This window comes from Dermochelys coriacea, chromosome 5, assembly GCF_009764565.3.
Source record: "Dermochelys coriacea isolate rDerCor1 chromosome 5, rDerCor1.pri.v4, whole genome shotgun sequence".
NCBI lineage: Eukaryota > Metazoa > Chordata > Testudines > Dermochelyidae > Dermochelys > Dermochelys coriacea.
In genome coordinates, this window is record NC_050072.1 from 85,905,049 (window position 1) to 86,049,227 (window position 144,179).

General features: G+C 41.7%; 4 long non-coding RNA genes across 6 annotated transcripts in view; all 4 read right to left on the bottom strand.

The window, feature by feature from the left end:
* The window catches only part of LOC122460255, an 11,982-nt gene extending 4,919 nt beyond the window's left edge, over positions 1–7,063 (bottom strand). The window contains exons 1-3 of one of the 2 annotated variants that reach the window (XR_006281452.1): positions 6,929–7,063; positions 5,398–5,479; positions 4,426–4,459 (exon numbers count right to left, since the gene is read on the bottom strand). This is a non-coding gene — a long non-coding RNA (uncharacterized LOC122460255). The remainder of the gene's footprint in view (positions 1–4,425; positions 4,460–5,397; positions 5,480–6,928) is intronic. The other variant, XR_006281453.1, reaches the window with a different exon arrangement.
* Positions 7,064–24,762: 17,699 nt separating this feature from the next.
* On the bottom strand, positions 24,763–73,626 carry LOC122460256. Of its 2 annotated transcripts, XR_006281454.1 has the most exons (4): positions 37,176–37,680; positions 35,963–36,028; positions 28,884–29,087; positions 24,763–26,963 (listed from the first exon to the last, which is right to left on the bottom strand). It is a non-coding gene; the product is annotated as an uncharacterized LOC122460256 (long non-coding RNA). The 2 variants fall into 2 exon arrangements; XR_006281455.1 differs by lacking the exons at positions 35,963–36,028; positions 37,176–37,680 and adding an exon at positions 73,373–73,626.
* On the bottom strand, positions 40,948–45,966 carry LOC122460257. The gene is made up of 2 exons (XR_006281456.1): positions 45,797–45,966; positions 40,948–41,790 (listed from the first exon to the last, which is right to left on the bottom strand). It is a non-coding gene; the product is annotated as an uncharacterized LOC122460257 (long non-coding RNA).
* Positions 73,627–98,258: 24,632 nt separating the features above from the next.
* LOC122460258 lies at positions 98,259–114,399 on the bottom strand. The gene is made up of 3 exons (XR_006281457.1): positions 114,347–114,399; positions 100,763–100,848; positions 98,259–98,283 (listed from the first exon to the last, which is right to left on the bottom strand). It is a non-coding gene; the product is annotated as an uncharacterized LOC122460258 (long non-coding RNA).
* Between the last annotated feature and the right edge of the window lie 29,780 nt (positions 114,400–144,179).

Here is a 144,179-nt window from a genome sequence, read left to right on the forward strand (position 1 = left end):
CCAGCAATGTGAGTACAATAGCGTGTTATATCCGTCCAAAGATCACCCAGCCTCCAACAGTCTGTCCTGATGTGCTGCCACATGTATGTGTCAGATTGTATTCAGGCAACTGTGGCTGCCTTAACCTCACTGCAAATTTGAAACTGGGTATTCTTCTGCTTCCAGCATTCAAAGCACTTCACTGTTACCTAGCACATCCTGAAACTGCAGTGATGATTATAGGAAACAGGAGTTACAGTTAGTGCTCACCCCCACTCAAACAGATTTCACGCCTGAGGCAACAGTCTCAATTCTTTGGCTCAGTGTCCTAATTTGCACAGAATACATAGGGTAGAGCTACTGGGGCAGCTATGGTGAGGATCACATTAAAAGCGATAAACAACAAGACTTTCTGCCTCGGTTCCAGTTAACAAGGAAACTAGGCTGAGCGCCACAAACAAGAATCATTAATAAAAATAACAGAAAGTCTCCAGGAAGCAATCGGCATACTCTGACTTAGTTGCTGGCTTACTTCTGAATCCAATGGAGAGATGACATACTTGGAAACTAAACCTGGGAGTTCAATACTGTAACCAGGTGTTCTACAGAGCCTATTTGTCGTGGTGGGGGTTGGGGAGGGAGTATGGTGGGAGATGCGCATACGGGTGAGTTAAAGAAATGATGTGTATGTTTAAGGACATGTGGCAAAAAGATGTGAATGCAAGGAAAGGGCAGGTTTACAAACAGGAATATCAAGGATTAATAGTGGGGAAATACTTCAAACAGTTTTCCACAAAATATTCATTCCATTTTTTAAGACTAATTTAAACTTCAGCTGAATTCACACTCTTACTGTGTTTGCTTTCCATGAGTATAGGAGAGTGATTTTTTCTGAGCATGAATACTTGAAAAGAGCAAAGTTCAAAGTGACCTGATGAGTGACTATGGCATGAATATTCACAGAAGCCAAGTTTTAGATTCATACCTATGAGGGCACAGGCTACGAGTGTTTGCAAGCTTGCCCAGTTTGAGTATAGAAACAATGCCATGACTTATCTGACCCTTCATAGATCAAGATTCAGATACTGAATATCTAGGGTGACCAGATGTCCTGATTTTCTAGGGACAGTCACGATATTTGGGGCTTTTTCTTACATCGGGTCCTATTACCCTCCGCCCCGTCCCGATTTTTTACACTTGCTATCTGGTCACCCTATGAATATCAAATATATCAAACTGTTTGCAGTCAATTAAGAAAAAACAGGTCAAATCAATCCTCTGAATCTTTGGGGATTCACTATATATCTCATCCCCTGGCCCCTGCCCAGACACACACAGGAGCTCCTAAAACTGCTCAGTAACTAGCAAAGAGCATATTTGAATAGGAACAAGTAACCCACCTTTTCTCTTCCCACACACATAGACCATCCCAAATTGGCATTATGCCAGGGTACACAAGGACAAAGTCTCAGCATTTCAAGAAGCCCCATTAACTGTCACGGTGACCATGTAAACTAAATTAAAGTAGGGTCTGTCTAGTTTTGGTTACTGAATTTTATTCCTGCATTTACCAAAGTCCTCAGGAACAGAGACATTTCTTTTTGTAATATTGCTACTCAGAATATTTATACTTCTTTTTCATTGTGAAAGGTGAACCCCATAGCTAGTCCAACACTAGCAACTATTTTTCGTGAGAAGTTTCTCATGAAAAATTTACATTGAAATTTTGAAGCTTCCAAATCATTTTGACCAGCCCAGCTGCATAATTTTCTAACATATTAGATGTCTCTCTCCCTCCTGTTTCTTTCTTTGCCCCCATGCAGTCGTACTAATGAAGCAGAGGACACAACGTCTAGAGATTTGCTCAGCAAAGCATCACATTCCAGACCAGTCACTGCCATACTCTGTATAATCATATATTTCAGGGGACATTTCAAGATTGGTAGTTCCAAGAGGCCTATCACCTTTTTTCTTATATGTTTGAAAAGTGCATGTATTTCCCTGTGGGGAAAGTCTGCCTTCTTCTGTCGAGGCACAATGTGCCCTAGACACAGCAGAAACAGTGAAGGTCTCCTCCATATGGGAGCAAGACTCTTGGATCTCATGAAGAGTACCCACATACTGTGTTCAAAGCTCTGAAGGGAGGATTAAATGAAAGAGCTGATGGATTCATGACCAGGCAATCTATCAGCCAAAACTTCTGTGCTAGGGGTAGCAGTGACAGAGTTACATTTCCTAATACCCCAAGCTCCCATGGAGAAAATCCCTTACCTGAGACTGTTCATGGGGCCTCAAATAAGCACGCAAAAGAAAACATGGCAGTACGTGAGAGAGGAAAAAAATGCACAAGTGAGTGAAAATTTTAGTAAGGAAACAGTTTACCGGATGTATTTATTTATAAAGCCTCTGGTGCTACAGAAATTATTTGAAAGGGGCTTTGAAAGCATCAGGGGCAGTTCTACCAATTTTGCCGCCCCAAGCAGTTGCCGCCGAATTGCCGCCGCCACAACAGCAGTGGAGCTGCTGCCAAAATGCCGCCCAAAAGCCACTGCGGTGGGAAAAGCAGTGGAGCTGCCACCGAATTGCCACCATGGGACAAGGACTGCCGCCCCATTCTGATTGCCGCCCCAAGCACCTGCTTGGAAAGCTGGTGCCTAAAGCCAACCCTTGGAAAGCACCCTTTTTGAGGCAAGAAAATTACTCCTTGTGTGTGTCACTGGAACAGAGTACATTAGACCTGTCTCTTCTCTTCTGGACCCTCAGACTGAGTCCAGCCAAAGTGGTATATGAAATAAAATAAGTTTAAAATCTCAGGTAATCACTCATGTTAGGATACCATACTAGCACTATAAAATCTGTCAAAGATTAGGCCAGTGTTTGAAAGAGACTTTGAGCTGAGCAACTGCAAAGCAGAGATACGGGTCCTTCTCCTGTAGGTTAAGGCTGAAGTCATTGCCAGGGCAATATGGAAAAAACATGAAGTGCAGCTGCTTCCACTCACTGCACCTGGCAACTAGATTAAGGGAAGAAAGAAAGGAAAAAAAAAAAAAGGACTTCGGTTTCCAGAGCTGCAGGCAAGGTCAGCCTTGACAATTTTTTTTAACCAGACCTGTAAAACATTTTTATACCAACTCCTCTCACCCACTCTGAAAAGAAAATGTATTAACTGATTCTTGCCCACTATTATCATACTCCACTCCGCATTACTATGAACAAGCAGCACAAGCCTCAATTTCTGTGAATAAATAGGGCAAACACACCCCTGAATGCTGAAAGTGTCCCTGTTTTCAGGGGTGTCCCTGTCACTTTTACAGAAAGTAAAAGGATTTTCTACCCCCCATCCCCAGTGAAACTCCAGCCAACTGAAGGAGCCTCTGGTCAGCTGACCAGGTGAAAATGACAGCAGGCCAAGTAAGTACTACATCATCTCAGGGACCAACCCTCTGTCTGTCAATAATGTTGCCATCCTACCTGACATGATACCTCTTAGGCCTTGCCAACAGTAGCAACAGCGTGCAGAGAATGTGTAGCTATACTCCACAGTGAAAGACAGGCTGCATAGCTACACTCAGCAGTGAAAGGCTCAGGCAGGGGGAGGGGGAAGCAGCGAAAGGCTCAAGCAGCTCTTACCCGCAGCAGGGAAAGACTCAGGCAGCAAGGAGGCACCGGGACACTGTGCTGATAAAAATAGCAGTGTAGTCAGGGGAGGCACTGTTTGCGCATGATGAGAGCAGTGTTAGGTACATACCATACGGATCTGGCATGTATTTACTCACCTCACCATCTACATTTCTATTTATATCCCGGCTAGGGGGCGTACAGCGTACGTACTCTGCACACTGTCGTTAAGTGTAGACATAGCCTTAGTGAGCATGCAACTCCATTCACTTCAGATGAGTCACTCTTGATTTGAAGTTAATGAAGTTACATTCCTCCAAAACTGGTATGAGAGAAATATCTGGCCTTGTGATTCAGGGCACAGATGTGAGTGGTGAGCCTAGGCAGAGCTTCGTTTAGACCACAAGATCATGTTTCTTTCATGTCTTCCAAGATCATGCGACTTCTATAAGGCTAGTGACTTAGTCCCACATGACATTTGAAAAACCCTACACAAAAATCAATGTAGCCCATGTTACATGGATTAAAACTGGTTATCTGATCGATCTTGACAAGAAATTGCAAATAGGAAAATATCATCCAATGGGGGTGTTTCTGTTCTTGGCCCAGTGCTATTCAATACCTTTATCAATTATCTGGAAGAAAACATAAAATCATTACTAGTGAAATTTGCAGAGGACACAAAAATTGGTGGAGTGATAAATGATCTGGACGGGTTTGTTATATAGACCAAACTGGATCACGTGGTAAGGTGGGTTCATTTAAACAGTGTGTGTTTAAATAGAGCCAAATGTAAGGTCATAATTTAAGAACAAAGAAAGTACTTACAAGACAGGGAACTGCATCCTGGAATGCAGTGACACTGAAAGAATTCAGGGATCAATATAAATAACCAAGTGAACAGAAGCTCTGAAGGCAATGCTGTAGGTAGGAGGACTAATGTGATCCTTGGACATGTAAACAAGGAAATATCAAGACGGATTAGGAAGGTGGCATTAATTCTGGACACAGCACTAGTGGGACCATTACTGGAATATTGTGTCCAGTTCTGGTATCCACATTTCGAAAAGATGTCGACAAACTGGAAAAGATTCAGAAACGAGCTACCAAAACAATATGAGGGCTGGAAAACATGCCTTTGAGCTTCTTTAGTCTCTCACTAAATCTATTTATATTATCTATGAGAAGGCCAAGAGGTGATTTGATCATGGTCTACAAGTACCTATATATGGAAGAGATGTCTTATAATAGAGGGCTCTTCCCTCTAGCAGAAAGAGAGTCATAAAGAGATCCAGTTAAGTAACAATTTATTAAATATTTTTAAGGTCTACATCAGTAAAATTCTTTCCAAGTTTAAAAGACTAAGGCTCCAATTGTGCAGGGGGCTTCACGTAGGAGGACCTATGCATGAAGTCAAGGTGACTATCTGCACAGAGTTCATTGCAAGAGTGGGGCCTAAAACACACCACTAGTATACAGACCATTGAAGATTTCCTGAAAAGCACATTCCCTAGTATGTTAGATCATACATTCATTTGCAAGAGTACAGACACCATCCTGAAACACTTTAAATAGAAAGCATTATTATTGGTTAAAGAGTAGTCATAAATAACATCTTTCTCCCAGGAAATCAAATGTGTTGCTTTGTCTAGCTGAAAAATTGTTTTGTCAGTGTGTGTCTTGCATCTCAGGTTAGGCCTGAGGACACTGTCAGAATTCTGACTTGCTATATGGCTTTCAGCAAATCACTTAAAATGTATGTATCTGTAAAATAGTTATAATATCAGTTAGCTATAGTACCTCATAGAGTTCTTGTGAGGCTCAGTTGAAGTTGGCAGAGTGGCACATCTGATATCCATAGCAGTCTTCCAAAACAACATATCTGCAAGTATAAATATGTACTCTATGATGATCAGTAGGGGTTTTTTTTGGCCCATTAGACTTAATAAAATAAATCATCACAGATAGAGGAGTTAGCCCAAGTTCTAGGAACATCTGTGTTATTCCCTGGAAATACCATATTCCAGAGACAATACAACTGAGAAAGAGGGGTAGGTGATAGCATGAGCAGCAGCCTGCTACTGTGATGATTCTCAGGCTTTCCAGGTCACCTTTGCACAGGATCATTTGAGGTTTCCTCAAACAAGTTTTAGTATAAAGTAGCCTTTAAAATATCCATTTGTTCAGCCTCATTTAACTCCTGAGCTCCATCTTATTTTAACTGCAGTTTACTCTTTATTATTTTCATCTCATGCTAATATATGATCTCATTCCTAAAATGCTCCTCCTTCCTCTTTGCAACCGAGTCAACTTGTGAAATATAAGGCACTAAAGAGCATCTCATTACAAGGGTGTATTTGTACTGAAATATATGTAACATGAGAAATGCAATTATATTTTCAACTGAAAATCTAGCACTACAGATGACATTTTAGTAAAAAAAATAAATAAATAAAAAAGATTTTTAGCTCACTGAGCCCCACAGAATTTCAAATTTAAGAAGTACAATTTTATGCTGCATTTCCTCTTGCTACGCACTGTACAAGCACAGACCCAAAAGTTACTCTGCCCCAAAGAGCATTTGATGATTAAAAGGATTTTTGTTTTTAAAAATAAATGCACAATTATAGTTTGTCTCATATAAAGGCTTCCAAAACTGTAGATAACATTTCCATGGGTGGGAGGGGATTTAACAAAAGAGCTAGAGGGGCAATCCTGTAACCCATACTCACAAGCAGAGTCTTGCTAACTTCAGGGCAACTGCTCCCATGTTTGGGCCCAATTCTCATCTCATTCACACTAGCATAAATCCACTGTCATCAACAGAGTTTCTCCCAATTCTAATCCCAGGTACAACAGAGTACTGAGGGCCTGATCCAAAGCCCATTGACACAAATAGGCTTTGGATTAGGGTCTTATCCACTCCATTTAGACACTGGGCCTGGTTGCTGTGTAGATGGGTAGGGTGGGGGAAAGAGTGTAAGGAGTCTATCATAAGGTGGTCCCTGCCCTGACGCAGCAGGCCATACTGTAACAGGTGCCCCCATCTCAGTTTCTCCAAGAACTCCATGCCAGGCTCTCTTGCCTCAATAATACCCCTTCTTAGGGGTTCATTACAAAAAATTTGTACAAAATAGCCCATAACAGAAGTTCCTGGACATAGTCCGTTTAACACCCCCTGTTTATGTAGTCCTCAAAATCACACATCCTCTTGTTCATGAACATACCACCCACTATGCTCCAGCATCTTCTACCACAACTGGGCTTTTCTACAGCCTATATCTGTCCTTTTACTAGGACACCACCCCATTCCTTCCAGCTAAAGTACAACCTTGCTCTTCCCAGCAACTTCCCAGCTTCTCTTCTGGGAGTTCATCTTTACCAGGGGAGCATACCTTACTCCCTCCCAAATCTTCTGTCCCAGGTAGCTCCCACCTGCACTTTTTCCTAACTAGCCTACTAGCTCTCACTCACCAGATCTCTCTTCCCTCCAGGGTCCAGGTGCCCTGCTTTAAGCACAATTAGGGTCAGATAATGACTCACAGCAATGGCCCTGCTCCCTCTTAATGGAATAATATCACCCTGCAACAGAATCCTCCCATCCCACCCCATTACACAGAAGTTGGGAAAGCAAGGAATTGCAGAAAGAGGACTTCGAAGTAAATATGAGTCTAGTTATATCCACCTAGGAAAAAATTCTCTACAGCTCCAATGAAAAAACACAAACGACCCATTCACTGCGTCCTGAGAGAGTAATTCAAAATGAAGGCCAACAAGCTGCCTAGGTACCTTCAAGCATAAAAATTTATTGGGATAAGAGTGTGATTATACCTACTTATCATGGGATTCTGCAAAAAAGGACATTGTGTCATAACAGTCTGCAGCATAAATGTTTAGCATGACCTGGTGTAGCCCTGTTCTTACACTTTTTAGTACTCCAGTGAGCCAAGATTTCCTATTCTGGCCAGGCATGGATTCTGTCATCACAAATAAATCTGCAATAGTTACAGGAAACAGTGTGTAAGAGAACCACTGAACCCACATGAGATTCTTGTTGACTAGGCTTGGGCAAATCTATTTGTATTAAACAGGAAAAATTACCTCTCATAAATGGAGTACTACTCAAATTGCACAACACAATGAGTAGCAGTAGTATAATGCATTGTAAGCTACAGTTTGCTCACCATGAGATTCAAAGGATCATACATAGCACTATCTGAATATCACACAACACAGCTCACAATGCTTTATTGGGATCACCAATTCAAAGACAAAAGGCCAGAGGAATAAAAAAATCTTCATGCTAAAATCCAACAAGCATCTTGAAACAAAGACAGTTAACACTGAAATAATTATACAAAAACACGTAACCAGAAACTAGAGCAGAAGAAATTCTGTGACATGAATGTCAAACAGTTGCTCCATTGGAAGTGAGAGAACACTAAATTTCAAACAGAAATTAGTGGCTAGCAAGGTAACAGCTAAATACCATCTGCATCAATGCTATCTATCTGTATCCTCTTTCTGGTGTGCAGCTTTAGACACAACTCCCACAGAGAGGAGGACAGAAACAGAAACTGGAACTGCAATTCAGACTGCCTGTCTCACCAATGATTGAGGCAGTCTGTGGGGACCGGACCAGCAACTTGATTGGTATGTCTGGGCAACCAACTGCAGGCCCCAGAAACCATGCACATGGCTACGCCATGTTAGCAGAGCCTGGAGGAGATCCTATGACCAAGAAGAGAGATAGCGGCAGGAAGTCAGATTGGAACTGAAAATAAGTAGCCTCAGAGTGATTTTGTGCAGTAGAAGGTAAGATAGCCATTTTGTCTCTCCCTGTCAGAAGGGCTGAGACTGACCCAGAGTCCCTAGCTCCAAAATGGAGAGAGACTGAGCTCTAAGATTCTGCTTCACCCATGAGAAATGAAAGGCACCTGAGCTTGGTACACCTCCTTTGCACTATAAGGCCAGGGCATGGTGAGGGTTCAAGGCCACTAAAGACTCTATCTAGCTGAAAGCCAGAGCTGTTGGCCTTCTAGCAAGGGATACCAGCATTTCACATCCAATTCCACACCCATCAACACTCAGATAAGGCCTCTGGTGAACTTTTGGGAGGGAGGGACTTTCTCATACTGTTGTTTTAGTTAGTGGGCATTTATCTGTTGTAGCATTAGTTGCAGCCTCATTTATTTAAAAAGCTTTGTTTCCCTTACCCATTCCCTTCCCCTTCTTTTAATTTGCCCCTGTCCTTTCTGGGAATAAAATGTTTACCTTAATGTTGGCCATTGACTGTGAATTGAAATATCCCATACGTCACAGGGTTTGTTACTGGTGTATGCACCTGGTCACTAGATACTGAGTGCTAAGAACCCATAGTCCACAGGTCCTAAGGCAGAGGAAAGGGGGGTCAGCAGGGATCAGATCCCAAAAGGCATTTAAGCATTCTGATATTGAGCATTGCCACATTTAACTTTTAGGCACCTAACCACACCCCTCAACAAACAAACACTGCAATTCACAAAACCTGAGTTAGGTACGTTGGCTCCTATCCAATGAATGGGGAGAAAGTGTGTGTGTGTAGTCCTTAGGATGTGATTTCCAAAGCCAGCACACTGGTATTAAGCTGCCTAAAGTAGCTGATGGGAAAAAGAAAAGGAGGACTTGTGGCACCTTAGAGACTAACAAATTTATTTGAGCATAAGCTTTTGTGAGCTACAGCTCACTTCATCGGATGCATTTGGTGGAAGTAGCTGATGGGAGAAGCTGATGACAGGAGCATGTACCCCTCTTTCAGAGTTTGGTGGCTAAGTCTGGGCTGCAGGAAAGCACCTATATTTACTTGCGATTCATGAACCACTGGAAGATAGGCATTCAGACACCTAAGTCATGTCTGGGAGTCCAATCTGGTTGGCGTGGCAGATCAGGCCCCTCACGTGAATTCACGCAAAACAGCCTGGGGGAGGGTGAGCTCCTTTATAATCTTTAGCCTAGTTGATAGGTACTCACTTAAGATATGGAAGACCTCAAGTTCAGGAGAAGGGATTTGAACAGGAATCTGCCATCTCTCAGGTGAGTGCCCTACCTACAAGGCTCTATACTGTTGTTCTAACTCTCACTGGCCCAACTAACTTTTAATTATTCTGTTAAAGTGGACCAACTTCAATAGGTGAGGCTGAGAGAGCCCCATATCAGCATATTCCATAGTCCCATAGTTAGGGCACTCACCTGAGAGGTAGCAGATGTCTGGACAAATCTCAAAGCAGGAGCTTTGTGGGTCACAGTGATGCCTAAAAACAGGATTTAGGCATTTAAGTATCTTCATGGATTGTACCCTGAAGAGGGGAGAATAAAGGGCTCCATGACTCTTGGGGGATTAGAGGTGCTCCAGCACTGGGGTTACATATCTTTACCATCCCTGAGGATTTGTCCTGAAGGCAGAATTAAACAAAACCAAGGAGGGCATTGACTTATTTTTATTGAGGCCATTAGATATGTTATTAGCCATATACTCATGCACTGACAGAAAAATACATGGTCACCCAGTCACTGGCTGTGAAATCACTAGGCTCCACCACCAGCTGAACAAACCACTGCAGAAAGAAATGTTTTAAGAAGTGATGAACATGTGATCCAAAAGCCATAGAGATTCATTGAGAGTAGTTACTGATAATCCTCTCATCTCTCCCAAGGTCAAGGTCATCTACCCTGACCTGTTTTTTAGATGTCTGTATTTGTATTTTTTACTAATTGGTTATATTACTTCTTAAACGTTATTTTTGGTTGATGTTTCATTTGTATTTGATTTTCAGGGGGAAAAGAATAATTTAATAGTAGCTTTTGTTTCAATCTGCCCACAGGTCTGACTCTCATCTGTGGTTAAGATATTGATCCCTGCCATGTGACAACCTTCTGTAACGTTTAATGCTAGTTGAGAATTTTTTGACAAAATATTTGTCAGAAAATGCTGGTTCCTTGAAACTGAAACTTTTCCTGGAAACATACTGGTTTTGTCTGAGCTTTCACCAGGAAGGTTTCTCAGGTCCAGGATGGAGTGTGCAGGGACACCCAGGTTCAAGTCTTTGCTGTGCCTGAATTGGAATCAAGTAACATTTACAGTAACAGCAACTGCTGTTTGAAAGAAGATTTTCCTGGTAAGAAGCCATTTAAAATGCCTTTACCCAGAAGGAAATAGGAATAAAGAAGAGGACTTAATTGTCATTTTCATTTGTTTTCTCTTGACTTACACAATATTGGTGTATAATTATCAGGTTGCCAATTTACAGACATTACCCATCTGGAGAAAGGACAGTTGTGGAATTGCTGTAGGACAGTGGCAGGATGATGTCAAAGTCTGTGCTTTTAAATGCATGAAAGTGCCTAGAATTACATTAAGAGCAAATGAAAAAAAATCTAAATATATGTGTGCTTACTAATTTGTGAGCCTTGTGCTCAGACACTCTGAGAAAATGTACAGGGGGAGCTGTAGGAAACAGATCAGCCTCTCAGCAGTGCATATACCAGAAGAAGATTTTTGGTCCTTTAGCCAGTTCACTACATAAAAAGGAAGGTCTAGAGCATGGAGCCATTCTTACATTGAATCAGACACCAAGAAGGTTGTGAAAATGAGGTAGGATCAAGAGAGGCTAAAATAGGGAAAGAACAAGTTAAAAATTACTTGGACAAATTAGATGTCTTCAAGTCACCAGGGCCTGATGAAATGCATCCTAGAATACTCAAGGAGCTAACTGAGGAGATATCTGAGCCATTAGCGATTATTTTTGAAAAGTCATGGAAGATAGGGGAGACTCCAGAAGACTGGAAATTGGCACTATATTTGCCCATCTATAAAAAGGGAGATAAGGACAACCCGGGGAATTACAGACCAGTCAGTTTAACTTCTGTACCCGAAAAGATAATGGAACAAATAAATAAGAAATCAATTTGCAAACATCTACAAGACAATAAGGTGATAAGTAACAGCATGGATTTGTCAAAAACAAATCATGTCCAACCAACCTGATAGCTTTCTTTGACAGAGTAACAAACCTTGTGGATGGGGGGCGGGGAGGGGAAGCAGTAGATGTGGTATATCTTGACTTTAGTAAAGCTTTTGATACTGTCTCGCATGACCTTCTCATAAACAAACTAGGGAAACACAACCTAGATGGAGCTACTATAAGGTGGGAGCAAAATTGGTTGGAAAACCATTCCCAGAGAGTAGTTATCAGTGGTTACAGTCATGCTGGAAGGGACCAGTTCTGTTCAATATCTTCATCAATGGTTTAGATAATGGCATACAGAGTACACTTATAAAGTCTGCGGACAATACCAAGCTAGGAAGGGTTGCTAGTGCTTTAGAGGATAGGATTCAAATTCAAAATGATCTGGACAAATTGGAGAAACAGTCTGAAGTAAATAGGATGAAATTCAATAAGGACAAATGCAAAGTACTCCACTTAGGAAGGAACAATCAGTTGCACACATACTAAACGGGAAATGACTGCCTAGGACGGAGTACTGCAGAAAGGGAACTGAGGGTCATAGAGGACCACAAGCTAAATATGAGTCAACAGTGTAATACTGTTGCAAAAATAGCAAACATTCTTCTGGGGTGTATTAGCAGGAGTGTTGTAAGCAAGACACAAGAAGTATTTCTTCTGCTCTACTCTGCGCTGATTAGGCCTCAACTGGAGTATTGTGTCCAGTTCTGGGCGCCGCATTTCAGGAAGGATGTGGACAAATTGGAGAGGGTCCAGAGAAGAGCAACTAAAATGATTAAAGAAAGGTCTAGAAAACATGACCTATGAGGGAAGATTGAAAAAATTGGGTTTGTTTAGTTTGGAAAAGAGAAGACTGAGCCCTGGTCTACACTACGGGTTAGGTTGAATTTAGCTGTGTTAGGTCTATTTTAAAATGAATGTGTCTACACAACCAACCCCGTTCCATTGACGTAAAGGGCTTTTAAAATCAACTTCTGTACTTCTCCCCGGCGAGGGGAGTAACGCTAAAATCGATCTTGCTGGGTCGAATTTGTGGTAGTGCGAACGCATTTTGACAGTATTGGCCTCTGGGAGCTATCCCAGAGTGCTCCAATGTGACCACTCTGGACAGTGCTTTCAACTCTGATGCACTAGCCAGGTACACAGGAAAAGCCCTGGGAAATTCTGAATTTCTGAGTTTCATTTCATTGCACATCCACCCAAAAACTACAGTCCCTCCTTTTAAATGTGAAACCCAGCTGGCATTGCTTGCTATGGGAAAGGATGGCACTGCAGTTTGAAACCACTCCCATATGTTATGAAGGCGTAAGAAGCCAATCCCACGTACCAAAAGACTTACCATGGCTGCCTGGAAACCGAATTCTGTTGCCCAGCCGTGTGTGATGTGTCACCATACTGGAAGGCGCTCGATATAAAAGGCAAAATGTGACCTTGTACTTAAAGCACATGTGCTGTCTGCTGTGAATTGCTTGATTCACTGTCAAAGAGTCTCCCTTTTGTTCTCATAAATGTATCATCTTAAATTTTACTCTCCCTTTTTATCTCCCCCCAGGTGCAAATGTTTCTATGTTCCCCGTATCTTCTCCATCCCTGAGGTTATCGCAAATTAGAAGGCGAAAAAAAACGCACTTGCAATGACATGTGTTCTGAGCTTATGCAGTCTTCCCGCACTGATAGGGCACAGCTTAATGCATGGAGGTATTCAGTGGCAGAGGCCTGAAAGCATTAAGTGAGCATGAAGAGCAGAGGCAGGAGGCGATGCTGAGGCTAATGAGGGAGCAAATAGATATGATGAAGCATCTGTTGGAACTGCAGGAAAGCCAACAAGAGCACAGACCCCTGCTGCATCCATTGTATAACTGCCTGCCCTCCTCCCCAAGTTCCATATCCTCCTCACCCAGAAGCCCAAGAACATGGGGGGAGGAGGGGAACGCTCCATGCACCCCGCCACTCCACTCCAGAGGATGGCCCAAGCAACAGAAGGCTGTCAAACAGTTTTGATTTGTAGTGTGGCTACAATAAGCAATGTGGCCTTGTCCTTCCCTCCTCCCCCACCCCACGCGGGCTACCTTGTCAGTTATTTCACTTTTTTTTTTAATTAAGAAAGAAAGAATGCATGGTTTCAAAACAATAGTTACTTTATTTCCTTTTCCAGCTGTGATCGAAGGCGGGAGCGTGGTTGGCTACAGGGAATTAAAATCAACAAAGGGGGCGGGTTTTCAGCAAGGAGAAACACACACAACTGTCACACCGTAGCCTGGCCAGTCATGAAACCGGTTTTCAAAGCCTCTCTGATGCACAGAAGCCTAGCTGTGCTCTTCTAATTGCCCTGTTGTCTGGCTGCTCAAAATTGTCTGCCACGTGATTTGCCTCAACCTTCCACGCTGCCATAAACATCTTCCCCTTACTCTCACAGATATTATGGAGCACACAGCAAGCAGCAATAACAATGGGAATGTGGGTTGCGCTGAAGTCTAACCTAGTCAGCATACAGCACCAGTGAGCTTTTAAACGCCCAAAGGCACATTCTACCACCATTCTGCAATTGTTAGGCCTATAGTTGAACTGCTGCTTACTACTGTCCAGGCTGCCTGTGTACGGCTTCATGAGCCATGAGAGCAAGGGTTAGGCTGGGTCCCCAAGGATAACTACTGGCATTTCAACATCCCCAACGGTAATTTTCTGGTGTGGGAATTAAGTCCCTTCTTGCAACTGCTCGAACAGCCCGGAGTTCCTAAAGATGCAAGTGTCATGCACCTTTCCCAGCCCACATTGATGTCGGTGAAACTTCCCTTGCGATCCACCAGTGCTTGCAGCACCATTGAGAAGTACTCCTTGCAGTTTATGTACTTGTTGGCAAGGTGGTCCGGTGCCAAGATAGGGATATGTATTCCGTCTATCGCCCCACCACAGTTAGGGAACCCCATTGCAGCAGAGCCATCCAGTATGACCTGCACATTTCCCAGAGTCACTATCTTTGATAGCAGAACATCAGTGATGACATTGGCTACTTGGATCACAGCAGTCCCCACAGTAGACTTGCCCACTCCAAATTGATTCCTGACTCACCGGTAGCAGTCAGGCGTTGCAAGCTTCCACAGGGCTATCACCACTCACTTCTCAACTGCCAAGGCAGCTCTCATCTTGGTATTCCTGCACTTCAGGGTGGGGGAAAGCCACTCAAAGTTCAAGGAAAGTGACCTTACGCATGCGAAAGTTTCACTGTGAATCATCCCATACCTGCAACACTATGCGGTCCCACCAGTCTGCATGTGTTTGCTGGGCCCAGAATCAGCATTCCACTGTATCAACCAGCTCCACTGCCGCCATAATGTCTCAACTGCCACAGCCCATGCTTTCAGGAATGTCTGTATCCATGTCCTCATCACAATCGTCCTTGTGCTGGCGTCTCTTAGCCCAGTTTGCACATACTCCAGGATAATGTGCAAGGTGTTTACAATGCTCACAACAGCAGCACCGAGCTGAGTGGGCTCCATGCTTGCCATGCTATGGTGTCTGCACAGGTAACCCAGGAAAAAAGATGCGAAACGATTGTCTGCCATTGCTTTCAGGGAGGGGCGACTGACAACATGTACCCAAACGACCCTCGACAATGTTTTTGCCCCATCAGGCATTGAGAGCTTAACCCAGAATTCCAATGGACAGGAGAGACTATGGGATAGCTACCCACAGTGCATCGCTCTGTAAGTCGATGCTAGCCATGGTATTGAGGACACACTCCACCGACTTAATGCACTTAGTGGGGACATACACAATCAACTGTATAAAATCAATTTCTAAAAATCGACTTCTATAAAATCGACCTAATTTCATAGTATAGACATACCCTGAGAGGGGACATGATAACAGTTTTCAAGTATGCAAAAGGTTGTTACAAGGAGGAGGAAGAAAAATTGTTTTTCTTAACCTCTGAAGATAGGACAAGAAGGAATGGGCTTAAATTGCAGCAAGGGAGGTTTAGGTTGGACATTAGGAAAAAATTTCTAACCGTCAGGGTGGTTAAGCACTGGAATAAATTGCCTAGGGAGGTTGTGGAATCTCCATCATTGGAGATTTTTAAGAGCAGATTAGACAAACACCTGTCAGGAATGGTCTAGATAATATTTAGTCCTGCCACAAGTGCAGGGGACTGGACTAGATGACCTCTTGAAGTCCCTTCCAGTTCTATGAGGGAATATGGAATCCATAGTTCTCTTGCAAATGATTCTAGGTACTGTAGTTCCCTAGTATGTTAGAGATCTACGAGAGGTATCAAGGCTGGCTAGACAGGAGGAGGGCCCTGGGGCCACGTATAATACAGGATTCCTTTCTGGCTCTTTGTCAGCTTGAAGGGGAGATTTTGGAGATCTAGTCTCCTAAGAGAAATTCATGCTGGATGAGAATATTTTAAACTGGGATCCCTAAATCCACTTTCTTCATAATTACATCTCCTTAGGTCTAATTCTTTGTTATTTTGTTTGTACATTGTTTGTTGTTCTTTTATTATATGTGTTGCCTCTTAGAACGAGATGGATGTTAGGTCTGTTTAGAATTCCTTCCACCTACAAAGGAAAGGAATTCCCAGACAACAAACAGACCCAGCAAGGGCTTGGTTGAAGTAAGGTGGCTATTTAAGTTGGGGCTACTCTAAGCTATTTATCTTGTTTTTGTCTAGATATGATCTGAAAGGTAACTTATCACATTGTTAAAGATGAATGACCACTTCAAGTGGAACTTCCACATGTCACTTGCATGCTGCCTTTTAGCTTAGCAATGACGACATTCCTTATGCCCTATATCCAATGTCTGGGTTATCCTGTTGCAAAGCATTCAGTGGAATAATAAACCTGTCATGTCACTATTAGCTTCGCTTTCCATTCATTATGTACTTACATTAAAATGTTAATATACAACTAGCAATAAATACAGTATATTTGAAAAAGACTGGACAGTAGTTGCATAGCCATTAGCCTCCAATCATTTCCCAGTCAGTAATAAAATGTTGCAGACCCAAAAGAGATTGTCTTTACTTCTCTCCTTTCAATTACACTCAGCCACCTCATTAACAGTTACAAAGTCAACATATTATAAACTAATACAACTTCCACTGCTCAGGAGGTCAAACACTGCTCCCTCCCAAGCGCACTTTCTGTCCATCTCCCCCACACACACACACACACTCCCCATGCACCGCGTGCACTATGAAAGGATAACTTATAGATTTATGTAATGGGGACAGAAAATGCTGAAGAGACCAGATGCACCTACAGTAATGTTTGAGCTTATCTGAATGAAGAAAGTCAACATATGTCATACTGAGTATTTTATTTCAAATTAATCTCAGCCACGCAGGTGCTGAGAGGGATCGCACAATGAGCCTGGTGAATTAAAGTAGCTTTTGAGCCAAACAGTCATTTCTGAATCAGCTGTCAAGGGTTATATTGACCTTGTTTGCCTCAACCTATTCTGAACAAGAGAAGCTGAAGGGACCTCTACAAGTGAAAATATGGACGGTGAAAGATGCACTCTGTTAAACACTTGGTCTCATCTCAGGATTTGTAGGCTTTAGCCTACATTATATAGTACCACATGCTTAGAGATTGAAAAGATACCTAAGCAATTAAAAAACTTTATCGTGCGATTAAAAAAATTAATCGTGATTAATCGCACTGTTAAACAATAATAGAATACCATTTATTTAAATATTTTTGGATGTTTTCTACATTTTCAAATATATTGATTACAACACAGAATACAAAGTGTACAGAGCTCACTTTATATTTATTTTTATTGCAAATACTTGCACTGTAAAAACTAAAAGAAATAGTAGTTTTCAATTCACCTAATACAAGTACTGTAGTGTAATCTCTTTACCAAGAAAGTTGAATTTACACATGTAGAATTATATACCAAAAAAACCTGCATTCAAAAATAAAATAATGTGAAACGTTAGAGCCTGTAAGTCCAATCAGTCCTACTTCTTGTTCAGCCAATCGCTAACACAAACAAGTTTGTTTACATTTGCAGGAGATAATGTTGCCCACTTCTAGTTTACAATGTCACCTGAAAGTGAGAACAGGCATTCGCATAGCACTGTTGTAGCCGGTGTTGCAAGATATTTAGGTGCCAGATGTGGTAAAAATTCATATGTCTCTTCATGCTTTGAGCACCATTCCAGAGGACATGCGTCCATGCTTATGGTGGGTTCTGCTCGATAATGATACAAAGCAGTGCAGACCGATGGATATTCATTTTCATCATCTGAGTCAGATGCCACCAGTAGATGGTTGATTCTCTTTTTTGGTGGTTTGAGTTCTGTAGTTTCCACATCAGAGTGTTGCTCTTTTAAGACTTCTGAAAGCATGCTCCACATCTTATCCCTCTCAAATTTGGAAGGCACTTCAGATTCTTAAACCCTGTGTCGAGTGATGTAGCTATCTTTTGAAATCTCACATTGGTACCTTCTTTGTGTTTTGTCAAATCTGCTGTGAAAGTGTTCTTAAAACGGACAACATCTGCTGGATCATCATCCGAGACTGCTGTAACATGAAATATATGGCAGAATGCGGGTAAAACAGAGCAGGAGACATACAATTCCCCCTCCCCCCACCCCGAGGAGTTCAGTCACAAATTTAATTAATGCATTATTTTTTAAACGAGCATCATCAGCATAGAAGCATGTCCTCTGGAATGGTGGCTGAAGCATAAAGGGGCATATGAATGTTTAGCATATCTGACATGCAAATACTTTGCAATGCTGGCTACAAAAGTGTCATGTGAACACCTGTTCTCACTGTCACGTGACATTGTAAATAAAAAATGGGCAGCATTATTTCCCATAAATGTAAACGAACTTGTTTGTCTTAGCAATTGGCTGAACAAGAAGTAGGACTGAGTGGACTTGTAGGCGCTCAAGTTTTACATTGTTTTGTTTTTGAGTGCAGTTATGCAGCAAAAAAATCTACATTTGTAAGTTGCATTTTCACAATAGAGATTGCACTACAGTACTTATATGAGCTGAACTGAAAAATACTATTTCCTTTATCATTTTTACAGTGCAAATATTTGTAATAAAAATGATAATATAAAATGAGCACTGTACACTTTGTATTCTGTGTTAGTATTTGAAATTAATATATTTGAAAATGTAGAAAAACATCCACAAATATTTAATACATTTTAATTGGCATTTTATTGTTTAACACTATGATTAAATCTGCGATTAAATTTTTTAATCACAATTAATTTTTTTAGTTAATCACATGAGTTAACTGTGATTAATCGACAGTCCTAAGACAAGAGAGTTGTTTGTGTAGGCCACATTTTGTGAATTTTTCAGCACTATAGGTGTATGCTGTCTCTGGAGGTAATGGGTATCGCACAAGTGACTACATGGTTATATTTACAGATTAATGGGTAGCCATTTGTCATCTTGAATGGTGTTACCAGTGTGTAGATCCTGGCATCACTGATGCACTTCTATGAATGACCTTACAGTATTTTTGAAATGAAGCTTTCAGACTTCCAAACAAAGTCATTAACCCCACTGAAGGAGGCAGAGTACTTCTTGCTATAATACCAACATAATGTAAATTTTGGCTGAAGAATGATAAAAAATAGCTCCTCAGAATTAGCCTCTCCTGCATGAGCTGAAAAACCTGGGGAAAAGCTGGGGAACCATTGAAAGACTTGCCAGAAACAGACAGGAGAGGCGGAGCTTTGTTGCTGCCCTAAACGCTAGAGGCATAATGGGAACATGATGATGATGCATGGGCAGAACAGACAGCACATGCAATCTTCATATCGGCACACACATTGCCCTTCATATAGTCCCTTGCCATTGCCAATTCACTGAAGTCTGCTTGGCAATGCGGCCGGATTAACCAAGTTTACACCTGATTTGCACTGTAGGAGTGACACAAAGCAGCCAAGCTTATTTGTGAATTTGATCTAAGGATTCAATTTTTAAAGGCAGACACTGGGCAAGGTCTCCCACATCTACCCCTGTTCTACAGGATGAGCTAAACTGTGGCTCAGGAGCCACATGCGGCTCTTCAGAAGTTAATATACGGCTCCTTGCATAGGCACCAACTCCAGGGCTGGAGCTATATGCACCAGCTTTCCAATGTGCCCAGGGGGTTGGAGGTGGGGAGGCAGAGGGGTGCTCACTGCTCAACTCCTGACTCTGCCACAGGCCCTGCCCCTACTTCACCCCTTTGTCCAAGGCCCCTCTCCTTCCTGACCCCTTCCCTGAGCCTGCCACACCCTTGCTCCTCCTCCTCCCACCAGAGCCTCCTGCATGCTGCACGAGGCATGGGGAAGGACGGGGAGGTGCTGATCAGCAGGGCTGCTGGCAGGAGACGGGGAGCTGATGAGGGGCTGCTGATGTATTACTGTGGCTCTTTGGCAATGTACATAGGTAAATTCTGGCTCCTTCTCAAGTGCAGGTTTGTCACCCCTGCTACAGAAGTTCCTTCCAGGTCTGGATTGATGAGCTTTGGCAAGGATGGGGGAAGTTTGTGTAGCCTCTACTGTACACGCTACATGGATAAATGATGGATTTCTGTCTCAATGACCATTTAAAATAGGCGTTTTCAATTCATTACAAAGTTTAAAAATAAAATAAGGGAGCAGCTATATGCAGCTGTCATTGATTTTCTGTTAATTGATATGTTCTTGTGTCAGTGTATACAAAAACTACTTTCCAAATATAGGCAACCACAACAAACAGTGAGGAATATACATGTGGAAATGCAGTTAGGGAATTTTAGCTTCTGTTCTTATAAGTTTCATTTAAATCTTGCAAAAAAGTATAAGCTAATCACAATGAGTTAGGGAGAACATTTTAGGCAAATTTACAAGATCTTGTCAAGTAGTGGATGATATAACTAGTGTTTTGATTACACTTCAGTTACATATAGATACCATTCACATTGCAACACACAATCACCCTCTGTGCAAACAGCTAAATAATATTACTTGACACTGGATGTCATATGAAACAGCAAGGCCTTTGGATAACATGAAATTAAAATTGTACCCTAGTCATATTTCCTTAAAACTTGAACTTCATTATCTTGCTTTTGCACATGTAACTAGATAAGCTGTTGAAGCAAGCACTAACACTTATACAATGGATTCATGAATAATTACTGAGACCAAGGCAAGGCTTGCATGCCATGATTATTGAATCAGAGCAGACATTAAAAAAAGGACTGCCCTATGTTTCCAGGAACCACTATTTACTCTCTACATAAAAATATCTATTTCTCTTAAACTACCTAGCAAGGCTCTGTAAATGTCAGGAGCTATTAAGGTTTCTAGAAATTTAAGGGAAAGCTTTCGATGAGTAAAAGGGGATAGTAAAAGCTGAACGCATTTCCTCTTATTTTACATGCTGGAAAAGAAACTACTTACAGCCATTTGTCACATCAAATTGACCATACAATATGATATGCTGCAGCAGAAACAAAAGGGTTAAGTGCAGATGGAATGAAAATGCTGTAACATTTGTACAGTACCTTTAATTTGAGGTTACTTCATAAAAATTAAGCCTCAGGCTTCTCCGTCAAAATACCGTAGAGGTAAGGATTATTATCCCCATTTTAGAGAGGGACAAAGTGGGACACAGAAGTTAAGTGACATTGTCTGACATGGGCATGCAATGAGTCAGTGATAGAGTTGAGAAAAGAACCCAGTCCCAATGATGCTCTAACCACTAAGCCACAGCACCTTTTAGTTTAACGATTCTACTGAGGAATGTGAACTGTCTATCTTCAGCTTAGGAAATAAACTATTATTACTAGGGAATCGTATTGCCTCATCATAATTTATTTTATTAGTAAACAAAGATCCAGAATGCAATAGGGACCAGTTTGGTAGTCATTGCACAATCTCCCAGTGTCTTCAATTGGAGATTTTCTTGTGGAAGGAACATTGGATTGGACTCATTGTAATGGCCTGATATGAGATACAAGATATCATATTTTCAGTGTCTGTCTCGCACAGTGCTTGAACCTAAAATTAGAGAAAATTCTCCATATTGCACATTTCTAGCACTGAAGGAAGGGAGATACAAGACAATAGAGGATGGGACATAATAGCGCTTTTTAAATACCTAAAGGGCCCAGTCCAACTCTTTTTAAAGTCAATGGAAAGCCTCCCAATGACCTTAGTGGAAGATGGAGCAGTCCCTAATGTCCCAGCTATCTAAGAACCGGCTCCAAAGCCCACAGAAGTCAGTGGGAATCTTCCATTTATTTTATTAGGCTTTGGATGAGGCTTTTAAGAGCACAAGTGAAAAATGTGGCCGGAGTATGACAGGGTACATAATGCTCACATCTAACCAAATACAGTGTTGCCGACTTTCACAATTTTATTGCTAGTCTAATCATTTTTTAACCTGTATCATGAAAACACAATGAGAGGCTGCCCACTCAAGAATTTTCTCATATTAAAAATGGTCACAATGTTCCATTACTGTCAATGGAGCTGAAGACAGCAAGATGGCCACCATTTGCCCACAGTCTAGCTGCATATGGAAGTGCAGCTATTCTTAATGAAGATGTTTGCCACCTCCCACTGTTTTCAGTTAGACTGAAGCCAGACTCAATGGGCAAAATGGCTACCACTATGGCTTGGGGGGCAGACAGGATACTATTAAGACACAAGGACTGTGAGAAGGAGTGTAGATACTGTAAAAGAGGATAGTGATGGGGGTGGGAGATGGAAAGGATAGAATGGTGGCTCTCCCACACTGGGGTTAAGAGAGAGTAAGGGGACGCCCCCTCCAAGCTACCAGAGAGGAGGACATATATTTGCATGTGTATTAAAGGCTGGAGTTTGACCCTAAGAAGCTCATATACACATTGGGGGCAAGTGGCTTCCTCCTAAAGCTTCAAAAATCAGAAGACAAATAGAAAACACACATATTTTAGAAAATCTCATGATTTTTAAGCCAATCTTATGATATTTGAGACTCTGACTCATCATTTTTGAATGTGTGCCATTGGCAATACTGCAAAGAGACCACATTTTGGCTTTTTGTAGGCCTCAGAGAGAATAAAATGGAACTCAAAGAACAGAATTCTGATCAGGGAAACTAAAAATCATTATGGGCAATTCGGTTCTTTGATTTCATTCGTTGGTCTTGATTCTCCTCTCACTTGCAGTGGTTTTACTCTAATATAACTTAATTGACTTAACTAGGGTCATTCCAGATCTATATTAATGGAACTGACTGCAGAATTTTGGCCTAAAATAACCATTTTCCAACTTTTTTTTAATTCCAAAATATTAACTAACAAAAACATTGTTAAAATCAGGCAAGTTTTGAAAATGTTACATAATCACCTGGGGTCAGAAAAAAATCAATACTGAAATAATGTATCAGAATGACCTCCCAGAGCAAGGACCCCAGACTCTTTCCATCACCATGCTTAAGAAGGCAAACACCAAAATATGAAATCAACTGTGTTAATTAGATTATCTTGGAACAGTCAGACAACAAACTAACAGCTACTCAAATCCTTGCATGTTCGTTTTTCAGCCATATATATCTGTTTTGTGACCCACAATAATTTAATTTATTAAAACAGATGTGTGTGTTTGTAATCCCCTCTGTCCATCCAGTCAACATATTCCATCAGCATGACACTGTTTCAGAATCACCTGCTGCCAGATAAAAATAAAAAACAAACACACACAAAGACTCAAGTGTATCTTTCTTATGCATAATTTAGATCATAATCTTGAGACTTTTTGACATAGCAGGTCACTTAAATATTTCATTTTAGGATTTTCTAAACATTTTCAAAGCTTAAAATAACACCAAACTCTCAGATTTTTTAGTCTCCAACAGACTCCAGTGAGAGACTGCTTAATTGGAATTAATTTGCAAACTGGATACAATTAATTTAGGCTTGAATAGAGACTGGGAATAGATGGGTCATTACACAAGTAAAACTATTTCCCCATGTTATTTCTCCTCCCCACCCCACCCTCCACTGTTCCTCAGATGTTCTTGTTAACTGCTGGAAATAGCTCACCTTGATTATCACCACAAAAGGTTTTCCTCCTTTCCCCCCCTGCTGCTGGTGATGGCTTATCTTAAGTGATCACTCTCCTTACAGTGTGTATGATAAACCCATTGTTTCATGTTCTCTGTGTGTGTATATATAAATCTCCCCTCTGTTTTTTCCACCAAATGCATCCGATGAAGTGAGCTGTAGCTCACGAAAGCTTATGCTCTAATAAATTTGTTAGTCTCTAAGGTGCCACAAGTCCTCCTTTTCTTTTCACTCTCCTTACAGTGTGTATGATAAAACCCATTGTTTCATGTTCTCTGTGTGTGTATATAAATCTCCTCACTGTATTTTCTATTGAATGCATCCAATGAAGTGAGCTGTAGCTCACGAAAGCTTATGCTCAAATAAATTTGTTAGTCTCTAAGGTGCCATAAGTACTCCTTTTCTTTTTGCGAACATTTTCAAATGATACTTCTGGTTCGTTGCTGGATTTTGAAACAGAGCAATGATCCATTGGCTACTGGTTTCTATGGGCACTATTCCTCCAGTAGAAACTTGTGGAGACTAAAGAAGTCTACTGAAATTTACACTAGTAAAAAGTAAAGTAATTGTTGTTACACCAAGGATTAATTTGGCTCTGACTCATACACAGCACCACTTTCATGGCTCTCATTTGGCAGGATTTGGAATAAGCTTCCAGACTAATTTGTTGTATTAAGTGCAGTAGACCAAGCTAATTCCTGGTTTTTACCATTTAGGTTTAGGCTGGAGTATTAGCTGCTACTATATACCAATTCCCATGTATAACTTTGCTGGTCATGGGTTATAGTTTTTACTCTCCATTAATAGCTACTAGACCTGATCTTCCACTGATTTGCACCTTGTGCTGTCATTTACCTGTGCAAAATTAGTACAACTTGAGTGTAAGATGGGTTAGCACTTTACATCTACATTGCATACATTTTGCACACATGTAAATAGGTACAGAAGATACAAAACAGTAGATAATAAGGTCTGACATCCATTAGAATACTTTTATTATCTGTCTAGTGTTTTTATCTACAAACAGATACACAATAGTATTTAAAATATCTTTAACACACACATTCTTCAACTATGAACCTGTTCCGAGAAAGTCAGTTTATACCAGCTGAGGAGAAGTAGTTTCTCATTTGCATTACAAATGGTGAGTATGCCAGATGATATGTGCATATGGATGAAACTGAAAACAAAATACAGGCAGATCTTCCTCTTGTGAATTTTCCATGGATGCCAGAACACAGGGAATTTTTGCTTATAGTCTTCCTCATATCCCTTCTTAATGCATGACCTAGTCATTGAGTCACTTGCTCTGTACTCATATTCTCAAAAGATATTTGCTAATTTTCCAGCACATTTCCAAGTTGGTAACTCTATCCAATATCCATATGCCAAGCACCAGTCTGCAGCAGCTGGTTGAAGAACAGTTTAATCTCTTTCAGGCAGCTTAAAATCCATGGCTTATAACTATATAAAGGTACAGACAGGCAAGATGTCATGAAAACGTTAACTTCAAGGCAAATGGGATGTCAGATGCCACCAAGGACTCCTCAAGTTTCCAGGACACACTCCAAGGAAATCCCTTGTTTGTTTGATGTCATTCCATGCACAGAGCATATTGGCACCAGTGTACTGTATGTGAAATATGAACCATTTCCAAGGTTTCTCCTTGAAATAGTACTTCTCCTCGGATTGATGTTAATGTACTGTATTATATGTGATGATTTCCAAGTTAATCATGAAAAATGTACATAGTCAGGCAGCAAACCACCAAAGACCACACAAGGACTCAAGAGAGTCAACGTTCATGTGGGAGGCCAAGGCTGAATGGTTAAGTTATCCCAATACTCCACTTGATTCCGTGCTTCTTGTAATTATTACATTTGAGGTGTGTGTAGAGGGTGGATTTTGCTCTATACATCTCCTCTCTTGATCTCATATGTGGCTTTTCACTGAGCACTGGGAACATAAAAATTGCCCTACCCCAGACCATAGCAGCTGTCAATCTGCTCCAGTGTCCTGTGTCTGTTGGTGGCCCTATACAGTTGCTTCAGAAGAAGGTGCAAGAATTCCCATAACTGACACATCTGGAACACGCTACCCTTAGGGATACTTTTCCCCAGTCAACTATCGATTGGTTTATTCCCTGAAGTATTAGGATTGTTACCAGACTTTTTGCCTACATTTCTCATAGATTTTGTGCATAGTTTACCATAGCTAAAAGTTAGCTCCTTATTTTTCCATTTGTGGCCTCTCCTCTTCCTTTCTCTAGTCACATAGGTAAAGTCACCAACTTCCCTGGCTTTCAGGCTCATACTACAGGAGTCATTTTTGATGCACATCATTTTCCTCAGATACCCAAACTATACACAAATCTTGCTGCTTCCTGCTCTATGACATTTTGACAATTTGAGTCTTTATCTTTCCAAAAACCTCATCCCTGAATGCCCTGGTTATGGCCCAGCTTGATTACTGCAAATCCCCTAGCTTTGGCCTCCTGCCACCTAATTTGTCTCCCAAAATGCATCTGCTGAATTACGCTTTCTTCTTGTTAAATTAAATGTGTGACTCTCCACTTTGAACCTCTCCACTGGCTCCCTCATTCATTGCATTAAATTTAAATTCTAGCACTTACTTTTAAGGCTCTGCATAACATCAGCCTTATCAAACCTTGTCTCTTATCCATCAGTGACACCAATCTTGAAGTCCCCTTTATCTATTTCTTTCATAAACATCACCATGCCCATTTTTCAGGACACCCTATTCTGGTCTGGCAAGCTATGACCCTCTCCTCGTTTAAATCCCTCTTGAAAAATTACGGCTACATCTTTGAAATCCAGAAGAAGAATGAGCCGCCAGTACGTATACATGCCTAAACTAAGTAACTGTCTGAGCATTTTGCTATAACTATCAGCTTTCCTCCCTTCTCAATTATTTGCCACCTCCACTTGGTAAACTGCAGCTAAAAACTTCAGATTTTAAGCTCTTTGGGGTGAAGTTCATGTCTGTGTCATCTGTACAGTGCTGAGCACTACAAAGTAGTACATTTAATAATGAATTAATAACAAATTAGAAATAGATTTCTCGATTATTCTTTTAAACTGGATGTTTCCCTAAGTTATTATAGAATTATGATTTCCATTTCAACTTATTTCCCTTTTTAAACTCTCTCTCAGGCACAGGTTCACTATTGCTCCCTTCGGTTTGCAGTCAGTCTATTCCTTCTGCAGTTTCATTCTAATTCACATTTCTTTCTGATGACTACATCTTAAATCTTGCCGAGAATATGGAAGACAACCTAAGAATGAAAAAGAACAAAATGTCTCAGGGAGTCTCAAGTTTGTTTCCATCACATCCATCCCTTTTAACAAGCCCGCAGTCCTCAGTTAGTCTGCATGAACTTTGGTGTAGATTTATCTCTGGTGGTGGAGTGAAATGAAGTGTGTACACACACCCACACACATTTCTAGCCCAGACCCACTGGATTCTGGGAAGAGTTGGGTGCAGGCAGTGAGACGGAAGCTGTAGAGGTGACTAGCATCCTAACTGCACAAGTTTGGGGCGACTAAATTGGAGATTAACTTTTATATGTGGACTCTGAAGTGGTGATTCCTCCCCACTCTCATATGGATGCCCCAAATATTGAATAGAATGACTGAGCAGAAATTCTATGACTTTTAAGCTGGTATGGTTACAACGGCAAACATTTGTTAAGAGTCAGATGCTGAACCAGATGATTCTGATGCAATCAGCCTTACATCATATATTATATCACGGTGATATCTTGCAACATCTGACACCCAGGTGAAGTAACAGAGAAAAACAACACACAGATCCAAGGCAGAGCAGCAGTTTTTCAGCTCACCATCTATGCATTTCTGGGGGCAACTATAATTTTAACTAGACAGTAATATTGTGCATGGTAGGCTATATGATTTCATAGATACTAAGGTTTGGTTTTAAGAAGAAGTTAAATGTTAATTTTTTTAACTTGTTGATGTAAAATGGGCTGCTATGTAATTGTTTAATGTTACTGTGTGCTATTTTTTACATAGCACATTCTGTACTAGTTGTTTGCACAATAATGAATTGTAGTGGAATGGATAGTGACTATCCCTTTAGGATCTTCCCAAAAATCAATAGAACAGAGCAAACACTGCAAAAGAATTTCTACTCATATTTGCTCCAGTTAAAAATGCATTCCCTTCACTAGTGATCAAACCCCTTGTCCTTGCTTTCTATGGATCTGATCCAAAGCCCACTGACATAAATAGGAGTCCAAGTATATACATGGGGAACAAACATTTGAAATGAGCTCTTCAATTTAGCAGACAGAAAGCTGAAACTAGACAAATTTATACTGGAAATAAGGCATAATGTTTTAACAGTGAGGGTAATTAACTGTTGGAACAAATTTACAAAGGATTGTGTTGGATTATCCATCATTGGCAATTTTTAAGATCAAGATTGGACATTTTTTTTCTAAAATATATGCTGTGGTTCAAGCAGAAATTAATTTGGGGAAATCCTATGGCCTGTGTTATGCAGAGGGTAAGAACTGATGATCACAGTGTGTCCCCTTACAGCTTTATAATCTAGACATGTGATTAGGTCCATTGAAATCAATGGGATTACCCAGGAACAAAATAAGGAGGGTTTGTCCAATGGGGCAATCCAGTAAGTAACACTTGAATTAGGATTAAATTCTACCCTAAATTATATTTGTGCCTCAGGGTAAAAGTTGGCTCTAACTAAATATTACCTCACTTATATAATATCCTTATTTTGGAATTGTAACTCAGTTCAACTGTTGTTTAAATGGAATCATAGTAATGGCAATATTCCAAACTCTGTATCTATATTTTATGGCATGTGACAGTTTGTCAATGAACCTATAGTCAGTTCAAGAAGATTAAATGTTTCTGAGTCATCCTTTCTTGTGACTGGCTGACAGGTAATCTACCCTCAGCAAGATTTTCCTTGACAATAGTCTGTCTAGGGCTAATTAGCTGCACTTTGGTCTGGAAGTACTAATTCTCTTCCACACTGTCTAATTAAATCTGTAGCTGCTCATAACAGTATTATCACAGCAGAGATTTCCTCTAAGCAACCCCACTGGGACTTTGGCAGTGACCTTAGCCAAGTTGTCAGTTGAACTCAGGATGCATATGATGCAACTCAGGAGAAATCACATTCGTTGTTGCTTATGGAGACTTACTTGCCTAGGGTAAAAGTCAGGAGGAATGCATCTTCATGCAGTTACTTGACAATAAAGCCCTGGCTACCTCTTAAGAAGAAAGAGAAAAGCAGCAAATACAGCCATCATAGGACAGGCAGGAACTTGTTAGTAGGTCTTTGCATGTGGAAGCAAGTGAGTGTTTAAAGCCAATATAAATAGCTGTCCCAGGTCCAGTAGATACATCTGAGAATACAAGAGCCAAAGAGAAAAAAAGAAGGCATTGGAGGTGCAGTATCTCTTGGCACAGTGACTGAATTCAGTCTCAGCATTTTGTCCTGTTACAAATCAAAATAAATTTAACCAGCTGCCTCCTCTATAGCAAGTCTTCAACAGTATTGCAGCCAAAAGCTATACAAATTAAATAAGTTAAGCAACCTGACTAGTTCCAGAAGCAGTGTTCTCCAACCTGTGAAAGAGAAATGGTCATTTCATCCTAGGATTTCCAACCATCATGGTTTCAACCATGCATTTTTCAGATGCTGAATTTGGTGGCACTGATGGCTGAAGACATGAGAATCATGTTTTTTTAATTGTTTTAAAAAATAAATTTTAGAAAGTCAATGGGCCAACTTCTGCTATCTTTTATACCTGCACGACTCACTGTCACTTATGACTTTTGCTCAGACTTCAACCTGTTTCTATTTAACTTCTTATTTTCATAAAGCTTATAAAACAAAGTGTTGTGAAATCTCTAGGTTCTTTTTATACATCAGATTACAAATTGTATGAGACAGTTTACAGCTCACACAATGGCAATACCAAACAATACACTCAAAACCAATTACCTACTTACCTAGGAAGCACCAGACATTGTAGTATCTAATCCCTTTCTGCTCATCTCCATTATTGCTATCATGAGTTCCAGGGGAGGATACTCTAAATCTACCTGTGGGTTCTCAAGCAAAGGGATGACAAGATTGACGGGCACCAATTCTTGCCCCTGCCTGGCCCCCAACATTACTCAAGCAGTGAATAGGGACTATGAAAGATCTGCAATAAGTTGAGGGAGAATTCCCCCAATGTAGGAACAGGAAAGGAACTTTGTATGTGGGCCTACATCGCCCACTTTGCAGATCCCAGGGTAGGGGACAAACTGAGTGAAGGCTCAGTTTACAATGAGTAGGGATTCTGACAGGCTTTGGGCTGTGGATTAGCTCACAAGCAGCCGAGGTAAGGAAGCTGCGAATTACAGCAACAACCCAGCTACTCTAATTTATTCTTGTGGCCACATCAGCCCCCAGGCTAGCTACCCCAGAATCCAGGCCGTGGAAAGGTTTTAAACAACCTTTCTTCTTCAGTCCCCAAGATGGCATCTTCCATGCTGAATTTCCTGTGAGGTTTAGGACAGAATCTGTCCTGAGGAGTGGGACAAACTAGCACCTAAAAGCACCGCTCATCCTTCACCGTATTCCTTTTTATTTTAATTATGTAACATGCAGGATCAGAACCTAAGCAGTGAACAAATACAAAATAGCAGTTCATGGCATGCTGCAAATGGCTTTAGATTGTACTTTGTTTTAAACTGTCAGTTTTTATGCTGTTTTAGTTCATACCAAGTGATTTGTTTTAAAAAAAAAGAAAAAGAGAGAGAGAGAGATTTCTCGAGCCCCTGCCACCCCGCACAAGGCTGGGGCTGGAGTCGCTGCTTTCCCGAGCCCTGCCTGCCCCCACATGAGCCCTGCATCCCCCCCGCACAGGGCTGGCATTACTGCTCCTCCATTCTCCCCCCCCCCACCCGCACATTCCTCCACACCCCACTTTTTTTTGGCAAAAGTGGGCATTTGCAACTGGCAAGAGCAAACCGGATAAATGCCCAATTTTGCCACAAAAGTCGGAACAACTGGGACAGGGCTTAAAGAAGAGACTGTCCCAGCCAAAACAGGACATATGGTCACCCTAGAAAAAGCACAATGAATGTGGGCCAAATTTGGCCCACAATCTTTTTTTCCAGCCATTATCATCTGTCAATTCCAGTGACCAAAGTTTACTGTTTTACACCAATATTGGGGTTAATGTCTTTACACTGGTGTAAATCAAATCAAAATGGGAATAATGCCAGCAACAATGGACCAGTATGGGTGGAACGGTCATAAGGAAAGCAGAATTTGGCACATCATATATGATTAGAAGCTTCAGATATATGAACTTGCAGTACTTAAAGGTCATTTTTCTACATAACTGTGGGACAGGCTGGTACACTGAAGTGTAAAATTCAAGGTAATCAGCAGTATTAAAACCTATGTATCTGCTGTAACTGTGAGCCTGTGTACTTGTCTTTCCTTTTCTTCTGATGTGGTTAAGAGCTTTAAAGTTGTGCCTTGTGACTAACTAGATCTTTAAAGCATTACTCAATTGGAAACAGGCCTGGCATTGCAAAGTGAGTTTTCATTTGCAAATCTCAGTCCAATTGAAGAGGATTATGCTTTCTTGGGATAAACAGACATCAAACAGAGTTTAGGAACAGCCTTAGTGCCCTTCTGAAAAAAAGCAAATTGAGAGCTCTTACCTCCCAGCAAACCGTAAAATAAAAGCTGTGGCAACAGAAATTGCAAATTACAAATGCTGTGGTAAGACTTCAAGGGAAACTATTCACGATTAGGCATTTTTCTTAGGTTTAAAAGGTGGTCATTTTTTGGCCAATGATGAGAAAACATTGAATTACTCCAGTTTTTTGGAGGGAGGGTGGAAATGGGGAAAGAAGGAGAAGTCATGTTAAAAAAAAACCTGATTGATAATTGATCTAGATGATAAATTTTAGGACATGTGCAGGCCAGTTATAATAAAAATGTTAATGTGGATCTCCCAGAGAAAATCAATTTCCAACAACAGGTGAAACTTGTCATATTTAGTTCAGATTCCAACTAAAGTGAATTTATTTATTTAGCCACCTTACTTCAAATATATATGGACATTTGTTTATGTAATGAGTGACTCTTGCACTTCTAATTGAATTTTGTGAGACTGAGGATACTACTTTTATGAAATCATATTTTAGCCTTAATAGTCATTCTGATGCATTAATATTTTCATTCTGTTTCAGATTAATTGTAAACAGAACAGTTACTAAATTCCAAATACTTAAATAAATAAGGGCACTTTGGCTTGCAGCAATTCCACCTGGAACTATTATTTTACAAGTTAAGCAGAGTAGAGATCGATTATTCAGGTGAGAGAGATTCAAGTTCTGCAAAATGTGAGGTTGATTCAGTAAGGGACACTTTTCTACATTGGTACTGAACTAATGGCTCAGCAGAGTCTTTAGGGAGCACTACCTTTGAGATGAGATGCATGGTCATTAAAGGTCCCATATTAGCTGTTGTCCCTCTAAAATGAGTCTAACAGTCTTACTCCAGTTAGGTGCCCAGGTTGCAGAAACTTCCACCGCACATGGCATCATTTAGCACCCTTTGTAGCTCCATCACCAGAGAGAAGGGTTAGATGGGCACATCTTCTTGTAATTCAGATCTGGGATGCACTGTGTACCTGGGATACATTGCCCATACTGTACCTGGGGCATTCTGTGGGTTTGTCTACACACCAAAAGCTGGGTATGGGCTAGCCTACATGAGCTAGCTTCAATCCAGCTAGTGTGCGTAACAATCATAGTTAAGACAATGCCACATGGGCTTCAGCACAGGCTAGTGAGCCAAGCCCATACCCAGGGTCTGTGTTGGGCTGTACTATCTGTACTGAAGACTGTGCTACACTTCTTTACTACTACTATTACTATTACCCATTTCAACTGGATAGGCTAGCTCATGCACAGTGTCACACTGTCTGGAGTGGCTCACCTCCAAGCGTGCCAACTTCAGGGCAGACTGTCAAAAGCAGGGCAGACACCCCAAACTGGTGGCATGTTCTATAATTAGATTTCACCAACCCAGCATCAAATGTGAACTCCTAGATCACTGTAACAGTGTTACCATGGACTCACAGACTGGAGTGCCCAAGGGGACTGTCTATCTTGCCACGTGCCGCAAGCTGGACTTAGTGATAAGTGGTCACTTACACACACACACACAAAATCACAAAATATTCAGGTTGATTCCAATCCCAGAGACCAGTCACTTACCCCAGATCAATTTGTACCTTAGATCTCACACCACAGACAACACCTGAAGACAATCCTGTAATAAAACTAACTAAACTGAAGGCTTATTAACTAGGAAAAAGATCTAAGTTATTTACAGGTTAAAACAAGCATGTATCTATGATGAATTTCAATCTGTGATTTAAAAAGTGAGATGTAATCTGTCAACACTGAATGGCTTTTTAGAGCTAATCCCAGGTTGACCTTCAGGAATCTTTGCTTTTTTATGTTTCTTAGCTCCAGCCTTTTGAGAGAGTCTAAACAGCAAAGAGATGAAAAATCTTCATGTCAGCTATTTTTATTTCCCTCTTCTAACATCCAAACTGATGGGACAAGGCCTTCTGAATGTAATTCTCCATAGGGGATGGGGCAATGAAAGCTTTTGTCCTAGGATGGCCCACTTAATTTTTGATAGTCCTCCTGGATGGGCAGTGGAGGGGGGGAGGGAAGCCACTCTTCCTGTCTGAGTTCACAAGTTCAGAGCAAGCATTTTTACAGTTATAAAACAAACATTTTACCTTATAGGATGGAATACAGACATTACAAGTGAGTAATGCATGCAGCAACTTACAAGCATTTCATAGAGTCTAAATACCAAATACATTCTTGTAAGACTACCACCTATTTTGAACAAAACTAGCATATAGGCGAGCTGGTTTGGTTTCCAGCTAGAAGTCTGTCAGTTCTTAGTTACCCCTACAGCCTTGACAAGAGCTGGCACTTGATTACCAGCATCACACACAGCTTTTGCTGTATAGACATGCTCTGTCTGAGGTCACACTGCCCATGCAGGACCTGTTCTGCAGGTAAATCAGAAAGTGTCTTTCTTCAGTGCTACTATCTGGTGTCCTTCAGGAGCATGAGACATTAAAAACAATTAATGACTAAAAACTTTATAAAAAGATTCCAGAGCTGTGTTTGTTTTACCTCTTTTACTATCATAAGATTGCTAACTCCAGTGCCCTGCCAAATTCCAGTTTGAACAACAAAAGATGCCTACCTGGTATTCTTCCTTCAGATTCAACTGGATGCAGTCAATATCTTCACTTCTGGCTCAAGGCCTAGATCCCGCAAAAAGATCTGCTCATGGAGATGCCTAGATTTTCATGAAGTCCTTATGAGGTCAATGGGACTTCACACAGATGCAAGGATGTATAAGGGCAGATCTTTTTGCAGGACTGGAGTGTTCGATTGTTGTGTAATATAGTTGTGCACTACTTAATTTAATAACTGCCATCTTCTAGCTTCAGAAGTGGTTACATTTAATTGTTAGGTCAATTGATCCCTATGTAATGAGTCTGAACTTTATGCTGAAGTCAATGGGACTAGCACCCAGATTTTCTCCCGCAACTCTATTGCATGGACATAAAATGTGTGTACAAGTTTACAGGTGTAAACTGTACCCAAAATAAGAGGCTGCCTTTACGAATATTTGGCCATTTAAGCAGAAAAATTACCGTGGTTATGAGCGTGTCACTGCAGTTTCATAGATGTTCAAATCAGAATTTAATCTGAGTTTGTTTTTACTTTTTTAAAATTTGTGCGTGTGAATTGGATGCTCATGAAAGCCAGCACCAAACCAGGTACAGAAGGTGCTGTATGAGCTAGCCTGCAAGATCTGCCAGTGCACATGCCTCAATCCTGACTTTCAACATTCTACAGTTATCCCATTCTTGGGCTTCTCCTATACAGAGATTGCCCATCAAGACAGCATGTGCAAAAATATGTACCAGGGACAAATGTCAATTAAATACTAAAAAAAGTTTAGGAGTTTTGGTACTAAACTAAACATTCAAATAAAACAGATATTTGGCTGCAGCTACATCTGTTTATCAGACGCAGAGCCTCCTGATCAAAAAAGTAGTAAATATGAAATTTGCTCAGTAGCCTATCTTAATAAATATCTGGCTGATGTCTTATGATCCAGCTTTTCGATCCATGCAGACACTATACTTGTTTTTTTCTGTGCTTCAGTTATATGCTTGCCTGACATTATGTTTGATGCATAAGATTAAAGGAAGACAGGTATATCAAAGTCTCTAGATGTTGCTAAAAGGTGTTTGCACATCAACTGCCCCATGGCAAAGAGGGAAAGCCACCATTACAAAAAACAGTAAGATACTATTCAATCAGGCCCCAGTCCAGCAAAATAATTAAGCATGTGCTTAACTTTAAACCTTTGAATTTTTCTTTTTTAAATGAAACCTAAATCTTTTTGTTCTACACATGTATTTCATTTTAATAAATCCATTCAGAGTCCTATACATATATTTAAATGCCAGTATTATCAAGACCCACCAAGGTTTTCAAAGAATGGCTGAAACTTGAAAAGAAAAGAAAAGAAAAGAAAAGAAAAGAAAAGAAAAAAGTGCTCTCATTTTGATTGATGCTGAGTGCCTGCAGTTCTTACTGAATTCAGTTAATAGAAGCCATTCAGTGGCAAAAAGTATTCAGGACGGAATGTTTTTGCCCATATTTAGCATGCACATTTGCCTGGGGATTTTATTGGGGGCAGGTGAGGAAGCTGTTTTCCTCTGAAATAGCCAATGGTGGCCACCAGGAGAGGCACAAAAACAGATATGGTGGACTAATTATCTCTTCCAACATGGAAAATCTTATCTTTCTATATAAAATTTATGGAGACCTACAGGGCTCAATATTCTCCCCATATTAATGCTGTTTTATACCGCTCTTCAGGCACAAAGCTCCCCTAAAGCAGCCTAACCATCCATGGAAGTTGTCCTCTGACAACACAGTGAAATGCTGGTTAACCAAATAAATGGCCGGGGGGGGGGGGGGGTTCACCAAATAAATGTTGAACCCAGAGTCAGAAAGGGAATTATAATAAACATTCATTAGAAAATAAAGTTTGTAGAGCATTTGTTTGAATAATCAGGATTTGAGACAAGGACATCTTGCAGTAAAGGCATTTGATTAGGACTTGGGAGCACTGGGTTTATTTCCTTACTCTGCCACAGTCTTTCCAGGTCATCTTTGGCAAGTTACTTAGTCACTCTGTGCCTACATTCCCCACCTGTAAAATAGGGATAACACCAGTTCTTTTGTTTGTCTCGTCTATTTAGATTGTAAACTGTCTTCCATGTATATTGATAGCATCTAGCACAATGAATCTCAAATGGGAGCCCTGCTTTAAATACATAAATGCTATTAATTATAGCTGGAGATGGCAACAGCACCTATAAGCAAGGATGCCTAGCACCTTCCATTATTGGACCCAATTTTCAGTTGATTATAACTTTGCCAAAAGTTAAGAGTCAACGATGAAGTTTTCTATGCCCAGTGTTTGTGAGTCTGAATGTTTCAATGAAAATGGTTCAGCCATTTCTAAAGTGACAAAATAAAACAAAACAGTTTTGTCCACGTTAAAAATGTTGTGCACCCATTTTGTTAAGTAGGTTGAAAATGGCAACATTTTCTGTGAAAACGTTTGGAAGAAATGAACATTTTCCCTTCCCCAGTGTTCCTAATTTAAGGAATTTTGTTTTTTCAATAAAAACTGAATTATTTTCATTTTCTGAAACCAACACTTGTTTGGTTGGGGGTTTCAGTTTTTCATTGAAAAAAACTGACCATTTTGACCCCAAAAAATGTCCATTAGAGGGGAAAAAGGCCAATTTTGGTTAGCATCAGTTTTGACTGAAAATGTTTGACCAGTTTTGATAAGAAGCTGTATAAGTGGCCCAAATGAAAGGTTGTAAAGGGCAACTTAAAATTCTCACATTTCCCAACTTTTGAGTGCTTGACTTTGTACCCCTAATTTTTTTTCTTACACATATAAATAAAAACCACTATAACTATAGAGTTTGTATATATACATGCATGCATGCACACACACTTCCCAATGCCACATCATTATGCATTCCTTATGAGACACGTTTTATAGAAAACAATTTTTGAAGTATTTAAGACAATTTATCAAGATATCAATTTGAACTGTTTTTCCTTATCCTGTAAAAGTAGGCCAACCTGTGCCCTGACCTAGAAAAAGGACTCAAAAAAAAGGAATAACTATGCCTGCTAGGACAGGCAATGTCCTGCTTCTGTCTTCTGCTCTGTCTACACAAAACTGTTCAGAAACCTTCAGTTGTTAAACTACATGGTGGTGTTTATTTACATTATCTTCCCACCACTTTTACTGACCCATATACCACAGAATTTACAATATCAGTTTCTTCTCTGCCAAGGAGAGGGAAGAGATCTGTCCACCCAGAGATCCTTCTTGGTTCTGGCTCCACTAGCACCCCCGACCCCTTTTCCCTCTAATGCCTTCTTCTGTGCCCTGTGTTAATGGGAAAATTAGCTATTTAGCTCTCCCCAGCCTAATTTGCTAATTAGGCACAATCATATCCATCCCAGGGCAATTAATTGATGTTTAAGTGATCAGAGTGCTGTCTCTGTTGTTGGTTCCCCCTTTGATCTCACACCGGTCCCTGTTTTTTATTAGTTGTCCCCTGAAATCGCTTGAGCCCCGGGTTCAATAGCTCATCCCCTTAGGCTGGGGGACCTTTAGCTGTGGCAGGCTTGCGCCCACCCACCCACCCCTGGAACTCAATAGGTGTTGGTTCCCAGCAATCTGTCATACCTGAACATAACCATTTTACATGATTGGGGCTTTCTATACCATGATGCTAACCACAGCTCTCAGGGGAAGACCGTACGTTTCTGGGTTTGCAACATAAGATTATACCGCATTGGAAAAGAAAGCAACGTGTCTGTTTTTGAGGCACATATTTAAAATGATGCTGTGGGTGTCCCTTGACTCCATTCTACCCTGCTTATTTACCAGCAAAGTAACAAAGAAGTCCAGAGGGACTCCAGATCTCAGAGTTTCTCTGATCATATCTTTGTCCACCTTCTTCCCAGAAACGGTTAATCTTTCATGGATTCATTTAAATGAGAAAATATTGCTGCAGCTCAGACTAGAAGTCCTTGCACTTCAAACCAAGCATCCAAATTCTTTGCAGAATGACGGAATACTAAATGGCTTAACTGTTCCTCAAGTGGGGGCCCCTCTCAAGAAAGAGATTCTGACAGCTGAAGGTTACACAGATGTCTAAATCACACACTGAAAGCACCTTGCTATTATAGATGTTTTGTACAGACCCATAGCTCTTGTTAAATGATTAAAAGGAATGAAGCACTTAATCATGTAGAAACCCTGACAGGAGTCTTAGCCTAGGACTAATATCCTGACTCAGCATTTTACAATAGGATGGATTTCTTTGGTTAATACATTTGGTGTGGGCAGGTAACTGGGGAGATTAGTAGCCTAGCAAGGACCCATGTACAGTGGCCAATGTCAGTAAATTAGTAGTAAAACGCAGATTATTATGCTTCTCTGCCATGAATTAAAGCCAAAAGATTTGCAGTGGCAAAGCAGACAAACAATCTGGTAACTAATTTCAGTTAATGCCTAAGGAATTATTTTGCTACTCTATTCAAAATTATTTTAAGTAGCTTCTTTTAGTTTAAGCTCCAAATAATTTGTAGCTATTTTTCATCACCACAGAGTAAATTGTAAATCTAGTTAAGACTATGATTTATTAACGCAAAGCATCAGCTTTAAAAAGAGCAATCATTTTCTACAATGCAGTCGAATTAGTCTCTTATACAAGCTTTCACAATACATTCTACAATTGGTTACAGTGTGTGTTTGCCAAATATACACCATAGTTGTAGCTTACAATGGTCAGGTAGCAGGTATGTTAGAGAGGGCTCTAGAGGGATGTAACAGTCCCATTACAGAGAGAATTATGAAGCACAGATTAACAATGTTCCAGGGTAGGATTTGATATTTTTAAAATACTATAGGAGGAGAGCTGTGTCCTGAGATAGAATTTGAAGAACCTAAACCAATTAGAGGCAGGGCAGCTAGTCCCGATGATGAAGGGCATATTCCCACTATGGAGAGATAGGTGCAGGGAGGATGCAGAAAGTAGTCTAGTATTCAAAGACCTGAGGAAGCAGAAGAGATAATAGGAAGAGATAAAGCCAGAGACGTAAAGCAAGAGGAAAGGCAATGTAAGATTTTAAAAAACAGGAGGCCAATTTGTATTCATGGAATGGAAAGATGAATAGATAGGCTCTGGTAATTTTAAAAAATGGAATGTAAATTTTTGTATATATTTAAAGATAAACATAAAAGATTAAAACCAGATATTTATAACATACTAATCATTACACCTGCATTATTAGAGCTAGAGCTGGGTAAATTATTTCCCACAAATATTATTTGAATAGTTACTTGATATATTTATGCCCCTTTGTGTTTGCTTTCTGCAAACATTCAAGGTAACAAATTTTGCTGCCATCAATTTTCAGGGAAAGAAAAAATTTCAAAGCTGCATGTGAGTATGCAAAGGCAACTCCACATGACTTATGAGGAGAGGCTGAGGGAACTGGGATTGTTTAGTCTGCAGAAGAGAAGAATGAGGGGGGATTTGATAGCTGCTTTCAACTTCCTGAAAGGGGGTTCCAAAGAGGATGGATCTAGACTGTTCTCAGTGGTACCAGAGGATAGAACAAGGAGTAATGGTCTCAAGTTGCAGTGGGGGAGGTTTAGGTTGGATACTAGGAAAAGCTTTTTCACTAGGAGGGTGGTGAAACACTGAAATGCGTTACCTAGGGAGGTGGTGGAACCTCCTTCCTTTGAGGTTTTTAAGGTCAGGCTTGACAAAGCCCTGGCTGGGATGATTTAGTTGGGGATTGGTCCTGCTTTGAGCAGGGGGTTGGACTAGATGACCTCCCGAGGTCCCTTCCAACCCTGATATTCTATGATTCTATTAACTGAATTTTAAGTTTGTACGTGTGAGCATACAGGCCAGAAACGCATGCAAACTACTGCAGTCAAGGGACAGAAATACCATGCGACTTCTCTGTCCTATCACAACTAAGGAAACATTTTTATCAATAGTTAGAATAAAAGATTAAATTCCGATATTCATGGTCAAGATATTTTTCAAGTAGAAAACAAAGATAAGTTAATCATATAATTTATTCATTACTAATTATTCACTAAGCTCTCATTAGATTTCCATAATATTCTAAGCTTCAGCAAGACAGATCTACTCCTCTTTGTGTCATTGTCCTATTGGCTTTATTGCAATAGTATGAGTAAAATGTTGCCAGGAGCAAGTCTTGTCTGTGTGAGGTAACATTTGCTGACTCATTACTTTTTCAACCAATAGGAATACAAAATGCAAGTTATCTGAAGAGGAAGACAAGGTAGTTGGGTAAATGAGAAGATGGTAAGTAGAAAGGAACTAAGGTGGCGGAGAAGTGATTTGTCTTTGATTTTACATTCCACTACCTAACAATGAGTTGTTCATAGGGCAGCAGCAGAGGGAGAAGAGAAGGAAGAGGAAGGAAAGATTAACTGAATAAGGAAAAGGAGAAGGGTATGTTGCAGTTCCACAAACCTTTTCATTTTTTACTGGCTCCAGCTAGTAATATATGTGCATCTATTGGACAAAATTTAATTGCTGGTCTAACTATTCAATTAATTTCACCACTGAGGAACTAGACTCAATACATTTCTGAAATTTGACGGAATGTGAATATCTATAGCAAGAGTCATAGATTCACTGATTTTAAAGGCAGAAGGGAAAACTATTATCTAGTTTGACCTCCTGTATCATACATGCCACAGAATTTCACCAATAGATTCCTGCAACAGAGGGAATTCTTCACTATTGCCTAAGGGAGCACTATCAAAGCCTAAGAACTTGTGGCTAAGCGAGAGCATCATGGTCTTTCAATTATGGACCCCCCTCTCCCAAAAAAGAATGTTTCATTAAACGTTGCTTAGAAACTCAAAATACTACCATTGCCTTTTGTAAAAAGTTGCTGAAAGATATCTGTGCAGCTTTAGCCTATCAGCAGTTGATATAAAGCTGACAGATTTAAAAATAAAGGCCACATTGCAAACACTTATACATGTGCTTCACTTTATTTTCACTTAGTAAATAAACACACGTTTGCAGAATCAGGGCCTTAAACCTTATAACCCCGTGGAGTAGGTAAATAGGCATTATTAAGCATTTATTAGTTATGGCATTAGCCAAAAAAGTATAAGGAGCCAAAGAAACAAACAGTATGTGTGGTTAGTTTTGAAAACAGCCCATGCGCAGTTAAAATGGGGCCACTGTTTTCGATAGCAGGTGTCACCAGTAGCTATGTTGTTTCTTTTTAGAGCAGACTTTTCTGCCTGGTGCATAGTCCAGTTAATGGTAACAACCTCAATCATGTCAGAATACCCTGTTTTGTTTGCGGGGATTTCTTGCACCTTCCTTAATGGCACACATTCTGAGATGGAATTCTTCAGCTTTGAGGTTCTCTTTGTGCTATTATCTCACCTCTTGCTCTGCTCAGATTTTTTTTCAGGGCCTCCATTGCTTTGAGTCAGAAATAAAGCCTGTTAATTTAAGTTTTCAAACAGCCTTTCATGTTGAGCTTTATGTGGCAGCTTTTGACCAGATGGGAAACTGAACTGGGGCTAAAAAGCCAGCTGTTGAGGCCTGTACCTGTGCATTCTACCGGTGTCAGGTTGCAGACTGTGTCAGTCACAGCTCTCCTTTGCTTTCTTCCTGCTGCCTCAAAAGGGAACAACTGATGTTCAACAAGCCACATCAAACATTGCAGGTGAGTTTCCCCAAGCCACTCACTTTGATAGCTTTCTCTTCTGACTTTGTTCCCTGGCTCTGTATCCCCTTGACTGTTCCTTTTATGTGTGTGCACACAAGCAATTTTGCTTTCTGCCTGATGACCCAGCTATTCCTGTTCTTGTGTAAGCATACAAGCCATGAAAAGGAAACAAAGGAAAAATAAAATATAAGATTTTACTTAACAAGTGAGTTTTTAAATGCTACAAAAATCACTGAAATCTACATGTTCAACTCTGTTCCCACTGAAATCAGTGAAAGCATTGTCAGGGGCTTCAATGAGAGCAGAACTGGGCCAGTTGCTACGATCAGGACCGGCTCTAGGCACCAGCAAAGCAAGCACATGCTTGGAGCGGCACAATTCCAGGGGCAGAATTCCGGCCATCCTTTTTTTTTTGGCTTGGGCAGTTGCGCTCTCGGAGCTTGGGACAGTAAAAAACCTAGAGCCAGCCCTGGCTACCATCTGCTGACACTTGCTTTTCCCCCTTAATGTCAAACAATACTAGAGAAAGGCGCTATGTATGCGCAGAATGGAGGAAGGTGCCAATCAACCTGGGTGGAAAGAACAATTTTAAAAGCATCTCTATGCACTTAATTCAGGTACTTTCCTGAAGCTGTACAAACACACAGCTCTGATCCTTTCCATTCTTACACAGAGAGCAAGCAAGCAATGCTGTGGAGCCCACATAGAAACAGCAATGGCAACATGCCCTAATGGACATTGTTTGTAGAAGCATTAGTGAATTGCTGATATCCATATGTGGTACCTTGAACAATGAGCTCCCAAAAGCCACCCCGGCTGCTTGTCATACCTCCTTCACTGAGGAAGCAACACTTATCAGTATGGCTTCATAAGAGAGGGAAAGGACAGTGAATCATATTCTGCACGTGAAACAAATAAATGGCAATTTCCAACCCTACTTCATATCTTGCAGGGGATCTCAGAACTAACACTAAAAAAAATTAATATTCATTCCAGTTCCAAAGTGGTATTTCACAACCCTGGCATACTTGCATTCCCAGATCATTTGAATAGTCAAGCTTGACTAGAAAAATAGGTTTTTTTTTAAAAAAAAGAGAATGTTAAAGAGAAAACTTACTAAGAGTAATTTTGGAATGATATATTTGAAAGTGAAAATTCACACTGCATAGATGAGCTCCAGTGTATAAGACATGTAGTTCTGTTTCTAATTCATGGTTGGAGGGCTTACATAAGTAATCAGCATGAATTTAAAATTCTGGGGAATGTATACTTGCCACAAACTATTCATATAGGGGAGCATTTTTTGAAAATTATTTCCAAATCGTTTTGAATAAACTCGAGAGTTTAGCAACCTACTCATGGTCAGAAAAGACAACACTCAACAAATTACTCATGACATAATTCCCTCAGCTCTTCCCCTGAGATTCAGAATCAGTTCCCCCCCCCCCCGCATTTCCTTCCACCCTGCTTATGGATGGAAGTCTTCATGGCTAGCTGAGGCACTGTGATAGCTCTCAAATGGGAAGATGAACTCAAACCCCATATGCATGTATATGCCCTGTATGTGCACCTTGGTTTCTCTTTCTGGACACCTCCTTACGTATGTGGAAATCTAATCCACAGTACACACTCATGTATAAACAAGGAGTCTTTTTTTCAGTGCAATATGGCACTTAATGCTATGTTGATGGTGACCCACACAGAAGGGCCACAAAACACTGTGGTCTTTCTGGCAGCTGGCTCCTTTGTGTAGTTTGCAGCTGGAAATTCCCTTGATGTGCTATGTCTCCTATCTGCCCACTGCATATATCCACCCAGCCCCTGTCACTTATGTGGCGCATGCTTTAAAAACAACCTAGACTGTTATATTTTCCATATCATCTTAACTGTTGTCTACATATGCATTTTAACTTGTCCAGGTTTTTAATAAGGTATTTCAAAACCATAGTATCTAAGCAATTTCCGTGAAAAGCAACCATGTATAGAACTGTCCTTCCAAGCCCTTCTATGTCACAAGACTGGTAGATTTGAGCAAAGCCTAAAAAGTAAGGGATAGTTAAAATCACTTAAAACAATGCTGGAATCTCAGAGTGATGGAAAAATTATTTAGAGCTGATCACATTATAAAACTTCAATTTTTCAACAAAAAGATGGATGATTTTTTTGCAAAGTTTTTTGGAAAATAATTGTATTTAACCAAAAAAGGGATACATTTGTGTGGAAAGATTTCTCTGTTTTCAACTAGCTCTAAGAACTTTTAAAAATAAAAAAAAGTCTTAAGTACCAGCTTCTCTCATGGTTGAGGCACTGCTCATAGATTCATAGATACTAAGGTCAGAAGGGACCATTCTGATCATCTAGTCCGACCTCCTGCACAGCGCAGGCCACAGAATCTCACCCACCCACTCCTATGAAAAACCTCACCCATGTCTGAGCTATTGAAGTCCTTAAATCATGGTTCAAAGACTTCAAGGAGCAGAGAAGCCTCCCTCAACTCAACCATGCCCCATGCTACAGAGGAAGGCGAAAAACCTCCAGGGCCTCTCCAATCTGCCCTGGAGGAAAATTCCTTCCCGACCACAAATATGGCAATCAGCTAAACCCTGAGCATATGGGCAAGATTCACCAGCCAGATACCCAGGAAAGAATTTTCTATAGTAACTCAGATCCCATCCATCTAATATCCCATCTCAGGGGATTTGGCCTATTTACCCTGAATATTTAAAGATCAATTACTTACCAAAATCCCATTATCCCATCATACCATCTCCTCCATAAACTTATCGAGTAGAATCTTAAAGCCAGATAGATCTTTTGCCCCCACTGCTTCCCTTGGAAGGCTATTCCAAAACTTCACTCCTCTGATGGTTAAAAACCTTCGTCTGATTTCAAGTCTAAACTTCCTGGTGGCCAGTTTATACCCATTTGTTCTTGTGTCCACATTGGTGCTGAGCTGAAATAATTCCTCTCCCTCTCCTGTATTTATCCCTCTGATATATTTATAGAGAGCAATCATATCTCCCCTCAACCTTCTTTTCGTTAGGCTAAACAAGCCAAGCTCCTTAAGTCTCCTTTCATAAGACAAGTTTTCCATTCCTCGGATCATCCTAGTAGCCCTTCTCTGTACCTGCTCCAGTTTGAATTCATCCTTTTTAAACATGGGAGACCAGAACTGCACACAGTATTCTAGGTGAGGTCTCACCAGTGCCTTGTATAACGGTACTAAAACCTCCTTATCCCTACTGGAAATGCCTCTCCTGATGCATCCCAAAACCGCATTAGCTTTTTTCACAGCCATATCACATTGGCAGCTCATAGTCATCCTATGATCAACCAATACTCCAAGGTCCTTCTCCTCTTCCGTTACTTCTAATTGATGCGTCCCCAACTTATAGCTAAAATTCTTGTTATTAATCCCTAAATGCATAACCTTACACTTCTCACTATTAAATTTCATCCTATTACTATTACTCCAGTTTACAAGGTAATCCAGGTAAAATCCCTGCTATTTTATGTTCAACGTTATATACTGTTTCCCCTCAGATGTTCAACCCAATATCTAATGGTTCTCCATTTTTGGATGGTGATGAACCTATTCTGAAATTCACCAATGAAAGAATCTGATTGTATTACTATGGTTGACCAGCCACAGCTTGGAATGATTGAAGTTAAATACATGAGGGTGTGGGGAAGTTGTCCACAAAAGAGTGGATATTGGAAGATAAGAGAACACTGTTACTAAGAAACTTTATAAACACAAAGATGACATTCTATTGTATTCGTTGTGACATTAATCCCACCACAACTCAGACTGGTGACAGCAACCTACTTGCCTCTAGGTGAGGCGAGATTAGACAGTCCCACTTTATACTTTAATCCAGGAGCAATTCTCTGTTTGTTTACCGCAAACATGGCCACACCCACACAGAGTCCATTCTCTCTTCAGTGTTGTAGAGTTTTCTACCTTTTCCCCCAAGTCTCATCATCATCATCATCATCTTCCCATTACGCCTCTGGTGTTTAGGGCAGCAATGAAACTCCTCCACTCCTGTCTGTTTCTGGCAAGTCTTTCAATGGTTCCCTCAGCTTCCACAGCTCTTCGCCATGTTGGTTTTGGGCAGCCTCTTTTTCTACTTACTTTCAGGTGTCCATCTTATTGCTATTCTGGTGATGGAGTCAGTTTCCATTCGAAGCACATGGCCAATTCATCTCCAGCGCCTCCTGGCAATGATGGTGCTCATAGCCTCTTGGCTGCACTGTGTCAATAGACCTTGTTTGAGATTGTTCTGGGCCAAAAAATATGGAGGATTTTTTCTAAGGCAGGTTGTATGAAATGAAGACAGTTTGGACATGTCATATTGGGCTTCTCTTTAATATAGATGCTTGGCATGTCATGCATCCCTTTAATTATCCCTGTAATGTCCACTCTGCATTTCGGTGTGGATATTTATTATATGGATTTGGGTATCTCCCAAAGGCCCCACTGGACTAATAACTATTCTTACAGATACATGTAAAATGGAGATAATGATGTTTTGAGATCTATAGATAAAAAGTGCTAGATAAGTGTGAGGTAGTACTAATACTACTACCTTAAGGAGCTCACAGTCATTGGGCAAGTGACAATCTGCCCTTTATGTCCAGGCAAAGGAGTAAGGTGTGTAAGATGCCCCCCTACTCCACTGAACAAGGCACAACCTGGGTGAGCAGCCATTACTCCCTCTTCTGGGCTGATGGATGGGGAAGGTGTTGATCTGCTCCTGGGGAAATAAACCTATGTGCAGCCCCTTTACTCAGGGAAGATTATATACAGTTACCATGTAGCCTTAAGTTAACCACTCCATTGTGGGTGGTGGCATTGTATCCATTTCCACACTCGTGTGGAAATCTGAAACTCTTTGCTGAGTAGCAATATCCTTTTGGAGACAGCTGGTGTCACTAACAAAAAAAAAAAAAGATTCAAAACCCATTTGAATGGAGGGAAAAAATGTTATTTGAATAAAAATCCTGGGGAGCAGCTCTATAGGCTTAACTATAGGTTTAGGCAACTATGAGGACCTGCAACAGCTGACAGAGCTGTCTCATCACAGCTAGACCACAAGTGCAGAGTAGAAAAGCAGGGAAGGAGTTGGCACTATTAGAGATATGACTACTCCTTAAAAGCAGTTCTTTTAATTTTCATAACACTTCTACAAAATTATTTTGGGGCCAGATATTTACCCTGAATTTCAGGAAAGTTGCTGAATTGCTGTGTACAGGTAAAATATGCTAGAAAATGTAAAATAAAGGTTAAAACCCATTTGGTTCACTATATTTAAAACTAATGAACTAGTCCTCAATACAGACAGCTTGTTAAAACAATGCTGTATATCTGAGCCATTCCCCCTTTTAACACTGTAAAATGTTCCACAACACAGTAGATCAGAACAAGATATACAGTTCAGGCAGCAGTGCTTTGTTTCGTTGGTTACATGCAATAATCTATTTACAAACCCAAACTCCCATGAAAGGCCATGCTTTGCTTGTAAAGTTCACATCAAGCCTGCACAGCAATCAACAATGAGGCTAATTTAAACACAGCAGTGGCTGAAATCACCCTCACTATGTGTGTTTCCCTCATATGGGATGGCACAGGTGCAGCAGTGCTCCTTGTAAATTTGAAGGCTGGAGACCAAGATCTCTGGAGCCTGTGAAAGCTAAGCCTCTTGATGCCTGCCAGTCTTCCCTAGTGAGAGCTTTGCAGCCAGGGTCACATGCTGGCCATGAGACAAGTAGCGAGATAAGCTACTGCTTCACATTCTGATGTCAGTTCTGACAGTGGCAGAGATAGGTGTTTTGTCTTTGTTGAGAGCTGGAGATCAGGAAGACAAAATGGTATGGGGGAGGGATTTAGGCTCACATCCTGAGATGCTGTAACACTAATTAATTATTCTACTAAAATGGTTCAGAGGATAGAAACTGACCGATATGGACATGTGCTCCCTCATCTGAATTTAGTGGATTTTAGTTCAGCTTTTTATCATCACAAAATAAAAGCAATGTACCAGTAGTAACTGTTGCTGTTACAGTGGGTACACTTTAAAAAAAAAATGCTCATATAAAAAAAAAGTGTCAGTCTGGAAAGTGACAAAGTAATAGAAGAATATTAGCTACTTCTCAATTATACATGCTGATGAATGTTAAGGTTGAAATATAAAACATGAGCATTTAGAAGAAGGTTACAAATCACCATGTAAGGGAAGGTAGACAAGAATTCAAGTATCACAGTACTCTAAACACACACCTATCACATTCTAATACCAACAATCTTAACTCCATCCGCAGTTCCTGCCCAGCCATCACCTAAAAACCAGAAGCCTTCTTATAACTCAAGTACATCTTATACATTTCAAATATGGACTGTGAACCCATTACGTTCCCCACACCATGTTCTAGTTCACCCAGCTATTATGGGCCAAAGCTACCAATGTTTTTCTTTTACCCCCTATACAGAACAAAGCTCTATTTTCCCCTGTTTTTAGCTTCCCACTATGGTCAAGAGACTATACACATCACATTTTCCATATATAGCCCAGAAACACTGTTACCTCATCCAGTATTCTGCTAAGAGGGGGAGGGAGGGTATCCCCGGCATCAAGCCTCACTTCAACTCCTGAAAATTCCATAATATCTTTCTATAAATTTAAAAACAAACTGACCAACATTCTTTAAACTTGGCAGAAAGATTTTCCTTTTGCATTCAGACTAAGCCTGTCAATTTTCAGACTAAACCAATATTCTTATCTGAAGTTAGAGAGAAACAGCATGAGCGCACGCAAACAGGGCTTATATTGGGGCTTGACTGTAGCGTTAGGCCCTAGTCCTGCAAACTCCTCTATGCTTAGCTTTACTCATGCAAGTACCCACTCTGAAATCAACAGGACTACTCACATGAGTATAGTTAAGCAGGTACATAAGTGTTTGTAGGATCAGGACTTTAATTATGATGGTGTGACTATAGCTCCATTGTAAACAATACCTGTTAAAGCACTGTTTATATATTCACCAATTACTTTTCCTAACAACTTAAAAATCACAAACACACACAGAGCCAGATTTTTGCCACTTTCAGTCACATTTGAATTCAGTGGCACTTCTTGCAGAGTAAGATCCTACTCAGGACAAGCAGGGGCTGGAAAAATAAAATCAAGTCCATAATTAGTTTAGGAAAACCAAAATACAGAACAAGTTATGAGTATTTTTAAATTAATTCAAAATATTTATAACTATGTATTGAATATTAAGCTTTCGTGAGCTACAGCTCACTTCATAAAGCGTATGCTCTAATAAATTTATTAGTCTCTAGGGTGCCACAAGTACTCCTTTTCTTTTTGCGAATACAGACTAACATGGCTGCTACTCTGAAACCTGGAATGTTATACAAAGTAATGGGACCAAGGCAGAGAGGGAGGGAAACTGACACAGGATACCTTCCACTTAGGACTACAGAACACAAGGTAAACTCTGACATGTCTGTCTCCATGGGCAGGATTAAAGGTAGAAATACATGTGACAAATCAGGCAGAAGTCCTGTGATAACTGGACTTGGGCTTTTGGGGGAGGAGGGAAATCATTCGGAAATACAAAGATTGCAGCAAGCACTTGATCCATTCTCAGTCACCTCACTGGCTTACTGTATAAGGGTTAGCCCTCCAAGTTATACAAAACATGAAACTCCCAGTAATGCAGCTGTGATCACAGAGAATTCCATTATTCATCTAGGAGCTCCGAGAAGGAATCAAAACAGCTCATTACATTGCTTTGAAAACTTTTGTTATTTTGAGACTCAGCCATGTTTTCTCATCAAAATTTCCACAAAAGGGCTACCGTCAGATCAGAAACAAAAATGGTTTTAATTACTTTTCAGCTGAAAGAAATTTTGTATTTTAAAATATGTCATGTATTTTACTGTAAAATGGTCCTATTTTTCACTCAGAAATGTTTGAAGAACAAACATGAAATGTCACAGATTCTTCATTAAATTGGGTTATTTTTGAAAGTAGGAAATTAATTGTAAAAAATAATTTGAGATGTGCTAACTTTTTTTAAAATTTTATTTTCTGCTCATGTCTAATCAGCTAAATACTTACTTGCATTATACCAGGTAACTAGAAATGCATTCATATTAGATCAGTGGAACCTGTTGATGGTGGATACCAAAGGAACTGCTACGTGTCTGGCTACATAACAGTGCAATTAACATAGCAGAAGTTGAAGAGCACCTGACACAGGTGGTATGGTTAACAAAGAATCATCAGTACAGGTGTCACTGTATTTTTCAGTGAAATATGAGATTTTTATTTTGAATTCAGCTAAGCACAAACTTCAGCCTCAGTTATGTCTATTAAAAAAACCTTTTAACATCATAAAAATGTAGGAAAGGGGTAATGAGGCCTTGGATCAGGCACTATGGTCTCAATTCACCGAAGTATTTAAACATGTGCTTAAGTCCATCCCTATTCAGCTCACCACTTAAGTACATGTTTAATTGAAAGCAACTCACCTTAAGCTTTTATCTAAAGTAAACACATGCTTATGTACTGGGCTAAATAGGGGTGGACTATTGAATCAGGGCCATGACACAGAATTCTGAAGTGCCTGGGGAAAGAATCCACCCCACAGGGCAAGGACAAAGGCTGTGAAGCACCGCATTCACTTCTGGGCACCACAAATCCTGAGATCTGTGCCTTTACCTCTACCTCTTCTAAATCTAAACTTGAGAGCTCACTGGTTTAAACAATTGGGTTGGAACACTAGGGAAGTTCCATAAGACTGGAAGAAAGCTAGTATTCTGCCAATGTTTAAAAAAGGGATGGGATGGGATGACCCAGGTAATTTATAGACCTGTCAGTCTGACATCCAGCCCAGCAGCTGATACATGACTTGATTAATAAAAAAAATAAGGGAGGGTTATATAATAAATGCCAATCAATATGGGTTTATGGAAAACAGATTGTCAGACTAACTGATGAGATTACAAATTTGGTTGATGAATGTAGTAGCACTGACATAAAATACTTTGTTTGATAAAGGTAATAATGACAGACAGACTTGGTACTGCATTAAAAATTAGAATACAAAATTAACCTGGCATACATTAAATGGATTAAAACTGGTTAATTGATGAGTCTCAAACTGTAAACGGGGAATCAAGTGGGGTCCTGCAGGGATTGTTCTTGGCCTTATACTTTTTAACAGTTATATCAATGAGCTGGGAAAAAACAAAATCACTGATAAAATGTGCAGACAACGCAAAAATTAAGGGAGTAGTAAATAATGAAGAGGATAGTTCACTGATACTGAGCTATCTGGATCACTTGGTAAACTGGGTGCAAGCAAACAAACATCCATTTTCATACAGCTAAATGTAAATCTATAACCTAGGAACAAAGAAAGTAGGCCACAATTATGTATAGGGGACTATCCGGGGAAGCAGTGACTCTGAAAAAGATTTGGGGGTCAGGGTGGATAATCAGCTGAACATGAATTTTAATATGATGCTATGGTCAAAGGGGCTAAAGCGATCTTTGGACCCATAAACTGGAGAATCTCAAGTGAAAATAGAGAGGTTATTTCACTTCTGTACTTGGCACTGGTGTGGCCAGTGCTGGAATACTGTGTCCACTTCTGGTGCCCACAATTCAACAAAGATGTTGATAAATTGTAGAGGGTTCAGAAAGGAGCCCTAAAAATGGTTAAAGGATTAGAAAACCGTCTTGTAGAGATAGGGTGACCAGACAGCAAGTGTGAAAAATCGGGACGGGGGTGGGGGATAATAGGAGCCTATATGAGAAAAAGCCCCAAATATCGGGACTGTACCTATAAAATTGGGACATTTGGTCACCCTATGTAGTGATAGACTTGAGTAGTTTAATCTATTTATTTTACAGATTAAGATGAACAGATAATAGTTTAATCTATTTATTTTACAGATTAAGATAAACAGAAGATTAAGGGGTGACTTGATTACAGTCTGTAAGTACCTACATGGGGAACAAAGTATTTAATAATGGGCTCTTCAGTCTAGTAGACAAGGGTATAACATGATTCAATGACTGCAAGTTGAAGATAGGAAAATTCAGACTGGAAAGAAGACATAAATTTAACAGTGAGGGTAATTAATTATTGGAACAATTTACCAAGGACTGTATTGGATTCACCATCGCTGACAGTTCTTAAAACCAAGATTGAATTTTTTTTCCTAAGAGATATGCTCCAGTTCAAAAGGACTTCTTTTGGGGAAGTTCTCTAGCCTTTGTAATACAAAACATCAGATTAGATTATCACAATGGTGTTTTAGAATCTATGACTGTACCTCCTCACTTCACACAGCTATCAAAAGGATATAATACTTACTTAACACCCAGGACATGAAACTTACTACTAATGCATGTTTGTAGAATACATTCAGATCCTTGGGAGAACAGTATTATTTAAGTGCAATGAATTTTCATTACTAAGGCACTATAATCCAGTACAATTATCAAAGATAAAGCACGTCTGACCTTTCTGATTTGTTACAGTGATGATAGGAAAGCACTGTTTGTATCCCTTTCTGAAAACAAATGTTCAATTATGAATACAGCTCTGCAGTTTTGGTTTATCCTTCTTTATAAGAAATTTACTTTTGGACCAAGTCAGTTCCAGTTTCCTAAAGGAAGTACAGAAAGAGTATACTGTCTACAGCACAGAATGATCATTATTTGCAATATTCTCTTAATCCTGTGCAGAAGTAAGTATCAACAAATTTATTTCTAGCCAAAGGAGAAGGGAAAAAAAATGTATTCTGGAAGCTGGACTCACTTTCATCTATTTTTGTTGTGTATCTGATATCAGGAACAAAGGAAATTGACAGCAACGTGTGTTCTAAAACAGTTGTGTATAACAGATTAAAGCAGTGTTTCCCAAACTTGTTCCGCCGCTTGTGCAGGGAAAGCCCCTGGCGGGCCGGGCCAGTTTGTTTACCTGCCGCATCCGCAGGTTCGGCCGATCACAGCTCCCACTGGCCGCAGTTCGCTGTGCCCGGAAATGGGGCCTGCGGGAAGCGGCAGTCAGTGCGTCCCTCAGCCCGCGCCACTTCCCGCAGGCCCCATTTCCGGGCACAGCATACCGAGGCCAGTGGGAGCTGCGATCCGCCAAATCTGCGGACGCGGCAGGTAAACAAACCGGCCAGGCCCAGCAGGGGCTTTCCCTGCACAAGCAGCGTCCCAAATTTGGGAAACACTGGATTAAAGGATTGATTGGAAAGAAAGTAAACTTTGTAGGAAACACATACACTAAACCCAAAGGGAGAAACAGGAGCTCTTTGGTTGGCATGTTAAATTGAGACCTTAATAATTCTACACAGGAGTGGGAGTTTTAGTTCTGTTGGGTGGGACATATTGCTGTACAGACAGCAACTTCCTGCCCACCAAAATTCCCATTTAGTCTCAGATGATTGTTATTCTTCATGTTCACTTCCCACTACACAAAATACCACCATTGCCTAGTGGTGCTGGCACACAACAACAATGCATTTCCATCTCAAAGATCAGTGGATTTCAATGGTGGGTGAATTGATGCCTTTATAATCCATCAATAAAGCATCTTGGGAAAGATGCAAGGTGACATATAAGTATCACATGTACGGACATTTGCAGTTTGCAAACTGCATCACCTACCCAGTGCATTATTATTCTGTGCCTTTGAGTCCTATAATTTTGCCACCTATATGTTACTGACCATTTAGGAATTAAGAGTTACGTTATGTGGTTACAAATTGGTAAAGCTTTCCTAAACAAAGTGGGGATAAATCTTATGCCCACTTCCCAGCCTGAGTGTCCAAATTGTGTACTGGGGAGTTCTATGGGGATCAAGGGAAAAACAAATCTTCCCGCATAGACTGAAGAGCAGCAGTGAGGTGCTCTGAACCACTTCAGCCACCTCAGGGCTGCCAAAGACTCCATGGCTGGACTTTCCCTTGTCAAGGTGAATACATGGATCCACCAGCCAATGTCAGCTTCTTTCTTCCCCAACCCTTTCCTACATGCTGGGACTGGAAGATAGTTCCTCACCAGCAGAGGTTGTAGACATCCTACAGGAGTACAGCCCAATGTCCTGCTGGAACCACTACCACCCTCAGCCCCTTCCAACCAGGACGCGCACAACAGTACTGCATTGGTTGCGCTATAGCTGGAGGGATGGTGAGGGAAGGAATAGCTGCTTATGCTGCAGGAGAAAGTTATCACTCACACATAAAATTATTGCACATATATGAAACACTCCAACTAATTCTTGACCATAAAATATCTGAGCAAAGTGATGACAGGATTCAAAATCCAGAAGAAATATATATTGCAAGGAAGAGGATGTTTCAGGAAGGTCACATTAATCCTTGGGAACCTGTATAGTGTCACCTTACATTTTGTCAAGTTTTTAAGAGTTGCAAAAAGAGTTGGTCATGCAGTACTGTGTTGTTGCATAAGAGAAAGTTACAGAAAAATCTTGCAGAGCAGGTTTGTCCCTATTCAGTTATTTCAATTTCAATGAAATCCATTCCTTTGATTTTTCCCCATTCACTTCCAGTACCTAGAATCCGTTGATAGTTGGGCAGCGTACCTTGCAGATTTCTAATTATAACCCATTTTCAGTCATTACTGTTTTGTCTGTACTCCTGGAGTTTCACAGAATTCTAAATATTCATTAACCATGGCAGAAGAGCCTGTTCCAATCACCCTCTACTGTCATTCTTTCTTAAATGACTTTGCGTGGGGCTTCGCAACATTTCCAGTCAAAGCAATTGGTCTGAACAAACAAAAGTAGTTCTTGTGTAATTATCTGTGGGGTGATTATGCTGGAGATGAACTGTAACAAATTTCATAATTTCTTCCTCATTGGTTTGATTTGAGTACGATGGGCCTGATTCTGCTTAGGTAAATCAGAATTAAATCCACTGAAGTCCATTCAATTAACCCAGTGTAAAATTGGCATGAAATAAGAAAGTGGCCTTCTTTCATTTGGCTGCTGAAACATTAATGGAAAGATTTCAGAGTCTGCTTATGTTTTGGAAAGCTACAGAAATGCGAGTCCAATACATGCAAATGTCAATTTCAGTTTAGAGCAGGGATGGGTCCAAATCAAATTCCCGAATCTGAAAACTCTCCACATAGGAGATGTTGAAAATTCAAAGCTGGATCCAAATGGCCTCTGTCTTTATCCTGAACTGAACGATCATTTCAGATCTGACCACCACAAAACTTGTGTGCTTGAAATCTAGATTTGAAGTTTGTGATTTGAACTCAGCCTGTTTAAGCAGAGGAAATTCAAGAAAGTGTTTTGTGTTTCAAATAAAAGCATTCCCCAGCTCCATATCTGTTTGGGATAGATTTTGTAATAACAAAAGCCAGAAGAAGGGTGAATTTATCAGCACTGCCTGTAAATTAAACACATGTAAAGGCATGTAAATTAAATACATAAATAAAAAGTTTTCTGGGTGAAAAAAGTGTTGCTTTTTCTACTGCTAAAGCAACAGTGTATAAGCTACATAATGCATTATTGCAGTGGGAGAGAAAACTGTCAGTGTCTCGTTTTTCAGGGTCACATTTTCTGCATTTGTGGTTAAGGTCAGCACACAACACAGGTAAGTGCATTCATTAGTACGTGCAAGTGTATGCTTTTACATACAATTTGTGTGTACCAAAAATCAGTCTGAATTTCAGACAGGCTCCATGTTTGACTTGCTTCTGCAGGGGCTCTAATTGCATGCATGCACACTGAATTATTCTGTAATTGCGTGTGCAAATCTGGGGCATTAGAAGCGAACAATTACATGCCAAAACAGTCATTATCCAAGTGCACAGGCAAATATGGTAACTGCATACATGTAATTAGAATCTAAGTTTCAGGACCACCTTAAGAAAAAGGTGTCTATGAGACAGCATCCATGCTCTGGGAAGAGGTAATAGGGTTCAGCAATTAACTTGGAGCTCCTGAAGAAGAGGCTGCTATCGTGTTGTGCAAATTACAGTACCATTTCTAGGGATATTTTAATGTATTTTTCCTCTTTAAATATCACATCTGCATTTTGGTTCTATTATTAATAATATCTTTCACATTTATGTAGCACGTTTCCTCCAGAAGAGTCTCAAAGCACTTTACAAACTGCAGTGAAGTGCAGCTATATCTGAGGTGGATTATAGCAGCTATTTAAAAGTATATAGCAACACAGCAGTTCAGCAAAGAAAGTGAACAACTTGCTTAAAGAATTGAAAAATATAGATAGAATGTAGTTACCCATATATGGAATTTGTCTCACTAATTCTTGTATAAAGTTCTATGGAACATTTTCTACTATAAGAGATCAACCACTATTGGCCTGACAAAGGTCCATTTTCACCACTCTGACAATATAAAGGAGCTCAGAGTGGGTGTAAACTGTAATGTAGGTTCCTTGGTACATGACAGAGCCTGGAAACTCCGAGACCTGATCTTGAGATAGTGCTCTGGGGCTCCCTGCTTCATGGTGAGGGACTCTCCTGACTCTGGGGGACTCCCAGGGCTGCCTTGAACAAATTCTGCTACCCCCACCAAACAAAAACCTTTCAGAACTTCATTTCGCCAGGATAGCTATACATTTCAAGTTTTCCTTCTGAATTAGAACAAACACTTTCAACATGCCTGAATTTCCCAGGGAACGGAAATTCTGAGTTTCAGCCAGCTCCAAAGCCAGGAGTTGTTGAGGTGGTTTCAGGTTTGATCCATTTTAATTTTCTTCAGATATTTGCAAAACATGATTGTTTACCAAAGGCCTCCCAGTCATCCCTGGCTTCTTAATGTAGGGGGTTTCTAATACCCTTATTCCTGTTGAGTAATACTTTACTCTATAGTAGTCCCATTGGTTTCAAAGACTGTTTAGATGACACGACTTACTAAGTAGAGTACTACCCAGGGTAAGGATGGCACAGTTGAGCCCCATGATTGTATAAGGCATTTGTGGGAATGATATAGGGCTAAATTATGGCTGGCTGTGATGAAGTAGGGGGTGAAAAACCTCAATCTCCTCCTGCCCCTTTCTTGTGTCCTATATAAAGGCTACCCAGAATTACAGCCCCAGCAAGCCGAGCTATGGCTCTGCTCCTCTCCATGCTAGCAAGAAGAGGGTGAGCGTGTGCGTGCATGTGTTATACTGCACCCCTTAAAGGGTAGTCTGAGGTTGTTTCCCTTCTCCCTAGACACTACAGGTACAACCAGATTGCTGTGGGAGGCATTGTGCTTCTCTGAGGCTCCCCCTGGCGTGGGGTGGCTCTGCAACATCCCTAACATAGTACTGTGGCTAAATGTCACAGTTTAGCCCATAAGTAGTAGTCCAGCAGGATGAGACATAGTAGAGCACACCATATAGTGTCAGAAAATTATTACACTGAACATAAGAAGGTGTTTCATATAGTCACAGCTAAGCAGTTTTTTGAAACTAATATTGTATATTTACTTGGCACCTTCTTGTCCAAATAGATAAGCACTTTAAAATATTTCATTATCATGATGCTCCTGTGAGGTATGTCAGTATTGTGTCTATTTTGTAAGTGGCCAAACCTGAGGTATTTAGAGGTAAAGTAACTTTCTCAGAGTTACACAGCCAATCGGTGTCATAAGCAGATATAAAATCTAAAAGTCTTGACTCCAAATCTACCCCCTACCCATCAGACAACATTGCCTTCCTTAACTTACAAGTATGACAATATGATTTTAATATAAAGTCCACAAGCTGGCTTACAGAATACATTTATCATGGCCAGTCATCTACCTGAAGCTACTGTGACTGAACTCTTGACCCAGAATTCACTTGTTCTTATTTCAGAGTAGCAGCCGTGTTAGTCTGTATTCGCAAAAAGAAAAGGAGTACTTGTGGCACCTTAGAGACTAACAAATTTATTAGAGCATAAGCTTTCGTGAGCTACAGCTCACTTGTTCTTATGTTAACACTTGGGATGGATTCTTCAGGGGCTGGTTCTTTCACTTATTTCAAGGTCCTATTCTGTACCTGAGAGAGGATCACTATAAAAGGCAAAATATTTGACTGACCCTATTCAAAAGGAGCGACCTCGAGGACGTCTCTTTATTGGAGATGATAGAGGATCAAGGCCCAGGTAGACAGCTGATGAAAGGGGAGAGACATGAGAAGTGGTGTCTAAAAATCCAGAAAATTATGGAGTGTATATGGATGAACCATTTCGGGTTAGTTTATTGCATACTAATAGATACTCCTGGGGCATCTAACTTTTGCAGAAGCATTTAGCATGCCTTTTTTTAAAAAAAAATTTAAAGTGTGGGGGGGGGGGAAGCAGGGAATTTAGATAATTTCAGAGTACAAAATATGTAAATGCATCAATTTATTTAAACAAAACATGAGTTAAGCTGAGGAAATCTTCTGGCGCTTGTCCTGTTTGCAATTTGTAAGTGATTGATCATAGTATACCATGTTGCAGTATGTCCGCACTTGTAACTGAAAATCAGAGGGAAGGATCTCACAAATCTGTCAAACTGTAATTCACACACACGTAATCTCCCCTCATCCCATCCTCCCCCCTTGTTTCACTGATTTTTTTCTTCTTCTCCAAATGGTTTAGTTTGGTATAGCAAATAGTTTTTATTTATGGAAGGACAACTTTTACAGTTGACTGCTTTGCTCCACTTTGTGGGGAAAGGGAGTCATTCTTTTGATGAGACAGAGCTTGATTCTTATTTACACTAGTGCCTCTTTATATCTATCTGGCTGTATAAAGGGGTCTTAAAGTGGATGCACATTAGGCCCTGAGAACCCCTACTGGAACTGGGGCTCTCCAGACTTCCAGGCTCCCTGCTCTGCAGCTGGGAGCCTAGTAGCTCCCAGGTCCCCAACTCCAAGACAGTCACCATGGCAGAGGTACCCCATAGCTGTGGACCCAAAAAGCCATGGGGTCCCCAATTGCCCACCAACTGACCTGTCGGAAAACCAGGCAGTTTTCTAACATAATCCTTCTTGTGAAACAGGGTTCCATCAGAACCTAACCTGTGTTTCCACAGAAGTTCTCCAAAACTGAAATGTGTCTGCAAAGTTTCCAGTTTCATGAATTTACATTTTTCAATAGAAAGAAAAAAATCACCATTTGGTTGGAAAAATCCTGACCAGCTCTAGTTTTAATTGTAAAATGGAATCATATTGCACTAGTGCATACTGTTGGGGAATGGGGGAAAGGAAGGAAGCAGACAGTTTGGGAAGGCTGATCAAAACAGATGTTTAAGATTTGGTACCTATTGCACAATATTTTGGAAGTTCAAATTACTACAAAAAGAGAATATAATCCAGGTCCCCAGCTCATCCTTCCAGCAGTCCCGGTTTCATGGAATTGCCTCTCTGTCACAATTAACCCTCTTGACAGGCACTTGCAGCTTTACCCTTGGCTGTGCATAATAAAATTCACAACAAAATAGATGAGCTACATTTTGGCCATTTTGCTAATTAGTTTAACAGACTGGAAAGACTTGCGATAAGCCTGTGCCATAAGATGACAGGATCACTCTGTCCAACACAGCTTAGCAGGATGCTAGACTCACAGTTATATAACACACTTCTCCTTGCTGCCACGTTTCCAGTGTAAGATATATATATGAAATGACTGCATATCTAAGCCCATCTTCATATCCACCATATCAAATTCCCAGCTCTGACATAAGACCCTGAATGCTGTAACAACTGTAGTTTCATGTAAATCTTATGTCAGTAATTTTCAAGTATATCTTTTTCATTTATTCTGAAGCGGTTAAACGTTACATCCGACACCCTGCTCTCCCTCTCCTGCTGTGAGATGTTCCAGAAATCCAATTTTAAACAACTAGTTCCTCATTACAAGCCTGGTGGAATGCTAGCTGAGAAAGTGCTGCTCTCTGATTGGGTCATTTGCATCTTTTGTAATAACTTATTAAAAATGTTTCATGAAGACAAATGAGACAGGAAACAAACATTACATGTGCAGAAGATGTATGGCATTATCACATTGAGTACTCGCTCCTTCTATGAGAGAAAAAAACTTCAAGGATCTCTGATACTGAATTCACTGGGCAAAAATCCACTGAGACTGGTACAGGTATATGTAAGTTATACTTCCCTGCCCTTATGAGGCCCCTGCTTACATGGGAGAAGTCACCCTGAGAAATGGCGGTCAGTTTTTCCATTTCCACCCTCTGTGGAGCTCCCTTGAGTGAGAATCTGCTATGAGGAGCTGAATGGTCATGCTTGGCTACCATGATCATGCCCACCCACTTTTGGGCCTGTACTGGTGCTATGGTACAAAAGGAGGTTGCAGCAACTTTTCACCACTGTAACCTCACCTACAGGTTACAAATTTCAACCTGTGAGGCCCTCTGCCAGTCCCAATATGTAACTTTGGGAAACCATTTTTAATAAAGAGACGTGACTATATCTAGATCCTCAGACATTCCTATCCACCTGCAAAAGATATAGCCTGCCAGGATAATAACCCTGAGGATTAATTTGCAGAACCTTCTGGAAAAGCAGAGCAAATGTCTTTGCAAGAGAAACAACAGCACAACACACATGGCTCAATCCAAAACTACCTTAAAATCACCAGTATGCAGAGAGCCAGCAAGAAGATGTGGGCTCCGAGATTCTTTAAAGAGCTGTTAAATCTTGCTTCATGTGCAGTAATGGCAGAAGCGATTATGTTATGGCAGGAGCATCTGGGGGTGTCAAACCAAATTACATTTAAAAGATCAAGAGTATGCAAAGGATGTACCTTCCCAAAATTAACATTCTTTTAACATGTACCAGCAGCATACTCACCTCCTTCACTCATGCTGATGCCACAAATGCAGTTTCTATGGTCATAATAGACTGGAGTCTATAAGGAAGGACCAGTAGTCTGGATTTCTGGATATAAATTACTAAATGCTAAACTCGTGTTTACAAAAAGCATTGCAGGGCATTCAAACAGCATCCACCCCAGCACTTGAAGTTCTTTTTTGCATAACATCTGACAAAGGAAAGGCACTTTTCCTGACTTTGTGTCTTTCAGATGGAACTTCCAATCACTTTGAAATTCATTTATTTTCTATCATTGGAAGTGAACAGATGTAATGATAGTCTGTTCTCTTCTTGGTACTCATAGGCGTCATGTAGGCAGCTCTTGTCCTCACTGAGGAGAGAGCAGTGCCTTAGAGATTGACTTGATCTAGACTTGAAAATGAACACAAGCTTTACCAAGGCATGCTGATCCAGTTTCCCAGTCTGGATGCTTGTTACTGAAATTCAACATTGTTGTTTGTGCCAAGTTCAGAACTGGACTTGGCTACGGGCCACATCCAGTGGCCCCCCATTCTGCTCTCAGTAATACCAGTGTAAATAAGAAGCAATTCCTCTGAAGTCAAAGCCCTGTATAACCAGTGTAAATGAGATCAAGACCACTTCTACTTTTTCCATGCACTACCTTGGCTTGTTATAGTATATCGTTTTGTGTACTCTACTGTACTACCATATTAAACCATAACACACCATGAGGATATAGGTTAGATAGAAACTCTACAGCTAGAACCTCTTTATTTGCACCGCCTTGTGCAAACCAAACGAGTCAAATTATGCAATATTTCTGATTAACAGAGGCTCAAGGAAGGGACACTGTACTGGGAATTTTTCATATTCATTTCATGGATTGCTTTAGAAATAGGCATTGCACAAACACTAAGGCCAAGATTTTCAAAACAGGCTACAAAAGTTAAGCACCTACATCAATATTTAGGTGCCTAAATAAAAGTAGCCAGTTTTTCAAAGGTGTTGAGCACACACAACTCCCAGTGATTAGTCCTCATAGCGTTACTTAGGCAACTCATCGCCCACTGAGAAAAAGACAGAGCTTAAGAGAGTGGGCAGAATCCTGAAGCTCCCTGTTTTGTTAGCAGAGAGTGAAGCTGAACTTTATTAAACTCTGTCCACTGCTTTGTCCATGTGGTTGAGTTGCTTCCAGCCTAACTCCCCACATTCCATTTTCCTAGTGACCCATCAACAACAGTCCCTCCAGAGAACACAGGCCCTCTGACTCTAGTTCCACTGATCATGAGACATCTTCCTTATTAAAAATAAATAACTGACACCCAGATCCCTGTCCCGGGGCGCACTCATCACCAGACTGGCGCCTTCTCCTGTTACTCTAGGGATTAGCTCAACACCAATACCCCCCCTAGTCCACAGTTTGCACACCATCACGGTCTTTGCTCCTGCCTATGGCTCCTCTCTCAGCTCCCAGAACTGCAGTGTCCTCTTCCCAGTTCAGCCCTCTGGCTAGGTTTTCATCTGTGTTTCCCCCTTCCGGGGGTAGGTAACTCTGTCCAACAGTCCAGCCACTTCCCCAGTGACAAGTGCAGGGAAGCCAGGCCCACCCACTACTCCAGGCCCCAATCCAGGGACCCTGTAAATACAGCCTCCTGCTGCTCCTCTGTAGCCTCAGTCAATGCTGCTCTATTTCCCTGGGCCACTTTCCCATGACTCCAGGAACTTCTTCACCCTTATCTAAGGCCTCAGCTGCTCAGTCTCAGGAGCCAGCCACTGCTCTGTCCAAGGTGCTTATAGTTCTCTCAGTCCTCCAGGGACACAGTCCTTACTCTCTGGGCTCCCAGCAGCAACTGACTCTGCTCTGTCCGGTCGGCTCTTTTTACATGGCCTGCTGGGTTCTGACTGGCTGTTCTTCACAGCCCCTCTCCTATTGATTGCTTCCCACACAGCCTCCCCAGGGCAATATTAACCCCTTCTCTGCCAATGTGGGACAGATGCCCCAGCACACTCCCATCCCATGTCCCTTTGAACAGATATTGCTAGCACATAGCAGAGTTGGAGACTTGTCTTTACCACATACTCAGCTGGTTACATAGTTTGGTCTCCTCAACCTGTGATCATAACAGGAGTGACCTCTCTCTGTCACAAATCTGAGTCTAGTAAACTCTCTCTCTCTCTCTCTCTCTCTCTGGAGTCCCCTCCCTCCCTGTGGATGGTTATATCTCCATTCTCCGATGACCTGTGTAGACTGAGTGTGTTGTATCTGCTGGCTCGTGTCTTCTGTTCCTGTGGATCACTTGTCTGTCTTTTCCACCTTATATGACCTGGGTGCCACCACATTCCTCATGACTCCTTTAGACCATTCCTTCTGAAATTTCTCTAAGTCTGGATCTTCAAAGGAGTACATGTCTCCATGGCCAGTAGGTCCTTGGCCGAACTGTCATATTCTAGTGCCTACATTCACTGGTTGTTGGCCATCTTGTCTCAGCAGTGTCTCCATCCCTCTGTCTGCAACAGATCTCCCCTCGTTCATAGCAGGGTTTTGGTCCTTCATTTCAGTGCCTGTACTGAGCTGTTTTGGCATCCCTGCGACAGGTTATATTCCTGTGTGCCAAAAATGCCAACAAGGGGTCTGAAACAGAAGAAATAACCTTGGTATAACAGTCTTAGCTGTTTTCACAGCTAGTTTCATTTTACCATTGCTGTGGGGTATGCTGGGGAGGTGGAGTGGTGGTCAAACTCTAATTTGCATGCAAATTCCTTGAATTTTTCCAAGGCAAATTGGGATCTGTTGTCAGAGAATCTGTTGTCAGGTGTCTGGAATGCCATATCTCACAAAGTAGGTCTATAATTTGCCAGTCACTAACTTGCTTCTTGTGTCAAGTAGGGCTGAGGACTTCAACCTCCCAAACAGATTTGAAGTAAGCAAGTATTACTTCATTGCCTTAAAGGTAAATAAGTCTGCTCATACCTTTTCCCATGGCCTAGAGGACAGCTCATGTGGTAACAGACTCTCTTTCTGCGGGAAATTATCATATGACTGTTGATGTCTCAACTTTCTATCAAGAAGCAGAGCTGAGTATTCATTCTCAGACATTCTCTGAGCATTCATTCCCAAGCCTAACTAAGACAGTTGTCAATGCCCCGGTATGAGGCATGTATTTTTTTTCCCTTATGTATTGTGGTGGGGATATCAGCCTTCTATCCCCAAACTATGATTCCATCCTGAATACTCACCTCAGTTTTAAATTGAAAATATGTTTCTGTCCAATCAGTTCTTGGCTTTTGTCTTCTGGCCACCCTGCTACTACTCCTGTCTTGACAGCCTGGAGTTGGATGCCCTTTTCCATAGCCTCTTGGATTTCTAGCAGCTTCACTGTTGAAACTTGGAGATGCTGCAACATGTTTCTGGATTCAGTGTCCTGATCCCTTTCTCCCAGCTTGCTGATTCTGGGTGTATATGCCTTTATCGGGGTATCAGCTAACACCAGTAATGGTCCTGAACAACATCTGATCTCTACCTGGTGGCACTGGGATGCATCAACATGCACTGTAATCTCTGGAGCACTACGCAGGGGCTTCACCATGATTGTCTTTAGGGGTTTGTGATCGGATTGTGCTATTACTGGCTGGCCCTAGCTGTACTGATGGAATCAATGCACTCCAAATACCACAGTCAGAGGCTCTTTTTCTATTTGGGCATGCCCCTGTTCTGTCTCTGACAGGGCTCTGCTGGCATAAGCGACAGGCTGCTCCTTCAAAAGAGCTGCACCCAATCCTTTCTCTGGTGTGTCAGTGGCTTTCCTGCTTGGTAATACTTCAGAATGGGGATATCCTTGTTTCAGCATGTCACATGCTTGCTGGGGGGACCTACCAAGTCCCATTCAGTGTCCTGCCTTGTGAATTGACATGTGGGTTCCACTACTGCAGGCAGGTGTGGACAGAAAATGTATTATTCCTATGAAGCGCTGTACCCCTTTCCCATCCACTGGAGCTGGCATGCATGACTGCCTTGACCTTGTTGGGAATCTGCTTTCAGTCCCTCTGCTGTGAGCAGATGTCCACTGTATGTCACCTCATGATGTTTGAAGCACATTTTTTCTGGGTTGAGTTTTATGTTCTTGCCCCGATACCACAGTAGAGAAGATTGTAGTGTTCTGTCATGGATTCATTCAGCTTCTGTATCATTGCTCCTTTCCCCTACAGTGAGGATGTCATCTGCAATTATTTTCAGTCCAGGCAGTCCTTTCAGCACTTGGGTGAGTCTTCTCTGAAATACCTGTGGTTCGGATTCTGGACTTATGCCCATAGGCACATGTAGCCATCTACAGTGATCAACTGGTGTTGCAAAGGTTGTCAGCATGCTAGCCTCTTTATCCTAGCTTATGCGCAATACCTGTTCTTCACATCACAGAAAGTAAGGATTTTGGTTTTCGAAAGTTCTGGCAAGAGGTCATGAATTGCGAGCTGTGGATAATGACATTTTTTCAATGTTCATTGCAATGGATTTGGGTCTATGCAGCTGCATAATATGTCTGATGGTGTCTATACCACCACTATACTGTTTACCAGGCTGTTCTGGACTCTATAGGTACTACAGTACCACTAAAAGAACAGAAGTACTTGTGGCACCTTAGAGACTAACAAATTTATTAGAGCATAAGCTTTCGTGAGCTACAGCTCACTTCATCGGACGCATAGAATGGAACATATAGCAAGATAGATAGATATATACATACAGATAAGTTGGAAGTTACCATACAAACTGTGAGAGGCTAATTAATTGAGATGAGCTATTATCAGCAGGAGAAAAAAAACTTTTGTAGTGATCATCAAGATGGCCCATTTAGACAGTTGACAAGAAGGTATGAGGATACTTAACTTAGAGAAATAGATTCAATATGTGTAATGACCCAGCCACTCCCAGTCTCTATTCAAACCCAAGTTAATGGTATCCAGTTTGCAAATTAATTCCAATTCAGCTGTCTCTCATTGGAATCTGTTTTTGAAGCTTTTCTGTTGCAAAATTGCCACCCTTAAATCTTTTACTGAGTGGCCACAGAGGTTGAAGTGTTCTCCGACTGGTTTTTGAATGTTGTAATTCTTGACATCTGATTTGTGTCCATTTATTCTTTTGCATAGAGACTGTCCAGTTTGGCCAAGGCACATGGCAGAGGGGCATTGCTGGCACATGATGGCATATATCACATTGGTAGATGTGCAGGTGAATGAGCCCCTGATGGCGTGGCTAAAGTGATTAGGTCCTATGATGGTGTCACTTGAATAAATATGTGGACAGAGTTGGCATAGGGCTTTGTTGCAAGGATAGGTTCCTGGGTTAGTGTTTTTGTTATGTGGTGTGTGGTTGCCGGTGAGTATTTGCTTCAGGTTGGGGGGCTTTGTGTAAGCGAGGACTGGTCTGTCTCTCAAGATCTGAGAGAGTGAGGGATCATTTTTCAGGATAGGTTGTAAATCTTTGATGATGCGCTGGAGAGGTTTTAGTTGGGGGCTGAAGGTGATGGCTAGTGGCGTTCTGTTGTTTTCTTTGTTGGGCCTGTCCTGTAGTATGTGACTTCTGGGTACTCTTCTGGCTCTGTCAGTACCACTGTTCTGCAGACTTGTGAGCTCCTTGTGTACTTGGTTACATAGTACCGCTGGAATTTTCCTTTGGGTAAGCACACAGGTTCCACTGTGGGGTCTACTTCCATTCACAGCTTTCCTTCAAAGCACCCACTGCCTTTGGGAAAACAAAATGCCAAAAAAGCCAAAAACCCCACATATTGCCATATGCTCTAAAAATCATCTCCATAGTCCGTGGGACTGCCTATTTTGTTTCCTGAGCTGCAGCTATAAACTGCTGATGCTGCACCCTGATCAGATCCATGGCTTGTATGGCTGTATTTCCAAGAAGGGGCTGTGGTGCTTCCCATCCACCACCACAAACATCAGTTTCTGTTAATTTTTCAGGTTAGTTACAGTGAGGTCACATTTTCCTACAGCTGCATTATGCTCTTACTGTACATGTTTAGATTGGGCCTGCTTATTGTAATGGGTGTATTTGAGTCCAATTCACCCTGAGAAATCAGATTGCAGGAGGCCCCACAATCCAGCTGAAATTGGACAGGCATTTCCATACTAACACTGTTGCATGCATGGAGATTGGTGTTGTCCCCTGTTGCTTTCCTGTCCTGACAGTCTGAAAGTAATAAGTTCAAGGAGAGAGTCATGGCTGTCTGATGTGCCCTCCCCCTTCTGTATAAGTCTAAGTTAATTTTTCTGGGGCTTTTCTCTGCTCTTGCACACACTGCTAAAATGCTTCCACTTGCCACACTCCTTGCAATGCTGTCCTAGTGTGGGGGCATTTCCCTATCACCCACTCATGCTGTCTGCCAAAATAAATACATCTCATTATGGATATTGAACCCTGGCCACCTGCTGTCCTTTGCCATTGTCTCACTCCATGTACTTCTGGGGACATTGTGTTGCGTAGAGCTTTCATCCTTTCTAAGCATCTGTCTAAGGTGAGATTGCATTCCTGAAGTAGCCACTCCGCAGATGAGGATTCCAAGTGCTGCAGACTGTCCTGTCCCAAATTAGTGAATCTGTCAAGTCCCCAAAATTGCATGTAGTAGCCAGTGTGCTTAAAACAGTACCATAGGGGTCTATCCCTTGCCCTCTGAATTAGTCTGTAGTAGCTAACCTGTGTCACTCCACTGCCCTTAGGCTTGGGGCAGCAGTGAGTTATGCAGTGGTGCCGATCTTTCTGCCTTGTTCTCCAATAAGGCAAAGTAACAGTTTTACTTTCCTGCTATTGCTGTCCTTCTGCATGGCCAGGTCTGAGTACAGCTCGAACTCCTCCTTCCACCAGGTCCATCGCTGGCCTATGTTTGTGTCTGCAAAATCCAGGGTTCTTGGGGACTCCACCTCCAGACCAAGTTCCATGGCTCATGGTACTAACTGCTGCGTTGCAGAAAACTCCCAGCTCAAATGCTCAAACGTTGCAGAAAATCCCAGCCACCATGTTTCATTTGCAGAGGGGAGCTGAATGCAGGTTAAGTTGAACAAGTGGTACCATGTGGCTGAGTTGCTTCCAGCCTAACTCCCCACTGTTCCTCCATGGACCCTGGGCCTTCTGTCTCCAGTTTCACTGATCATGATATATTCCCAATATCTCAAAAAGTAGACTGTTCTATTTCGAGGTCTAACTTGAGGTAGCCAAGTCTGAAAATGATCAGAAAGTAGGTTTGACACATTTGTCATCCAAGACCAAAGAAGGCGCATAGAGTGAACAGAAAGAAAAGGAATACTTGTGGCACCTTAGAGACTAACAAATTTATTTGAGCATAAACTTTCATGAGCTACAGCTCACTTCATCGGATGCATTCAGTGGGAAATACAGTGAGGAGATTTATACACACACACACAGAGAACACGCAGACAAGCTCTACGATATCACCGCATTTGCTCCAACCCTGAGACAGAGACAAACACCTACAAGATCTCTATCATGCACTCCTACAACCACAATACCCACCTGCTGAAGTGAAGAAACAGATTGACAGAGCCAGAAGATTACCAAGAAGTCACCTACTACAGGACAGGCCCAACAAAGAAAACAACAGAACGCCACTAGCCATCACCTTCAGCCCCCAACTAAAACCTCTCCAACGCATCATCAAGGATCTACAACCTATCCTGAAGGACGACCCATCACTCTCACAGATCTTGGGAGACAGGCCAGTCCTTGCTTACAGACAGCCCCCCAACCTGAAGCAAATACTCACCAGCAACCACACAACAGAACCACTAACCCAGGAACCTATCCTTGCAACAAAACCATTGCCAACTCTGTCCACATATTTATTCAGGGGACACCATCATAGGGCCTAATCACGTCAGCCACACTATCACACTAGAGGCTCATTCACCTGTGCATCTACCAATGTGATGTATGCCATCATGTGCCAGCAATGCCCCTCTGCCATTTACATTGGTCAAACTGCACAGTCTCTACGTAAAAGAATAAATGGACACAAATCAGACGTCATAAATTATAACATTCAAAAACCAGTGGGAGAACACTTCAATCTCTCCGGTCACTCGATTACAGACCTAAGAGTGGCTATCCTTCAACAAAAAAGCTTCAAAAACAGACTCCAACGAGAGACTGCTGAATTGGAATTAATTTGCAAACTGGATACAATTAACTTAGGCTTGAATAGAGACTGGGAGTGAATGGGTCATTACACAAAGTAAAACTATTTCCCCATGTTATTTCTCCCCCCCCACCCCCCACTGTTCCTCAGACATTCTTGTTAACTGCTGGAAATGGCCCACCTTGATCATCACCATAAAAGGTTTTCCTCCTTACCCCCTCCCCTTCCTGCTGGTAACAGCTCATCTTAAGTGATCCCTCTCCTTACAGTGTGTATGATAAAACCCATTATTTCATGTTCTCTGTGTGTGTATATAAATCTCCCCACTGTATTTCCCACCGAATGCATCCAATGAAGTGAGCTGTAGCTCGTGAAAGCTTATGCTCAAATAAATTTGTTAGTCTCTAAGGTGCCACAAGTACTCCTTTTCTTTTTGCGAATACAGACTAACACGGCTGCTACTCTGAAACCTGTCAGAGTGAACAGAGCCACAGTAAGGGTAAATTTTGCTTGCAAACATCTTTTTGTACCTGTTAAACTACAGTGAATTAAATGCAGACAAGACAAAACTAAGTACCCTGTCAACTCATTTTTTAGAATAATAAAATACATTGCATGGAATCGATTCCTTCACATTGTCCCCAATTAAGCAGTTGAGTTGTTTATCAGGGTTCCAGTTAAGTCTCTTCCCCCATTCCACCCCCATTCTCCATACCGTATTATTTGTGTGTGCTTGGATAGTTGCATGATTTGATATCTCAAACTATATTTGAAACCCCAGCTAAACTACACGGATAAGTCATAGTGAAAAAGTTGGATGTGAGGCAAATGATAATTAGGACACCAATTTCAAGTAATTTAGTGAAATTTCTTTTTTACAGATTAACCAGAGTCTACTATTCTTTATTTTTCTTGCTGTTTTCCCCCCTCTTTATTTGTGTGTCTTCTGCATCAGTATGTACAACAATATCTTCCAAACAATTCCTCTAATTATGTCACTGCTAAATCATTCTGCCTAGTGAATTCCTATTGAGACTGGTATTTAGGGAGTCACTGTAAAATTGTGCCTCAAGGTAATTTGACATTATTTTTCCAGACTGTTTACTAAATATTCATGGGGAGGTGGGAAGCAAGTGAATAGGAAGACTACCTCCCTATTAATTAACCTTCACAATGTTCCTTGTAAATTTTTAAATAGGTGGACTAAAATTAAGTGATTTGCAAAAGGTCATTGAGTAAGTCAGTAGTAAAGTGGGACTAGAACCCTGGGAACAGAAACCACAAACCTAGCTCTTAGTAGTTTATTTATTCTTAGTAGTAATAATAATTATTATTAATGTAATACCCAGAGACCCAATCCAGGATTGAGGCCCCACTGTGTTAGGCTCTGTATAAACCCTTAGCAAAAGACAGTCCCTGCCCCTAAAGAGTTTAAGTTTAGATAGGCAAGAGAGACCAGGGGTATGAGAAAGGAAGTATTATTCCCGTTTTGCAAATGAACTGAAGCACAGAGAAATTAAAGTAGAATTTTCAAAAATATTCAGCATTGGCCTAACTGTACTGCCTGTTGAAGTCAATGGTAAAATCCCCTCAGATTTTAATGAAAGAGTTAGACCAACGTGAGACTTTCTGAAAATCCTACACTCAGGGTAGGTCTACACTGCAATTAAACACCCATGGCTGGCCCACATCAGTTGACTTGGGCTCACAGGGCTCAGGCTGCAAAATTGCAGTGCAGACATTCAGGCTCAGGCTGGAACCTCAGCTTTAGGACCCCTCAAAGTGAGAGAGATCTAGGGCTCTCATGAGCCGCTGGTGTCTAATTGCAGCATAGACATACCTGAAGTGATTTTCCTGAAGTTTCACAGAGAGTCAGTAGCAGAACTAGGAACTAAACCTAGCTCTTCCGAGTCACAGTCCAGTTCTTTTCTTTAACCACTAGATCATGCTTCCAGTCCCCTGCTCTAATCACTAGACAATACTCCTTCCACTTTGCCTTTTCTTTTATCCATACCTCTATCTACATCTTTTTTAATTTAAAGTGTACTAGTTTCAGTCCTAAAAAGTAACACTTGGTGGAACACAAACTAAACTGCACTTCGCTATCTCAGTAAAACACAGTGTCCCAGCTACCCTAGTGACAGGAGTTTTGCAAAGCAAAAGGAAATTAGAGACTAGGAAGACAGTATCATTTCCAACAATATTAGAACACTTAAAGCTTCATTTCCACTCTCAGTAACTGCAGAGTTATTTGGGATCTTCAACATTTCCTGGAATTCTTGAAAGGGCTGTTTGCAAACAATTCTCTCTCTTGTTTTCATCTGAACACCAACCTTGTTTATTCAGCCAAGGTATTCTAGTTTTCATTTAAAACAAAAATTGTAAGAGCTATGAATGTATTCACAAAGCTAATGTTTCTGATGAAAATCTTCTTTGTAAGGGAACCATTTTTGTAGATCTTTTAAATGAAAGTAAAAACACACACACATTTGATGATAATGATCAATGGGTCCTTCTCTTGCATAAACATAAGAATTGCTGTAGGTCACTATGATGGAATGAACAGAAACTAGGTCATTAACATTTGTCCAGATTGATGCAAGATCAATATGCATTTTGTTTCTACAATAATCCACCCTTGACTCACAATGCTGGGGAAGCAATTGAACATATTAGCCATCAGTTCAGCTTTTCAGATCACTGTGTAAATAACACTGGGGTTTGGGAGAGATGGAAACCATTTACTGATACAAACAATTTTCTGTAGGAGGATTTATGGCTGCCATCCAGACCTTCATACCTTCTAATACTGACATCAAACAAGTGTTGACAGGTATTCAGATATAAGCAACCTCTTGTTTTCCGATAGATTTTATGACAATATTAATATTTGTGGCTCTGCAATGATATAGTTATTTCATTATATAATTTATTCCAAATGCACTTTAGTATAGCTCTAACTTTATAAATAACTATGGTATCACTGCCATTAATACCTGGTTGTGTATCATTTCATTATAACAGTGGCATAATGAATAGCAAACAGTGAAGTGCTATATTTTTTCATAAAGTTATATTTTGTCATAGTGGCATATTATCTTCTTTTGGTCCTTTCATGATTTGACATTTTCAGTGCCTACTGCCAGCGATTGTCAGCCTTTTCCACACCATGACTCCATGTTATACCAGAAGAGTTTTGGGAGGCCCCATCTGGAATTTTCAGAATCTGCTTGCATCTAGCCTTAAAGAGAAGGGAAGGGGGTTGTGACCCCCTGCAACTTGTCCCTGACTCCTATACTGAAAACCTACACATTAGTCATTCCACAGTCTCCTCACAGATTAATAAAACTGAAAATATGGAGTAATGAGCAAGGCATCAAAGTTCAGAATACTGTGAAGATCAGACGTATCACTGCAAAGCCCCAGCATTATTTCATGGTAATATTCTCATGAGGAGAAAGACTGGAATGACAAGAGAGACTAACAAAATTAATCTGACCTCTTGAGTAAAGTTTGTCAAAGGCACACAGTATACTCACTGAGGAGGAGTTGAGTTGCAGTCACTTCCTCCAGGTTTGAATTTGGGCCTTGGCTAGGTGCTGTCACTGGCATCTCTGCAGGATTTTTACCTTTACACACCTCTTTTTGGATAGCCACATCTCTATTTTCTCCTACTACCACCTTTTCAACACAAAAGTTACCCTTGCACACCCACAAAATAATCAAACCAATGTAAATTATATCACTCACACCTTCTCTGAATTTTGTCCAACAAAATTTGCAAACACTCATGTCTATAGTCCCTAGCTAACCTCTTTTCCGGATGGTCTCACCATCCACCTTGTGATTGATAGGCTTTATGTTTGTCTTTTTTCCCTCCTTTTGATGTTACAGTTCCTCTCCCCACTCAGTAAGGTTATGTGAAGCAATGACCAGCCAATCTGGTGAACTAATTTAAGATTCCTCCTCCTTTCCACATATGCAAGGTTCTGTAAGAGCAGCAGTGGCTCTGCACTTGTGCTAATGAAGTTGTAGGATAGGCATAAATGCTCCTTGGAGTCAAGGAGTCTATAGGCAACCACTGGGCCTCAGTACACTTCAAGCTATAACACAGCCAGATTGTGCCTTGTTACTCCTATTAGTGAGCAGTTAGTTTCATGCATCCCTATTCAGGAAAGCACTTAAACATGCCCTCAAGCATTTTTCTGAATAGTGATGCACCTAAACTGGCCTAAAAGCATTTTTCTGAATGAAGGCCTCATTGATTTCAGTGACTCTACTTACGTGAGTAACTACTCATCAGTTGAACTAAGGGGTTCCAATCTTTTTCCAATCAAAGTTTCATCTTTTTGTTTGCCTAGTTCTCCCTCCATCTATGTCCCAAATGATTGCTAAAAGCACTTCTCATATCTTTCAGTAGTGCTGAGCACCAACAATTCCTACTGTATCCTGTACCCAGGCGGCTGCTTACTGAGCACATGCTCATAGACGGGGTAGCTTTGCGGGCACCCTACCTGTGTTAGTTCCCTCTTAAGGGCTCCTTAAGCACACCATGGTTTTTCTTATGCTTAACAGCATATCCCCAGTGTCTGTCCGCCCCCGGGCTAGTTTAATAATAGATAAGATACAGATAGTCCTCAGAATCCTTAACAACAAAAGGTTCAAACAATCCTCACAGTCCACAAAATAAAGCCCATCACCATAAAACAGAAGTTCATACTTAGCCTTGGGTCTTCCAGATATAGAGCACTTCCTCTCTCCCAGTCTGCTCCATCTAAAGCCCCTTTATGGCCAGAACTATGGCCTTGACTGCCTTCTCCTTCAGGGCCTGCCCTGTTATGAAAGAAAAGACAGTTTTTATAAACCCTCTTTCAGAGCGCTCCTCCTGCTTGACTGGAAGAGAGGGGAGACCTGCCCCACTCTATACTCTAGGGCTTCTGATCCTGGGCCCTTAAAGGAACAGTGTCCTGGGGTTTTTCCCCATCCAACTCCTAATTGCCCAGGGCCACTTTCTGTCTTCTGCTACCAGGACATTTCCTGGGCCTTCGTTCAATCCAACTCCCTGAAATGGAGTCTTCTGGCCCCCTCTATTTTTAAAAAGCCACTATACCCCATTGCATGAATAATAGAAGCAACCGAACCTCAACACCTCTGAAAATCAGGCCACTTTTACTTTGATGTCTAAATATGGATTTAGGTGCTTCAGTGTAGGCATCCAAATTTGAAAATTTTGGCTCAAAAGCCTTAGAACACATACAAAGAAGCAAATTTGACAGGCACATCTATGCATCCTCCAAAGGAGAAGTTATATCATGCTGTGTCATTGTCCACAGCTAAAGGGCCTGGTCCTGCAGATCTACCCATGTCAGTGCTACCATTTACTCACATGAGTAAGGACTGACGGATCAAGCCCTATGACTCTTTGGACACACTGTATGGGACAGATTCACTCACATTCCATCCCCTTGCTCTGGTGGCACAAAGAAGACAGAATCCCTCCCCATCTCCCTTGCTGGGGATGGGAGAAAATCCCTGCAGGCATAGAGCTGGCTCCTATGCCACCCTCCTCACAGCCTGTGACACAGGGTATATATTAGGAACAGGGAGGAGGCATAGCCAGAGCATTCTGCTGTCAGATATCTTCCCATGGTGCACCTGGGGCACCATTGTCAGCTGCTGCATATTAGAGCAGACCGCTCTAATCTGCATACAGCCCACAGCTGACAGAGAATCAGGGATCAGTAACACACTCCTTGAAGTCCCTCCCCAGCCCACCTCCTTATCCTTTGCTGCACCAAGAAGGAACCCAGGATAACAGAGAACCCAGATCTATACATTTTAGCAGAAAATATATTCAAATACATATTTTTGCAATAGACAGTGGCTCTGTGGAAGAAAATATGCTAATTATTATAAATTTGCATGAGAGAGTTTTGGTCTAAGTCAACATCTGCTCTAACTTGCACACCACTTAAGTAAATGGAGCTGCATAGGTGTTATCAAGAGTAGAATGTGACCTGTTTTATAAACTACCATAAAAAAGAACAAAAGAAAGAGGTACAATTTATCTTCTGAAATGACTGAGTCAATAAGGTACAAAACAACATGAGTAAGGCTGGCAGAATCAGACCCCCAAAGTCTTTCACCCAAAGGTCTCCAAGTGTTCCCAATCAATTAATGATTTAAATCTCACAATTCTCCCCTGGACTAGATATAAATTATCTCCATTGATTTAAGTGTATCTACTGGAAGAGTAAGGTGTGACTTGTAAGTAAAGGTGGTTGAATCAGACCCTGTACAGAACTACAGTATATGATAGATAACATTACATTATGCTTTGCGCTCTCAAGAGTAGTTTGGTGAGTTAAGCACAGTCCTAATCTTAAAATGTCCTTCCTTTGAACATGTTGGGCAACACCATTCATTTTTACAAACACCTCATTTGAGTGGTTTAGTAATACAAGTCACCAAGAAGGAGTTTATTATGACTCTGCTTACTGTATACAGGTTGGGGAGGAAAATTCCTTTTTGCTGTTGATCTGCAAATACACAATTCCCCAAGGCAGCAGCGGTTAGACCAGACTTCCCTTCATTTTCCAGTGCAAAGCAATGTTTTTTTCTGTTGGCCAAACCATGTTTACTGATGTATAAAATCAAGAAGTCCCACCTCACTTGCCCCTGAACACAGAATCAAAGTCGCCAAGTCAAATTTCACGACCAGGGCTAGCTGCCAGCAAGCAGTGTGGAGCCACTAGCTTATGCAGCAAAAGGCTGGAACTGGACGGGTGCCAAAAATGTCCTTTATACAAATTAGCTGAAAAGCAAGTGCTACATCTCACTGACATTCTTCTAATAGTTCAAAAATATCCAGTGTTCATTTTCTCTTGCAGCTGCTTTCCTTTAGAGGCATCTATCATATTTGCCCTGCTGCTTACTGATCTGACCCAACTAAAAGCTGCTGCTGCTATCTATCTGCCATCTTTAAGCCTAATTCATTGTTCTGAAGCTCAATGTGAGTGTTTGAGTCCTTAACAGAATGGCACTATTCAGGTGAAGAAAAGCTACATCTTTCTCCAGTTTAAAACCCCTGTAAAACTATTCTAAAGAATGTGATTAAGTATAGAGCTCATGAAAAGAAAGGGATTAATAGCATTATTAGGAGCCAGACAGATTGCATGCAGATGATTCATGCAATAGTACTACTGAGCTTCATTCTACACCTGTAATAACTCGGGCTATTTCAGCTGTGGTTGCAGACTGTCTTTGCCACTCTAGATCCTGCGGCCTCTGAGTAACCAAAGCATGGGCTGCAGACTTCTACAATGAGGCTATGGCTGCCCTCATCGCGAATGTAAATGTTCAGTCTGGGAGACTGCAGAACCCAGCACGCCATGCTCCTCTGTTGGGAAGGTGCAATCTGACCATACTGTAGACTTGCTTAGCACCTTTTCACTAGGATCTCAATGCACTTTACGGACATTAATTAAAGACTAAACATGCACTATTAAGGTAGGAAGAGAGACTGAGAGCCTGATTTGCCAGTAAGTCAAAGCCCTTTTGTACTATTCTATAGGCATAAAGCGGCCCTGAATTTAGCTTAACTTGCTTCTGCAGGAGCCCCCTGCAAAGAGGAATCCTCCAGTAGTGTAGAGCTGTTGTTCTGGCTCCAATATTGTCCTTTCCTGAATGTGGCATGAGGCAGGAGACCTGAGAAAAGGGGGACAGCCAGGCTGTCCTTGTGCTCAGCTAATCCCCAGCTGCCATAACAGTCCACAGGGGCTATAGTCAGATGGCATAAATTAGTGCAGCTTTGAGGTTGCTCTAAATTGTTTCAGGCACAGAACTAGTGTCACGATAACCCTGTGATTAGAAAGGGACATATAGGTGGCTTCAAGCCATCTTCACTGTTCCCAGATTTGCACCAACTGCTCCTCAGCCAGAATGAAGAATTGGGGCCATAGAGTATAGGGATTAATCTTCTACCCCTTAAATGCACTATACTTCAAGTCAGGAAAAGGAAACTGGTCACTAACACTGTGGAAGTGATTCCCAAATATGCAGCAAGTTTAGCTTACTCTGACCTGAGAGGGGACATATTAGTAGATGTTTGAGAATTCTAGAAGGAGAAAATCTAAAATTGTCACTAATTTCAGGTTGAATGATTATTTTTGTGATAATTCACAATAGATATCCATTACTCACTATTCATTATCTTCCTGCTTAAAAAATGTCAGTCATTCCATCCAGGAGCAGAAACGTGTGTAACCAAACACCTAGCAGGAATACTCAAACACAACATTTCTCAAATAATCCACAGATTTACATGTGTTCATATAATTTACAAAGAAATAAAATGCTTGCAGAAATGATCACTAGTTTGTGAGTGATTTTGAAATGAAAAAAAAAAGAGCTAAATTTGCAAGGAATAATTCAGCCATCTCTAATCAACACACAGCAATGTTGCACAATAGTTTAAGAGGGGAAAATGTGGCCTGAATTCGATCAAAGTTTGAGCACCCTTGCTAATGCCTTTGCTTTGTAAATAATGCTGTGTACTAAAATGCACATCTCAGTATTAAAGAAACTGGAATAAATCTCTTAGGTGTACAAAAATGCAAATATATGTTAGTAGAAACTGCAAGCACAGTAAACAAATCAAGATGGCAACATAGCAATTTCTGTGGGGCTCTATGACATTTTGTATATTTGTTCCAGGTTTTCTTTCCAAGGTATTGCACACTCTGTTGCTTTTTGGAGGATAATTAGCCGACAAATCTGAGCATCTGCAGCTCATTTGACTCCTGAACCCATTCTGATTTCTTCAGCTTTTAACTTAAACCTCAGTTTAACTACATGACAAACCTTTCCACAACTAAATAGTTTGATTTTATTTATTTTTAAGGAAGCCGTGGGGAAAGTGAACATTATTTCCAACTGGTAGCACAGCATTTAAGAAAATCTGCCATGATAACACCTGAGTTAACTTCCTCTTGGCTTTGATGTTTTTTTATTTCTCAAACAAACAATCCTTCCTCTTAGTTGCAAGAAAACTAGTTAGAAAAGATTCCAGATTTCCTTTTATCGCAGACCAGAGAAATGAAGTTAAAAGCGAAGTGTTACATTTTTCTAACCTACCTCATGAAAAAGCCTCAAACTTAAAAGAAAAAACTTACAGAGGTGCTTAACCAAAACAGGCAGAATATCTATTGAATAACCACTAGAATAAATTCCCCTCTCATGTGGGGAGATTATTCAGAAGATTTGACAGCTCTGCAAAATAACCTTAGCAGAGTTTGAGGGCAGGAGGTTGCTGCATAAAAAAAAAAAAAAAAAAGAGATGAAGGTGACTCAGCTGGGAAGCAATAGTTTGCAGGGCCTTGTCAATTGGTAAAGTTCACTTAAGATCTGCATTTTTAACGAAGATTTCACTTTGCATTCAAAGTTTTTATAATGGAAACAATGCCACACTGTAGATTTGTATTTAGAGTCTGTTTTTCTGTATGAAAGAACTTTGAGAGTTTATATTAATTTCCAAAATTTCATAAAATGAAATAACTTTTTTCTTTTTTCAAAAATTTGAAATCGGGGTAGGTCAGTTCTCACACCACATTTGTTTGAAAAGCATTTATGTTTTGCAAATACCTGTGTATCACATGTGATCAGACTGCCTTTTACATCAGACACAGTACTCTCGGGACTACCCACTGCTATAGCACCACAGTATTAGATCCTTGGGGTCAAGATGGTCACAATGTTTCATAAGAGTTTTGTGAGAATCCTTCCATCAACTTCAGAGGGTTTTGAACAACGCCCTATATTAAGGCAGATAATTAAATATTTCCTAAGTACATGGGTCTAGCCCCTCTGGTGCTAGCAATGTTGGGAGCCCTTGTGTAGATGGGCTGCTAGTATTTTTGACATGATGTACAATAGATCTGCTGTGAGAAGGGACACTTGACACAGTTTTAAAAATACTGGTAGCCTGTCTACACAAGGGCTCCCAAGGTTGCTAACACCAGAGGAGATGAACCAGTGTCAGTAATATTCAGGTGTGTCTACACTGCACTAAAAGATGCATGGCAGCAAGTCTCAGAGCCTGGGTCAATTGACTCAGGCTCTCAGGGCTCAGGCTGCAGGGCTAAAAATAGCAGTATAGATGTTCAGGCTCAGGCTGGAGCCCAGGCTTTGAAACCTGGTGAGGAGAAAGGGTCTCAGAGCCCAAGCTCCACCCTGAGCCTGATCATCTACACTGTTATTTTTAGCCCTGCAGCATGAGGCCCAGGAGCCCCAATTAACCCAGGCTCTGAGACTCAGTGCAATGCATTTTTCTTTGCAATGTAAATGTGCTTTATAATCTACCCTAAGAGCCTGGTTCTTCTCTCACTTACACTAGTTCAATTCATGAATAATTCCTGTATATTTACCTCAGTATAAAAGTGGTGTAAGAGGAGAATCAGGCCCAAAGAATATGTCTACACTGCATCTGGAAGCAAGTTTCCCAGGCTGAGTCCACAGACTTGTGTTAGCGGGGCTCACGCTAGTGTAATAAAAATTGCTGCCTAGATGTTGCCTTGAGATTGAGACTCATACTGGAGCTCATGCTCTCCAACTTACCCACCTCCCAGGCTTGAGAGCATGAGCTCCAGTCCAAGCAGCAAGGGCTACACAGCTATTTTTAGCATGCTAGTGGGAGCCTTGGCTACATAAATCTGTCAATCCAGGCTGGGAGACTCACTTTCAGCAGCAGTGCAGATATATGCAAAGAGGGCAGTAAGAGCAAGGGGAATTAATACCTTTTTAAAATGAAGTAAAATCAAGGAAACAGAAAAAGAAAGTTATGAAAACCACAAGTTGTTTCACTCATAATTTGCTTCAGCAACGCTAAAACCAACACCGTCTACAGAAAACAAATCAGGAACTTTTTTTTTTGCATAATGCTAGTGAAAGGTCTGCCATGACTGGATAAATAATTCTGTCCCTGGTGGGTATAGCAAGAAGTGGGGGAAGATGGTGTTATCCATCCAGCTACAGTGCCTTATCATCTGCTGATGATTTGCAGACTAAATCTGGGACACAGATAGGAAGGAAATATAATGAAGCTGGCTTCTTTTAGCCTAAATCCTGCTGCAATGCTGAGAGCCAGGTTACAGTGGTGGAAAAGGGCAGCAGCTTTTCCTGCACTGGGGCATTGGGGCATGTTTCTGTGGTAAATTACCATTGTGGGGACTACAGTTGGTATGCATTGGCCCTAGGAGCTCTGGCTCTAGAAGAAAACATAAATCTATATAGGGTTCATAGCCACCAGCCCTGAATATGGGGTGCTATGGAGCTGCACCACCCAGGAATAGAGCTAGGGAGATTCTGCCTCAGGCAGGCACATTCTTTCCCAGCACAGATCCCTGCCACAAAGGAATTTGCACCAGCCATTAGCTCCCCATAATGGACCTGCTTTGTAGACAGGGAGCAAGGTCATGGCCACACCTCCTCCTCACCACCTAACTCCCACTGGGGGAGCAGAAGTGAGCAGTTGCCAGGGCACAGGGATATGGTTGAGGGGAGGTGATGGGGAGCTTCTTGCATGCTCCTCCACTGCCAATCCAGGGCCACATACAATCCAGCTCATAAGGGACATTTTTTAAATTTACACAAATAATGGTGTGTAGATGTGTGAGGGAGAAACAGTGTGTTGACTGTTTGCAATGAAATACAGCTCCTCTGTCTTATTCTGCCCTATTTTAGATATATTTTGGGCTAAAAGGTGGCACACAGCCCCAAAGCTAACAGCTGAACAAACTTCAAAAACCATAAATTACTAAAACACACAAAGAGAAAGGTCAGTAGGAAGTGCTTCCTCATCACCCTGTGACAGGGTTCTCACTCTTGCATATTAATGTTATCCATAGGAACTGCACTGGTCAGTCAATTGAAGAAAAGCAGCTGGGGAGAAAGACAGAGGATGTGGTTACTGCTTGGAGGCTAGAATGAAAACAAACTTTTTAAAAAATGTTTCCTCCAAAGCCTTTTCCAGTCTATAAAACCTCTCCTTTAAGTGGGTTGTGTACACTGCAATCACAACAGGAACTGCTACCTTTTAAAAATTTCTTTTTGGCCTCAGTTTTTCTCCAACTCATGCTTTTTTCCTTTCCTCCTATTTACATACATGCTAACATTTTGTTTTGTTTTTTTACCACAACTGCACATTGAGCAGAGATTTTCACTGAGCTGTTTTCAATAACTCCAGGTCTTTTTCCAGAGTGGTTACAGTTAATTTGCAATGTGTATGAGTATTTCATATTATTCCTTTCAATGTCCATTACCTAGTGTTTCTCAACAATGAATTTTATCTGCCACTGCACTTTTTACCTCCTTTTGTGAGCACTAACAAAAAACAACAAGAAGTGCCAGAGACTCCATGAAATCCACCAGGGATTTTGCTATTTGTTTTACATGGCTGGAACTCTGATACTATGGTGGATAGATAGATTAGATTAGATTATATGCTCTAGTATTAGCTTTTACCATGATGAATATTGACCATTACAATAAATTTGTTAGTCTCTAAGGTGCCACAAGTGCTCCTTTTCTTTTTGCGAATACAGACTAACACGGCTGCTACTCTGAAAATTGACCATTATGTATCTCTGTTAGGAGGATATTTTAGAGTTAAAAGGCATGAGCTCAGTCTTGATCCTTGTTGGTCTTGTCTGTATCTCTTCACTAATGGTTAAAGGGTCCTGTGCATTAGCTAAATGTGCTATATGGAGAATCTATATCCAACATGGTGTGTAAAACCTAGGGGAGAGGCATTATCCTTCTGGATGGAGCCATCATCAAAGCCTCCCTGAAAGAGGTAGAATTCCCACATGGCTGAAATACGGTGAGAGTTGGTCTCTGCTCAAGAAGCCATCTCTTCATATTAATAGTGAATAACATGAAGGAGATTTCCTTGAATAACTTTTTGCACAGGGGAAAAATTATAGGAAAAATACCAAAAAAAAAATGCTACAATAGAATTCAGAAAAATGCTTTGTAGTTTATTATGGTTTCAGTCAAAAGCTTTTAACCAGTTATGAATAAGGTCCCCTACCGGAGACTGGTCTAATACATTAATTATATTTTTTTAAAAAAATTAACTATGTAGCTACCGACAAACAAATTAAATCATGTTTTTTTAAAAAAATAGAGCAACATGATTTCTCTTATCTATTTGGAACCTGAAAACCATTGTTCAGTTTCTATTTATATCTGGCTTTGACTCTGTATTATTTTGACTGCTAATAAAGATAAGTTAACTTTTCCTCTTCACTAGATCAGGTTGATTGGACCTCCAGGCTTATTAATATAGAAATAACTATCTCTTACTGAACAACAAACAAGTGATGTGTACTGAGTACCACTTGGATGGTACTTTGGGACACTCTGTGTCAGTGTTTCTCAACCTATGGCCCATGGAACATCAGTGAGCCAGAATACCTTTACTGGGCGGTCTGCACAGTGACATATTTTGAGAACCAAACCATATAGAGCTGATTGGGTGCTGAAGTGGAATCTGTCTCTTAAAAAACTGTCTGCAGAATGAAAAAAAAATCAAATCAGCATTACTCTATGCCCATTAAGGACTCTTAAGAAGTTCAATCCTTGTGGAAATATTTAATTCAATACGGGAATAGGAAGCTGTCCTGTTTCAATCCGCATGGGAGATAATGATCCATTTTATTGGGAGTTTCTTCCTTGGCTTTACCCTTGAAAGAGGAACACTTGTTCACCTCCTTTAACAGAAGAAACACAGAGGAAGTAGAATTTACTTTTAACTGTATGGATGGGGTGACTGGATGACAATGACACAGCAAAAACAAGCATACGTTCCAAAATAAATTTTAACATATCTATTAATTTGTTTCATTTGACTTGAATTTTTTCTGAAACAAAATCAGTCAAAAGGAGTTTGGATTATCATGGGAACAAAATGAGTCATGCCAAAATTATATCACAATATACCATTGGGTAAAATATTGCAGAGATATGTCTTGATCATGACTAAATGATGTGCTCCTAAAACACAGCACATTTATTTCTAAGGGCAATAGAAGGATGAGGTGGCAGAGTACAGAGTAAATAATCATTAATCCTTTAATAATCTTTCTGTAAAGGGATTTATAATAGGGAGGACAAACCTCACAGAATTTTAAGTTTTTGCAAGTCTCACAAACTATTGCTTGGGTTTGCAGGTTTTACAAAACTAAACCAAAATTGGAGACATTTTCCTCCTGTCATTTACACCCATGGCCATGATTTTGCTGAAGAGTGATTTTAAAAAAAAAAAAATCTAGTCTCAGGGAAACTTGTGCTTTATATAAAGGATGAAAGAACCACCTTCCTGAAAAGTTTGACTGGCACAAATCTGTATCCTATATAGGGTCTCTTTACTGTATATAGGTTTGTTTTTTTTTCATTAGGGTATTTTACCCTGTCTGCCCTCTGTTCCTTTTCTTTCCCTATTTTTTTAAATTGGATGTTTTAATCCCCACCTCCCCTTTGATCCTTTCCTCACAGTCTCTCCTAAGTGTAACACAAATACTGTAAAGTTCAAGGCTGAGTTAAACCCTGAACACATGGGGCCTGATTCAATGCTACACGACTCCAATTTTATGCTGATATAACTCCATTGATTGATTGATTATTATGATTATTTTGTTACACCAGCAATGCACTCTGTACCATATGAGACACAGTCTTTACCTGAAGGATTGTACAATCTAATCCTCAAAGAAAGGCACTTTGTTTAACTACATAAAGTGAATTTTGCCAGGCTGTGCATTTCCACAACATTCCTCACACATGTGACATTTAAAAACTGGTAGAAAGATATCTGCAAGGATCCTCCCTATTCCACTGAACAAAAGAAACCCCTGTAATTTTCTGTGGGAAATGGATTTGATTGATATATTCTGTCCAGGATACAAAGAAAATGTTCTCTAGCAATATTAATTAATGCAGCTAGGACTGCTATGATTTCATTGTGTGGGGCACATACCACAAAGATTGCTGAGGGTATTATCAAAGTCAGAGAGACCATGGATGGCAGGTTTATCCTCACATAGTCAGCCTGATTGGATGGCAATACAGTCATAGGAAATATTGATAATGCTAGTGATGTGGTTAAAACTCCCAGAGATTCACATTTCACCTTATGGTGTTATAAAAAGAATATTCATCATCTCAATAGCACTTTATGACATACCTATCCTCTGTATTTTCTTCCTATTCTTGAATATTGCCATTGCATTCTGATTTAACTGACACAAATGAGAAACTCCTACTCTTCTGGCAAACTCCATAGGCGGAACATTCCATTCTCGGAAGCAAGCCAGTCAATGTGTTACACCATGTAGGAGTAACATGTTTGCCTATCAGCAAAGCATTTCCTACCTCTCTCTCAGGGTTTCCTGTGCAATGTCATATGCCTTCTGTCAGATAGCAGGTTTCTGTGACAAAGGGCAAATTGTAATGGTTGAAGATGTAATAGGTAAACACAGATCTATAGGGCAGAGACCATCTGTGCTGTTCTACTCTGAGCTGCTGTTTAGGTGTACAGTTTGTTTCAGATTATATTGGAAAGTTACATTTCTTTCTCCAAGGGCATATGCACACTGCAGCTGGGAGCCTGCTTTGCAATGCAGGCAGACAGACAGGAACTAGCTCTGCTTCTCAACTAGCATATTGAACATAGCAATATACCCAGGGGCAGCATAGACAGCATTCTGGGCTAGCCTCCCGAGTACGTATCCAGGGGGCCTGAACAGGTTTATATGCAGATGGCTATCCCAAGCTGCCACACATGCTACCTCTGGCTAAACAGTTATTTTTAGTGCACTAGCTCATACAGAGCTAGCACATGTCTGTCGCCTCAAACTGAGAAGCACCCTCCTAGCTGCAGGGTAGATATACCATAAGGGCTACATTATACAAGTGGACTGTGCACCCACATAAGGGATTAGGGGGTATAACACATTTCCCCACCACCATCTTACCTCCCTGGGTGGGCTACCCACACCTTATGTTCAGATACGTACGAGTAAAGGACACTGCATGCCTGTTGACTTCCCCACATCAGTAGGTTGGCTGAGGAGAAATGGTTGCAGCATTGGCTCTGCCCCATAATGCACAGGCCAGTGCAGCTAAGTCAGCACATCCAAAGCTGTGATTTACTGCTGACAAATTCCACCTCCATGCCAGGTGTTTCCTCCTCTGATCCTAGGAGCAAGGAGGCAGCAGGTGCTACCATTCCCTCCCTGTGCCTCTCCTGGAGTGGAGCAGCAACACATTGGCCTTTACTACAGGCTGGGTCCCACAGACACAATCTAACCCACAGTGTTAAATTTCTCACAGGCCAATGCCAGAAATATAACAGGCCTTGGCTTCTTCCCCTAAAGATTTATAAATGAAGAGCTCAGTCCTGCCAGGAGTTGAGGCTCTTCAGTTTCCATTAACTTCAGTGAGAATTAAGGACACAGTTGCCAAGACAGTTGTGCTTCTCTGGAACAAAGTACATCAAAAAGCCCAGAAGAAGTATGTGAGAGCTGGGAACAAAGTATTCTCAGCTGAGAGAAGCTGGCTGCGAAATGAACTTTCAGAAGACCTTTCTGTTCAGTAACATTTTTGTACCATAACATTAACAGTAACCACCCCCCTTCCCTCTCCTCCCCACTCTCCCCCCAAAAAAGCTTATCTCCCAAGCAGAACTTTCTATGATCCAAAAAGGGAGAAGAGCCAGAGACTTCATGAAAACCATAGGCACTTTGGAATTGCCAGTCAATCAATTTTACATAAAAGGCACTCAGATACTATGGTGAAAGGCACCGGTAGAAACCCTAGGATGGCTAGAGAGAGAGCGCTTTTAGGATAACTCAGCACCTTTCAGAATTAAGCCTAAAAGCACATGACAAAACAGAGAGAACAAACAAGACATGCACAGGGTGGGGAATAACAGTTAGAGCTGGAATATTTAATGGAAGAAGTGATGTTTTAGGAGGCTAATCTAGGAATATGGGGTAGTATACAAGAAAGCACACAGCTCAGAAGGAATAAAGGAGACAAAAGGGACAATGATACAGCAAATTTGAGTGAAGCATTTGCATTAGGAGTGCAAATACTCTTAAGGAAAAGGCCTATTGAATTTACCAGGGATACAAACAATAGAGTTCCACAAAGATTACTCTACAAAACTACAGAATTTAATAAAGAAGGAGATCCTTTCTATACATGTGTGTGTGTATTAACCACCTCTATAATTTTATAACAGGGGTAGAATTCTTTATTAACTTCTATCTTCAGGATAGGAGAGCAATGAAGATGAAAAGAAGATACTTGAACCTAATACCCAAAGCAGAGTCAGAGCAAATGATATCTGGCAGTGCCTTTTAAAAAGCCATTCCTTAGTTACTGTAGGGCTCTTCATAATGAACAGGTCTACTCTTGCCCACTGAAAATCAACTGAACACTAAAAGAAAATGTGCTGGAGCTCATTAGCCAAATGTTAGTAAAAGTAATGGCCCTGATCTGGTCTAAAGCAAAGGTTTCTTCATAAATGCTCCTACAACTGTGTTACGGAGAAACCAAATACTATAGATAGCCAATACCAAATGAATGTTAAATTCAAGCAGAAGTAGAATGAGTATGCCCTATATAATTTCATTTCTGGGGAAGGATTAATTTAACAGGCCACTGGTTGTTCCTCAGAAATGAATTCATCTGACTGAATAGGTGCTGGAACAAGGGGTGCTGGGAGTGCTGCCACACCCCTTGGCTTGAAGTGGTTTCCATCATATACAGGGCTTACAGTTTGGTTCAATGGCTTTCAGCACTCCCACCACACAAATTGTTCCAACACGCATGTCTGAGTTTCGTCTCAGAGAAATGAGATCCACTCTAGCCATTTCCCTGCTCTAAGGAAAACTTTGCAGAATATGATTGAATACTAAATGATTGAATACTAAATACAAAATTCCCCTTGCTTAAGGCAAGTTTCATATATAATTTTGTATGGCTGTGCTGAAAATGTCAAATAAGTTGCCCTGTCTTGGCATGTCCTTTTTGTTTTAAGGTGACATCTTCTTTCTCACCACTCTATTACTTCAGTCAGGATTGCTGAGGCATGTACAGTATAGCAATGCTCCATATACCATTATTTGCATATATTGTATGAAAAAACATTTTGACTTGATACATCTGAAACAAAATTTATTCTGCAGCAGGTGGGACAATGACTATGGTTGTCATTACACCAGTTAAGTGTAATTAATTGACTATCTAGTGTCAACTGGATCCAGTAACGGTGAAGAAATCTGACAGCCGCTGAAGCTAGGAACTGACCAGCTTTGCTGTGATATGTGATAATCTGCTTCACACAGCTAGAGAGAGGGAGAGAGAGATGAAGGCCAGGTCTTCATTAGAAACTTTTGCTGGTATAGCATTGTTAGCTAGGAGTGTGATTTTTATGACATTTCTACATAGTAAAAGCCCTAATGTAAATGCAGTTACACCAGCAAAAAAGTCCATTTTTTATCAAAATAGCTTATTTTGCTTGCGGAATTGGTTTAAGCCAGGGGTAGTCAATTCTTTTTTGTTAAGGTCCAAATTTCTTGGTCAAGGTATAGTCAAGGTCCAGACTCCAGAGAAGAAAATAATTTAAAAAAACAATAATGATAATGATAATAAGTAAATTAAAGGATTTCAGCAGGGTCTGTTCAAAGGCATCGACAGTCTGGATTTGGCCCACAATCTGCCTATTGACTACCCCTCACATAAGCTTTACTGCCAAATGCATGTTTTTGTCGGTACAAGCTGCGTCTTCATTAGGAGGGCTTGCTAGTATAGCTGTACCAACAAACCTTCTCCAGTGTAGACCTGACCAAAGTAGGACAAATAGTTCTTTGAGCAGCTACATGGGCTTCTCTGTAGCTCATCAAATAACAGGCCAAATTCTGAAAAGGTGTAAATTAATATAGCTCCATTAACTTCACTGAAGCGATGGCAATTTACACCAAGTGAGGTGTTGATTTTTCCAAACTCAAAAAGAAAAACAAAAGATAAAGGTAGTTTAAGGTTACTTGTTAGGTCCCAGAGTGAAATACTGTAATTATGTTTCTTGTGAGACAACAGCTGCTCTGATCTCTTGATATGGCTGCAAAATTAAATTGCTTTAGCATTTACAGATGTGATGTACAGGGCATTTTCTGCCAAGATTAAAAGACTTCACTACAGGCTCCTTAATGTCATAAGACAGATCCCATTCATCTTCCCCCTTTCATTTAAAAGAGATGTGTCATGCACAATAAACAAAGAGGGTCATGTTAGCAAGAAAAAGTAGTGATAGGCAGCATGGTCTAGAAAATAAGCATGGGACTCAAAATCAGAAACAGACTTCTGATCCCAGACCTGCAAACACACATGGATGTGTATAACTTTCATCAGCTGATTCATCCCAGGGACTTCCTTGTGAATAAAGTTACATGTATGCATCAGGTGATTGCAGGACTGGGCATTGGCCTTGGGCAAGTCACTTCACCTCTTTGTCGCAGTATCTCTCCCTGTAAAATAAAAGCAGGGCTAATCCCACTTCTTGTCAGGGTGTGAGGGTTAGCTGGCTATTGCTGGTGAAGTGCTTTGAAGATGCAGTTATAAAGAAAAACTAATTAAAATCAAAACAAAAATTTAGATTTGTGTACCCCAAGAAAATAAACCAGATTAAAAAGCAGCACCCTTCAAACACTGTGATCACAAATAATTTTGTTTCTTAGTCATCAAAAGTCTATTTAGGACTACCCTATTCTGGCTTTTTTTTTTCTTCATGTGTCTAGCATTTTTTTCCTAGTAAAGTCTCTACTTGAAAGAACGGGAGTGTTGGATGCAATTTTAGCAACTAGCACACTCAAAACATGACCGTGCATTGGCAACTAACAGCTTTTCCCGGCGCAGGCACACTGGGCAGGATGCAGAGAGACTAAGCTGCAGTAGACACCTGCCTTATTCAGTCAGAATTACTCTTGGGAAGCACTCCAGGGCTGGAGCTCCATTGAAAATGTGCAGCAGGTGTTCTCCTGTGCATGCCTCAACTCTGCTGCTAGTGCAGAATGGTACAGATACAGTATCATCTTCTCCTTGCCTCACACTATGAAAAAGCAGGGCTTGTATTCCCCAGAAACACAGGAAGAAATCTTCTTATATCATCCCTGCACATTCACGGAAGGGCTAGCCACAATCAGGTCTTATGTTTGATTTGGGTTATTGTATGTCTAATACGGCACGATAGGAGGGAAGAAGTTAAAGTTGGAGCTAAATGCCAAATGTGGCATTTGTCATGTGCTCTAAAACCCTTACAGCATATTTCTTCTACAAAAATCTGACCCTTCTTTGCACACAATACCCACCTTTTTGCATGCAGATAGGGCAATGGCATACCTAGCTACTTCATTTTCAAGTAGAAATGCCCTTTTCCAAACACTAATGGCTTTGTGTGCACAAAAAGAAGGCCCTTGAATATTTAGCTTTCGTGTTTGGTATGATCCATGTTATGAAAAAAAAAGGCACTAGATTCCAATAGGTGCACAGTTGAAGAGGTGAACAAGGTGTTGCCTGAATTGTTACACTTCTGGGAATCATGAGTGACTTTGAAAAAGCTGCTTGAACCCAAAATTGTTTTATAGATGAAGCAGTTAGATATTTGGTTTCTTCCCAGACCTGAGCCTAGCCTTTCACGCCAAGAAAGAGAAATTTTGATCAGTTAAAAAGAAAAAGAATAGAAGCCACAATGCTTTGCACAATGCTGCAAAATACATATTGGAAGGAGACACATACCTGAGGGAAATAAAGGCAGCTACTCATTAGTTAAGTACAGCCAAGCATGATAACTATGTGTACAATGAAGAAACTGAGGAAGAAATGGACCCATGAATGTTTGCAGAACACAGTGTTATTTATTGTTTCTGATGCACATGGAAGAGAGTTTGGACTTGTGCCTAACTCATGTTGTTTATGTCATTTGGACAAAACATCCACTTACTCTATACTAACAACAAAATGTTTAGTTCTCTAACGTTTTTATTTGAATGCACACCGCATAGGGCTGGCTGATTTGTTTAATGGATGGTCTCCTCTGCCCATTTATACCACTGTGAGTGGTTACGTTTGTCAGGTATGCTCAGAGTAATTTGGTAATCACCAACTCAGTGTTTTGCGTTAAGAATAACAAAGATATGAGAAATCAACTGGGAGAGGCAAGATGTTTATTTAGCACTGACTTAGTTTTAATTTGTTTTCAAACCATCCAAAGGTAGATGGGTGTTAACTAGTTGAAATCAAGGTCATGAGTTAGACAAACTGAAAATATCACCTTATACTGAAGGTTCCTTTTGAGTTCTGCCCAATATAGGTTGCAAGTATATAGAGAAAACCAGTTCCTGTTTGTTTTTGTTTTTAAATCTACACATGTTCTTAGCAGAGATGGACCCAAATCAAAACTTTGGGAAGATTCACTTATGGATCTGAACTTCATGAGTCAGATACATCTCTAGCTCTTAATATATTTATGGTATGCTCCTGGTTTTATTGTAGTCTAAATGAGCAATAGTATCCTATTGAATCAAAGCCTACTGATGTCCTCTTTACCTGCTGATGGGTTATACAGACACTCTGAATTCTCCTAGATTGTGGCTCCTTTGAAATCAGGTGGACTGAAAGGCTGATTGGCATTATCTTCACTATATTTTGAGACTGTGAACCTGGTACACAGGCAGTACTGAGCCAGGGTGACTGGAGGGGCTGGCTAGGTAGGGAGGTTGCTGGTGAGGGAACTTCTCCTATTTATTCCCTTCTCCCATCCCACATACACACAGCATTCATCTGCAACAACTTCAAACAGCTGTGCTCCATCCTGTAGGTGAGGTTTCGTAAAGCAGACTGCTGTATACATGGCAGAGAGTGCCTTATTAACAGCTGTTGAGATATTAGGTAAAGGAATTGACTCTGCAGAGCAGAGAAGGCCGAGGGAAAGAGTTTACAGTCCCAATATAGCCACAGTTATGTGTAGCAAGATTTAAAATATCACCTAACCAGTTACAGTTATACAATTCAACTATGAACATAAGGTACCACTTTCTACTTGATCTGTACAAAACTTACATGGGGCCAGTTGCTGAGGAGATCAGTTATTATTATTTATTATTTGTATTACTGTAGCTCCTAGTAGCTCTAGTCCTGGACCAGGACCACACTGTGCTAGGAGCTGTACAACAAGATGGTCCCTGCCCCAAGGGGCTTATCAAAATGCTGCCATATTGGACATAATGGAAAGATGGTGGAAAATACCAATCACTGATCACCAGCACAACTTATTGCAGAAGCATTTTTCATTATGATTTGCATACACCATCCACCAAGCCCACATGAGGGAGTCTTGAAAGATTTATCATTCTTCTTCCCTTTCATATTCAGTCAGCGTCAGTTCATATAGTACACATCTCCTTTTCACAGCAGGGGAATCTCCCAAGCCCACAGGTTTTTCAGTCTATAAATAGGCTTGGAAGAATTAGATATTTATATCTGTTAACATCGATTTCATCACACACCCAAAGCAACTAAAATGATTTGCACCAATAATAATCAAAATTAACAGGCAAAGTAAGAAAAATGCTGCTTGAGAACTCATTACAGTTTGATTAGAGGAGAGTTACCATGTATATTTTGACGTGCTCTTGGCAATTTGTGCTTTAATGGTTATAAAATTTTTGCTTTGTGAATTTCATCATCTACTGTCACTAAATAGTTATTGTTTGACCCTCCCATAATTTCCCACAACAGTGAAAATTTAAATAGATACAAATTGAAAAAATGCTTAAAAACCATATTGTTATGAAACTGAACATTTAAATTGATGAAAAGCTAAAATAATGCTTTAAAACATCAATATTATCCATCAAAATTATAAAAAAAATAAAAATAGAATTATCCCTCTCCTACCTGTAGAGTTGATATAGATTTTCAAAGAAAGGCCCAAGTTAGGCATTCAGATATGATGAAGAGTACAATATAATGCTTTGATAGATAGCAAAATAGAGCTTTCCTTGGGGAAATTTAAAACCACCACAGCTCACGTGTACTTCAAACAGTATCAGTACAACTTTAATTTTCTGCTTTGTATCTTTGACCAGACATCTAGTAATGGCACTTCTTGCCTTTCCACAGGCCCTGAAATAGATGTTTCTTCAACTCCCATATTTCCTTTTGTGTGCGAACTTAGCAGTCACATAAAGTGCACAGTTCGCAGCCCTCAAAATTGAAGTCTTTCATCCATGCAACAAGTACTGTAGGGAGGACAGCTCCTTCCTACATACAGGCTTCCCCCATACTGCCTGACCAAAATACTTCAAACCTGGACCTAGCGAGACTACTTCTCACAATGAAATGCAGTTGAATCATAGAAATGTAGGACTGGAAGGGATCTCGAGAAGTCATCTAATCTAATCCCCTGCATTCAAGACAGGACTATATAATAACTAGACCATCCTGACAGCTGTTTGTCTAACCTGCTGTTAAAAACCTCCAATGATGGAGATTCCACAACCTCCTTAGACAATTTATTCCAGTGCTTAACTACCCTGACAGTAAGTTTTTACTAATGTCCAACCTAAACTGCCCTAGCTGCAATTTAAACCCATTGCTTCTCGTCCTGTCCTCAGAGGTTAATGAGAACAATTCTTCTCCCTCCTCCTTGTTACAACCTTTTATGAACTTGAAAACTGTTATCATGTGTCTCCCCTTCTCCCCCCCCCCGTCTCCTCCTCTCCAGACTAAACCCAATTGTTTCAATCTTTCCTCATAGGTCATGTTTTCTAGACCTTTAATAATTTTTGTTGGTCTTCTCTGGATTTCCTCCAATTTGTCCCCATCTTTCCTGAAATGCGATGCCCAGAACAGGACACAATACTCCAGCTGAGGCCTTATTAGCGTGGAGTAGAGTGGAAGAATTACTTCTTGGTTTCTTGCTTACAATGTTCCTGCTGATATATCCCAGAACGATGTTCACTTCTTTTGCAACAGCGTTACACTGTTGACTCATATTTAGCTTGTGATCCACTATGATCCCCAGATCCCTTTCCAGAGTACTCCTTCCTAGGCAGTCATTTCCCATTTAGTATGTGTGCAACTAATTGTTCCTTCCTTGGTGGAGTACTTTGCATTTGTCCTTATTGAATTTCATCCTATTTACTTCAGACTATTTCTCCAGTTTGTCCAGATCATTTTGAGTTTTAATCCTATCCTCCAAAGCACTTGCAACCCCTCCAACCTTGGTATCATCTGCAAATGTTAAAAGAGCACTCTGTGCCATTATCTAAATCATTGATGAAGATATTGAACAGAACGGGACCCAGGACTGAGCCCTGCAAGATCCCACTTGGTATGACCTTCCAGTTTGACTGTGAACCACTGATAACTACTCTCTGGGAATGGTTTTCCAACCAGTTATGCACCCACTTATAGTAGCTTATCTAGGTTGTATTTCCATAATCTGTTAATGACACGGTCATGCGAGAAGTATCTAAAACTTACTAAAGTCAAGATATACCACGTCTACCACTTCCCCCTGTGCATAAGGCTTGTTACCCTGTCAAATAAAGCTATTAGGTTAGTTTGACACAATTTGTTCTTGAGACTCCACCCTCATTCTCTCGTTGACCTCTTTGTTGTGACAGATGCCAATTTCTGCTAGACTTATTGTGAAATCTCTGGAAGCTTAATTACAATATTCATGTATTAACATCACTAGATGGGCCACACAGTGTTTATGAAAATGTTGGGCCAGATCTTCGGCTGCTATAGATTGGCACCACTTCATTTTAGTCAGCTGAACTACACTGAGGATCTGATCTTCTATATATTTGTGACATAAGATTTCATATAATCCCAAACTGGCCGTGGCTATTTTCAACCAGACTCCTACTGCTAATTGGAAAGAAAGTTATGTGAGCTTAAATCCCCTGAGCTGCTGGAGGGACCTGGAGAAAAAGAAGGGTAGGGTCAAAGCAGAGGAGCTAGCCAAGGAGTGAAGGACTCATAGAAAGGGGATTGAACACTGATTTGTGCATGAGGGAGGAGGAAGTCCATTTCTTAGGTGACTAGAGCGAAACCCAAGGAGTCAGCTGCGGAGCCAGGGAGGAAGGGATGGAAGAAACAGTTGCTTCTCTAAGCAGCAGCAAATGCAGGAGGAGAATCTCACTAGTCCTGTACTTCTGCTTTGGACTAACAGTGTCACCCACACCTCCATGCAAAGAGCTAAGTGGAGCAGGTGAAAGCTGCATGTTGCTACTGTTGCAGCTGATAGTTCCTGGAAGCGCTCCAAGTCTGAGGTGGCCTTGGAGGATTGCTCTTATGCTGCTCATACTGGTGCTTACCAAAACCAGCTGCCTCAACTCTCTTTCTCTTCAACCCCGGGGGACTTTGGCTCCCTCATCCTCTTTCAGCAGCAGGTGTCTGGTTGGCTCCTCCCTCCCCTATTTCCTTAAACGGGACCCACTGAGAGTAAGGTGTTTGGGGATTAACCACTGTTGGGACAACATTACTACTTTGTTTGCTTAGTTTCTGCCCCATATCACCAGCCAATGATTGAAGCTGGGAAGAAACAAAAATGATAAATAAACCTTTAATAACATTTACAAACAAAACAAATGGTGAGTTTAAACCACCAGAGTCACCAGTATTATAAAGTTACCTGCTGTAATGCCAAAAGAATAACTTGGGTCACTTTTCACCAATCATGCTACTTATTTACTTTCTGCTTTACACTTAACTCATTTTGAGCAATAAACCTGCAGTGTGTTCTGGAGGAATGAGCACGGTACTGGAGCTGGGAGTAGAGCAGACCAGAGTTTTAATCCAAACTGTAGCAGCTTGACCTAGAGCAGCCACTTTATCGCCTTGCTTTGGTCTCCACATCAATAGAATGGTGCAAAATGGGGAACAGTGTGGCTTAATTAGCTACTGTCTGTGATGGGGCTTTGAAGATGTAAAGCGCTATATAATAAATTGTATTATTACACTTTCTGTTTCACTTTTATTCTTAGTCAGTGCATCATTTCACTTTCATATCTGGGTTTGTGTTTCCAACCTTGCAGAGGAACATTTGCATTATTTTAAAATCTTTGTTGCTTTTATTTGTTTGCTTGTTTTGTTTTGTTTGCTTTGTTTACTGCATTACATTATTGCTAGTCACATCAAGATTGGTAAGACCCTTTATTTTTGTAAAATCTGGGTCTAAACTGCAAATGTGCTCAAATAACTGAAGGGGTCATGATTGTCTTCCTCACAATGTGACTGTTAGATGTCCGTTGCACAGAACAAAACAAAAGCCACAGGCAACATCACATACACTCTTACTATCTTTTGTTATAAGCCATGTGTACTTTGCATTGTTCCTTGTATCATTAGATGACAAGCCATGATTCAAGCCCTATGGACCTTACTCAGGTCAGGATTCTCCCACCCTTCTTCCCTTTGGGTCAGATTTTCCTGTCTGCTGAGGCCATTTTGCACTATGTAAGCAGAGGTGGATTCAGGTTTCAGAGGGCCCTGGGTCAGAGCAACTGGGGGCCCCTCCCCACACCTTCAGCCCCACCCCTGTTCCGCTCCTTTCGTCTGCAGCCCCATCTATGGCTTCACCCCATTCTGCTCCTTCCCGCCGTGACCCCACCCTGTGCCACCCATATTCCTCCCTACTCTGTCCCACCTGCCACCGCGGCCTCACAACCGGTTTGCTCCTTTCTGTTCTCCCCCTACCCCACCGCGGCCCCAAGACCGGAGAAGCTCTGCCGCCCCACCCCTGACCACGGCAGGGAGCGAGAGCTCCCCCAGTTCTGAGGCATGGCAGGGAGCTAGAGTTCCTCCGGTCCTGGAGCTGCAGCCAGGGTCCAGGTGCTGGGGCTTCCCCGCCCAGCGCTCCTGCCAGGGAGCAGGGTTGGGGCACAGGGGAGCCCATTTTTCCAGGGCTCCCCAGTTGGCCGGGGCCACTGGGTACAGGCCCCGTCGGCCCAGTGACTAATCTGCCACTGCATGTAAGCAGTATACAATGGCCCTAATCTGTCGACTTATAAGAAGTGGAAATTTGGAAAGATGACTAGGGAGGAGAATAAAAATATTGCTAGAGCATGCAAGGGTGTAATCAGAAAGGCCAAGACACAATTGGAGTTGCAGCTAGCCAGGGATGTGAAGGGTAACAAGAAGGGTTTCTATAGATATGTTAGCAACAAGAAGGTAGTCAGGGAAAGTGTGGGACCCTTACTGAATGGAGGAGACAACCTAGTGACAGAAGATGTGGAAAAAGCTGAAGTACTCAATGCTTTTTTTGCCTCGGTCTTCACAGACAAGGTCAGCTCCCAGACTGCCTCACTAGGCAGCACAGTGTGGGGAGGAGGTGAGGAGCCCTCAGTGGTGAAAGAACAGGTTAAGAACTATTTAGAAAAGCTGGTTGTGCACAAGTCCATGATTCCAGATCTAATGCATCCAAGGATGCTGAAGGAGTTGGCTGATGTGATTGCAGAGCCATTGACCATTATCTTTGAAAATTCTTGGTGATCGGGGGAGGTCCTGGACGATTACAAAAAGGCAAATATAGTGCCCATATTTTAAAAAGAAGGAGGAGAATCTGGGGAACTACAGACTGGTCGGCCTCACTTCAGTCCCCAGCAAAATCATGGAGCAGGTCTTTAAGGAATCCATTTTGAAGCACATGGAGGAAAGGAAGACGATCAGGAACAGTCAACATGGATTCACTAAGGGCAAGTCATGCCTGACCATCCTGATTGCCTTCTATGATGAGATAACTGGCTCTGTGGATATGGGGAAAGCAGTGGATGTGATATATCTTGACTTTAGCAAAGCTTTTGATACGGTCTCCCACAGTATTCTTGCCAGCAAGTTAAAAAAGTATGGATTGGATGAATGGCCTATAAGGTGGATAGAAAGCTGGCTAGATTGTTGGGCTCAATGGGTAGTAATCAATGGCTCGATGTCTAGTTGGCAGCTGGTATCAAGCGGAGTGCCCCAGGGATCGGTCCTGGGGCCGGTTTTGTTCAACATCTTTATCAATGATCTGGCTGATGGGATGAATTGCACCCTCAGCAAGTTCACAGATGACACTAAGCTGTGGGGAGAGGTAGATATGCTGGAGGGTAGGGAGAGGGTCCAGAGTGATCTAGACAAATTGGAGGATTGGGTGAAAAGAAATCTGATGAGGTTCAACAAGGACAAGTGCAGAGTCCTGCACTTAGGAAGGAAGAATCCCATGCACCACTATAGGCTGGGGACTGACTGGCTAAGCAGCAGTTCTGCAAAAAAGGACCTGGGGATTAAAGTGGACGAGAAGCTGGATATGAGTCAGCAGTGTGCCCTCATTGCCAAGAAGGCCAATAGCATATTGGCATGCATTAGTAGGAGCATTGCCAGGATTGAGGGAAGTGATTATTCCCCTCTATTCGGCACTGGTGAGGCCACATCTGGAGTATTGCATCCAGTTCTGTTCCCCCCACTACAGAAGGGATATGGAAAAATTGGAGAGAGTCCAGCAGAGGGCAACAAAAATGATTAGGGGGCTGGGGCACATGATTTACAAGGAGAGGCTGAGAGAACTGGGGTTATTTAGTCTGCAGAAAAGAAGAGTGAGGGGAGATTTGATAGCAGCCTTCAATTACCTGAAGGGGGGTTCCAAAGAGGATGGAGCTAGGCTGTTCTCAGTGGTGGCAGATGACAGAACAAGAAGCAATGGTCTCAAGTTGCAGTGGGGGAGGTTGAATATTAGGAAACACTATTTCACTAGGAGGGTGGTGAAGCACTGGAATGGGTTATCAAGGGAGGTGGTGGAATCTCCAGCCTTAGAGGTTTTTAAGGCCCAGCTTGACAAAGCTTTGGCTGGGATGATTTAGTTGGTGTTGGTCCTGCTTTGAGCAGGGGATTGGACTAGATGACCTCCTGAGGTCTCTTCCAACCCTAATCTTCTATGATTCTACATCCAGGGACCCCTGCTAGAGAATGCCCCCCTGTCCAGGGGACCTCTCCACAGGTGGAAGGCTGGTGGAAGTAGCTCTACTGCTTCCTGTTCCAGCTGTTCCATCACCTCTCCAAATGAAGAAGGGGCATGGCGGAGGAATGCATGGCAGGGGAGAGCTCCACTGTGACTGATTCTTTACTCGTGAAGGGTCCCTATACCAGTGGCATACATTAGGGCTGCCCCTGCGCATCACTAAGTTGCACTGGAGCCAGGTGGCCATGAATCATGGAATTACAACTGGCTCCCTGCAGCTGCACAGACAGAGTGGAGTAGAAAGGCCATTGAGTATGTCTTCCTTACTCCACAAATAGTCCATACAGGGTAACAGAATCTGGCTCTCAATTTTATTCCATCCTTGCTAAAGCAAACTTCTAAAGTTATTGGCAGCTTTTCTGTGTAAAAATTGATCTACAGGATTTGGCTCATTATGAATAAAATAAGCTTCAACAACATAATATATCTGTCGGGTTATTCTGATCTTCTCAGATCAATGTGAATGTGCAAGAAATCTCTCATCTCCAATGCAGGCTCAATTTCTGAAAATAAGGAGAAATGCACTTACAAATGGTTTCACAAATAAGTGGGAGAAAACCATGTGCACCCTTTTTGCTAAATAAAGAATGAATCCATCCCAAGTGAATATTCCAGGTGTGGAATACTGGTCCTCCAGCAGAAATCAGAAAAGACCAATGAAAAACAATAGAAACCATCTGAAGAATAGGACAATAAAACAGATGTAGAGGATTGAGATTGGAGTTCCATAGGGATGCTCAGTCACTCAGTTAATATGTTACTGGTTAGAATTATGCACCTGGATACTCTAAATTATGCCAAGTGCTCAGAGAGAGACTGGTAATATATAACCAAGAGCTCCTCTCTCAACTACACTAGTGCAAATGCACTGCTTTCAGTATGATTACACCAGTGTAAACTCAAGGAAAATTTGGCCCTGGATGTATAAAGAGTAGGAGACAATGGCCTGATCTCACTTACACTGGTATAGTAGCACTGTAACTACTTTAACATCAGTTAAATTGATCCTGATTTATATTGTTGTGAGATCAGATCAGAATCAGCCCCCAGGTATTGAACCTATAACAATCCTAGTCACAATAAGAATTCAGAATTAGGGAGTCTGATCAGGCAGGATTTGTTTACAGTCTAACAACTGACAATCTGCTGTAAAATCTGATAATTATTTTGTGGTGACAATTATATGTGCAATTAGAGTTAGTTATACCGTATATTCATTTGGGGAATCTATGACATGTTGATTTATCACACCTAGAACCAGGGATAGATGAAGGCTAAATACAGGATGGCCTATTAGTACTTTATTCTGGAGACTACCTTTTATCTATATTTTCTTGAAATTCAAAATTTAAACATTAAAAAAAAACAAAGTTTGAAAAAAATTCAACCAGCTTTATGGGATTTTAAATTATTTTTAATACATTTTATTTAATCAGTTTTTTAAATTTTGAAATTAGAAACTCTGTCAAAACTTTGAAATTCAAAATATTTTGATCTGCTCTACTGTTAAATATTTCACTGAAGATCAAAATGCAGAAGAAAAAAAGGACAATCATGTTATGAAAATCTATTGTGAATAGAGTCTTGTTTTAGGGTTCTTTTGTAGTAGCATCAAATATTGCGGGAGCTTGGTGGTGGGCACAGGCTGGAAGAGTAATTTTCCTTTCCCCCATTCTGATACCTATATCTGCCTACTTGTGGGCCATCATTCATGGACAAGAATTTTTTTATAGCTTTTTTATAAATTTTTTTAAATCATATTTATATTTGTTTCAACAATATTGTATGGTGCCTCGATTCGTCTGTTATAGGTGCAGTGTAAGGTAATAAATAAATAGAAGTTATCAATGGTAATAAAAATTAAAGGAGCCTTATGAGCCTGTTCATTGCAGCTTGCTGCTTCTATCACTATAGGAAGATATGTCCTTTATTAAAAGTAAGGAAATATTTATTAGCCTCTTAGAATCATCACTCCTCAGCTGCACTCCTTTAGGAATTTTTATTAGTTTTGCTTTCAGTGTTACAGCTAAGCCCCCTAGATAAGCACATTTCAAAGTAGCACGAATCTTGAGCAAAGCTGCCTCTAATGACCTTTAGCACATCTTGTATACTTTGAATCATTGAATTGGATGCCCTTTAAACTGAGGACAATAGTGTAGTGTTGGCTAATGTGGATAAAAGCCTAGAGATATTTACTAGAACCCATAATTTCCTCTTATTAAAATAATTACATACTAAACTAGGTCTTAAAATCAATTCTTAGAGGGAGTGATACTTTTCAGTATTGAGAATAAATTATTTTCAGCATTCCATTACAGTTTATGAGCTTCATAAGACCGGTGTTTACATTATAATAGGAGTTCATTTGCTGCTATACTAAGCCTATAGGTGATGTACATTAAATATTGCCTAAGACTTGTAAGCCTGCCTACACTTAAGGTGTTTATTTATTATAGGTTTATTACAGAGAAACAAAGAGGATAGAGAAATGCACTAGTTTTGAAAAAGGTAGATTACTATTGACAAAAATAATATTTCACATAGCTAGTCTAGAAACAATTGCAGTGCTTGTTAGAATTTGATCACTGGGACATTTTTTATTGCACCACTAGCATCTCGGTTACAATAAATGGGGCACCAGGGTGAACCATGAGGATGAATGTTTGTCTATTGGAAATCTGATTTACCTGGCACTTACTTTTAAAAAATGCACATGATGTCCTATTATATCAAGGCACAATACAGAGGATCCTGCCTGCTTTATGAATAACCCTCACAGCTAATGTTCTGATGAATTGATAAGATGGGGACTGGAGCTGTTCTTTGCAAACCAAACTCTCTTTCTCCTGGCTAATCTATGTATAATATATCAGCTAAGAGAGGCTTGTGCCTGGCAGACACATCAGTCTGCTGTCTCTGGGCACATAACACTTGGGAGAGCGGTCTCTAGACCACAGACTAGGTATATTTATCCTTATTTACCTTTAATATTGTTGTAGGTATTAACAGATGAGCGGCCATGAATGGTAAATAATCAGAACCTTAACACAATGCTTTAGCTGGGGGTTCTGAAAGCAAAATAAAAATAGCCCATTATCTCCAACCCTTTTCACTGTTCTGATTTTGCAACAATTTAAAGCACTCAAAATATGGCCATAAGAGGCCTTGAAATTATCCAACTCCCCTGCAAGTCTAAAGCACATCTCTCCATAAATGGTAAGGGAAAAATCTACCACTCTGCCTTTACAATGAATCATTCTAGGAGAAATAAGTGTTTTCACTTTTCATTCCCTCTTGACTTTGATGACAATGTGGTAAGTGAGGCAGCATATCCTGGGTGTCACTGCAGTGTAACGGAGCAGAGTGTTACAGCGTTCCACCAATGGGGTGAGATTATGTGGAATACGTAAAAAAGTGCATATTACATGAAGGTGCCACTGCTGTAGCCAGGGCACATGCATGTGTTACTTCAGGCCTCTAAAGCAACAGGCATAATGTACACGTAGCACTTTAGTATAGATACCCTGGGGATGGATAGTTGTTTTTTTTCCCGGCATAAATCATGTACACACCACAATATACCAAAAAAGGAAAACTGCTACCTAGATCCTGATTCCTAACAGGACTGACCAATCCAGAATGCCCTGATGTAAAGGGAGAATCCCAAGGTCAGGACAGAAGACAGCTGTGGGGCTATGGAGGTCTTGTGGTGATTTACTCTCACTATGCTGATGACTCTTTAATTTACCTCTCCACTCCGGATCTGTCTCCTCCATCCAAACTTGCATTGTGACCTCTCTTTGATGTCCCAGTATCATCTTAAACTTAACAGCTAAAAGTAAGCTTCTGACCTTTTCTTTGTCTCTCTACAGCTAAAACCAGGACCTCACCCTCTCCCATCTCAATTGTTGCAACCTCCCCTCCCTGGCCTCTCTGGCGTCCACATCAGCTACTCCTTCCTCTAACTGACAAAATGCAGCTGCTACAATTTTCTTTGTCCATAATCTGATCGTGTGACACCCTTTTATCTTATGGAACGCCTTGTAACCCTCCACAGGCCTCACCTTTCTACTATTTAAAATTCAAACTTTGTGTGTGTTGCCTTCAAGATACTGCATAACTCTGTCCCTCCCTGTAGTCTCCCCTCCTCTCTTATTGCCATTCCTCCTCTCCGCCAGTGATAGCAGCCTCACTGCTCACTCCTTTGAGCCTCACTCCATTTGAGCACTTTTGTCACAACTGTCTCTGCCCTCTTTCTTCCATGCCCATCCACCTGGAACACCCTTCCTGAGCTGGCCACTTACTACCTCTTCCTTATTCAAATCTCTCCTTAAAATCACTCCTACTTTTATGCCTACTAATAATTAGCCAAGTAAAATGGCTATGACAAGGGGGAGTTGGGGATAGTTCATGTAACACATGAGCTAGGTTTAAAATCCAGATCCAGTTATTGTAGTTTGAACCCACATTTTAATTACAACAAAACTGAATGTTAGCGAAAAGCCATCATAAAGCAAAGAAATCCAAGGTTAAGCAATAGATTGCCTAGGCCCAATCCTCTCTTGCTCACACTTAGTGAAGCTGTGGGAAGCAAAAGTGGGTACTTAAATCTGCATCACTTTGCAATGGCCCCATTTAAGAGCATTCCTGCCAGTCTCTGACCCTACACCTTCTGCCTCTGGAATGCCGGTTGCCACTCCTACTGCATGGGGCCCAGATGGACAGGAAATCCTCACCTCCCCATTTAGGACAAGTTTATGGTGCCTTTGCACTGCTCTGATGGTGCAAAGGGACCTTCCCAGAGCCAAGGATCTGGCCCCCTATATCAAAGCACTACTGCCTGCTTAATATCACCACAATGCGTATGGCTGTGCCTACGCTTTCGGATGACCCATTGTTAACTGAAGTGACTGGAGATTGTCTCAAGCACAAAGTTTCGGCCCAGGGTCTGAACTTTCCCATAGTTCAGGTGCGTTCAGATCTGGGTTTAAATACTAGCTCCTATAAAGTGACTAACACAAGATTCAGAAGAATGATCCTTCCCCCAAGAACCAAGACAAAGGGCACACCTTCAATTCCAACCTTTGAGAAAGAACCCAACTTTTTACTGGAATTTCCAGTTACACTTTATGAGAATTTGCATTACTCATGATTGAGGACACTTTGCGCACACACATAAAAAAGTTTCCATTTTGCAGAATGGAAAATCTTACACTTTTAAAAAATGCACATACAGTGAGCCATTTTAAAAACAAAGAATCTTCATATCTAAATTCAAATAAAACAGGCTAAGCAATCCATAATGAAAATTAATCTTAATCTTTGCTAACATTGATTTATGGTGTGGTGAATTAATCATTCTTAGCAACATTCATCCCAGAGGTTCCCAAAGCACTTTACAAAGTACATTACATACAAAAATTCCTTCTCCCCACTTTTCCAGGGTTCTTCCCTTCTCATTGATCAGAAATGGATTCATGCAGCATCATAGGATCTGAACATCTCATAAGCATTAATAAGCTTATCCTCACAACTCCCCCATGAGGTAGGGAAGTATTATTAGCCCATTTCACAGATGAGGAACTGATACAAAGAGGCCTCAATTCAGCAAAGCATTTAAGCATTTGCATTGACTTTAGTCAGACTTCAGAACACGCTTACGTGCTTTGCTGAATAGGGATGCATGTAAGCATGCAATTAAAGTTAAGTGTGTCCTTAAGAACTTTGCTGAATCAGAGACAGGGAAATTAGGTGGCGTGCCCAAAGATAGGCAGGAACTAAACTCGAATCTCACAAATCTCAGTCCAGTGCCTTAACTACAAGACCATTTATCCTCCAATCTTTCAGTATGTACAAATGATATAAAATTATATATAAATACACATATAAACAATAATGATCATAGCAAATATAATCCTGCTGATATACCAACTGCAGATTTATTAGATATCTTAGAACAAAGAATATGAAGAAGGGCTTACAATTACTTGGGAGAAACGTCCACAGTGGATTCAGTGCAATGTTTACAGAAATAATGGGTTTTCTGCCTGCCTGCCTGCCTTGCCTGGCCTGCCAGCCATTTCTGGATGGCAAACAAGAGTTTTGTTGTTCAATCCTGTGAGTTGTGCCTCCCAAAGGATCAGTCATGGAGGTCATGCAGATTCAGTCAGCTGATACTCACCTGCTCCCTGAGTGAGACAGCAAGAGGCAGAGTGAAAACAAATGGGACCCAACACTGATAAGCTGATGTTATCACCAGACAGGCAGCTGTGCCTTTTGTGCAAAAGGAAGACAGCATCACAATTTGTAAGTGTCACTGATGAATTGTTACTGTCCCCACACTGGAAAAGGTGTCAGATGGGTACAACCTGAGACACCCTCAGCCTGCCTGATTGCTAGGAATAGCTGGGTAAGAATTACTGATGAAATAATTTGTGACTGTCACAGGTAAAGTCCAGGTCAGAGTTTCCTTCCCCCCCAGATTCATTCACCTATGTCTACACTGCAATAAAACACACATGGTTGGCCAATGTCAGTTGACTTGGGCTTGCATATCTCGTGCTGCAGGGCTATAAAACTGCAGTGTAGACGTTTGGGCTCAGCTCTGGGATCCCACAAGGGGAAAGGGTCCCAGAGCCTGGGCTCCAGCCCAAGCCCAAATGTCTGCACTGCAGTTTTATAGCCCAGCAGCCCATGCTCTACAAGGCCAAGTCAGCTGACATTGGCCAGCCACAGGTGTTTTACTGCAGTGTAGACATATGTGACCCTGTTCCAATTGTGATCAAGCTTTTGTGGTGAGAAAAAGAACTGACAAAGAAATGTCAGTGTAGGGTTAGGACTATGAGAACAAAAATTCTTGCTACTGACAAAACTAGCAAGGAAAGAAATCACATTCCCAGGGTTTCATGAAAGCATCAGACATGTTATGGGTTCACCAAACGTTTCTTGCTTGCTTCTGGGGAAACAAAAGTCAGTTCATACAACACCTTCATTTTGCAGTTAAAAATGTATTATTAATACCTCTATCTGAAAAGAGCCAAATTTCACTCTGGAAAAATTCAGGAACTACATATATAAATGAAGGTTTTGCTTTGTCCAAACTGGCTTTTGTTTCTCCAGAAGCAAGCAAGAAATGTATGGTGAACCTACAACATGTCTGAAGCTGCAAAGCTCACTAGTTTTGTCAGTGGTAAGAATTTTGTTTTCATGGTTCTGGCATTCCCCCTTATATGGATCTCTGTGCTCATGGTGATATGTCAGCTTCTCCATAGAGAAAATGATTCAGATCAAGTCAAATTCTGAAATACTCACAAAGAGGCATTTCTTGCCATGCCCCTCCATGGGTATGAACAGTACTGGGTTTACAATAGCCCCAGTGGTGCCATGGAGCCAGGCCCATGCTCAGAAGGGGCCATGGCCTACTCTGCTTTCATTGCGCCCCGAGACCCCACGAGCCTGCAGGCTCCCGGCGCCCATCACTTCCTCCTCTCAGCCAGCCTGCCAGCCAGCCGAGACCTCCTCTCCACCCCCTGATCCCACCCACCAGCTTCTCGCTGCCCCCTGGCTGGACTCTAGTGCACCTCCAGCTCTGGGCAGTCTCTGCTTCCCACCACCTATGGGCCCCCCCGTCTCCCTGGAGCTGAGCCATCTGGGACTGGTGCAGAAGTCTGGCCAGTCTCTGCAAGTTGGCAGGGTGGAAAGTGTGGCGGGCTTGGCTGGGCCCCTCCTTGGCTGGGCAGGCTCTAGCCTGGCTGATCACACCACTCCCAAGGGCCTGGAACGATTCCCGGCCCCGGAACTAGCCGTGGCTGTGCTGCCAGCTCAGCCCAGCAGACACAATCACCTCCCAGCAGGGTCAGTGAATGTGGCCTGGAGGAATGAGGGAATGGATCTCGCGTGGGGGGGAGTACTGGGCAGTGAGGGGGAAGGGTAGATGTGTGTGTTGGGGCATTAGGGAGTGAGGGCTCTGTGTGGGGTAATGGGCAGTGGTGGTGGGGCTGTGGCAGGGGGGCACAGGGAAAGGGTGGTGTTGTGCAGGGTGTTATGCATTTGTGGGGAGGGTCTGTGGGGGCACTGGGCATAGCAGGTCTGGCAGGACTCTTGCCATAGGGAGTTGGAGGGGGGTGTTGCAGAGGTGCCGATTTTCTGATTTCCCCAGTACTTGACCCCCACTTTGCCCCAGGCCAACCCCCACTCCACCCTTTCCCCCAAAGCCCCACCCCTTCCTGACCCCACTCCACCCCCACCCCACCTCTTACTGCCCCATTACACACCTTCCGCCAAGCCCCCCTGCCTTCACTCACCTCTTCCTGCCTCTGCTCCTCCCCCTTGCCCCCAGCGCCTCCTGCCTGCCGCTGAACAGCTGATCAGCAGCGGGCGGGAGGCGCTGGGGGCAAGGGGGAGGAGCTGATTGGTGGGGCTGCCGGTGGGTGCTCAGTATACACTATTTTTTTCTATGGGCGCTCCAGCCCTGGGGGGAGGTGTGTAGTGTGGCATGGGTTCGCCCCTGAGGGGAAGGGGCATACTGGCAGCACAGGGCTGGGCAGGCCACTGTGTGTCTGGCAACTGCCAGTGTGCAGGTAGGGCCCTCGCACTGGGCTGGATGGAACAGGGCCCTGCCATGCCATGCCCCATTGCCCCTGGCTGGCCCCTTGTTCTGGGGACTGACCTCCCAGCGCTGCGCTCCATTGCCTCCATAGGGACCCACAAATATGTTTGGCACTGGGCCCACAAAAGGTTAATCCAGCCCTGGGTATGAACACAGCAGAAACAAAGATTCTGCTCCACAGGAAGGATTCAGAGGGCTTACGCAGCAGTCTGCACCCCTTTAGTACACCACAACTCCATGCTCCCTCCACCCCAATAGGGAGAGAAGGTTAGACATGGGGCAGGTGAATCCAGGACTATGTGGTTCCATATGTCATTCTGCAAGCTGAACCTCCCCTTTCTCCACATGGAAAAGACTGTGGCAGCTGCCAAGGCTGTTGCAGCCCTGAGGCTACTGCAGCAGCCGTTCAGAAATTCCCTCCCCCACTAGATGTTCCTGGAGCACAGCCCAAGTACTCAGGCTGCCCACAAGGGTTAGGATTCAACCCAGAGTAGAAATTGGTAGTTTCATACAAAGCTGACTAACTAGCCAGACACAGTATGAACATTTTTCCTGGAGACCTCACTTTATTCAAATTCATAAAGCAAAAAGATTCTAATGAGTTTTACAGAACCAACCCTAATGGATCAATAGCTGTGTGAGGCAAAAGACTTTTATTCAGTCTGACATAGTAGAGAATGCCACAGCCAATTTTTCAGTATGTACCTGGGTTCACATTCAGAAGTCACGATCTATACAATTTATTTTTCAATCTATTTCTATTATGCCCAGCACCCTGGTATGCAAGACTGGCTATAACTACCTCCTGTGAAACAAATACCATATCCATTATTACAAATACCCTTGTAATAGCATCACACACACTGAAGTTCTAATCAAGATCTGCACTGGTAAATACTGTAGAAGATAGAATGTTAAAGTTCCAACAATGGTGATTTAGGAAAAATTCTCCGTTTGATTTAGAGTTAATCTGTGATCAAAGAGTTTTTTTAATGTACATAAATAGCTTTACTGGGTCAAAAAGCTTTTTACACATTAGTATACAGTGAGAGTAGAGCTCAAAAATAAAATCAAGAAACACATAAGGGACTGGAGATTAGTACAAAAGATGCTTTTTTCCCCATGTTTTTCATGGTTTTTTAAACATGAACCAAAATTATTGCTTAGGTCAGGCAGAGATAAAAAAATATTGACAGCTACAGATAACAAAGCACACAAATTAACATAATATATGGACCTTCATGTGACTTATTGCTCTTGTTTGAATTAAATTATGGAATTATTTTATTTTGCATATTAATATACATTAAAGTTAATCAATCATTTTATATCATACAAAAAACGTATATGCAGTAATTAGCCATAGGGAGCCTTTTTAGCTAGCTAACTTTTTTCTTTCGACCATTCTTCTATTAAGCTTTGAGTTACTAGGACTTTATTTAAGTATTTCTGCTCCTGATTTACCATTACAGCCCAGGTATTAGAGATTACCTGTACCTGCCAATAGTGGGGGGTGGGGGGAGGCAGAGTGAGGTCAGTGGCTTTAGCAGATGTTACTGAGCATGCTCGGGGAGGGCACATGACCCCATGCATCGCCTCTTCTGGGCATAAGCGCCAACTTCTCCTGGCGCCAGTGGGTACTCGAACCCCCCTCCGCCTCCGGCCCTGCCCCGACTCCACTCTTGCCCTGCCCCCATTCCAACCCCTTCCCCAAAGTCCCCACCCCAACTCCGCCCCCTCCCTGCCCCTATTGGATTCCTTCCCCAAATCCTTGCCCTGGCCCCGCCTGTTCCCTGCCTTCTCCCCTGAGCGCGCTGCATTCCCGCTCCCCCCAAAGCGTGTTACACTGTGAAACAGCTGTTTTGCGGCAGCAAGTGCTGGGAGGAGAAGCGGGGATGCAGCGCGCTCTTGGGAGGAGGCAGAGGTAAGGTGAGGTGAGCTGGGGCGTGGAGCTTGGCTGCCGGTGGCTGCAGAGCACCCACCAAATTTTCCCTGTGGGTGCTCCAGCCCCGGAGCCCCCACGGAGTCGGCGCCTATGCTTCTGGGTACCCATCCTTACACAGATGATCAGATGTCTGTAAGCCCACTCTACTTTCCCTGCTACCAGGGCACCTCTGTCCTCTCTGTCTGCCTCAGGCTTAAATGCAAGATGGGAGATCTCAGAGCTGGTTGAATTAATAAGGACCCTATTCTGCACTCCTTACTTTCGTAAAACTTCAATTGACTAAATGAATATTTTGCCTGAGTATGGATGGCAGGATTGTGAATTTGACTTGAAATCCACAGTGAAAACTTCAATTTCCCCATCTCTGGAATATGTCCAGAATTATAATTCCTGGGTGCAACTGTTCAAGGAAATCGACATTTCTGTGTTTGAAGTGCCAGAGATTTCAAAGCAAAATTATGTCCACATTGTTAGTTGCAGCTCTTAGAAAAGCTTCACGTCACAAATGCCATTTGCATCCTTTTTTAGAGGGATACATCCCTTCTCACTGTTCATTGCTGTGTTTGTGACTTTCAACAATACAGTGCAATAAGCCAATCAGAGCATGCTATATTTTCCTGTCAAAGGCCAGAAGCTCCAGACGTTACTCTCACATAGTCATAAAATATATGTCTATGCTATGATGCAGTAGAAGAAAAGGTAATGGATTAAATCATTTTATTAAATACACCTTTTTTCTTCATCATATAGTAGCCTGGCTTTGGTGGCTAAAATCACACAAAGCCTAAGCCTCTCACAGCCCAACTGATTTATCACTTCCATGCACAGTAGCTGTGCAGATGGTGTAGCTAGTGTTTGTTTTTTACAAGCTAAGCACTGGTTAGTACTATCTCTCTCTCCCTCTTTTTTTCTTTCACTATCAAGTAAGTGTTGATAGTTCTTCCGATGGCAAGTTCAAGCAGCCACTATATGTGGTGCCAGTTCTGATCTCAGTTTCATTAATGTAAATGAACAGTAACAGAACTGAAGTCAATAGAGTTACTCTGGATTTACTGGCATATGCTTATTGGTTATTGGTGGCTAACCCTAACAAACATCTTGCAAATGTTTATTCACCTGAGTAGTATACATTGGACTTGACATGACTATTCTTATAAAGGACTATACATGTGAATAAAGGTTTGCAGAACTAGGCCCTAAGGCTCTTATTGGCTAGTTTTAAATGACACTCTCTCTTGCTGACTAACATATTCCCTTTATTCAGTCTGAAGTCTTACATTGGTAACCAATGTAAAACTGCTATAAACCACAATCAGTACAATGTCCCCCTAACCTGAAACTATCAAACTGCATTGATGCAAATTGTAGGCTTATTGGGTTTATTCTGACTGTGTATACTACAGGGTAACATTAGTGGCTGTAACCAGAGCAAATCTGCGCAGAGGGGCCTCTGTCTTTTCCTGTTTTGTGCTTTAAGCACACAGAAGAAAAAGAACAAGCATGTCCTGGTCTTTCAAACTGCAATTATTTGGCTAATATGCCTTAGATTAATAAGCCTGGTAATAGGGGTGAAGCAATATTGCTTTATTTCTGCAGATGCTTTGAAGCATATCCCAATAAAAATGTAAGGGAGGGGTGCCTTCTGAGTGTAGTTCACCTACATCTGGACAGCAAACAGGTGCATTGTTGTTTTGTCCCATGAACTGTGCCTCCCAGATGACAAGCCATGGAGGTCAAGCATATTCAGTCAGCTGATACTCACCTGCTTCCCAAGTGAGACAGTGAGAGGTGGGGTGAAAACAAATGAGAGCCCCATACTGATGTTATCACCAGGCAGCTGTGCCTTTTGTGCTGGAAGCACACAGAGCCACAATTTGCAAATGTCACTGATGAATTGCTCCTGTCCCTCCCCCTGATGTAAAGAACTGCCTGTTCTTAATTACCAGAAGGACTTTGGCTTCTTGAAGCAGTAATGCAATCATGTCAGCTGCCCCAGAAACCTGCTCATTGGGACAATTAACCTCACATTAAATAGAGCCTGTCTACCTTTTTCACTTTCTAGTACATGGAAATAAAATCTGCATGCTCTTTGCAATTTGCAGCTCATACTTCTTAAATTTGAAAGTAGGTGGAGCCCCGGTGAGCAAATATTGTTAGAGATCATGACAAGCAACAAAATTCAGGTCTATCTTCAGGGGTGGATTTTAAAATGTTCAAGAATGTTCAGAATAGAGGTTCAAATATGGGTTTTGATTCAACCCACTCTAGAGATAAGCACTCATGAAGTACAGATCTGGGTTCAAGACTGGATGTTGTGCTCCTCACTTCCCTCCCTAACCCCTTCCAAAGTCTGGGGCATTAAGATTTAGGGTTGCAGTTCAACCCATTGCACAGAGGGGCCCTAAATATAAAATTTGGATCTACTTTCAGATCTAGATGTTTCAAAATAAGAAGTTCAAAAGTGTTTGGCTGAGGAGTTACTGGTTAGGTCTTGCATTATACAAAGAGGACAGTTTGTTAACAACAAAGCAGCTTCCCTGAAACATCATAAAATCCAGTTAGTGCACAGAGGAAGGGATGCTACTCATCACCTAGCATCCACATCTTGAAACAATCACACTACCATTTTTGTTCATCTGAAGAATAAAAGAGCGAACTAGTAAAAATGAGGAATGTTTGCTATTCTTTGAGCTATTCTCATTAAATTCCTTACTTACTCTCTTTCTTTGACCAAATACAGTTTATGTGGCTGGGAGACAAGATACTAGACAAGAGTCTTCCTTTAAATCAGAACTAGTCTGATTAGATAAACAACATTTTTGGTAATCACCTCTAAATCATACAGCACTCACATGTCATAGTAGCGGTCTTCTAAAATCTCCCTGTACTTTCTGCAGCTTGCAGTGTTTATGCAATTCTTTTTGCTATTCCTAATGTTTAGTATAAGACTGGCACTGACTTGAAACTTTTCAGAAGCCCCTGTTTGTACTTTGGAAACAGGCCTAATACATTGAACCACTGTGTAAACATAGGATAGAGCACAGTATAGATTCTGACCATGCAGACTAAACAGGACACTAAGGAAGCAAGTACGTTTAGTATTTCTTCTAGATGAACCTTACAGAGATGAGGGGTTTATGAACTTCATGAACTATTTTGGGGTTTCACAAATCTAGTTTAGGTACATCTGCCTTTATCTCCCCTTTAATTTTAACCTAGGAAGCCAATTAATCTCTGATGCAACTATTCTGACTTCAGCAAAGTTGTACCAGAGATGAATTTTCCACATATGTTTTCAGCCCAAAAATGATTCATGGTTTGGGGTTTTATTGTTTTGGTTTTGGGGAGGGGGGGTTGTTTGGTATTTTTTGTACACTGATAATGGTCCTGGTTCCCATTTTATACCAATTTTGACCTGGAGTTATTCCATTGACTTCAGTGGAATTACTCCTGATTTATATGCCCAAAGAGAAGCTAAGGAGAAGCCTAGGCTACACTACTAGGCATAAAAGAACATCTTTTGATAACTAGATTGACTTCAATACATGCATCTTGTCTCTGGCCAATGAGATAGCACAGAGGAAAACCAAGGCAGATTTTTTTCCACTTTATTTTTTTAACCACTAGAATTTTTTTCTCTCTGCTCTGTGTTTCATTTTAATACATTTTCACTGGATTTTGCAACCCTAGCGATCTGCTCTTTTGAGGAGGGTGAAGGATGGAAGTTACCATCACTCCTAAGTAGAATACAAACCCAATAGTATCCAAGTGTGAAGCTCACTTTTAAACTCATCATGTTGAAGTGGGTTCAGAATTAGTCAAAATAAAGGTCACCTAACACTTATTTCTAGTAAAAACAAATGTGCATATCCGTCATGTAGAACACCAGTGTTGAAACTTGGTTACTAAAACACTGCGGGAAAATCTAAAATATGGGTATCCTTGAAACAGAACTAGGGGTTGCAAATTGTAATAATAATGTGCTTCTTCAATAACTCAATAAAATAAAAAAGACAATTTTATGACCCAAACCAGAATATACAGAATTATTTATTAATTATTATTATTATTATTAAGTATGATAATAGTTTCTATAGGCCCCAGACAAGATTGGGCCTGTACACACATGTAGTAGGAGAGAGGTCCTACTCCAAAGATCTTGCAGTCTTAGCAGACAAAGGATCAGAGAAAGGAATTTTAGTTTCCCTGTTGTACATGTGGGGAAACTGAGGCACAGTGCACTTACGTGACATAAGGCCACATAGGAAGCCTATGGTGGAGCAAGTAATGGAATGCAGCAGTCCTGACTCAAAGTCTAGTACCTTAATCACAAGACCATCCGTCTTCCCATTTTAAGTAGCTATGGTTATAATGGCAGCAAATTTCTCCCATGAAGATACCACAGTACTTCAAAGTCTGATGATACTACAAAATCCATTGCAAAATAGGCCTTACGTATAAAGCATCCTAGCCCTCATCAGTTAAATAACTTAAATGAATCATTGCTTAAAAGGACACTGTCAATTACTTTTTCATAGTTTTAATTTGTTCCCACACTTCTCCGTTTGCAAATTCTTATTAGCTACTTAAAGTGTAATTCATTTCCCTGTCATTTTTATCCTTTTCCATTTGGCATAAAAATATTTTAAATTCCTTATCCTATGTTTATAAGGCATGGGAGCCAATATGCCATTGTTTCAATTACTACCTTGTCATCACTGCAGATGCTGCTGCTCAAACAAGATAGTTCTTGGAAGAATGTTTATTGTTAGCTAAATTATGTGCCTTCTGATGGCTGTATAGTGGAAGACTTCAATGGAGTTACATCAATTTACACCAGCTGAGAACCTGGACTACAGTCAAAACAACAACATCACCTACAGAAAGACAGCAAGTCCAGCATACCTAATCCAATTTAGTATAAATTGGTACTAAAGTTCCAGACATATTCATAGGTAGTATAGGTGGGTAATAGTGTATATCACCTATGTTAATTCTATCCAACTTTTCTAACTACTTAGTGTTTGCTGGCAAAGATCCAGCTTTAAAGGGCAGGCTTCCCTGGTTGGCTGTATTATGTCTTTGGTGATCAAATGATCACTTTACATTTGTGGATAATTAAGCACTATGCCCAGATGTACAGACACTCTTTTCTTAACATGTGTATTATATAATTTTTAATATTAATTTAGTGTCTGTTATGTCCTCTATTAAGGAGCAGTGTTCTGCTCTTGAAAGGGAATGGACTTGATGATCAAAGATCTTTGACATAACTACTATGATCTCATCTCCACTTTCTGTTACAAGTGTTTTTGGAGATAACTTGTGTTAATAGGATCACTGTTTAACCCCCTCTAGTGGGGCAAACTAAACACATTCCCCAAGCAGTCTCTTGGGCAAATCAGCACATTTATTATTGCTCTGCTGACTTCATCCTGATGTGAACAATCTTGTCATTTCTTGAGCAGGTGCAAGTCATCATAATTTCAGCCTAACTGCTCCAACTGCACCAACAAACCAAGTTTTAGCTCAAGTTATATTGTCCAGCAGGTTGGCAAAATGCCACATTAGATAGATAGATAGATAGATCCTTTGTTCTGTGTTCCTTATTGTGGAAAATAATTGTTGCATAAACATGTAATAGCAGAGCTAAGGATCACTTCCCCATATGGTCTGTGGCACACTTTTCTCCTGTCCTGTGGTTTACTTTGACTAATCATTTTTTTAGTCCTCTAGGTGCAAACCTTTAAAAACACTAGGAGCTCTCAATTCCCCTTTTCAATTGCAAACGATTCATTTTAGCAAAGTGCAGCCTCCCTATTCTTCTTCAAGCCTTGTGTTTGTGAAAGGACTGTCTCAAATTTCTCATGCAGGAGCAGCTGTTGCTGGGCTGAGGCAGGCTTTTCAGAGCTGCACTGAAGCCCTCCTTTCACTTCTCCTTCTCTCTCTCTTCTGTTCTTTTGTCTCTGTCAAAGCAAGCTCCCCTTTGACCCCTCGACTGGCTCGAGCCTACCTCTTTTGTCAGCCACTGCAGACAAGTTCCACCCTAAATCAGGCATTGTGTAGGTCTCCAGAAGCCAGCACGTGCCCACATCCCCCTAATCTTTTAATTTCACCCCAGGAAAAGGCAGCTGTTAGTGATACACGCAAAGCACAGCTGTCAGCTGTGGCCTGCTGCCTACTCAGAGAAAACAATGAGGAAGCAAAGAGCGAAGCTGAGTAGAAGCAATATATACATATATGTATATTTTGCAACAGTTGGCAGCACGTGCTCTGAAATGCTGCATTGTCAGAAAATCCACCCCTACCTTCCCCCACCTCCCACTACACACACATATTACTTTGAACTTTGGCTGATTTAAGAACAAAACTTTCAGCTTCAAAGGGCAGGGTTCTCTGGTTGTCTGTATTATACCTTTGGTGCTCAAACAATCACCTGTAAAATTATAGGGTATGAAAAAGACAAGCAGCCTGTAGCCTAATCCACATGTCCTTATTTTATGCACCAGACTCTTTATATTTTATTCACAAGCAGTGGAGGGATTCAATAGTCTGGAGTGGAAGAGGAAGGCACGTAAAACAAGATTTCTCCACTTTCAGTATAATTGAATAGAGAGAGGTGCTTTTATTTTAAAATACAATAGACAAGTACATTAGGAATATGCAGTGTAGCTGGTGATCTTCCTTATTTTACAAAGTTAATATACATCTGACACCCCTTTGCATTTTGTATAAGGGTAAAGGAAAAACTGCTCACTTAGAGCCAGATTTTCAGAAAATTATACATGCAATTGCATTCGCAAAAACACATGCATATTTGCATACCTAATTTGCACCTGCAATCAGTCATTTGCCAGTGTGATTGCCACATGTGTACAAGCAAACATGGTAGCTGCAGACTCAAATTAATCATGTAAATATGCAGGCATATTTGCGTGTGCAATTGTATGGGCAACTCTCCGAAAATCTGGACCTCAAAGTGCCATATCCTGCTCTAGATTGACATCAGCAGAAGATCCGTACAAAAGCTGCAAGGCAAAATTTCTTAAAGAAGTTCACGTTGCACTCAGCCCACTCACCAATGTCCTGTCTGATCTTTAAATGTGAGTTTGATTGATTCCTGCATGATACAGTTGCTGAAGACTAACCATTTAATCTCATTTGCTAACTTTTTGGAGGTCTGTTGCAGAGTTCTTTCTCTTGGCAATGCAATAAACAAGGCTTCCCTAGTACCTTTATCATCTAGCCATTCTGTGGTTGAGAAGAAATCTTTTGGGTTTATTTTGCTAGACGGACACCAAAGAGTCAACCTCAATCATTTTACATGATAAATAATGCTTTGTGTGTAATGTGTGCATATCCAGGTACCTGACATGTGCACATGTTTTTACTTGCTTTATCTCACCTGGCTTGTAATTGAAAGAACTTTAAAGAAACACTATACTAAGCTGAACATATGGTGAATGGTACACCTACCCTGTGCTTAGCACCTGCTGACTATGCTGTGGGTGTCAGGCTGCTTACTATAGCATTAGGGGCCAGAGGGCAAAAGCATTTCCACTTATTTGCATACTGGGCTGCAGCCACGTGCCTAATCTAGGGGTACATCTGACACAGCAGCATGTCAGTGCTTTCAAGATTAGAAAAATCTGTACAAAGTAATGGATTTAGCTAAAAAAGAGACTCCACAGCACATAGACATACACACATACAATCCACAAACACACGCACGTGTGCACACATACACACACCTTACTTATTCTAATAAAATTGCATTTAGGAGCCAGAAATGTCAATAAATAATAACTTGCTTTGGGCATAAATAAATTTGTTAGTCTCTAAAGTGCCACAAGTCCTCCTTTTCTTTTTGCTTTGGGCATGTTATGTCAGCATCAGTCATCTAGGTGAAGTCAACCTATTTCTACACTGCTCTCAGCAAAATTACAAAGTAATGCTTTCTGATTTCAGTTAAGCCAGTGCAAATCCTTCGGTGGAATTTCTCTCTATTTACATCCGTGTAACTGAGAACTCCACCAAAGGTACAGACAGATGTCTAAATGCCTTTGAAAGCAACTGCCTTAGAAAAATAGTAGGTATTAAATAGAATGAATTTATAACAAGTGCTGAGATTTGTCAGAGAATTCAACAACCCCTTATCCGTAGAGTTATCCAGAAAAGATATATTTTGGACGTTTTAAGAATGAAGCCAGGATATCTCCCATGGCAGGCGTGCCATTGGGCAGCTGGAAAAACATGTTAAAGGGTTTGATTGAAAGATTCCATCTATCAAACACCACTCAGAGAGGGAAAACATATGGAACTAACAATATAGAAAACATGTAAAGAGTGGCGGATAGACAAGGATGGTGGAGTTTTGTTTGTGCCTTAAGCAACATTTGACAGCACAGGAAGGATTCAGATTCAGAAACGAGAACTTTTTTCAGAGTAGCAACCGTGTTAGTCTGTATTCGCAAAAAGAAAAGGAGTACTTGTGGCACCTTAGAGTTTTTATTTGTTAGTCTCTAAGTCTCTAAGGTGCCACAAGTACTCCTTTTCTTTTTGAGAAATGAGAACAGAATCTGACTGGGTGAGTGGTTAAAATGCTAGGTGTAACAGAATGCTTATTTTTTAAGGGAGACTGTCAAACTGATTTTGAAAAGATTTCCAGTTTCAGATTTAAAGTTTCCTTTAAATAGTATGTCCTGAATTATTTAAAGTTCCTTTTTAAAATACATTTTACAAGGATTTTTCTTCTCCCTTGTTAATATTTTTAAGGAACTATTCAGCAAGTGAAAAACTGTTCAACTGACTTACTATACAGTGAAAACAGTGGAAGTGACAGTACACAAAGTGCTGTCTACCAAATGCAACAAGTAAGCAATCAAAAAAACAAAGTAAAATATTTTTATCCGCTAACTTCTTTCATTTATAGTGATCTTCCGTGTTACTTGTAAGGGAAAAAAATCTGACTGAAACGTGATTTTAATATTGACCCTACCTTCTAAATTCTTTGACAATTTCTTCATAAATCTGTTTTATGCATAGCAATTTGTCATCCTTTACATAAATGCATTCTTCTCTCCTACAGATCTTAATAATGAGACAACCCAAAGTGTCCCTGTAAATAAGGACTCGGATTTTTCCTGTACTAAGCATAAACAATCTGAATCCACTGTAACGGAGATCACTTTAATATTTGAGATTGCTCTTTTAACATTACTGAAGCGAGTTTGAACTTCTAGTTATTATTTTTTTCCATGTCATAAAACATGTTCCTTTTTAACTTCGTTTAGCTGTATCTAAATGTTACGTGAGCAAGTAAAATAGGTACGTTTAAAATTGATTTCTTTCTTTGCCTGTAGTTAGAGTATCTGGCACAAGAACAGTTAAAATGCACAGACAGGTGGGTTCTCCTATGTTTCACAAGTAGTCAGGTCCAAACAGAGCCTTAAGATGTCTCTCCCTCTCTCTTGCTTTTCTGTATGGCAATCTATAGTGAATGGAGGTATCAGTCTAGCCTTATACTAACGTAGTCCCATCTGTCACAGTATCTGGGGCATCTTTGCCGCATGATTGGCACAGGGCTTGAAAAGACATCACAAGATGGACCATGTGGTAACCCTGCAGACTGAGGGGACGGGGGAGAAGGGAGGATCAGAATGAAATATTGTGACATGACACTTGAAGCCCCAGCTAATCACAGCAGCTGATGGCTGGAGAGTGCTATACATCTTCTTATATCAGTCAGTGCATTCCTGACAGCCTAACTCCTGCATTATTAATTCAGAGAGGAGTCCCTTTAATTTGAAGCAGAGATTAAGGCTTTCCCCATTTGGCCTCACTGTGGTTGCAAAGGCAACAGGCAGGCGCATTGTAAGGCCATTAGCAAAGAACAATAGGAAGCTGAAAGGGTAATCCGAGTGAATAGAAGAATGAAAGTTGGCTTGTGCCAGAAATCCTGGGTTAGCTCATTATGCGAAACAGCAGATGGAGTGTGGCCTGGTTGCTGGGCAGAATTCTGGAGTCCTGGAGATGGTGAAGTATTCCTAAAAGTACCACTTTGATAACAAATGACCCAAACTTCTTGTTGCAGAGCACTTTATAATGCTACTAGCCAGTAAGGAGAGCAATAAAAATTACCAAGTTACTTGATACAATACCAGTTGCTTCTAAAAGAACAAAACAAAAACACAACAAAATTCCCTTTTTCTAATTTTATCCATTCATACTCAGCCAAGGACTCACTTTGGTGTGCTCTGTCGAGTTATATCTCAACAGCTTCATCCCTTCCTAGCTATAGCATTTTCTACATCAAATCTGAATTTATCTGAGTAGAAAAGCTAAGGAAGGGGGAAATGCAGGAGTTAGGAATTGTGAGGCAACCCTTTTTTGTTTTTCAGCATGTTAGTCTTTGCTAGTGTAACCGCTTTAACACAAATGGAAATGAATCCTTATGGAAACAAACATAAAATATGTTGGTAACAGTGAAGGTGGTTGTGGAGGTCCTATTGTTTAGGGACCAGATTTTTAAAGGTGCTTTTGAAAATCTCACTAGGTGCCTGATTGCATCTTTAGGTGCCTAAATACCTCCTGCCCTTTGTCTTCTTTTGCTAAAGATACATTCCCAATAGATGGACCCAATTTTGGAGGAAGTGTGTACTAGCAGATAGAACACCAGACTGGGACTCCTGAAAGCTGGGTTGTATTCCAGGCTCTGCCACTGTCCTGTTGTGTGGCCTAGGGCAAGTCGCTTCACCTCTCTGGGTAGTGTATTGAGGACTGTGTTGGAATTGAAAGCTGTTACTTAAAGAGTTGGAGGCTTTCCTGCACCTGCTTGCAGACTAGGGAGCTCTATAGGGAAGCATGCAATTAAGACAGTCAGCAGACAGACAGCCTAGAGTAAGATGGGGTGAGTTCTACTGCTCTGTTTTAGCCTGCTTTGTCTTTCTCTCCTTCTGGGCTCTTCTGTGCTATCATTCTGAATTCTAAGAAATAAAGTAGTGTTCTGTTGCAACCTTCCAACAAGGGTATTTTATGTTTTGGTATAATTTCTCCTGTGTATGCTCTAAACATAACACTCAGTGTCTCACTTTCCCATCTGTAAAATACTTCCTTTGTACAGTGCTTTGTAATCTTCTGATAAAAAGTGCTGTATATTATTGTTATTATTCAGGCACCATAACTAAAAAGCAGCAGTGCCGTTCATATGGTCTATAGCTCTTAAAGGGGAAACTCCACGTAATATAATAAAATATTTTCTTTTTATTTGATACTTAAACTTCAAAAAATGATGTTCGAGAAGGAAGAATATAACACCAGGGCAATAAGTGAGATTTCAACTAACACCTAAATAAGTTCTCCTATTCTCTAACTGCTACAGTGCAGTTTCCCCAAATCCAACGTAGAATCAGAAGTTTCCAAGGCTTCCAACATTGTAACTCAACTCATCCCAGAGCAAGTGGTGGGCAAAGGGAACAAAGGGAGAATTTTCCTTTCTTTGTGAAGAGCTGAGCATTCTGAAATGGGATTGTCCCAAGAGAGAACCCTAAGCCTTGGAAAGTATCACAAATCATAAAAAACAAGGTAATACAAATATTGTTTTATTCTCTTCATTGATTTATTACCTCTTCCTCAGAATTCTGAGAGGTAATAATTCTCATGTTTTACCCCACAGTGCCATGCCAACAACTGACCATTAGGGAGAGCACTCTGCTCTTTCCCCTCAAACACAGCATGCCATGGCCTAACCTAGAGCTAGGGGGCACATAATTATTACTGTCTATGAGTCTTGTCCAGATTTGAAGGGAAAGTTTCCCTGGAGCTCTTGGGCATGTCAGATACTGACTAATGAACTTTCTAACAAAAGTCACATTTTTAAAAAAAAACACATAGTGAGTACGTAGTAGTCTCAAATATGACTACAATGCATTTTTGTAATCCAATATCCCCCCCCACACACACTTTGGAATGGGACAGCCCATGATTTGGAAAACAAAAAACAATAGGAGTTTGTAAGCAAATACTTCGGCCAGGTTCCCAAACTTTTTTGTAGCATGATCACATCTTAACAGAGACCACGATTCAGCAGAACATTTACAGACACTTAACTTAAGCACCTCTGTAGTCCCATTGACTCTAATAAGACTACTTATATGCATAAAGTTAAGCCCCAGCCTAAATGCTCTGCTTAGTCAGGGCCAACTACAGGGCCTCATTAACCACTTCTCCTCCCATGCACCATCACATCAAATCACATTGCATCCCTTGGGCAATTGCAATTGCTTTCCTAGAAAAATAATATTAGGAAAATATTTTAGCTATTTTTAATGTACCTTAGGTGGAAAAAAATGGAGGAAGGGGAGCCAGCCTTATATGATTAGCTAGCTCTGTACAGAGCCCCAATAACTCAAGTATCAGGCTGATCACTGGTACCACATTTTGGGAGTCACAGCAATATTGAAGCTTGCAATTACAATGGACTGTGGTTTTCTTCAAGGCTCATTCTAACATCTTTATATTCTGATCACCATAGTTTTGGTCCTTTTGGCCTCTTTATTACAACAGCTTTTCCTGTTGTGTGTCAAAGTGTGCTCCATTTTTTTTTTCTGGTGCACGTTTTTTCTCTGTTGGTTGATAAGCAACTTATTTTTTCTCTGTTTTATTTATTCTAGTCTTAAATAAGTAAAATTCTACTGATTCAAATTCATCCCTGGTATAACTTAACTGACTTCACCTGGAGTGAATTTGCCCCCCTTTAACTTTTTGATGCTAGTGGGCCCTAACTTGTATTCCTTGCACTCTCAAAACCCCACTGAAGTAGAGGGGTAACAACTTAAATAGTTGATAGGGCTTCTAATCCTTACAGAACAAAGTATCAGAATCCCAGGATTTCATACAACTGCATAAGATGCACATGATAAGAAAAGTTTCTGTCACCAAAATAGTGCACTGTGATCTATGTACAGCAGGGGTGGCCAACCTGTGGCTCCGGAGCCACATGCAGCTCTTCAGAGGTTAATATGCAGCTCCTTGCATAGGCGCCAACTCTGGGGCTGGAGCTACAGGCGCCAACTTTCCAGTGTGCTACAGGGTGCTCACTGCTCTGCCCCAGGCCCCGGCCCAACTCTACTCCTTCCCCCAAGGCCCTCGCCCCTTCCCCTAAATCTGCTGTGCCCTTGCTCCTCCTGCACATCACAAAACAGCTGATCGTGACAGGCAGGAGGCGCAGGGATGGAGAGTTAGTTGCTGATCAGGGGGCTGCTGGAGGGTGGAAGACACTGGGGGCGGGAAGGGAGCTGACAGTAGGCTGCTGACATGTTACTGTGGCTCTTTGGCAATGCACATTAGTAAATTCTGGCTCCTTCTCAGGTGCAGGTTGGCCACCCCGATGTATAGTTATGAGTTGCATAGCTTCTGGTGTGCAACTGGGCTGTAGCAAGGGCTTTTCTTGATAAGGAATATCTTTAGAAACACTTCTTGATCAGACTTCTCCTAAAACACCACCTCATTTATCTTTTAAATGTCTACTTCTGATTTCCCTTCAGAGAGGCAGTCCTTAGGCACAAGCCATAGGAGCAACTTCCGGGAGTCCTATGCTTTAGCACAGGTGTGGGGAGACCATTGATCTAGCTCTAACCTGGTAATTTTAACCTGATCTACCCCTGTAGCAGCAGAACTGCAGAATGTGAGGAAGTTCATGGCCCAGTTCCCCCTTCTGACAGCTTAGAACCCTACTCATGTTTGAGGCTTTGAACAGTTGTTCCCTGGACCTTAGGCAGAAGGTGGTTCTAGTGGTTCAAGTAGAAATGGCCAGTCATTCCTCAGATGCCATGGTAATGAGTGTGGTATAAATGCTGAGAGAGAGAGAGGGCTTTGATTCCAAACTCAGGCATAACAGGGGCAGGCATGGTACAAGCTTTCACACATACCTCTGCAAAGGCATTACCTTAGCTCACAGACACTTTCACATCCGTATGGTTGTGAAATTATTCTCCCCAGTCCCACGGTTGTCAGAAGAGAAGATGTAAAATTAATAATAATAATAGAGTTTTCCTATAATCCAGAGTTGAGATACAAATGTAATGCTCTGCAATTTTCTAAATAAAAAACTAATCTTGCAAATACCTAGCAGGGAGAGGATCTGCTTTGGCGATCATGCAAGCTGTGATCATTTAGTAAATGGAGACTTAGAAATCAGCACCTTCTTTGATACCAGAAAAAGAAAAGGAGTACTTGTGGCACCTTAGAGACTAACACATTTATTTATATGAGCTCACAAAAGCTTATGCTCAAATAAATTTGTTAGTCTTTAAGGTGCCACAAGTCCTCCTTTTCTTTTTGCGGATACAGACTAACACGGATGCTACTCAGAAACCTTTCATACCACAGAATCTCTTGACTGCAGATTTGCAGCAATTCAACTGGTCAATTTCCAGCACTTTTGAAAAGTGATTCTGAGGTCCTTCTGCTTTTCTATTGTGAAACCAGGATATATGTTGCTAGCCATAATAACCCCAGGGATCAAAACACAGTCCCCAAGAGCAGCAGACTTCTTAAGCAGGCCACGTAGTAAAAGACCTTACACTCACTTTCTCCCTTCTTATCATTTAATGTAAACATGAATTCCTTGAACAGCACTATTGGAAAGTCCACAAAGCAAATATTTCAGCTTCCAGTGGAAACTTGCATCACATAAGGATTAAAGAAAGAATTGCCATCTGACCATGGCTCTGCGTTCTCAAGGCTAGGTTCTCTGTATTTCATTGGAGAGTGGAATTCAGGAATCAATGTTTTGCTCTCTGACCCTGCACAGAATTTCCGAGACATGCCAACAAACACACAGGAGAAGAGGCAAAGTAAAAGCATGTGTAAAGTGCTTGGCATACTTCCATGAGGAGGCTTGAAAGAAGATGCAACTTTGCCATGTAAATGTAGCCAACAACCACAGTTTTATGAGATCGTAGGTCAGTGAATGTGTTTTTGCAGTATTTTGCTTCTACAGGGTGCAGAGGTCAAGAATGCAGGCTGGATAGAAAAAGAACCTCCTTTAGATCTGCAATCCTCTCACTTTAATAGCCACACTGTCACTCAAGGGAGTCCCAAAAACTCATGTTTATTTACAATGCAAAAATGTATGTAAAACTTTTTTAAACCAATCCTTATACCGTTGCTTGTGAAAGGAAAAAAAATATAATACCCTTTTATGAAGAAACGTTTGAAAGTAAAATGTAGAGTAAGACTCAGGCTGTCTAAACTTAAAATGTTACAGTGACACAGCTGCGGCTTTGGCACTGAAGCACTTCGGTGTAAACACTACCTACACCAATGGGAGGGGTTCTTCCCAAGAAGTGGTAGCTAGGTCCATAGGCGCCAACTCTGTGGGTGCTCTGAGGCTGGAGCAGCCACAGGAAAAAAATAATGGATGCTCAGCACCAACCAGCCACTGACCGATCAGCTGTTCAGTGGTGAGCAGGAGGCGCTGGGGGGGAGGGGGAAGAGTGGGGCTAGGAAGAGGCGGAGCGAGGGCAAAGCATGCTCGGGGAGGGGATGGTAGAGGAAGAGGCAGACCGAGGGTGGAGCCTTGGGGGAAGGGGCGGAGTGGGGGTGGGGCCTCGAGGTGGAGCACCCACCCAGAAAAATTAAAGCTGGCGCCTGTGGCTAGGTCGATGGAAGAATTCTTCCAGGGATGCATATTTTTCACACCCTGAGAGACATAGCTGGATCAACCTAACTTTTTAGGTTAAGACCAGACCTTACTATAGCAACAAAAGAGGGGTTCTCCCCTCACTGTAGTAAATCCACATCCCCAAGAGACAGTAGCTAGGTCAACAGAGGAATTCTTTCATCAACCTAGTGCTGTCTACACAGGGATTTAGGTGGACTTAACTACTTCGCTCAGAGGTGTTGATTTTTCACACCCCTGAGCAATGTAGATTTTCTAGTACAGATCTGCCCTCAGACCACAATTATTTAGGACTCAGGGAGAGATATGATATTCAGGAATTAATTCCAAAACCAGAGCCCCCTGGTGTGCATGCAATTGCATGTCTAAATTTGCTACCATTACATGTAAAACTGAGAATTTGCATATACAAATGGTTATTTAGAGCCCTAACTATCCATTTGTGATTATAAACAATTTTCATGTGAAATTGTGGTTGCAAATGTAGTTACACTGTTGCTCAGGCATTTTTAGGTACACAGTTACTCAGGCATTTTTGTATATGGACCTTGAGCTTCCAGTTTTGAAAATACAGCCCTCACTGTCACTGACAGGATGAAAAATGAGTAATTTTTGCTCCTAGGTTTAGAGCTATTTTGGTGAACTATCCATTTTCAGAAGGTTAAGGTGGCAATAAGAACAGTGTAAGCTTTGGTATTAGCATGCTCCCCTGTGAAGCTAATTTTGGAGTGCATCAAGTTCAGTTCCTTCCAACCAACAATGATGTATTCCTTCTAACCAACAATGATGTATTCCAGCTCTTTGGGTTTGTAAAACAGAATTTGATTCCAAGTCACAACTCATTTGAAGAATCACTATTGTCTATAGGCAGCTTATTTTCCAAATGGAGATCATACATACTTACCTCAGTTTCTGAAGAGTAAGGTCAAATGTACCCAGCTCATCTTCTAATCTAGAGAGAACAGTCACAAGTATACCCAGACCATTTCCTAGAAGACAAGAGTGCCTTTCTCTAGCCAATTTCCTAGAGAGGAAGACCAAATGGATCCAGAAAGTCTGTATGAATCCAGCCAATAGACAATAAGAGCATATGTAAGAGCATATGTATATGTATGTTCATGGGGGAAAGGTTATGAGAGTCCACCCTTCAGAAGAAAATATGTACAGTGTGGAAATATGTACATATCTTTAATAGCCACACTAAACCAGTTTTTTATTTATTTATAGTTTATTTTATATGAATCTTGTATGTATAAATCATATGCTTTATAAAATATATTCTACAGATTGCAGGCCTAACTGTTCTCATTTACACAGGGGTAAATCCAGAGTAACTCCATTGCTCTCAATTAAGAGCTCTGAATTTGCAGCAGTGTAACTGAGTACAGAGTCTGGCACTTAATCCTGATGCATTTAATACTTAGCAGTACATTTTCAGCCAGGCCTCCATGTGTGTATGTGCAAAATTGTTCATGTGTATACTTGTGCCTCCTCTCTGCACATGCAAACATCTGCAGGCACACTTTCACACTTTAAATACCTCACACCTGTAAATATGCAAATCTTAGAATTTCCACAGGCAAAACCAGCACAATACACTTGTGTTAGACTACATGTTAATCTACTTCAGTTAAACTACATTCACAGGCAAGAGAAATTGTACATCACACAAATTTTGTGCACGTAAAAGATTAATAGGTTCATATATTTGTAGGCCAAAAGAAATTATTTTCTTCTCTGACCTCTTCCATCATAGGGGCTAAGTGGATGATGGCCCTCAAAGAGTTAGATCACAGTTTATATCTTTTCCTCTACTTGATTGTATTCAATAAACATCTGTCGAGCTAAATATATCAATATATGTATTTTATATGAATTAAATAAAACCCTGTCTAGTTTCCAGAGGGCAAGACCATCCATACTGGAAATGATTCTGCTATTTTTCATGACCCTTTGTTTTTTTCCAGAGATTATGTAATATGTCTGAGCTAGCTGAGCTGCAAGCACCTCACCTGTTCTCCACTGCACCCCATTTCAGCAGCTTATGAAGGTCTAAGCGATCGTACACAGAAAAAACAGCTGAAGGACCCCACTAGAATTTCACATTTGAAAAAAAATGGCAACTTTGCAGTTAACCTCACAAGACTGTATCAGGCAGAGTGTTACTGTGAGTGTTGAGGGATTAACTGCAAAGTTCCGATTTACAAATAACTCACAAGCACATGGTAATCATGTCCCTTATATAATAGATTCCTCACCTGGTGAACAACAATGGGGTACTAAACAGAGAAAGATTCAATGCTGAAAACAAAATCACAGGTACAGCCCTTTGTATTCAGGATGTCTGCTCTTAAACTGCATTTTGCACCTGATATTTGAGTTGTGGGGGTGATTATTGAGAGCAGTTACTATTATGACTGCCACATTGCCATAGGTCCTAAAGCTGCACATTTGCTGCAGCCAGGTTCTTATGTAATTGCAGAGGGTTGTTTTGAAGAGACTGTGTTACAAAATGAACCCCAGAAGACAGAAATCTAGATTTATTTTTTCTCCTCTCATGACCATCAGCAGATGCTGTTTCCACAGGGTCCCCAGTAAAGGGACAAACAACAGTGCAAGTTGTGCAATTTTCACAGTATTTCTTCTCTGCTGCCTGAAACCCCTTTTGCTATACCAAAAAGGACAACAACATGTGATAATTTGTACATAAACGGGGCTGTGTAGTCCAAGATGTGCAGATACCATCCTGAATTTCATAACTAAATGCCTTTCTTGTGGTCTATTAACAGGAGGTGGGAAGCTGTTTTCCTCTCTGTGTATGTGTTGTTGTTCTTATGAGTTTTGTTTATAAGCATTTGATACTGAGAAAGAAAAGGCTGCTCTTGGAATGTACTGTTGCTGTCTTCTAGCAGTCAGGATACTTTCCTAACTTAGCTTTCTCCCACTCCACCCCTTTATTTTGGCTGCCAGAGTTTTGCCTGGGGCTTGTTTGGCAGTGGCCCAGGGGGATTTAAGAAGAGTCAAACAGAGTGGTGTCACTTTCCTAAATGGAAACAGATATGCTCAGCTCAAAGTCTCTTCCAAATTAGTAGAGACCTTTAATATGTGCAAATATGATTTTCAGGGCCCTTCACTGGATAACAAACATTGAACGTAATGAGATTAAACGATAAATAATGATCATGTCAGAGGGTTTGCATTTGATCTCCTGTAGCAGTAACATAACGTTCTGCCAGGAGCAGCCGAGAATGCAGCACACGTGTGCTGGCAGAGCAGGAAGCCAGTGCGAAAGGGAAAAAAGTTCACAAGCCTTGTCTTTTATGGTTTGATGACAGAGAAAAAATAAAGAAAGAGTACAACTTGTCACAAAGGACAAATCCTGGGCTCAGCCTCCATAAGTGGGCTAGGCACTGGGCAGATGCATGAAGGTGCAGAGGTGGCATCTTCCTCCCCATAAGCTTATGGGGCAGTTCCACAGCTACTCCTACTCCAGCCCAGTGGTGAAGATAGCCCTGTTTTCTCCTCACAGGGCCTTCTGTGAGGAAGTGAGAAGATGACAGGATGTGTGCAGCAACAGATACTCCACCCTCACTGCACCTGCCACCCAGTTCTGGGCTCTGTAACGCCTCTGCACAGTGCACATATCCAGCCAGTGCCACCATCCTTTTCCCATCCTCATCCACATAAAGTGGAAGCACAATGTTTTGCTGCCAGGGTCTTATTTGTGGCCAGAAAGGAGGGGGCTGGATTTGGCCCAAAGCGACCATTGGTACTAGAATAAGGCCCTGATTCTGATCACATTTACACCAGTTTTACACTCGCATAACTCCACTGATTTCATTAAAGTCACCCCTGGTATAAGTGAGAGCAGAAACAGGCCACATCTGTGAAGATATTAGAATAGTTCTGAATCTGAGCTTTTCTACATTTAAATTATTATTACTGCGTGATGAAGTGCCTTGCTGCATCATCTCTTTGCACTTCGAGGCCTGGGTTCCAGTCCTGAACAGGTCCCAAGGGAAAATGGGACCTAGTCCCCCTTGGTGCAGGTAACAGGGTGGCTTGCCCCTTAAGAGCTGGAGGGCCTGGGGCTAGCCAACATGATTACTGAATGAGCCCCATCTGAGAGAGATCAGGTGATTCCTATTATAAGAGCAGCAGGAAGCTGCAATAACGAGTTAGTTGTGGTAGAGAGGAACTGTAGTGAGCAGGAGCCTCCTGCTAGAGTCCCATGGGCCTGGAAGCCAGCATCAGAGGGCTGAAGAAGGCTGAGTGCCAGCCAAGGAGAGATGGCAAGGCTGGGCTCAATTTAAAAAGACTTTGTGCTTATTTTGGACTATCAGGGGAGAGATATTGAGTTGTTTCTGACAGACTGTTGCCAGCCTGAATGGAATTGATGAAGGAAAGGGTCCCAGCTCTGGGATGGAGGGCTGGGGACTCCCTACTAAAGGGGAAGACAGACATACTGCACTGGGGTTAGGGCCTAGAAGGTCATTGTGTGCCCTGAGGCCTGAATAAAGTGGACCCCCAGAAGGGGAGTGTTTTAATTACCTTTTGGACTGGGTTGGAGGCATCCAAGGAGGGAAACTGGGGTAGGGTGCCTGCCTGGAGAGCAGCCTTGGGCCATGAGATCGATCACCATGTTACAGTGCATGTTACTGTACAAAATCACCACACAGTTTAGGACAATTGAGCCCAAATTGCCTTTTCTACTCAAAGACCCAGAGGAGTGAAATAGCTGGAGTTGTCTCCAAGGGCAGAAGTGCACTTGCAGAACTAGAATGGGAAAATTTACATAGGATGGTGCCTACTAGTAACCAGTGCTAGGCCAGGTCTACACAATAAACTTATCTTGATAATTACGTTGCTCAGGGGTCAGAAAAATCCACAGTCCTGAGCAACGTAGTTATACCAACGAACTCCCAATATAGACAGCACTATGTCGACGGGAGGGCTTCTCCCTAGGGTTGCAAAAATTCAAATCACAAAAAACTGAACACCGAAGCCCTGCCCCTTCCCCGAGTCCCCGCCCCCTACTAACTACATTCCCCCTCCCTCAGTGGCTCACTCTCCCCCACCCTCATTGACTTTCACTGGGCTGGGGTGCAGGAGGGGGTGAGAGCTCTAACTGGGGGAAGGGGGGTGGGCTCCAAGTGGGACCAGAAATGAAGGGGCTCTGGGCTGGGGATGAAGGGTTTGGGATGTAGGAGGGGGCTCCAAGCTGGGGGGGTGGGGCAGAGGGATTCAAGCTGTGGGAGGGGGCTCTGGCTGGGACAAGGGGTTGGGGTGTGAGAGGGGATACGGTCTTTGGGCTGGGGGATGTAGGATGAGGGGTTTGGGGTGCAGGAAGGGGCTGCAGGTGTGGGGGGGCTCAGGGCTGGGACAGGGGGTTGGGGCTCGGGCTTACCTCTGGCCGCTCCCGGTCAGCAGCACAGCAGGGGCACTAAAGCAGGCTTCCTGCCTGTCCTGACTCCGTGCTGTGCCCCGGAAGTGGCCAGCAGCAGGTTTGGCACCTAGGCAGAGGCACAGCAGGTAGCACTGTGTGCTGCTCTCACCTGCGGTTCCCAGCCAATGGGAGTGCGGAGCCAGTGCTCAGGGTGGGGGCAGCACACAGAGCCCCATACCCCCCCACCCGCGCCTAGGAACTGGACCTGCTGGCCGCTTCCTCGGTACAGGGCAGAGCCAGAACAGGTAGGGACTAGCCTGCCTTAGCTCCACAGCACCACTGACCGGACTTTTAACGGCCCAGTTGGCGGTGCTAACCAGAGCCACCAGGGTCCCTTTTTGACCGGGTGTTCCAGTCAAAAACCGGACAACTGGTCACCCTACTCTCCCATCAACATAGCTACTGCTTCTTGCGCTGACAGGAGAAGCTCTCAGCTCGCATTTTAACTGAAGTGCTACAGCGGCACAGCTGCACTGGTGGAGCTGCACCAATGCAGCATTTTAAGTGTACACCTGCCCTAAGTCTCTTATTTCCTTGTCTCTCCAGTGCACCGCCTGAATAAATGGACTGCCTGCTGCAGATAGTGGGAGGGGGAAAAATGTTCTCCTCTCAGGTCGGATAGGGTATGTCTACACTTCAAGCTGGGGGTGTAATTCCCAGCTCAAGGAGAAACATTTGTGCTAACTCTGATCGAGCTAGCATGCTAAAAACAGAGTGTAGCCACAAGCAATGGGAGAGGCTAGCCACCCCAAGTCTGTACTTAGGCTCTCGGACTGATAGGTACTCTGTGGGGTGGCTAGCCTCTCACACTGCCATAACTATGTTCTATTACATACTCTACATGGGTATAGAAAGAAAAGGAGTACTTGTGGCACCTTAGAGACTAACAAATTTGTTAGTCTCTAAGGTGCCACAAGTACTCCTTTTCTTTTTGCGAATACAGACTAACACGGCTGCTACTCTACATGGGTATGTCTCCTTGAGCTGGAAATATAAACATACCCACAGATGCAGTAGAACTGCTTCCCAGCCACTACAAGTAGAGGGATGAAGCTGGGAGGGAAGATTGTGGAGTTTGTCCTATAGATCTGCATAGTCATGTTTTTACCGCAGTTAGGTAAATATTGCATTGTCTTTGTTTGGACCATCTCCACTCATTGAAACCACATCCACTGCTTGCTGCTCACACTGCAAACTAACCTGGATTAAATGCAGGTGCTGTGGGCCATTTTATTCTGCCCTGTGTTAGTTATTTTTGGAGAATATTTTCACTTTATACTTACCTATGAAAAAGGAGACAATACTGTCTATTGAATTAATATAGGACCCTCATTTGCTCTCTCTCACTCCTCATTTTTTTCCATCTCACAGGCCTGAAAATATTTTTCTGCACACAGTGTATCTAGGTCAGTTCTTACATTGACACCCATTGCTTCAGTATTCACGGGCCTCCCCCCAGAATGACAACGACAATGATAACTCTTCCTTCCCTGCCAGCAATTGAGCACACGCTGGTGTGGGATCTCTTATTCAGTCCTGTTCATGTGCAATTAACCAATTTGAATATGCACATCCTGTGCAGAACTCACAAAATGGGGTCACATTTACTTTGAGCACTGTGCTAACAGTCAGGCCCTTCCTGGCAAAATGACCTATTGTAACCTTGACACAAATGCAAATAAAAATTTGCATTTGACCATGTGTGGTCAAGTAAACCTCTGTAATGTGGGTGAAAATGTCAGAATGTAACGCACTTTGCATAGCTGTAAATGGCTACACAAGGTACAGGGCAGTGGGGAATCAGGCCAGATATGTACAGACTGCAACTGGCTGTGAAGCAATCTGACTTTTTTATTATTATTATTAATGATCCCATACAAAATAACTTTTTACAAAGTCTAATACATATATCTCAGTCTACCTTTGCTAAAGAACAGGAGCTTATATGACCCTCGAGATGGCACATGTTACAATGAAAAATGTACCGCACCTCCTTTGGTGGACTCTGAGTAATGCCTTTCTTTCCCATAGGGTAATTGCACTGGCAGCTCTTCCACCACTTAATAACATGCCCTAAATTGACACGCTCTAAGTTACAAGCAAAGATCTCTCCCTCAATAACATAAAGAAAAAAAAAGCCTTGGAAAAAAAACTCAGGACCTCATACAGGAAGTAGTCACATTACTGTTTATCAGATTTATCAGCGGACATGCTGTACACATAAAGAATGTTAAACGGCCTCTATGAATAGTCACGCAGCAGCAGCAATGGTTTCTTCAAGAAAAATGAGCCACTGCCCCAACCCCCACAAAACAGGGGTCGCAACGGATTTGTTCATTCACCTACAGGAAAGAGGTTTGCTCTGTTAGGCCACGCACTCCAAGTGAGTAAAGACAGCACCCCTCACATCTAAGTTTCACCTTTCTAACCTTGAGGTGAAATTGGTTGCCAGCAACTCCCATTACTTATCATGCTCCCTCATGAATTCAGAACTTGCACTGTACAGCGTGCATTTTCCTTCATCAACATGCATAGCAGGCTTAGTGGCAAACTTTGTGTTAGATTGTTGGAGTATCACCTAGAAGCAGAGCACAAGACACAATTAGAAACAAAAGGATCTGTTATGCCCTTGATACAGGCACATAACTCACAATATCACTACTGTATGCAGTCTAGTTGTAGCCATGTCAGTCCCAGGATATTAGAGAGACAAGGGAGGTGGTAATATCTTTTATTGGGCCAACTTCTGTTGGTGAGAGAGAAGCTTCCTTCTCTCACTGACAGAATGAAAGATGATGAAAGATATTACCTAACCCACCTTGTCTCTCTAATATCAGTGATGGGAGTTATACAAGCAGGTTAAAGGAACACTAAAAGCCCTAAAGAACTGAATGTGAGGCTAGGGCTGAATCTGGTGGCGGAAGGCCCATCATTAACAGTCATTGTTTGTTATCGCAAGGGCACTAACATGCAGAGTACAGAGTGAAGGGCTGTGATGGGATTCTTGGTATCACAGCAGAAGGAAAATTCTGCTTGCAGGAACAGTGTGACTAATCTCTCCTAATCTGATATCGTTGATGTGGGGGGAAGGGGATCATTTGACAAAGGCTCTTTGCCTTTTCTATTATAGCCTTTTTACATCAGTTGAAGCTTGTATGCCCTTGCCAATTCATTCAAGGAATCTATTCAGATTTATTTTCCTTTAACCCTGACTACAGGATGACCAGAAATCTTGAAACCAGGATTCCAAAAGCAGGGAGATCATTTCCACTAAAGTATGCTGCTGCTTTGCTCTCAAGAGGGTGTATAAAGTGTGAAGAACCACAGGCCTCAAACCCGGGCCTACGAGTCCACAGGTAGTACCCAGGCTTCAGATGTCTTCCAGCAGCTCACCTGAGTAACCAGGGAAGGGTCGGCTCAGAGAGGGCCTTGCCCCCAAAGCTCCCAATTGGGGGGGAACATCCAGCCCCCCAAATTGGCTGATGGATTCTACATAAACCACAAAGTAACAACAGGAAGTTTTCTGAGCAACTGAGGAATCCCTGGCTGCTTCTATGGACCCGTCCTAATACCTGACTCCTGAGTCCTGCATTCTTGCCTGCTCCTGATTCCAGCTTCGCTCCTGGTTCCTGTCCTCCTATCCCAGACTCCTGTCTACTCCAAGTTCTTGCTGTCTGGCCCTACTCCAGATCCTGCTCTGATGCCTTACCTCTGATGCTGTCTCTGGCTCTCACCCCTGGCCTGGCACCTGATTGTCTCCCGCTTTGACCTTTAACTCGGTACCTGATGCTGTCTTCAGTTTTGACTCCTGACTCAGACCACTAAGCATGACTCCAGCTCCTATCAGTAGCTGACCACCCACATTCTGGTCACTGCAGCTTGCTCAGACTATTATTAACCTCTCCGAGTGGGCCCAGCTGAGGATGAACCCAGCAGAGCTCCCTGTGCTGGAAGGGTCATCTGTACTGCCCAAGCAAGTGATCTACTTCCAGGCAAACAACGGAGCCCTCCAGGTGCAGAATGTGCAGCTGGCCACTGAGAATCACACATTGCGGGATCAATTTCCTCAATGCCACACAGAAAACATTGTGCTTGTCCAGCTGCACTGTTCCCAAATGTCCCTCTGCCCGAGCACTTTGACACTCCAAATCAGTGCCACCTCTTGTTCTTACTTTGACCACAGGTGTAGGCTTCCAACCATACCAAGGTAGGCCTGAAAGTCAGCCTGCTGACAGGGGAGGTGTTGGACTGGACCTCTCCTCTGTTGGAAGTCAGCATTCTAGTTTTGTCTAATTGGGGTACCTTCCAGTAGGTGATATTGACCATCTTCAATTACCCTAACTATACCCACTCCATTGAGGCCCCCCTATGGAAATTCCAACAGGGGTTGGGCCCAGCCACTGCCTATGTAGCTCACTTTTGCCATCTCATATGAGACACAGAACGGAAAGAGGTGGCCCAGTTATATCAGTTTTGATGGAGCTTGCAGGATGAGGGTGAGGACAAACTAGCTGGAGTTGAGATCCCAGTAGGCCTGGACACCTTCAAAAAGCTCATCACCTGTATTGACGGGAAGAAAGAGGGGTACCACAACCATGCCCCCCACTATAGGACTCCACCCTACCAGTCAAGTCAATGCAGGTAGACCTAACCCACCAGCAACTCATTCTCGAAGAAAGAACACACTGGCCATGCCTTAACTTGTGCTACTACTGTAGCAAGCAGGACCATGCTAACTCCAATTGCCTCATGAGGAATCCAGTCCAGAAGGAATCTGGGAAACAAGCCAGCCCAGGCTTGGTGAAGGGGGTTAGCCAGGGCATCCTGACAGAATATCCCCCTGAAATCCCAACTGAGGGATCCCTGACAGCCGAGACACGTGCTGGCTATTGTTGACCACACGGCGCTTATAAGTCCCAGTCACTTTGCAATTCCTGGGGCATTCCCAAACACTCCCTCCACAGCAGACCCTCAATGACTCATGCAAGGAAGACAATTTTATTAATGCAGAGGCAACCTGGGCACTACAGATTCCCCTGTGGTCCAAGAGTGTTCCAGATCTGGAAGAGATGATTGACAGGTTCCTCTTATCATCTGGGCCAGTGCCTACAGAAACTGTTCCACTAGAAATTATGATCAAGGGGTATCAAGATACCTTACAATTCAGCGCCATCCATTCCCCACACCTCTCTTTGATCCTGGGTATCTCGAGGCCACAATCTCCTTATCCACTGGCATGAACTAAAAGTTGAATTCCCTTCAGAATTCTGTCAGCAGCAGTGCTTGACCCAGGAATTGGGAAACACACATTAGTTCCCCAACGGTCTCACACCAGGGTAGAGGGCCCAGGAGAGCTACCCACTAACTCCAATCCTCAACTTCCATTCAAATACAGTGATTATAAAGATGTATTCACAAAAAACAAAGCCAACATCCTGCCTCCACACTGGGACCAGGACTGCCTAATCAAGCTACAACCGGGGCAAGCATTCCATTTCGGGCATATATACACCATGCTGAAACCTGAATACACTGCACACCTACCTTCAGGAAAACCTAGACAAAGGCTTTGTTAGTAAATCCACATCGTCTGCTGGGACATCAGTCCTCTTTGTTTAAAAAAAAGGATGGGAGCCTCCGACTGTGTATTGACTATCGGGCCCTAAATCAGGTCACCATTACAAACCGGTACCTGTTGCCACTAATCCCCAAGCTAACTGACTTTGTGAGTTATGTGTATGTGTATGCCAACTGCGTGAGTACCGCCTGGGGGCCTATAACCGAGTAAGTGTTAGAGCGGGGAACAAATGGAAGACCACCTTTCAAATGTATTATGGCCACTTTGAGTATCTATCTGCCCTTTAAGTTGACAAAACACACCTACGATGTTCCAGCATTTTATTCATGATGTATTCTGGGACATTCTGAACCGATACATGACAGCATACCTGGACAACGCCAAACAGCACACCATGCATGTCCATTCTGTCCTGGAGAGACAACAGCAACATGATCTCTCTGTCAAACTAGAAAAATGTGCTTTTGATCAGTCCTCTGAAGGATTCCTAGGATTCATCCTATCTCCTGCTGGTATCAAAATTGGCACATGCAAGTTAAAGGAACTCCTCGAGTGGGCAGCGCCATGGAACATTCATGAGCTACAACGCTTCTCAGGGTTTCTGAATGTCTGTCAGCGGTTCATCCTGAAATTCTAGGAGAAGATAGCCCCTCTCCACAAAAACACTAGGTACCTCTGGTATCCCAAGGCCCAGCAGGCCTTCAAACAATTAAAACTTGCCTTTACCACTGCTCCAACACCATGCAAGGTCTCTTTAGGCAGCACATAGGCAATGACTCAGCAAGGCACATGTGACCCGGGACTCCATGTTTGTTCCAGTAACTTTTTATGCAGCTGAACTAAGGGGTATAAATTGCAGACTGTGATATCATTCTTTGTCTTCAATCCTGCTCCATTTCTCTGGACTGTAATTTTCTAACAAGAAGGAAGCTTTGAACAAAGGACTTATGACCAGAACAACTGGTTCTTGCTGCTGCCCCAGGCAGAATTTGCGTACAAAAACAAACAAACAAACAAAAAAAACCACAGAACACTCATCTACGGGGCAAAGCCCCTTTTCTTTCAAATTATGGGTTCCATCCCCCAATTCTATCCAGACTTACCACTGGCTTCCCACAACCCAGCTGCCCTGGACTGGATAGATCAGCTATGCCAAACCCAAGATGACCTAAAAGTTCACCTGTAGGATGCCAAGAAGAGCTATAAACAATATGTGAACCATCGATGACGATAGGACAGAAAGTATTGGCTCTCCACAAAAAATCTACACACAAACAGACCATCTCATAAATTAGACTGCCATTTCCTTGGCCCCTATTGAATTCGCTGGCAAATTGATTCTGCTGCTTTTGAACTTAACTTGCCCCATCTCTCCAAGTACACCCAATTTTCCACATATCACTCCTGAAACCCCACCTTCCAGACCAGCACCCTGAGCACTCCCATCTGACCACTCATCTACTAGTACATATTCAAGACCACAGTGAGTATCTTGTCCCTGAGATCTTTAATACCAAAATTAGATGGGATAAAACTCTGGTATATCATGGACTGGGAAGGCTACTGTCCTGAAGAGCACTCCTGGGATGTGGTGGGGAAAGTAAACACCTTCCACCAAAACCACCCTGAAAAACCAATGACTGCCCAGAGGGCACACAAGGAGAGAGGGTGCCTCAAACTCGAGCCCATGAGTCCCCAGGCAGTGCCCAGGTCATGACCACCATCCAGCAGCTTAGCTGAGTAACCAAGGAAGGGTCCAACAAAGGGTTAGCTCACAGTTGGCTGAGGGACTCTATATATAACATGAAGTAACTATAAGAAGTTGTCCAAGCAACTAGAGGAATCCCTAGCAGGCTGCTACTATGGACCCCTCCTGTTTACCTGACTCCTGAGCCCTGCATTCCTGCCTGCTCCTGAGTTCTGTCTTCCTATCCCAGACTCCCGTCTACTCCCAGTTCCTGCTGTCCTGCCCTACTCCATGTCTCTGCTCCTCCACCTTACCCCTAATGCAGTTGGCACCACTGGCCCCTGATCTGGTACCTGACTTTATCTCCACCTGTGACCCTCGGCTTGGCACCTGGCATAGTCTCCAGCTCTGATCTTCAGCGTGGTACCTGACGCTGTCTTTGGTTTTGACCCTTGGCTCCGACCACTAGGCCTGACCACCATGCCCCAGTCACTGCATATAGAAGCCTTCTAGCTGTGGAAAGAGAATCTCTCCTCCACCCATCATCTGACTCTCCATCGTCTCTGGAGGGATCAACCTCTCTCCTCGATAGTAACAAACGTGTGAACAACTAGGAGTTTCACATTTGTCTTTGGGCTGCCTATCATGGCACTTGGAATTTCACAGAAGCAACGGAGATAGAACTCAGGTCTTCCATAATAACTGTTAGTTGGCAGTAATGCAAGTCCTATGACACACAGCTGAACAGTTCTGATTCTATCCAGTCGAGGATAGCGGTGTACACACACACACACTCTCTCCCTCTCTCTTCAGAAAGGATTTCCTATTGAAATTACAGAGCTGCTGCGCACATTTCATCAGCAGATCTGTGTAGGTGCAAACCCACCACCCACACCTTACATCTGGCCCTCCCTTCCACATGGAAAGTGAGAAGTAGTTCCTATTTCCGACTCACAAAATGTTACCCTTTTTCCATGGCAACAAATGAACTCCCATTGGCTGTAAATTGTAGTAATGTTCCTAAGAAAGTTTCAGGGCCACCCAGAGAAGCTGAAGAACTCTAGGACCTTAGCCTGTGAAGTACTAAATGTCTCTCCCTTCAGTTCCCATGGAGGGAGTCTAACACCATGTAGGTTCCTAAGCTGTATGGAGTGGATCACTAGAAGCAGAGATGATGAAAAAAATTGATATTGAAAAACATATTAAATGTAATAAACTTTATATCTGTTTCTTGCACCAACATTTTTCAGAGGCTAATGATATAATATATATAAAAAGCAGAAAGCTCCAACCTGCACTCTTGCTGAGTAGTGCTTATTCACACAAGTGGTCCCATTGTCTTCAACAAGGCTTCTTGTATAACTCAAAACTATTGATTATGAGAATTACAATCTTTCATCTTGCAGATTTCTGTTATCTGATATCAGCTGAGAAGTTTCTAAGTTTGTTTCTTTAAAACATGTGGTCATAATAATTTACAATCATCAGGAGGGAGTTCTCTCATTTCATGACATTCTGCTTTCTTTTTTTCTCCCAAAGTGGGCAGTCTATTTCTCTGTTTCCGAACTGAATGATAAAGTCATGAAAAAAAGCACACCATGTCACATAATCTGAGAAAAAAAGATGCAAAGCTGGCATCTAAGCTTTGTGGATTTCACCAAGTCTGCACATTAATTTAAAAGGTGTACAATCAAATCTCTCCAACTCAGGTTATTATAGTCACGGTTATTACATAACACAAAAATAGAGTTATTCTGAGACGATCTTTAAGTAGTTGGGTTACAAAAGTGCATCTCCATCTCTGGCAATCAAGGATCTAGAGGCTAATTTCATATATATATGGGTGATCTTAGCTATAAAGCACACTTTGGAATATCACCTAGTACAGTGGTTCTCAAAGCCGGTCCACCGTTTGTTCAGGGAAAGCCTGTGGTGGGCCGGACTGGTTTGTTTACTTGCCGCATCTGCAGGTTCGGCTGATTGCAGCTCCCACTGGCCGCGGTTTGCCGCTCCAGGCCAATGGGGGCTGCGGGAAGGGCGGATAGCACATCCCTGGGCCCACGCCACTTCCCACAGCCCCCATTGGCCTGGAGTGGCGAACCGCAGCCAGTGGGAGCCACGATCGGCCAAACCTGCAGATGCGGCAAGTAAACAAACTGGTCCAGCCCACCACAGGCTTTCCCTGAACAAGCGGTGGACCAGCTTTGAGAACCACTGACCTAGTACACATATGCTGAAGTGGACTTTTCAAAAAGTAGTGCACTGAATACTGTACTTGCCTACCTCATATTAGGACTGAGGCCAAACAAGTCCTCTGGAGCTCTGTGCTTTTTGACCCACATGTCTTAGATGAAGGTTTTACAGTAATTATAAGCATTGAATAATTCTGGTGATTCAGAGATGAGAGGAAAGATATACAGCAGTTGCAACTAAGGCTAGAGATGAAGAAATCATTTGAATTAGAAACTTGATTCTAAGGGTACAGCTACACTGCAGCATATGTAGACATACCTGCACTGGCTTTAATTTAGTTAACTTGCTAAAAATACCAGTGAGAACACTGTGGCAGACTTCCGTGCAGGCTAGAAATATGAACACATGCCCAGAGGAACCAGGCAAGCTTGTGTTCCCTGCGCTGAAGCCCACTGCATCACATCCTCACTGCTACTTTGTGGTGTTTAGATGTTGCTTGTAATTATTAGAATTGGGAGCACTGGCTGTTGGGAGTCTGAAAGACAGGAAACAGGAAGGAGGGAGGAGGAGTTGAGAGGCTGAGAGAAAGCTACAGAAGGTGGAGCAGCAGCTTGGTAAAGAGGTTTCCACTTTGAAAATAAAGTCCTGCTGAAGCTTGTTAGTACCTTGCCTGGTTGATACATTTTGGCGACGAGGATGGGATCTTCTGCCTCTGAACCCACCTGCACCCTTTCTGCAAAGCCCAGGTGAGCCTCCAATTGCTTTTACTACCTGGATCCATATGTTTGAGACTTACCTGATTGCAATCAGTGCTACAGAGATTTCTGAAGTAAGAAAGTGGGCTCTGCTAATCCACTGCCTTGGAGCAGAAGGGCAGTGTATATTTTACACTTTTCCCCTTGCAGATGATAAATATGAGACTGCACTCACTGCATTGAAGAATTTTTTTGTGCCAAAAGTGAATGTAGTAGCTAATCACTACAGATTTCACCAGCGTGAGCAGAAACCAGGGGAAACTATAATGCAGTATATTGCTTCCCTGAGGAGTCTAATTGTAATTTGTTTGGGAATATGGCAGATGAGATGATTAGAGACCAGCTCATTGAGAAAACAACCATGCTTCATGTAAGAGAACACTTACTTCTAGAACCACAACTTACACTAGAAAAAGCAATAACCATTGCTACTCAGATTGAGTCAGCTACAGCTGAAGCCAAAATAATGAGTGTGGATACAGGAGGCACAGTCCAGACTGTGAATCCTTTGCAGGAAAGTTCACTACCACAGCAGACACACAATTGCAAGAGGAAAACTAATGAAAAACCACGGAATCAGCACATTCAAAATACAGTAAAAGCATGTTTTCATTGTGGATCCCCACAACACCTTGCAAGCTACACATGATGTCCAGCAAAAGTAGCTCAGCGCAATCATTGCAAAAAGATTGGACATTTTGCTAAAGTATTTCACAGTAGCCAGTTCAATCAACAGGTGTATGCAGTTACAATACCAAATGTTACTGTGCTGAGCGTGGACAAAATCACTACTGCACATATACTGAACAGATAAAGTGCACTGTAAACATTTCCGTCATACCCTCAGGCAAACCACACTCTGTTCACTAATGTTGGACACTGGCACAGCAGTATCTATACTAACTGATTCCATCTATCTGCATTACTTTAAAGATGTGCCTCTTACTGAAGCCAAACTTCTCTTGGTGTGCTATTTGAAAAACCATATTCCAATACATAGCTGCCTGCCAGTAATAGTTACTTTTGGTGATTGCTGTGTAACTGCAGAGTTCTACATTGTCCACAAAGGCACTCCTATCCTTGGTAGAGATTTATTGGTTGGTTTAAATCTCAGGGTAGTTAATGGATGAATTGATCTTCCTCAGCAAAGCACTCTTGTGGTACACACACCAGTTTCAGCTGGGACCCAACACCCAACTCGGCTGTGCTTATGGGTTTCTCCCCAAAGTTAAAATGCGGAATAATGTGATGCCTGTACGACAGAAGTTACGGCACTTACCATTTTCAGTCAGGGAAGCTGTTTCAGAGGAACTTGGAAAACTTGTTCAAAAGGACATTATTGAAGAGATCGACTCCTTGGAATGGGTTTCACCTATAGTAGTGACACAGAGGAAGGGTGGAGGCATTCACTTTTGTGTGGACTTAAGGGAGCCAAATAAAGCTATTGTGATTGACAGCCATCCTCTTCCTCACCTAGAAGAAGTATTTGCAGAACTCCGTGGAGCAAAGATGTGTTCTACTCTTGATTTGCAGAGCGCATACCACCAGGTTATGTTGCATGAAGATAGCAGAGACTTCACAGCATTTATGACATGAGGGACTATTTCATTTTAAACATGTTCCATACGATCTCGCATCTGCCCCAGTGCTTTTCAAAAAATGATATAATTGATTCTGAAGAATCCACATGGAATTCAGTGCTATCTGGATGATATTATTGTGTTTGGAAATACTTCTGAGGAGCATGACAATAACCTGCAGTCAGCACTAAACTGCATCAGCACAGCAGGCCTCCAGCTCAATAGGTCCAAATGCAAATTTAGACAAACTGAATTCTCCTTTCTGGGGCATACAGTTTCACAGGCTGGACTAAAACCTGATCCAGATCATAGCCTGGTAATTTCAAATGCTCCTCCTCCAACAGATTTTCAAACCTTACGTTCCTTCTTGGGTCTTACTTCCTGGTATGCAAAATTCATTCCCAATTATGCTTCTGACATTGAACCGTTACTGGAATTACTACAGAGAAGTTCAACCTTAGTGTGGACAATATATGCACAAGCTAGTTTCGAAACGGTGAAAGACTTGATTGTACATAGTCCAGTACTTGCACTATTCAGTCCTGCATTGCCCACAATTGTAACTACTGATGCTTCTGATTATGGACTTGGGCTGTTCTCACACAACTGCATGAGGACAACACAGAGAGGACTGTTGCATTTGTTTCAAGGACACTGAGTAATGCTGAGAGAAAATATTCTACAGTCAAAAAAGAAGCACTTGCTTGTGTCTGGGCTACTGAAAAATGGAGAATTTACTTGTGGGGCAACATATTCAAGTTGCGCACAGACCACAGCCCTTTGACGACGATACTCACCATGAAAGGACTGGAAAAAGCAGGATACCGTATTGCTCGATGGTCTGCAAGACTGCTCTCTTTCAATTATGAACTGGAATATAAGCCTGGAAACCAAAATGTGGTCGCTGATTGCCATTCTCACCTGCCTTTGCCTTCACCAGATGGTCCAACGGAGGATGAGGATGTAGTGGTTGCACTTATTACAAGCGCTCGCACTGCAGTTACAAGAGAACAATTTCAATTTACTTGTTCAGCATGTCCAATTCAACAAAAACTATGGAAATTTCTGACAAAGAGATGGCCCAGTCACCCTAAAAGCCTTGACCCAGTTTTGCTGCCTTATTTTAGCATTCGGGATGAACTTTCCTTGTTTGATGGCTGTGTGCTATGAGGTACACACCGGCTCCTTGTGCCAGAAGAATTACAGTCAAAATTCATACACCTGGCACACGATACTCATCAAGGAATTGTCCGAACCAAACAACGACTACGGGATCTGTATTGGTGGCCAGGGATGGACTCTCAAACTGAAGCACTCATAAAATCCTGTGTCACTTGTTAAATGCATGGTAAGACAGCAGTAACATGTACCCCTCCATTACAGCCTGTTCCTCTTCCTGAATCTGAATGGGAAAAAGTGGCAATTGACATTGTAGGACCCTTTGATACTGCTCCAATTGACTGCCATTATGCCATCACTTTAATAGACTATTTCAGTAAATGGCCTGAGGTAGCGTTTACATCGCAAATCTCTTCTGCTACAGTAATTAAGTTCCTCTCTTCAGTTTTCAGTAGGGAAGGTAACCCCAAATAACTGGTTTCAGATAATGGTAATCAATTTACTTCTCTGGAGTTTGAAACTTTTCTAGCACAGAGGAACATTTTACACAGAAGGTCATCCCTATATTACCCTCAAGCCAATGGGGAAATGGAACGGTTTAACAGAAGTTTGAAAGAGAATCTGCAAACAGCTAAACTGAAAGGGTGATTGTGGATACCCTTCACTACTGATTTCTTGCAAGCATACCGGGCTACACAACATGCCACAACACAAAGATCACCTGCAGAGTTACTGCATGGAAAACAGATGAATACTAAACTGAACATTGCTGGATTGTTAAAGGCACGACCGGATGCCCCAAACAAGGATGATGTGAGAAAAACAGTTGAACAGAACCAAGCAAAGTCTAAGGCTTTCACAGACAAGCGGTGGGATGCTAAAGAACCAAAGTTTGAGTGTGGTTCCTTCGTTAGAATACGAAAACCTGGAATTTTACGCAAAGGGGACCATAAATTCACAGCTCCTCTTAAAATCATAGAGAAGAAGGGACCTTACACCTATCGACTTTCTGATGGGTGGGTATGGAATGCTTCTTATCTTGCACCTGCCTATGCACCAAAAGGAGATTATGCCAACACCCAGTCTGCACTGGATGACTTCACTGTAGTACCAAACACAACAAGACATTGCACTGTTACCAGGGCTTGAGAGATGGCCTGTCAGACCCAGACGACCACCTGTCTGGACTAGAGACTATGTTATGTAGTATCTACAGTGTTTTCAGTGTAATATTTCTGCCAACAGTTTTGTGTCTTGTTTCATATTTGTTCCTGTGGTTAGAACAATAATGTTTGTTTTAATTGGGAGAGTTTCTTAAGAGAGGAGGGAATGTGGTGTTTAGATGTTGCTTGTAATTATTAGAATTGGGAGCACTGGCTGTTGGGAGTCTGAAAGGACAGGAAACAGGAAGGAGTGGGGAGGAGTTGAGAGGCTGTGAGAAAGCTACAGAGGGTGCAGCAGCAGCTTGGTAAAGAGGTTTCCACTTTGAAAATAAAGTCCTGTTGAAGCTTGTTAGTACCTTCCCTGGTTGATACAACATACTTTTAGCCAGCTAGTTGGATTAAAGGTAGCATGGGTACATCTACATGATCAGCAAATGACACCTGTAACTGCAGTGTAGACATAGCCTAACGGTTACATTTATCCAGAGAATACAAGTAATATCTATGACCTATCTATCCATTCAAAACCAACGGTCACAACTTTGTATTCAAATGTTGGATAATTGATCCAGCACAGTAGCTATATGCTGCTCTTTACAGAACATACAGTAAGACACAATCCCTATCTCAAACAACTTACAAA